Source organism: Spea bombifrons, chromosome 2, assembly GCF_027358695.1.
Source record: "Spea bombifrons isolate aSpeBom1 chromosome 2, aSpeBom1.2.pri, whole genome shotgun sequence".
NCBI lineage: Eukaryota > Metazoa > Chordata > Amphibia > Anura > Pelobatidae > Spea > Spea bombifrons.
In genome coordinates, this window is record NC_071088.1 from 61947935 (window position 1) to 62078658 (window position 130724).

Below are 130724 nucleotides of genomic sequence, written 5' to 3' on the forward strand. Positions count from 1 at the left end.
CAGAGTTCTCTAGACCATCTAGCGAACTTTAAAAACTTGTTTGTTTCTGTTACAGGGCGGCCGCCATCTTGCTGATGGCGAAGAACACCGGCAGCTGCGGCTGTGACCGCTCTCCGGAGCGGTCACAGCCCACCCAGAGGTAAGTGTTTGGTGTCGCTGGATGCCTCCTGATCGAGGCATTCCAGCGACACCATTTAAGTTTAGGAGGCGATCGTTGATCGCCTCCTAAACGCTTTTAAAACGGGCGTCCGCCGCCATACAATGTATGGCGGCTGTTGACGCCTCGGGGAGGGGCCAGACATGGCCCCCGATGCCGATCTCGGCCTTGCTGAATGCCTCGACATCGAGGCATTACAGTAACGCCGTTTAAGCGAAGAAAGTGATCGTTGATCACTTTCTAAGCTTATTTAACTTTTTGACGGTCCTAAACCGGCAAAGGTCGCAAAGGGGTTAAAGATTTACTGAGTGCAGATGGGAAAAGCACCCAGCGAGGAGTTCCAGGGTGATTGAATCAATTTCCCTGGGTGTAAAGATATACAATTCCACCACAAGCCAGGTGTCACCCGAATAAATCAGGACCCTCTGTTGACTGTTCAAACTGCACAATGATCCGTTGCAGGTGGTCCGCTCGGGTCCAGTGGGTTGTGTTAAAGTTCTGATCTGCTCGGGAGCCCCAGAGTCTCTATCCCTTTCCCGGTCAGGGGTGTGTGGAAGTCTGGTTAGGGCAGACCAGACTGGATTTTCTGGTCACCCTGTGCCCCTGATAAACGCATGATGATTTAGACATAAGAGGGGACTGGGCAGGCAGGCAACGTTTAGTTGTATACTGAGAATAACACTTTTGCTCCAGCAAAGAGGGACTGACTCAGTGTGGGTGGTCCAGTGCAGTTCCTCAGCAGCAAACATGTAAAGCCAATCAGAGGCATAGCTGCTATCTGCCAACCATAGACAGTGCTACTTGACTAGGAGTTGTGAGTGACACTTACTTTACTGTGTCACTCACTAACCCGTTATAACCACTGACGCAATATCCGGCGATGTCACAAAGACATATGCAGATAGGCACACTGGCAGAGCTCATTCAGGACACCACGTTGTCGCGGCATTAAGGTGCCCTGGACAGTGCCCCAAAATGCTGGACTGTCTGGGGAGCCGGGGCACATGGTCACCCCAGTAGTGGGTGTCTACTGCCCCGGGAGCCACTCATTAGGGGGGTGCCTGGTGGCAGTCAATGTGTATGCATGTGTGGGTGTATTTACATGGGAATATCTCTGTAGGAATCCACATAGTTGTGCCTATTTAGTATATATGTGGGTTTTTTTGTATGTGCATTATGCCTTTGAATGATGTATCAGTCTAGCAACACAAACACAGATACATGTAAATTTCATGACATGAAAAAGATTTATTTTTATACTGCCTTATGTGATGGATCCGTGGTTGTGCATGGACAGTCTGTTAGCTGAGTAATTTGAGTAAACTTGCTTTACATGATGTCCCCCTTGCTTTGTATATTTGATAATTATTCCAGAGGGGGGCCCTAATAACTGCGTTACCCCAGGGTCTCAACAGACCTTGATCCGAGATCCGCCCCAGTCAAAACATATTGCTGACCAGTATACATAAAGGTGCTACCCTGTGGTGTGAAATATATACCTGGAAACTTCACATGGTAGGCTACCCAATCTTCTGATGGATTTGGCATTAGGAAAGGGAGTGTTTAAGGTCTAGCCAATAAACCATAAAATAAGCTGGGTGGTAGTGAGCGTTACTAAACACCATTCACCATTCAACATCCCATTTAGCTCTAATAGGGACAATCTTCTGTCCTCACTCACAGATCAGAGCTAATCTGTGACATGAATATATAAAAAATAAAGAAAATTTGTATAAAGCTCTCTAATCCTCTCTCTCACTATATATAATATACACACACACACGCAGATATGAGACAATGGCTTCAAAATAATTGAATAAGGATTTATTGATAATTCACAAGTATCACAAACTGTATTTGCATTTATGCACAATGGACTAGTTCCCTGAGCTCAGCATTAGCTGGATATTTGTACACAACCTGAGTACATACATAAACTGAAAATCCCTGAGGTAGATTTCATACGTTTGTATAGTTAAAGTATCCCCCCCACCCGATCCAGACTAATACTGTGTGGTTTGAGCCCATCTGAAATGAATAACTATATTTATATGTATCCAATGAAGGCATCCACCTGTAGGTCAGTGTAAGCTGCCCGATAACCCCAGCATTCCTCGTCATGCATAAAAGGTGACCAAATCAACCACTGTTTTCAGGACACATCCAATATGGTAACGTTGTACCTCACAGCTTATGTACAGTTCAACCTACAGTATATCTGATATAAAAGCACACAAAAAGTAATCAGAAACTCAGTTATACATCTTACATACTGCAGAGAAACACTTTACATATGCTGCTCAACATAACAGTAACAAAGGTATGTTTTCCTGGAAAGAAAATGGCAAATGTGGTCACTTTGGTGCATCACAAATTCAGAACATGTATAATACTGATTCCATTTACTCTTTGCCTGTCAAACTAGGGAAGCTTTAAGAGGGGGCACTTAATAAACTCGAACCTGCAGATACCTCCACAGAATGTATTTTTTGTGTGTCCCCTGCTAAGCATGGACAACACATAGTAAACATGGTGCCAACAAATCAAGAAGTTGGTGGAGTTTTTCCACAACCCAAGAAAATATGGAAAATATAGATATTGTAGAATATCCCGAGGCACTGAAGATGAACGAAAGGTGGTAGAAGAGTTTAGCATAATCAGGAAATATACAGCAGTGTACACGACAGGGTCTGCTTTAACAACTGGTCACTTTCTATCCTCTGAAATTGAGTGCTATGCTGCTCCAGAACAGGAATAGTTAATCCAAAATATGAATCACATTTTGCCATCATCTTCCTTAGTGTGTCATATTAGTTACGAATATAATTTGTTCACAGTACTTACATCAGGTAACCTGGGACTGGTATGAGACCTATCAAAAAATATAATATAACCATAAAATCATAAAGAACCAGGTTATATTATATTTATATTTATACAGATGATACAGGCAGGTTGTTTTTAATTTGATTGTCTAAAGCTGCTAAGACAGTGATTATGACAGATATTAGATTCATACTAAATATGGTCCATTCTCTAGTTATATGAATTGTTCTGGAAGAGCAGTTCAGAGGCCTTAATAATTAGCATATTCCCCACCTAATTGAGAGACCTCAATTCAAGGTTCGAGATGTGGCCTGGGTGGGATTAATTAATTTAATGCAATACAATACATATAATTTTTATTTCTTCACATATAACTTCCACTAGATACCCGATGCAATCAAGTTTGGGAAAAGAGAATATAAAGGGGAATGATTAACATCATACATAAAATAAAATATAAAATATAAAAAAATAAAAATAAAATAATCAGACTTTTACAAAAATGCAAGACGGCAAATAAAAGAAATATAGATTAAAATATATAAAAATAGAAAGGATCTTAAGTAAGGGAGAGCGCTCAGAAAATTATATAAAAAGGTTAATTGGGGATTTAGAAGCAGAAACTAGAGGCAAAAATCATAAGCAGAGTTCATTCTTTCATAACACAGGATAATATGCATGTGTAGGAAGCAAGGCAATGTAAAAATGATATTATATGTAATGTACCAAATCAGTAATTGTACAATAATGACCAGGCATTAACAGTATTGGCATAGTATCTGGAGAAGATGTGGTACGTATGGACGAAAGCATTTTGCAACATGATTTAATCTTGTTTTATGCCAAAAGACGATTTAATATGTTGCAGACTGAGCTGTCACGCATAGCAGAAGAGTGACTTCACTCGTACCGAAACATTTGTCATTTTCACTTGCTACTGAGAGTCACATGTATCAATGAGGCAAACCCTGTATGCATCACTGATGACTAAAATGGTATCACTGACTCTTTAATCACAGGGGTGCAATTAGATTATTTTTAGTGATTTATGTGCACATATGCATCTTACATATTGCCAGTTGGATTGCTACATGTAAGAATCAACAACACATATATCCCTAATTAATGTTGTATTTTGAATTGTTACATTGTTTAGGGAAATCAACTATATTTCAGATGTTTTTTTTTTGTTTTTTTTTTGCATTTTACATTAATCTCTGTCCCCTGCAACTCAGAATGCTGGAGATGTACCTGGCAGGTGGGCTAACCAAATGCCCTCTTATGTTGAAATAAATATCCTTAATGTCATGCACCTCTTGAAAAACAGGTTTGAATGACTTACAACACAGCACCAAATAAGCGTAGCTATTCAGCAACAAGATGCCAGGTGGTTGCTGGTTGTATTATTGGACATAAAAAGTGCTAAGTGCAGTAAAGTAAAAAACACAGCTATAACTGGATATGCATTACAAAAGCTATCCTAAAAGAAAGGACTTGCTTGTCAGCAGGGAAGGAGTGCAGGGTGGTGACAAGCTAAAAATTCCTCCACTGCTATTTTCTGTTATGCATACATTGAGGACCCTGATATCCAGTGAGTGAGCAAGGATCAATGAGTAAAAGCTGGGGGCAGGCTCTGCTCCAGTTCAGCCCATACCACACTATGGCCAGCTTGCCCATCTACCTACCTAAAAGAAAACTGCTGAACCATTAATATAAATGTTAATGTAACATATAGGCAGTTTAGGCAATTTACAAGTAAATATTCTATGTCCACTTATATTAATTTCGTAGTATTGTTCAGACACTGGTCTAAGTACATGCCAACACTGAAAATGCCTGGCCATATGTGACATGAGAGCATTGACCCTGTATTATAGATATAGTGATATACGAGACATATAAATAATAGTCTCTCTCTTTCTCCATATGTGCAGAAGGAGAGATAATTATGTGTATATATTTATAAATGTGAAGATATAGGCACCAATATGTAGCAAATTACGAAGGGACTGTAAGCCAATATGAAAGTCACAATTGATTATAAAACCTGTCAACCATTTTATGGTGTCTTTCTTGGACCAATATTTATGCTATGCCCATACAACATCTACGAATACTACAGCTTTTGTAAGTAAGTAACATTTAAGAGAATAAAGTCCTTGGAGTCTTAAGTTGTTAATTGAAGTAGGAAACACATAATTACAATGATTTTCAATGTGCAATGTAAATAAACCCCTAATATTACATTCCAGTACAACAGCATGTTATATTATTACTGAGATTTTGCTTTTTCACATACATATAGGGACACTGCGCTATGTTGCGTAGAGTTATCAAGTATACTTTTCCAGGACTGCATAAGGCCAGTTAGAGATATCCTCGACAATAGTGATCTGCTGCTCTGAAAATGCCTTAGAACCTGCACCAATCTCAACATAAACAAATGGAATTATTCAGAAGCCTTAGAGGTCACTTCCTCTTCCTCGGGAGCAGGTTTTCCCTGCAGGTTTGTAGACTGGGTTGTTCTTGATGGACATTGGGCCACCATATGACTGGGACTTTGGCAGAAGTGGCATTTCTTAGGCTGTGGTGGCAGTGTGCATTCCTTGGCATGGTGATCTATCCCTCCACAGTTATAGCACCTGTAAAATAAAAAGTTATTATTACATGATAAAGCAAAAAATTGCACTATAACATGAGTGAATTTGGGTTACATTGGAATTTGGTAATCATACAGTAACTTGTGTAACGTGTGATTTATAGACCCCCTAGACAAGTAGAAAAGTTAAATAATTACTAGACTTGTGCATTCGTTTTCGTGCGAACATGAAAATGAACACAAATAGTGCGTTTTTGGCATTCAAACCAAAAAACGAAGAAATGACAGTGGCGGTGGCAAAAAGTCGGCGAAAACGAAGACACACTGTCAGGGGATAACTTGGTGCAACTTGGCAGGCAGAGACCACTGGTCTCCCTGCTCCAACAGTTAAATGTCCGTACGAAAGACCAATAAAGTTGCTTGTACGGGCCTTTAACTGTTGGGAGCAGGGAGATCAGTGGTCTCTGCCGGCCAAGTTGCTGGACCTGGATTTTAAAAGTCTGTACAAGCGACTCTATTGGTTGCCAGCATGGGGCTCGTCTGCCATCAACCAATGAAGTACAGGTAAGTTGGCTGTCGAACGCAAAGAGTTGGCCGGCACCCAAGTCTAATAATTACTAATTGAGGAAATTTGAGGAGCTAAAATTACATTGAAGGGGGAAGTTATAATCATGGGTGACTTAAATCTTCCTGGTGTTAACTGTAGTTAAAAGAACCAACTTATAAGGAGGCCATATTAGATTTAGTGTTCACAAATGGGATCAGATACTACTTTTGGTAAAAGTTTAGGGATCTAATGACCATCAGTCTGTGTGGTTGAACCCCTTCAGTGCCTTATGGACATACCTATACATCCTAAAAAGGCATTCAGTAATGTCCTTTAGGATGTACAGGAATTCCCTGACTTTATTTGTTTGACTGCTTGGACTCCCCTCTGTCAGCAGTAGTCAGCATGGCTGGCTTCCTCCTGAACGACCATTTGTAATGGCTGCCGGTGCGAGCATACATGCCTTTACAGGAGACGTCACTGCTAATGTCAACAACAAGGTCAGCAGAGGACAGGATATTCTCTGCATCACTCCCCCTGCTGGTCGATCACGTGCATTGCAATCCCCAAAGCAATTATATAGTCATAATCAGTGCAAGGGGGATCGCAGGGAGGAGGGAGAAAGAATACATAAATAAGTAAAGGAAAGTAAAACAAGGATTCATTAGATTAAAAACAAAAGAAGAAAAGTACGTAGAAGAGGATAAGTTCCAACTGACGGCCTCATCATTTGATACAATGAGTTCATCAAGGAAGAAGTTATACTTCCGCTGTCTAAAGTAAGGAAAAATAAGTTGATAAGGCCTTATAAGGTATACCCCAAAGTTATTAAGAAAGAAGCTTAGTAGTGTAATAGCAAAACTGTTAACTAATATATTTAACCAATCACTGTTCACAGGAGTAGACCTAGAAGATTGGAAATTAGCAAATGTTGTGCAAATTCACAAGAAAAGGTAGTAAGGAGGAGCCAGGCAACTAAGGCCAGTAAGTCTTACATCAATTAATCAAATCAATAGAAATGATGTTAGGATAGGATTTTTGAAGATCTAAAATCACAAGGATTTCAAGATCAGAAACAATTTACTTCAGTAATTGAGCTTTCAGCAGCAAGGAAGATTTCTATGGCTGAGCTACTTAGTTGGAGTACAGGTCTCGGTCACACCACTGACATCTACATATGACCCTTACTACAATCACCTTCAGTCTCCCTAAACCTCTTGATAGATTGTAAGCATGCAATTTCAGGGTCATCTTTTCCTTTTGAACCAATATGTCTTAACATGTGTTAAAGTTATTCTCAATGTGTCAGTTATAATGTTATTGTTAGTTTCTCTCCCCTGTTGTAATACCTATGGAAACAGTAGCTACAAAAATTTACTTTTTTCAATTTATTTTCTTAGTGCCAATTGGTTTTATTGCCTTTTATAAAACAAGACTGCACATGTCTTCAGTCTTCCATAATTTGTGGACCTCTGTGTGAACACAGGGATCTCAATTAAAAATGCAATATACTACTTGTTTTCAGACACATAATTCCTAACCCGTTTGCTTCCCTTGATGGACTGGGGTTATGTAGCCTTGCTTCAAAACAGCCATATACATTATAAAAGCTAGTATTTACAAGGCAACATGTTCCTCTTGAGTTTTACTGCTAAGTACCGCTAATGGAATTTTGCTTACCATATTATGAACACAAAGTTATCAGGACCGTTATCGTTTGTCCAGAAGTGCTATTTTAACTTGCTTTAGTGCTGACCCATCCCACATCTGTAGACAGTGGGCTGTTACCTGTCTCCCTTTGGCCTCCTCTTCTGTTGCCCCTTTACTTTGGCTCTTTTCTCACTTCCTATACAAGGGACACCACCAGGCCCTGTCACATGTGTGGACTCCAAGCCTTTGGATGACTTCTTGAAGGTAAATTCAACGGATTCCCCTTCTTTCAGGCTCCGGAACCCTTCCATGTGGAGCTTGCTCTAGATAGAGAGGTAATGGAAGGAGATAAATTACTTAGTTTATTGATAACTATGAATCCTACAGCACAACAAACATGACTATTATTATTGTTTCATATAGCGCTATCATATTCCGCAGCTCTGTATAATCTGTGAGAAGAAGGATATAAGTAATAAAAAGTAATAATTTGACTTACAGAAATTAGGTGAGGTGGGCCCTGATCAAATAAGCTTAAAATCTAGATGGGCTAAATAAATATGTAAATATAACATGCATGTGCTATATTGTCATGTAATAAACATATGACATTTTTAACAAATGTAATCAGGAGGGGTTTTAGTTTTTATAAACATTCTTATAGATTGTAAACCTTGATCTATTTGGGGTAAAATACATTGTTTTTATTATTAAACACAAATGTTTCATATTACACAACCGTGATTCAAGGTTACAAAGGATTTTTTTTAGAAAATCTGGGTCTATACTGAAAATGGTGGCAAACTATACCTGAAACTGATTTAGTGACTATACTTCTATATATGTGTAGTACCACCCAGGCCTTGGTGAACAGCTATTAAAATAAGTAACATTATAATTGCTTAATGTTGATCAATTTCTCCTGGAGCTAAAATAACCAAAAAGTTGCTTATTCTCCATTTGAACAATTTCTCCTGGAGCTAAATTAACCAAAAAGTTGCTTATTTTGAGTCTATGGCATGGTAAGAGTTTTCTAAATGGGATATCAACCCACCACCAAGCACACTCAGAATACATTGATTCTTTTTCATTAATTATGCCCATCTGAGTTCTCAGCTTTGCTCAATGGAAGGGTAGCCTTCAGCACAGGGATTCCCATAATAAAATAAAAAGGGAAGGGGTGTAGGAATCCCTCTTGTGGTAGAGGATGTAGGGATTCCCAGTCATGACATAGGGTGGATATTCTTGGTATCTGATGCCTGGGAGGGGGACAGGCGTGTGTGAATGAGAACAAAGAGATCACACGCATGCTAAACATTCCCAACATTCCAAAGAGAGGAGGGGGAGGGAGACACGCTGCTGTGATGATGAGCAGTATGGGCTGCTAAAATTTGCAGGTAACCATGTGGTTTACTCACTGCTTTCTTTAGTAAGAGCTCTTCAGCTGCTGTAAAACAACAAACTGTAGGGAACCATGTATTTGGTTGTAGAAATATACTCTAAAATATATATCTAAACAATGGTTATGTAAGCAAGCCAAGTAAACATCATTTACTGCTATAGGATTATGCTTTTAAATGCATGGGTGGTGATACCATGCATGCACAGAGAGCATCACAAACATCTTTAAGGTTCTACCTGAACCTTTTATGTGTTTTACCTACACTTTAAGCGGCAGCAATTTTACCTTTGGGCAGCTATTGTGTGATGACTGGATGCTTTCCTTAGTCTTTTCATGTGTATTTCATAGGACTAAATGTGCCTATGAGTTGTTTGTTAACTGGGCTGCCTTATTATTTGGTTTCTTGGTTAGACATGCAACCCTGGATGAAGACCATCCAGCAGGAGATCCCTGATCCTTACCATAGTATTCAAGTTTCAAAGATTTCTGCCACTAGACCTAAAGCTCTCCTGTTCATCATCTATAAGTAAATCCCTATGTGTCACCCAAAGACTCTTGATCTATTGTGAAATATAAAAACGTAGCCCAAATGTTTTTCTCAATCAGTGGTTGAATTACATTATTCTTATCTGGCTACTTAAGGACTAAGGTAAATAATACATGTTTTTAATATAAAACATATTTATTCAAGCAGGAATTTATACCATGACAGTAAAAAAGATCCAGTGTCCAAACTCTATTGTCATCAATTCAAACTTTAGAAATAGATTTAACAAAGCTTTTTATGTCACATATATTTACTTTCTATTGATTTACAAGTCATAACTTGACAAACTTTCTGACAGTAGAAGGTTCCCTATATAAAATAGACATTCTGTATTTTAATATATTTTTCTATTTTATCTTTCCTGTTTGGCATGTAGGCTATTAACGAGGACCTAGTTAAAAGGCTAATCTACAGAATGTAATTTATTGTTCTTATCTTCCTGTTAGTGCAGAGTATTTTATCTTATCCTATGTCTGGTGGACACTGTAGATATTAGGATAGGAAATGTGACCCCTGTTGTGCAATGAGGGGGACGACTGTAACCAGTACAAGACTCCAAAACCTTTTGATGTTGGAATGTTAGTGGCTACAATAAGGAAATTAGACATCCAGGGCTATAAAATACTGCCACCAGTATCCCACCCACCCCCTAACACCCTGTGAGTTCCTAGGTCACACAAAGGTTACCTGGTATACAAATGGCCAATCATTACAAATTTAATCCCATCACTGGAGTCTCCTTGTAGATATCAAGTGAGTACCAAAAAGATACCAGAAGATATGGTGCCCTAAACACACATAACACCTTTGCACATCCCTTAACTAATAAACAGGGACTGTTCCTCTATTTGGGTATGTCCTGATGGATCATGCTGCTTTTGGTCTCTAGGATTCCTTAGATGCCTTTTATGTATGCGAGTTGCTAGCCCAATAAGCTGACCAGAGTCATTTTTTAAGAAATTATTTATTTCGAAAGATATTGAACCTCATCATGCTCTTATCTTGTGTGGTAAGGGCTCTGACATTTTGATTTTATTATTTCTAAAGAGATGTTGCTCTCCAAATCATAAAAGGAATTGTGTGTATGTTAACATGTCCTTTATACTCACTTGGTGTACAAAAACATCCACAGGGGTCTCCAGATCAACTCCATTTCTCCTGGTCATAGTAAGGAATCCAAACCCCATCCTAACATTGAACCACTTGCACACTCCAGATCCTTGAAAACTGAAGTCTTCCCCAGTTTTGGGAAGAACCAATGAATCTTCATCTGGTTTGGAAATCCCACCTGCAAAAAAATCCAAACACATGCAATAAATCAGCCTGCTAATCACTTCTAAAGTTTTTATATGCAATGTACTGCCAGCTCGACTAATTAAGGCCTATGCGCATATACATAACAAAGCAAGGAATTTATAGCTTAGTTAGTTGCATTGTTTGGGGACAATGCTCCGATTTTATTTTTTTTAGTGACACAGAAGAGGTGTTCTCATTCAGATTCAGCACTATCCATGCATTGAGAAACAGTCCATTTTCTTATCCACGCAAAGTGCTACACATTTAACTTAAATAAGAAGTATTTGTTTACATTTACACATCTGTAAATAGCATAATTACATTTATTAGTTGGGTTAGGCCTGTATGTATCAAATTTAGTCCTGGATCAGTTCAGAAATCCATTTATTCTGACTGCTCCAAAGCTATGGCCCCAAACAGCCTCATCAATGATGAATGCATATTAAAGGGGAGCTCCCACCATTTTTATTATTACTAGCATCAGCCATAATTATCCAGTTGGACTAAATAAAAGAGGTTATAACGGGGAACAGACTTAATTAGCTTTGCCATAAAGAATCAATTCAGAGTGATGTTTGATCTGGGAAAGTCACTCAGAGTATCAAATGAATGACAACAATGGCAACCTCCAGGTCTACAGAGAATATTTAGGGAAAGAAAATGAAGTAAAAGCAAAGTTTTGTCCGTGCTAACTTATAATAAAATATAACAGCACTGCATTTTTTTTTACTCAATGAGGAGCCTATTTTTCCTATGGACTTCCCCTTTAAATTAATTAGCAAGTTCTTGGACCAGACACTCCAGCCATCAGATGCACTTTAATACATATGATAACGAAGTGTCACCTTGAAATTAACACTGTTTTGCATGCAAATGCCTAGAGGAATTCATCTCTGTGTGTGGATTCTTAGACAAATGCATCCCCTGCTAGACAAACATACTGGGAGGGAGGGAGAAACAACAAATGTATAGAGAAGATTCTAATCAATCTGGAGTGTACATTTAACTTTAGCCCAAAATAAGGGCTAGTGATCACACAACCTGAGGCAAATAACCCCAAACCACAAAACACCATTTCACCCATTGTGCAGTGCAGAATATGGTGGTGCATTTTAAATCAGCAATAATAATACCACCACATTTACAGAAAATACAGTGTAAATAAAAGATTGTACCAGACATTATAAATGCCACCCTTAACCCTTGTGATCCCACTGGCAATATACAGTATGCTGAACACTGATATTGTGTTTCTACTTTACATTTAGTTAAATTCATCCCTTGATGGATGTGGACTAAGCAAAGCTTGGTGGAGCTTGGTGCAGAACATTTTCTGTGAAAGAAATACTCCAAATCGGTCACTGCAACATAACATACAGTGATGTAATTTTGCTTAAATTCTGGAAGCCATAGAACCAGGTACATAGCCCTACAGGGAAATATATTGTCGATTTAATGCAACATGTAGCGTCTTGGCAAAACCATAAGAGTGTAACTGAGCGATAGTAGTGATGTAAAATGAGTGATCAATTCAAAACAAACCGTGTCGATTTTTGTATAAGTATCAAATAAAATGTGTTCCTTTGGGTGGATAATAAAAATCTCTTGTGATGGTGAACTGTGTCACTTTAAAACTCCAGAGCCATGTTAACGTTCAGAACGCAGTATTCGTAATGTTATTCTATCAAAAGTATTTCCAACGAAACTTCTCTTTATTTCGCTCTACTAAACACATATACTGGTTTGTACCGCGGTGTAAATCTTGTTATTGGATTCATATATGTTCTTTACAACCTCTATTTCCTATGAGATCTCTGAAAATCGTTAACACAGAGAATACAACAAATATGTAACATAAAATCGAACAAGCGCTAACACTAACATAACCGAATAATACAGTCAAACTTTTACTTTCCATTAATCATGGGGGAAACCAGGCAACCCTAAAGGCTGGCGAGGAACACTGATTTATTAATGAGAAGGAACTGGTTATTAAGACCACATTCCTAACACGCACGTGGGCCAGAGTTTGTTTGTGATATATTACAGCATGGCTCATTCACATGTACTCTATAAAGCACATGCTTACACCACGCACATATACACAAATAAGCACACCGAGATCTTCTGACACATGTTTTCCTTAGACAAATGACGCAGTAGTAGTATATTATTCACCATGAACATCGAATCAGCCTATAACTATAAAGTTATTAGTTACACCTCTTGGTGTAATATATGATTTGCTGTAGAAATCTATGCATTCATTCACTCTAAATTACATAGGATGTGGGATTTCAAAATGGTAATGAATTAGGTATTGCTAACCAGGAATAGCCAAACACGGAGGGTAATAATAATTTGAATCAACCTCACCAAATACAAATAACTGTCATCATATTGCAACAATGTTTTCTTTAAATAGAAACCAGCAAAAGATAACATTGTTTGTAAAGGAAACATTATTTGGCAAATGTTCAACAATACTTGCTTCCTTCAAAAATGTTTTTGCCAATGTGGCTTATAAAGTCAAAAAGTATCATGACAAAATGCCATCTAAAAGGCAAAGAGTAGCTTTAATACGATCCAATATTTAAATATTTCTATGAGCTATTAGTATTAAATATAACTGCGAATTGGTCTTTGAAAACTGTGTTTGAAACAGTTGAAGTAGACCTTTTATCTTGCCCAAAATAAGAATGTGTCCTCGAAGTAATCTCTGTAGAAACTGGTGCTACCTAACTTCAGGCCACACACATTGACACATTTTTCTTAATTTTTTGTCAAATATTAAAACATCCCATATAAATCTCCCATGCCAATGAATCTTCACCTGTGATTTCTTGGTTGGAGACAGACCCCATCTTGTAAATGTATCCGGAAATAATAAGGTGTCCAACGAGACTCCCTTGAAGTTGTTCCCAAAATGAACTTCGGATGTCTATAGCCTTGTGAGATCTTAGAGCTTCTCAAACCCCCACCATCCCCCAAAAAATCAGAAAAAGAGATTAAACGAACAGAAGGGGGAAATAAGGTTTGCTACATCTTCACTAAACAATGGAGGTGGGAGGGCTGATGCCTTTTCAAAAGATCCCAAATTCTGCAAGACAATGGCATACCAATAAGCAACCCCCCCTACACTTCTCCTCCCATCAACAGTCTTTTCTTAAATCTGCCATCAAAATCACCTTTCAGATTTAATTCATGGGGACAGCCCCCACCCTCACGATTGCGATCACCTTCTGCCATGCTGAACTCCAAGGGTGGTTAGTTGCTTCTCTTCTGTAAGTTAGGCTTTGCCCTTAGGTAGATCCTCATGGTGAATGGGCGTTGTCATATTGTCATACATTCTAATGATCCTACTATCCCATACTATAGATCACACAGGGAATAACTACACCCACAATGATTTTGGGTAACCTAGCTGTCCAATGATCGCTTGAGACCACCTGTCAGAGATTGTGTGGATTTCCACCACCATAGGATATAGTTTTAAACCTCTCCTATTTGTCTCCCCACCCCCCTGCTTGGCCAAATGTGACTGAAAGATGACCAGGCTGTAGCTGGGCTGACCTGGAGTGATTTCTCAATTCCATCTCATCTGATTCAAGGACCCTTCCCCCAATGCAAAGTATAAGGGGGTGGAGAAGACCATTCTGACTTGAAATTAGTAGAGTTAGAACCTTAGTAGATTTGTATTGGCAGCAATTGGATGACGAGCCAACTGACAATGAACTACCTGGAATTTATACATTGGCATAAACTAGTAGACCATGGATGGTCTCTGCACCATGAATCCATGTTGGTGTAAACTAGAAGTGAAGAGGCATTTGAGAAATGGTTGTGGTGGGTGTGGAGACATCTTATTCTGCAGAGTAGTTCTGACGCTAAACACGCAATTTGGCACATTAGCACTCCTAAAGGTTTATCTATGGGGACCTGAGAATGAGTGGGGAGGGGGTAACACTAGGTGTGCTTTAAAGTGGCATATTTTAGAAAGCAAACGAGGAGGAAATAAGTCTTCAGGCGCCAGAGGGCTTCTCGATCCTTTATGTAGACCCCTCTTGTGAAGCTTCTGTTAAAAAGGTGTTAAGTATTCAAGGACCCCTGCCCCCATATATGAATATAAAAGGGTATCTTTGTGCGTCACACCCATGCAGAGGGACAAAGGCCTTGTCACCAGCCTGTCTGCACAACCCCTATTTCCTGTGGTCAGTTTAAACTGGTCGTGGCTGCTGCATTTAATTGAAACCCTTAACCCTTTTGCATCGCGAGTAACACATGGGGACATCGCATGGGACAACACGCTGATCTGTTCAGGGGCATCCTATTTAATATAACTGGAAATATAAAGAAAAAAAAGATAATCATAATACTGTGGCTTTAGTACATTGCACAACCATTCATTGTAGGAGGATACGTTAACTGCGTAAGGAAACAGTAATAGCGCCTGATCTTGCAACATTGTATGTGAATATTAACAAATGAACTACATATCAATGAAAGGATAACCTTCATTGTGGGCCAGATGATTAATTACTAGATACAAATGTGACAATGAGTACATAGGCTAGTTATGGCTTGTTATAAGTTAATTATGGCTAGTTATGACTTCATAGGTTAGTAGTGGCTAGTTATGCGTTTATATGTTAGATATGGCTCCATAGAACACTTATACATACGGATTGTATGTAATAAGTATCATCTAATATAGACCGGGCACTCAGTTAATTTATTGGGGAAATGCTTAAGTCCTATTCTTTTATATATATATAATATATATATATATATATACTTTGTGCGGCTTATTTTGGGGTTTAGAAAACATGTCAAAAACTGATTTTATTAGTATACACAGTAAAAAAAAAAAAATAAAAAAAAAAGATATGTAATAGATGTTACAAGGGTCATCGCAGGGTTTATTAGGTATTTGCAAACAAGGCATTGCGAATTGGTAGATTAGTTTGTGCAGTGGGGTCAGAATCACCTCTGTGGGATGGAGAAGGGTGGGGGGTTGTTTCCGATTGCTTTCACCTTTTTTAGGCAACGGAAACAAGAGAAGTGGGGGCAGAAAGGAAGATAAATATACCCAACATAGCTGGCATTCCTGGCAATTTAAAGGGAGGGGAAACGAGTAAAGGGCCAGAATTTCCCATGGTCCATCCACTAAGCCCCTCATACAGGGAGAGCTAATGGGTGGTCTTTAGCAGGGATTATCCCAATTCCCGAACACGGCTATAATGACATTACCTTCACTCGCACACTTACTGGAGAAATGCAGTCGAAATAATTAAAATTCAGAATAGTTAGTTAGAAATCGATTAAAACATTTTAAGTGCACATATATATCTATATCTATATCTATATATATATATATATACACTGTATATATATATATAGAGAGAGAGATATATATCTATATATATATATATATATATATATATATATACACTGTATATATATATATATATAATTTATATATGGTGCAGGGGGCATTTGGCACTAGCAGGACTCACAGGTAATACAAAAGTAGACTGCTGCTTCACCGCCCACAAGTGAAGATAGACTGCTGCCTATGGCCCCTGGGGGCCACAGTAGAATATAATCTTGCTATCACCATTTCCCACGAAGTAAGTGTAATAAAAAGCCAGACTGCCTTGATTTGATAGAACCCTAACTCACTTTTGCTCCTCTCAATAAAGTTACGTTATAAAATATGCATTGGTGTTCTGACTAACCTTATTCACAGATCTTGACTTATTTTTAAGTCACGATTTCATTTCCATTGTATACAATGCAGCAAAGGATTGCACATTAATGCTGTCGTGTGCAATGGTGTATGAGTGTTGTAACGTTACCTGTAAAAACTGGAACTCTATTACCCAGTGTTGATTTAATGCAGGATCACACATGAGTGGCAGCCTGGTTTCCTTTAGAGGAAGCTTGATGAGAGATGCAATTGGGAGAACAACACTGTCTTTTTCTACAATGCAGTTAACTAGAATGTGGTCATGTAATGTAGCATATTACACTAGGTGATTCAGTAATGAAAGAGAGAAATCTAAGCCTATGACCCCCATGCAATACTGATAGATTGTTGCTGGCCAAGTTAACTTTAGGCAAATGTAGTTCAACATGAAGGCACAGTGAGTAAACTCTTTCATTTCTGTGACTCACCTCTGAAGCTGGAGTAAGGAAAATGGATAAAGTTAGTTGGTTGGTTGGTTCCTACCTTACTTAAATTGATTTTGAATGCTAAAAGATGCAAGATATTAAGTACATGCATAAAAGGTTTTAAAATCATCTCCAGGATGCATATTAAGGCTATGTTAAAAGTAACACTGTCCAAAATATGGCAATTGAGAGCCAGAAGCAATCAAAACAATAAATAATTACTAGTATATCTCTGTGTGTGTATGTATGTGTATCGTTGTACTATATTTGTAGCTTATACAATATTAAGAGGAAACCTGCAATAGGGTGCAGCAGGGCTGCCCTTGATTGAGCTCAATGACCATAACCCTGTCAGTGTTTTACAATGTAACTAATTAATGTAATTAATCAACTGTGTGTGTGTTATAAGGTGCCATGTGTTGGCCTAAACTGTCAAAAATCTAGTTTGTCTGCAGCTGCTTTGGGGCGTAGTTATAAAATAAAATATTGTAATACAATAGTTTTAGGGGTAAAGCACTTTAACCACTCTCTCTGTGCCTACTGGAAATGTGAGAATGCCATGTATTGTTACATACAACACATTTATAGGAAAAGTCCATGTGGGGAAAGAGGTGATGAATCCCTGCTCCCTTACTTTGTATGGTCAAGGACTGCAGTCGGTTTACATGGGGTCTCTGTCTTCTCTTTTGAACCACAAAATTCTCTTTTATCAGCTGTCTTTTCCTGAATTTAGATCTGATAACTACAAATTAAATGGTACAGTCCAGCATGCCAGATGCTATTGATCTCTGTGTGTCAGAATTTAACACCATTATTTACTCTACCCTTTAACTCTTTCACTACCAGAGGTTTTGGTAAAACATTGAAACTGTTATTTATAGCTCCATCGTAGACTTGTGTTTACAGAAATACTGTTTTCTTATATGAGGCCACAAATTTAAGATTTCAAGGTTGGTCCCTATTACCTTTCCATGATGGCATAAAATAGAAATTAGCACATTCTGATGGCAGCTGAAGAAAGTGTACAACAAGCCATGGTGCTAAAGCCTACAAGTTGCCGAACAATGGATAATATGTACATAAGCAAATAGATATTTAATACATATATTAGTTTTAACATCTTATATTACATTTATTGAAAAATGACCCCATCTTTTTACTTACAAATGCTCCCATTTTACACTTTATTTAATCTCTTGACATATTTGTCTCCCATATTTGTCTTTTCTCTAATGCATATCAAGTCTTTCCCGGTATGTTTGCTAGTAAGGCTATTTACCATTTTAGTGGACGTTCCTTAAACTCTCTTTCTGAAGCAATGGTCCCCATAAATGCATAACCTATTCTATGAGGCATCATATAGCATCTCAATACAACCCTCATGCCATCAAGTACTGGCAGAGCATGATGGGAATTGTTAGTTTCAGGGGCAACAATGACGAATTGTATATGCCTCATTTAAGGATCTAAAAAAAAAGTTTCACACTGAATAATAGGCAAAATAATATTGACTAAATGGGACCACATAAAAATTATATATAAGAACGTATACAGGATGCACTCATGAAGAGTGCTGTCTAAAGGCCTGACTGGATCATATGTTAAAAATCACCCGTGACTACAAGTAATCACAATTAAACAAAAAAAAAAAAAGAATGCTTCTCGGCTCAGAAAGCATGCAAGACTAGCATGTAATGTGTCACCCATTTGTCCTACTACTCCTCTAAATGGGTTTCACATGCTTTCTATAACAGTTCAGAGGTGTATTTCTAAGAAAATGATATTCAAGATCAGGGGTGTCAAACGTTAGGCCCCAAAAGGCCAAAATCAAACCATTCTGTTTGCACTGCCAGTGAGCATAATGGGACATCCAGAAAATCTGGACAGGTTCTGACACTTTAGGCCTGGGGTTTTAAAAAAACATACTTGCAAGTAAAAAGAACTCTGATGTAGACAGTGTAGACTTGTCGTGTTCTGGGTACAGGTCTCTCAACCTGTCCACTAAACATATAACAATAATAGACAAAAGCACAAGCCGCCAGGATACTGCACGTCCACTTGACACGGGAGGCAAAAGAGACGATGGTCTTCACATATAAAACGTAGATTTTTATTTTCTCTTTGTAAAATCAAAACAGCAAGATGCGATCAGACAAAAGTCAGCAAATCGTCGGACGCATTTCATCCATAGGAACTGGACTTAATCGTAGATATGCCTCCGACCGGGATACATGAGTGTTAAATAATGAGTTGGAAATAGGCACAGCAACTATTCAATAAAATTAAATAAATATACAAAAGCTCTAAGAACACTGCAAACATACAGGTATGCTGACTAAAATCAAGATTACAATTGTCAGAGTGTATATAGAGTGTACCATATTTGCAAATCAAAATATAATCTGATGCACTAGGAAATGGCTATGGGGAAAATGAATAATCTATAAATTACTTTTTGACACCTTTGTTCAAGTATGATTGAATAGAAACTACAGCAAAGGCTTAGATTTCAGCGGTGGATTCCTTCACTATTCCACCCAATTTTCTGTTATTATAGAACACCTCCACTGCAATACTACTGGTATACTAGGTGATACCACTATAGCAGTGATATACATTTCTGTGTGTTGCTAAATGCCAGAGAGAAATGTATAAATACTCTAGAGTGTCTAACTCCTGATGGACTGTCTGACTTAGGCTATAGACTCAAATCACAGTCCTCTGTCCACGGTGCTGAACAGTTTGATAGGGAAAGAATGGCAATCTCTACACAGTCTGAATTAAAGTAATAAAAGGGAGCAACTCCCACTCATTTCTAAACAGACAATAGTATGCCAGAAAGGGATTAACTGAAACATAAGACGTGTACACTGAGGACAGAAGGCAGCAGACTAAATTAAATATTAGATAATAGTGGATTGCTCAAACGTAGATGGACCGAAGAATATGCCAGTGAAAGTAATATTGTATTTAATACAATATGCCATTTTTAAAATGGTATTAATAAATTTTAGGCAGCATACTATGTTAGCAATAATGGAGTTGAACAGGAATATTTTGTTGCTTTGGGTTTTCGGTGAGCCAGGAGTCACTGATATACGAGTGCAGGGGCATAACTAGAAACCACAGGGCTCCCAACTTCAGCAAGCAGCATGTCCCACAGTGCCACCTTTGACCCCAAACAGCTTGAAAGACCCACCTTTGCCCCAATCAGCTTTTCAGTGCCCCTAAACAGCTTATCTGTGCCATTTGTTTCCCCAAAAAGTTTGTCTGTGCCATCATTGCCCCTTTCCCCCTCGAACATACACTATGGCACACATATGTAAACACACACTTTCAGTCTCACTAACACACATGTACACACTCATTCTAATGCACACTTACTCCTACACCACCTATGCCAACATGCACTTCATCTCACACCACTTAAACATCCATACGCACACTTACACGTCTACATCTATGCACACGCGCTTACACACACACTTACACGTCTACATCCATGCACACTTACATATCCACATGCATGCTCACATACTGCACACTTACACATAGACATGTATGCCCACACACACTGATACATAGACATTCTGTCACACTCTACCCAGGCTGCGGAGCTGCATGTCTTTTGTTTCCCTGTCTTGCTGTGGTCCATTTCTGGATTTCTGTATGTTCTGTCCTGAACCTCTGATTCCTTGATTCCAGTCTTGCTCTTTGCTTCAGCTCTGTTTCCTTTATAAGGTGTGCCCCACCTGTGTGTTCTGTTTGTTTCAGTCAGCAGTCTAAAGGTATGTCTCACAGCTATGTGTTTGGATTTCATGTTTGGTTTGTTTAGTGCCTCTGTAGGCAGGAATTTAGCGTAGTGGTGGGCTAAGCATACTATGGCCATAAGATGTGACAGAATCTCCAATTGTTATCTTGTAGTCCTAGGCTAGTCCTGTGGTTTCTGTGTATTCTTGTCATGTGTTGCCTGGTCAGTCGTGTCAGCTCTGTGCTTTGTTGTCCTGTCCTGTCTTGTAACCCCGCTAGAGGGGTGTCTTGTAACCCCGCTAGAAGGGTGTCCTGTCTTGAATCCCCAATAGAGGGGTGTCCTGTCTTGAATCCCCGGTAGAGGGGTGTCCTCTCCTGTTCATTTCGGATCTTGAGTATTCCTTGTCTTGTTCCCTGTTGTCAGGGTCCATCCAGGCCGCGGAGCTGCATATCTCTGTTTTTCCCTGCTTTGCCTCAGTTCCCATGATTTGCTGTGGTATGCTGTCCTGAACCTCTGATTCCTTGATTCCAGTCTGCTCTTAGCTTCAGCTCTGTTTCCTTTATAAGGTGTGTCCCACCCGTTTGTTCTGTTTGTCTCAGTCTGCAGTCTAAAGGTATGTCCTTCTTGGTTCTGTGTTTGGATTCAATGTTTAGCTTATCAGTACTTTCATATGCAGGGCTTAGCGTTAGGACCTACTGTCATTGGAGTACTTTGGCGTAGTGGTGGGCTAAGCATACTATGGCCATAAGATGTGACGGAATCTCCAATTATTATGCGTCTGTCTCTTATGTACCTTTGCCCTTCTTCCCTGAATCATCTGAGGATTCTGGTTCCTCTCTCCTCTCCCCATGTCCCAGTTAATATGTCCTATCCTTGCTTAAAGGAGAAGCGTCAGGATTCTGGCTCCTCACTCCTTCCTCTGTGTTCCTTGCCTTGTTCCCTGTCCTTTGTTGTGCCCTGTATCATGTATGTCTTGTATGGTTATGTTCCTTGCTCGGTCTCCCTGTTCCTTGCTCTGTCCTCCTTGCTCCTTGCTCTGTCCTCCTTGCTCTGTCCTTGCTTACTACGTTTCTGTTGATACTCTGCTTAGCTTCCATACTCCCTGCCTGCAGCATCCTGCACATAATTCCAGTGCTATGTTTCATGCCTGCTCCAGGGTGCCTGCAGGATATCTCCAAATTCTGTTTGTTTTGTCAGATCCAAGTTTTGTTCGGATTTCCACATCCAGCCAAGTTTCGTTCTGCTCTGTTCTGGACTACATCCGCTGCCATGTCAGGGTGCTGGTATGTGGCTGCACAACCCTAGGTGCTCAACACCCGGGTGAGTGCGGTCGCCCTGCACCAGGCCCTGTCCTACTCCACTCCTGTGCAATACCTCCTGAACATTATCTTTGGGCGCTCTTTACAGTCGTCTGTATGGACCCGGTTTTGTGACACCTGTATTATGTATATCTTGTCTGGTTATGGTTCTTGCTTGGTCTCCCTGTCTCTTGCTTGTTATGTTTCTGCTACATACTCTGCTTAGCTTCCCTACTTCCAGCCTGCAGCATCCTGCACATAATTCCAGTGCTATGTCTCATGCCTGCTCCAGAGTGCCTGCAGGATATCTCCAAGTTCTGCCATCATTCGCTGCTATGTCAGGGAGCATTTAGAAAAGTAATCTCTTCACAGTTATTAGTAGACTTGGGCGCCGGCCAACTCTTCGTGTTTGTCTTTATGGGAAAAAAATCTTCGTATTCCATGAATATTCGTCTGTTCCTGTGTTTGGTTCAAGCGAATATTTGTGTACATTCTTCGTGTTTGTTTTATTTAGTTTTTTTTCTTTTTTGTAGAAGGGGTTAATATGGGGTTAACGCGGTACACACTACATAGCAGCTTTGGCGCCAGGGGCCTCCTCTGCCATCAACCAATCAAGTGCACCTGCACTTTAACTCCTGACGGGGAACTTGGCCTGTCTCCCCGCGCCAAGAGTTAAAGGTCTTTAACTCCTGACGGCGAACTTATGGATTTCCGCTCCCGTTATCTATGCAGCATCGCATGTGTTAATTGCGAGCGGAAATCAGATAAGTTAAAATGCCATAAGAACATCTTTATTGGTGGCTGGCAGGGGCCTCCTCTAGCATCAACCAATTGGTTGATGGCAGATGAGCCCCCTGCTGGCGACCAATAGAGTCGCTTGTACAGACTTTTAAAATCCTGGTGCCGCAACATAACTTGATGGACTGCAACATCGCTATTCACAAATAGGTGGGAGTGACGGGGCAGACTCTTATACACTCCAAGACTCCACATATGGGAAGCAGCTGATTTGTTAATTATTGAAAACATTTTTAGTTTTTTTCTTTTTCCTTTGTTTGGCTTTTGTCTCTTATTCAACAATGGAATACGAGGATATATCAGGGGATAATACATTATGTGACATATTCCATTGTATTCAATACCAAACATTGAATAGGAGATAAAACAATTAAATATAAAAAAATTTGTCTTAAATGTGATATCAGCAATAAAAAGTAAGAATTTCCCTTTAAACATTTTGGAAAGGCATCGGTAATGTTATAGTGTTGCAGTTCCCCTTTCTACCACCAGATGGATGCAGATTACTAATATTTGGCATTGATACCTCAGTAATCAGGAATCTGTTACATGAAGTCAAATACTCCCAAGGATTTGGCTGGTTAAAGCTGACGTGTTCTAGTTGAATTCAAAGGGGTTTTCCAGATACTCATGCGCACAGGGGTGTCCTTAGACTGAGCAGGAAATGTTTTTGGCAAAATGCATCTCCTGCTAGGCAAAAAAGGTTTGGCATGGGTCACCAAATGTAGGGGAAGGAAACTGATTCCTTTGGCAAAAATGTTTAAATCAAGGCAACCATTAGGAATATAAGGCCTAGTACAAACCTAAAGACAGGAATCCTGCTCCCCCACCCAAGCTCCTACCACCACGCTGCCCCATGCTCTTTTCACTGCCCTGCTTAATGCTTGCCACTGGGACCAGAGCCATATGGGCCCTAAAGCCTGAAGGGGCCCAGACGTGGGTGGTGGACTGTAGTTGTCTAGTCCGGGGTAGTAAGTTTCAAAGGACAGTGAGAGGACTAGTCAGGAAGACTTGGCCCCATACTAAGGTATTGGTTGTACCCCTGAGATGGAGGTGCTGGGTAAAATATAAGGTGACACCATGTTATCATTTGCAGGGAATGGCTGGAGTGTACCTTTAATAAAAATTCACCATAACAAAGTGTTGGCAGTGATGTGGTATCTGTGTAATTAATGGAAATAGGAAGACATGTATATCTGCTGTACACGGTATGATAGTACATCTAACTGGATTTTGAAGGGGAGGGGAGTTTTTGTACACAAATTGGCGTGTCTTCGTGGTGGTCACACCCACATCCACTCATATCGTACCTACTTTAACTCATAATTCATCTAATTGCTTCTTTTCTTAGAAGGGTGGGATTTATAGAACTTTATGTCTAATAATTGGTTTAGCCTGTTTAATTGTAACACTTCACAGTTTATAGAAAGGTACACCAACTAGTATGTATTAAAATAATGGTGTAAAATTAAGAGCTTGAGTTTTTGTTCTGAATCAACAACTGGATCATCAACGGTTAACTGTATGTTACACACAAATACATGATGGGAAGTTACCAACTTTTAAAATTAAATGTACTTGCATATCTTAACAATGGTGTTGGATGTACCATGAAGTCACTAAACATGCAGGCACACACAAAATAGAAAGCAGGTCTATACAACCTCACATGAACAACACATGAGTGTTTAGCATCAGGACCCACTTACAATGGAGTAGTGGTGGACTAAGGATAATATGGCCATATAATGTGACTGAGTGTCCAATTTTCATGGAAATGTGTATTTAACTAGCCTTAATAAAAAGTATAGTTTTGTGAGTTTATAACCTATTTGCGTGAGTGTGTTGATCCCTTTGGATTGTGTATTGTATATATATATACACTTTCCTTCACATTATGTTATAACAATGATGGTGAGCAAAATGATGTGTATGAATGTTTCTTTAGATTGTAACATTCTTTGTAAACTAATAAACTTAATGAATCCTCCCTCTTTTATAGATAAGCCTGGAATACATGCATTGCCCAAGTGTTTACAGGGTCTCGTTACTAAGTTTTATGATGAATGCTGTATAAATTGGGCTTTAAAATGGAGAAGTATTTAATACTGGGTGTTTGCTTCATGAAAGATTTTCTAAATCCTTGGGATTAAGTTGCTTTTTAACAGTGGAGTTACTACTTACTTGTAAATTACACAACCCACCCAGACCTGTATGTAAATTGATTTACACTTGATTCACTCTGTATATGTAAAATACTGACAAAAATATGGCAGTTTACCTCCTTTCACCCCTTTGATGGGAAAACTGTGTTTATAAAGGAAGCATCTCGTACTGGCTTGAGAACATGCAGTGAGGTACACAGAACATACCACTTTGGTCTGCTACTTGTTACCATAATCATTACATGAAACAGCTGTTTAGGAGGAATAGAACTGGGTGAGGAATAGCCAAACAGTTTAATGTCAAAAGTCATATACCGTGAGCACAGCAACAAGACAATACACTATTGTAGAAGCACAAAGAAACTGTCAATGTTCAGGACAGTAGATGCAGTGGTTGGCCATGGAAACAGTGCAGCAGATGCAAGACACATCATGCTTAGTTCCCTTCGCAATGGGAAGATGCCCAGCGTTGCCATCAGCTCACCATTGGCAGAACACAGTGGTGACCTGGTACACCCATCTACTGTCTAGAGAAGTCAGGTCAGAAATGGTCTTAATGGAAGACTTGTGGCCAAAAAGCCATAACTCTAAACTGGAAACAAGGCCGAGCACCTCAACAATTCATGGAAATACAGGAACTGGGGTGCAGAAAAATGGTAGCAGGTACTCTGAGTCAAAATTTAAAATATTTGGCTGTAGCAGAAGGCAGTTGGTTTGCCAAAAGTCTGGAGAGCAATACAAGAATGAGTGTTTGCAGGCAACAGTAAAGCATCATGGAGATTCCTTGACATTTGGAACTGCATTTCTGCAAATGGAGTTCGGGATTTGGTCAGAATTACTGGTCTCTACAATGCTGAGATGTACAAGCAATGTACAATGTCATCATGCAAAACCATCACAGAGACATTTGATTGACCCCAAATTTATTCTGCAGCATGACAATGACTCCAAACATACCTTAATTAAAGTCATTAAGAACTGTGCTATTTGGACAAAGTATTGGGACACCTGACTATTACACAAACAGGGACTTTTATGACATCTCATTCTAAGTACATAGACATTAATATGTAGTTGCCCCCCCCTCTTTGCAGCTATAACAGCTTCCGTTATCCTGGGAAGGCTTTCCACAAGTTATTGGAATGTTGCCTGTACACCCAGTAGATCATTTGTGAGGTCAGGCAGTTTATATCAAAGGTGTTTAATGGGGTTGAGGTCAGGGCACTGTGTGGGCCAGTCAAGTTCTTCCACCAGACTCATCCAACCATGTCTTTATGGATTTTGTCTTGAGCATTGGGGTCTGTCCTGGGGCCTCTTCTTTTTAATATGTTTATAAATGATTTCCCAAGCTGCGTTGAGAGCCATGTCACAGTTTTTGCTGACGACACAGAATTAGGCAGGGTAATTCAGACTAATCCGGATGTTTTTTCTTTGCAGGAGGATTTAGACAGGGTTGGGTGTGCAAGCGGCAGAGGAGGTTCAACATAGACAAATGCAAAGGTATGCATTATGGTAAAAATATGAAAAATGCAACCTATACTTATATATGAATGGAATATCCCTGTTACCAATGAGAAGGACTTAGGAATCTTATTGGCCCTTGCAGCTGCTTTCTGCCAGTGTGCAATGCCAGAAAGCAGCTGCAAGGGCCAATAAGATTTTAGAGGGGATATGATAACATTATATAACTATATGCAGGGCCAATATAAAGAGCTCTTCAGCGACCTGTTCATTAACAGAAATGTACAACGAACAAAAGGTCACCCTTTGAGACTGGAAGGGCAGAGATTTCATAGACCACAAAGGAAGGGATTCTTTACAGTAAGGACAATAAAGGTATGGAATAAACTACCAAGAGAGGTGGTGCTATCAAATACATTAGATGCCTTCAAAAGGGGTCTGGATGTTTTTTTTAGAAAGCCATGTCATGTGCTATAAATAGAATTAGGGCTAGGTTAGGTAGAAGGGTTGAACTTGATGGGCTTAGGTCTTTTTTTCAACCTTATGTACTATGTAACAGTCATGGTGGAATAGAAAAGGACCTTCCCCAAACTGTTCCCACAAAGTTGGAAGCATAGCATTGTTCAAAATGTCTTGGTATGTCCCATTCAGCATACCAAGACAAAGCTATGCGTCTGTTGAGGATTACATTGAGAGAGGAGCAACCTACCTGCCAAGTTCCTTAAAAAAACTGTGTGCAAGTGTTAGTAAAAGACTTGATGCTGTTTTGAAAGTAAAGAGCGTCCCACCAAATATTGATTTAATTCAGATATTTGTTCTATCCATAGTTAGCAAACTAGTGGTAGCCAGTAAGACTAAAGAGTCAGGTTTATGGAAAGAAGAGGTGGAGCTGGGAGAGGATATGTTAAGGATTTTTGTGAGGACATCCAAAACTGATGTTGAAGGCAAAGTGCAGTGGGTGTCACTTTTTTGGTTGGAGGGGAATAAATGTTGCCCCATATGGTTTTTAAAACCTTACTTGAAGGTAAGGCCTAAGTCATTATTGTTGCATGAGGTTCTCCACTATTTTCCAATTTAGGAGAGTGTTCAGGGTTTGAGGTTCAGTTGAGATCATTTTACTACACATTCCTTTAGAATAGGGACAACTACGGAGACTGCTAGGAGGGGTTTGGATGAGTAAGTGGTTAAAAGGATTGGAAGATGGGAGTCGGGCAAGTTTTATGTAAGGCCTAACCTCCTATGAGAATGTTATCTTACATGTATTTCCGGTTTCAGGACCGAAAGTGATCTGGATAGAGGGACAATTGTTTGTTTTTTGGCAAGAAGAAGTGCTGCTGCAAGGGTATACTGAGAGAACTTGGGACTGAACCCGGATGAAGTGCTAGTGTATGCAGGCCCGGACTGGCCATCGGGCACACCCGTGAGGATTTGCCCGGTGGGCCGAGCGGCCCAGGGCCGGATTGACATAGGGGCTGATGGAGCTTGCAGCTCCAGGCCCCTACCTTAAAATAGGCCCAGTCAGGACTGGACTGACTGGGCCTATGCGGCCGTCCTAAACGCAGCCTTCCTAAACGCAGGGCACGAGGGGCACCTGCCCCTTAAGCCCGCAGCAACTGCCACCACTCTAAGGGGCCCGGGCAGCCCCTACCAGGGCCGGCCCTACGGGTGTGCGGCCGCACAGGGCGCCTGCCTGGGACTTAAATTAAAACATCGTGGGGTTTTAAAAAATGTATTTAACATGCTCCATGTTAAATAAAGTTAACTCCCCCGATGTTTTCATTTAAGTGCCGGGCAGGGGAGCAGAGCGGTCGCTTGTGAAGTTTTCAGCAACCGTTCGGTGCCCCTCACTCTCCGTGACTCCGGCGCGGTGCCTGCGTTTCATGCTGAGCGTCAAAATATGATGTCATATTCCGGTGCTCAGCTGTGAAGCGTGGGAAGACGGACGCCTCGCGCCCCCACTCTGGCAACAAGGTAAGTAAGCATAATGAGAAGTAGTGAGAAGGGGCAGAGGGGGGGGGCAGCAGTGAGAAAGGGGGAGAGGGGTTAGATAGTGAGGGCGTACATATTGAGAAGTGGGGAAGGGGGTACATATTGAGAGGGGGGAAAGCAGTGAGGAGGAGGTACATAGTGATAAGGGGGGACATAGCGAGAAGGGGCAGATAAGAAGGGGAGGGGTAGATGGGGAGAGGGCGTAGTGTGAATGCGTACGAGAATGAATGAATTATTGTGTGGATGAATTGTGTGAATGCGTACGATAATGAATGAATTCATGTGTGGATAAATTGCTTGAATGATTTGTGAGACTGCATAAATGAATAAATGGTTTGTGTGAATGAGTGAGTAACTGTGTACGTGTTAGTGTCTATCATGAATGTTTAAGTGATTTGGGGAAATGCAAAGAAGGCACATGAAGGGTAGGCTGTTTGCCGACAAAGATGTCTTACACTGGGCTGTTACGGGACAAAGTTGGCTCAGGCTGGGCTGTAATATGTGTGTAATCTGGGTGCTGATCAGGTTCTATGTGGGCAATGTGGACACCAGGGCTGGCTTTGGGGTGTGCAACCTGTGATCTATGCCTGTAATTTAGGGGGTTATCTATATCTTTAATGCTGAGTTTATATGAATGCCAAATGATTTATACCTGCAAAGCTGGGTGTGTGTTATTCTGTTGATCTGTATCTGGTACGCTCTGTTTCCATCCATTATTATTGTATACCTACAAATAGAGGGTTTGTATGTCTGATTCTGTTTATTTGATCTATACCTTCAACGCTGAGGTAACATGTGATTTTCAATTGATCTATACCTGCAAACTTGGTTTTTGTGTTGATTCTGTTGATCTATACCTGCTATGCTATGTTTCCATACATCATTTATGCATACCTGCAAATATAGGGTTTGTATGATCTATAATTCACAGGGAGGAAAGAAAGGAGAGGTATGGCTTAGTGAATGAGGGACAAAAGGACTGGGAATGATTTCAGGGGAGAGCAGGGGCGGGCTGGGCTGGGGGCAATTGCCCCCCAGGCTGCCCTGAATCCGGGCCGGCGGGCTGGCCGGCAGACGAACATTCATGGCAGCCGCAAAGTTAAAAAATAAGCGGCTGCCACCGGGACTGGCCGCCGTGCCGGTAGCGTACCTGGCAGGGGGTGGTCCGTCTGGAGTGCCGTTCACTGAGGGGTGCCGGCACGCCTCCAAAAACGATGTGCGCGGTAACTGTGGCTGTGCGTCGGGACTTGATGTCAAATCCCGGCGCACAACACTGAAGCCACGCCCACCGTCTTCCGTGATCTCTGCACTGGAAGGACAGGACACAGAAGAGGTAGAAGAAGAGGAAGAATGAAGAGGAGGAGGAAAAGTGACAGTGCCAGAGGAAAGGTATGAAAATATTAGTAAGTGTGTGAGAGTGATGGGTGTTATGCCGTAGTTTATGATGAATGTTTGTGAACGAGGGTTTCAGATTGCATGGAAGTGTGGGGGGATAGCATGGCATAGGGATGCTGTCTAGGCATGATAGGAGTGTCAACAGCAAACAATGGAGCGCATATACATGGGGGAAAGAAACAGACACCAATAGTGTAATATGTAGATCAAATAAAAATAAAATCAAATGTAAGATCCACTCACAAACGGGTCGAAAATATGAGGCTCATCAAAATACGGACTCTGGATAAACTTGAATGTGGAGAGCTGCAAAACCAAGGAGAACCACAATGGTGCAGTATCTTAAAGCCGCAAAAAGATGAATCAAACATGCACTTACATCAAAGAAGTGGCACAACTCAATGAGTAATGTGCAAAAGCCTGATGTATAGGAAACTCCGGTAGACAGCTGTGAAATATCAATATTTATTGGTCTCGACTCGTTTCGCCGATAGCACGTCGGCTTCTTCAGGAGACAATAAGCAAAAACGAGTAAAATCAGCTTAAAAACAAATTAAAATGATCATATAAATGTCCATAGTCCGTATTATATAGGTGCTTCCCGGTACGTCATCGCGTTGTATGCGTCAAGGGCAAGTCCTGGCAGCGTCATCCCATCAAAGTACAAGTCCTGGCAGCGGGTCCCAGCGGCGTCGTCCCGTGTAGCTGACTGGGAGGCTAATTCCATCTGGTCTGATAACCCGTTTGGTGCGAACCTGGTCCTCTGGCGGCGCTACATTGATGATGTACTGATTATATGGAAGGGGACATCAGAGGACCTCAATAAGTTTTTAGATTATATAAATGATAATCAATATAATTTGAAATTTTCATCATGCATCCATCCCCAAGAGATTAACTTTTTGGACCTCACACTCTATATAGAGGACGATATGATAAAATCCAAAACGTTCTTTAAGCCCACAGATGGCAATAGTTATATAGACTATGCTAGCTGCCATCATCCACATTGGTTGCAGAATGTCCCTAAAGGACAATTCGCACGTATCCGTAGGAATTGTACTAAAGAGAATGATTTTTTGACTCAGAGTGGATTACTAATGGATAAATTCAGAGAAAGAAATTATCCAGAAGAGCTCCTACAAAAACATTTGGAGAGTACAGCGAAAAATAAGAGGGACGTTTTTCTGAAAGATAGGGAACCCAGATCTAAAAAATCGTTTGATTTTGCGTTTTTAACAAAATATAATAATAAGGCGTTTGAGATTAAGAAGGCAATTAAAAAATGTTGGCCTATTTTACATCAAGATCACGTCTTAAAAAACCATCTCCCAGAAAAACCGAACATAATTTATAAGAAAGTTGAAAGTTTAAAATCAATTTTAGCTCCGAGTGTTTTACCCCCAGTGAAGGAAATGCTATCGGCGAAACGCGTCGAGACCAATAAATAAATATTGATATTTCACAGCTGTCTACCGGAGTTTCCTATACATCAGGCTTTTGCACATTACTCATTGAGTTGTGCCACTTCTTTGATGTAAGTGCATGTTTGATTCATCTTTTTGCGGCTTTAAGATACTGCACCATTGTGGTTCTCCTTGGTTTTGCAGCTCTCCACATTCAAGTTTATCCAGAGTCCGTATTTTGATGAGCCTCATATTTTCGACCCGTTTGTGAGTGGATCTTACATTTGATTTTATTTTTATTTGATCTACATATTACACTATTGGTGTCTGTTTCTTTCCCCCATGTATATGCGCTCCATTGTTTGCTGTTGATTTTCGTATACACTTCAGGAAGAGTGTTTATGGAAGCTGCTTTTAGTGTGGGGAAGTATTAATTTTATTATTTGATTGTTTCACGTGGAACATTGGTATTTTTTTGTTTGCACAATGATAGGAGTGTGACTGCTGTTATAATTTTTTTTTTTTTTGTCCAACTGTGGTGTGTTAACAACACTTTTATTAAAAGTAAATTACATACCAAAATTGGACAGAAAAATCCAATAACAGTATTAATAGATATATATATGATTGCAAACAGCAATCATACTCCTATCATGCTAAGTCAGACAGTACATGCTAGAACCTGGGCATGATAGGATTGTGATTGCTGTTAATTATATATATGTATATATATGTGTGTGTATCTTAATATTATTGATTTTTTTTTTTGTCTAATTTTGGTGTGTTACTTTTAATAAAGTACCGTATCTGCTCGATTATAAGATGACCCTGATTATAAGGGGGCAGGAGGATCCAGGTCCCCTGCAGCTGCGGGGGATCTGGATCTTAGTCGTCTCATAGTCAGACCTTTTTGAGGTCTGATTATATGACGACCCCAATTATAAGACGAGGGGTATTTTTCAGATCTGGAAAAAAACTCTTCTTATAATCGAGCAAATACGGTATTTTAAAAGTTTTTTTTCTTTTCTTCAGTTTTGGCCAAATGAATGCTGAATTTTCAGTTTCAGTCCAGAATTTTCATTTCGGTGCATCCCTACTATGTACTAAGCCAGTCACTGAAGTGTTAGGCCTACACCACATCAATGTTTGGCTTAGTATATAGTAATAGGGGTTGTACTGCAGTATTGCCAGTGTCTGGCTCAAAGTATAGGCACACATTGACGGTGGTACAGCGTAATCCCTAAGTATATAATGATAACAGTTATGCTGTACCACCATCAATGTGTGCCTCAGTATATAAGAATTTTGCTGTACCCCTGTCAATGTTCGCCTAACCATAGAAACTATGCAGTTTGTGTGTGGGGGGGGGGGGGTGCCACATACAGGATCTGCCACAGGTGCCAAATACTCTAGGTACGCCCTTGCGTCGTGCGGCAGTCAGGCCCAATGGCCATTCCTCAGCTCTTCGTCCCACATCTGAAAAGGGGTGGGATGAATAGCTGAGGCACGGCTATTGGGCGGCGCGGTGCGTGCACGCCGGCCACTTTAATTTCATTAGGCACCAGTGGAGTGACTGCCGCACGACAGCCGCTTTCAATGTCGCTCGCAGCCGCTTTGGTGGCGCAATGGGCTACTTGACTAGACTTGCCCCCCAGGCCTTAGGCTGCCAGCCCTCCCCTGGGGGAGAGGACCTCTCAAAGTTATGGTCAGGGCGAGAAGGGGGGAAGACTGCACTGACTCTGACAGTCTTCCCCTAATCTGCAGTCAGTGTGGCAATTTGTTTTTTGGTGTGGTAGAGGAGGGAGTGTTTGCATGCTAGGGGCCGTGGAGCAGGGCCCAAGGAAATGTCGGTGTGGCAGAGCCTGTCCGTTTGGGTGTGTTTGTTTGGGTGGCAGAGCCTGTCCTGGTGTGTATGTTTGGGTGTCGTTGTGGCAGAGCCTGTCCGTTTGGGTCTGTTTGTTTGGGTAGCAGAGCCTGTCCTGGTGTGTATTTAGTCATCTGTTTTCTGGCCCTTTACTTTCTGTAGGAAGAAATTGAACTATTTGATTTTTACTTATATAGAGAAAAAACACCCTCCTGAATTTGTAGTCACAGAGGACAAAACATTTTATGTCCAGAAATCAGTGAGAGCAAAAGTAAAGGTATGGTGTTATTTACTCTATTTCAACCTGCGTATCTTATCAAAAAAGATCAGTGGCACTAAATTGTGGCTTCAGGGGTCCCGTGTATGATGACTTTTTTTTTTTAGTCACATTGCTCCGCCTAGAGGATTGGCTGAGCACCGCAATTTAGTTAGGGTGGTCTGAGGTCTGAGTCTCTTCCCTGCTGTGCTGTGAGTCTGTGACTGACAGACTCACTAGTATGGTCAAAGATTAGTTACTGTTTTGAATCTTTCATTAAAGATATAGCACTTTATAAATTGCATGACGTTAATTTATTATATATTTATGTAATGCTACATGATTACAGTGACAAAAGCATGCTGAAATATAACTAATAGACAACAAGAAATGGTATATTACATTTGTCAGAATTTGGTTTAACAAAAAATAAATAAATAAAAATGGGCTGCTCAGTCTTAAATGCCCGGGCCTATTTTTTGTCCCAGTCCAGGCCTGAGTGTATGGGTGTGGAATAAGGGATCTGCATTCTGGGGTGGTGGTCGATCTGTTAAAAGAATACATTTACCAGGGAGCTCAATTAATCCAGTCAGAAATAATTCCACACCTGCTTTGGCTTCAGACTCCCGGTTTAAACACGTTAGAGGACATAGGGAGGAAGCTCAACAGGTCATTAGAGAGGTTTTTGGAGCTATTAGGAGGTTTTAGTTTTAGGCTTAGTGAATTAGCAGGGGGTTGGTCGGTTTATTCAGAAAAGATAGTGTGCATCTTTCAGGGGTTGGGTGAGACATTTTTATTATGAATCTACAACTGATGATTAAAAAGGCTGTGAGTTTCTAATAACACAGAAATGGGGGGGGGGTGTAGCCTCAGTAATCTGGTTTCTTTTTCCGGTGTGGGGGTATTGGTACATGCCTACCGAGCGACAACATATGTATATGATAAGGAGTCAGACTATTAGGGCTGGTGTAATGGGTTAACTTTAACTAAGTATTATTGACTTGGTTCAAATATGTTATGGTTACATGGCTATTGATTGATTGAAATTTATAAACCACAATAAAGTATCAAGGCCTTTTCTTTCCACTAAGGGTTCTCTGTGTGTGTTTTATTGAATCCAAAATTGCCCTTGCACGACTCATGGTAGGAACTTTTGTTATGAAATCCTGTTTGCACACTTTATTTAACTATTATTTGTCTACATTTTTGTTGGCTCCCCCAATCCTACTCCCAAAGCCATACCTCCCAATTAGAATTACATTACCTTGTCTGGCATCTAGTGTGAGCTTTGGAGTGCGTAGAGTCACTATGTGACTCTGGTAAATGCCTGCATTTCAGAGCAGAGGGGCCTAATGTTAAGGGTATTTCATGGCTAAGCTGTTGTTATTCCTAGAAGCTTCAAATTACAATATTAGCACTAACAGTGGTTTGGGGCAGATCTAGCAGGGCAAGTTGACTAGTGGCAAAGGTGGCATCTTATGACAAAGCCATGTTTAAAGTCACTGAGCTTTTTAGTATAACCCATTCCACTCCCAATGTTTGTCTATGGAGACGGCATGTATATGTGCTTGATTCTACACACACCTGTAAGCAATAGGCGTGGCTGAAACACCTAAACTCAATAGTTAGGAGCGGTGTCCAGATACATTTTGGCCGTATAGTGTAAAAGTTTGGACCAATAAAATGTCACTTTTAAAAAAAATAAGCAATTAACAAAAACAAAAAAAAACCTGTGTAAAAAAAATCCAAATACAAGGAAGGATTAAATGCCCCTAATATCAGTAATTAGTGGGATGAAAGGTTGTAGAACCTGATCTTCCTCGTCTATGGTATTACTGACGTCACGAGGATCATCATATGTTACTGACTTGCCTTTGCTAAGATCTTATCAGAGGTAAAAAATCCAGTTTGGATCTCAACTCAACCTGTCAGTTACATTCTCAGCTGACATCACTGAGTAGGTTTGGCTTTAAGGTTAGAGATAGCTTTAGGGAAACGTTTGAGTCAATGTTGCCAGCTTTAGAATGTGTTTAATGTTAAATCAAGCATCGTGCCTTGATAATCAATGTGTTATAGATCATCCTGAAAATGTGTTATGTTTTCTGTTCTCAAGTATGGTGTCCTACTTTTGGGTGTGTACGTGGGAAGGGATATAACGGAATCTGAAAGAACTACTATGGATTTAGTGACCATATCGCAAAACTGATTTACAGGGAGAGTAATGAGTCTCATAGTGCATTGTGTTACTCAGAATGTTCACGGTTTTCATGCTCTATATTCTCTTTTTGATGTATTAGATGTAGGAAAGTACCACGGTGGCATGACATGACCCAAGCGGGAGGCTGAGTCAGATGCAAGACATAGGTCATCAAAACATAGTAAGCTGCACTCACCTATAGTATAAAGTCTTCTTGAATTTCTTTGATCAACAGAAGGCATGAGTTTATGGCAAGGGTGTTCAACCCGCGGCCCTCCAGCTGCTGCAGGACTAAATCTCCCATACTCCTCTGCCAGGCCTTTAGCTGAAAGAGCATTATGGGAGATGTAGTCCTGCAGCAGCTGGAGGACCGTAGGTTGGACACCCTTGGTTTATGGGTTGGGTATTATGAAATCTTGGGCCCTGTGAAGATGTTCTGTTATGTCAACCTGATGTACCTTGACATTTGCTGCATACTTGTGATGGAAAGCAAACAAGGCTGCCCTCTCCCCCTCCATTTCGTATGCAGAGATGGAAAATGTAGAAGAAGACACTGGACAGAGACAACCAACAAGTAAAGTGCTCGCTCTACATGCATAGCCATCTGCCTCGCAGACTGCCAACAGCTTCAAGAAGTTAAAAACTATGCCATTTGGCTCGTGCTTCCCACCAAGACAGGCATAAAGATCCTCAGGGTCTGGTTTGGTGAATATTTGCGCAGTTCTTTTCTTGACTTCACAATGAATGTGTTATGTACTGTATGTGACCTACTTACATGTTATGCCTGGCTTTACAAATGGTCTGTACTGATTTAATTGTTTACTCGCACTGTGTCAACATTATTATCATGGTTTTTGAATAAACGTATCAAATAAAAAGTCTTTAATTTTTTAAACAAGTGTTTGCATTGACCAATATATCGATGCTATACCAAGAGGAGTATTCCTACCGCAGAAATACATTTCTGCGGTAGGAATACTCTGTGGCACCTCTGTGATATTTAGCAGAATCCTGAGATTCTGACGGTGCAGTTATGAGGCGGTAGGCCTGGTTTTTAAATAAAATTGTAGTCCAGAACCATCCCTGCTTGTTTGGAAAGACAACTGAATTATTCAAAATGCATTTTAATGGGCAAACTGTAGGTCACAAATTTTCTAGGGGGGCAAATACCCACTCTTGTCCCTCCCATTGCCAACAGGTCTCTAGCCATTCCTGCATAAGACCCTCTCCCATTGGTCCCAGGCACTGGTCCGCTATAAAGGCAAGTGTTTCCACAACAGGAGGGAAGAACAGGCATGGAGCTTATTCCACACAGATTTGATTGGACACTGATATAAAAGTGGGTGGGACCCCTACCACTCATTTTAATGATGGGTGCATCAACTAGCTTAGTGTACAACAATCGGACTACAGTGGGGTAATTTTTTTTGTGCCATGTTATGTTTTTAAAGGGTGATATTTGCGACTAAATGGTGCAGTGCTATTCTGGAGTAACTTAAATGCTATATTGTTTCCCAATGAATCCCTTACATAAAAATAAAATGACTAACTTCAAAGCTAACTTCCATTAGGAGTTAATAAGTTTCGTTATACCATGACATGCAGCTACACTCCCCAGCATATATTATTTGAAGATATTTCCCATCTGCTTCTACTGTTTGCTTTGTAAAGTGACATACACGTGTTAATCTTCCCACTGCATATCAACTCTGTCAATGGCAGCCACTGCACAAGATTCAAATCTGAACCCTCTCCACCCTACAAATAATCCTCTAAAGTATTTTGTTATTTCCGAGGTAACGAGGGATTTAATTTTCTATAGTTCTGACCTTTGTATACTGTAATTGAGATAAATGAAATACCTGAATCTGCCAGAAAACTATTAGGTGATGATGGGCGTGGCATGTCATGTAGGTACACATGGCTCTGCATGTAGATACAGAGCGCTCTGCATACATCGTAAACAGTCTCAATGTACACTCCAGTCTGCAGCTACCCCCTGCATCACCTTGTTATGCACACACCCATGGTTTTGTCCACTCAGAGTGCTCTGCACACACCCTTGGCTTTGCATACAGGCACGCTTTGATCAGCATCAGCTGGGAGTCTGTATCCTCCCCTTAGCTCTGGTTTCAGGTGTTCTTCTCGCTCCTGTTTGCAAACCGCTTGTGCTCCATGTGACAGCCTCAGGTGACAGCTAAACGTCTCCATCCTGTTGCTCTGCCCCCCCCCATTACCCCTCCTACAGCCTTTGGGCTCTACAGTCTTCTTACGCGTCCTCTCCCCCACTACCCTCTACCTGCAAGAACATTTATGATCAATTGTCTTATTTGCCCAAAAACTAGATTTTAATTCCCCCTCTTTATAAAATGTCGTCTGGTGTATCAGATCAATCGTCAGCAAAAGTGAGCTCACCTACCGAAAAAAAGAAGAGTCTGAGAAAGAGGTTACTTAAACTATTCTCCAAGAGTGAGAGTAATTTAAAGGAGAAAGTAGGAACTTCTCACCGGGGAGGCAAGTCAATCACAGAAGAATCCAGTACCATCGGACATGCAGCAGAACATGTGGACAAGAAGGGGAGACACAGCTGGAGTGAGAAGAGGGGGAAGAAGGACAGGTAAGGTGCAGATGAAACCATGGCAAGTGAATAGTGAATTATTAGTGAATAATTTAAAAACATTACAAAGGATATGTGGATGTGTTAATGTGGCAGAGAGATAGTAGTAGATCTGGGTGGCTTGGAAGGACAACGTGTCCGGTGGGGTCCCAGTGTTATTTTTTATATGGTTATATATTTTGCTAACTTTCAGTTGTGAAAAGGCTACATCATTCAGTGTTGCATACTTTCCCATTCTTTTGTATTTAATGTGTGTCAATATGTGGATAACATTGTGGTTTGTGATCTTGTGATTGCACTAGGGGCTGGTCTCAGTGAGAAAACTAACTTGTTTATTCAGTAAGTTCCATTTTGGGTGGTTTGTGAACTTAGTTTGTTGGTGTTTTCAATTTTTCTCTCAGCTCCCTGGAGGGTTTTAACATTATACTAATATTTTAAGGCAATGTTGGCAATTGTGGGAAAATACCCCTAAAAAGAGTTACACACATTAACAGCCTTTCCTATGGCTCTGTCTCAGCCACAGTGTCTTTAAGCATATCAGTGTTTCAGTGAGATCTGCCCTCTGCCATCCTCATGTTCACCCTTTGTCTCTCCAGTGAAACCTTATTTTTCCTCTTTCTGCCACCTTGGTCGTTTCCCTCTCTCTTCTATTTAGTTGCTTTCTTTTTTTCTACATCCCCATTTTTATCCTTACACCCACTCATCTACTGCTTTTTTTCCAAGCTCTCATGTCTGTCACTTTGGCTATGCTGGAGTTTGGTGGCAGATGGGAATTTTGGTCTCATATAGTTTCTCTCTTGGTCGTCTTTTATTTAGGATACCTGTGGGGAGGCTGTTCCACTTATCTACTACCTTCTCTGTAGAAACATATTTAAAACATATTTACTTTCATTAAGCTGTAGTTATATTGTAGCGGTCCGTTTTTCACATAAATTACCGTGTGACATGGTAACACACACACCTTACACATGCCAAGTTATAAATAATAACAAATGCATTGGCATCGGCATGTCTATTTCGCATTGAAAAATCACTTAATTGAATGATAGGAAAACTACTGTATGTACAGCCTGCTTGCAGCAATGCCCCCAGTTGCCCCCTCCGTGGCTTACATCCTTATGGTTGAGCTCATGGATATGACATCATATCTTGAAGCTCTGCCCCTTAAGGATGCACAACGCTGTGTAGAGTGCTCTACAGAGGCTGTAATGGCTAGGCCCAGTGCTCCATAATGTAAATGGGGCATCAAAGATCCTCCTTGTAACAAGCCCATTGAGCAGATGCACGTGTGGGAGCCTGATCGCCCTATAATACATCAGTGTCCTGAGATTCTTCATTTTTGCAGTCTTATTTAGTCCTCAGGATGTTGCATTTATAGTAATTACAAAACTAATCCGTCGCCCATCTTTTAAATGATTAGACTATTTGCAATTCAGGAATTTCACCGAATGTGGAGTTCTCGGATTGTAAAAAAAATAAACAAATAAAGATTGTAAAAAAAAAAAATAAACAAAGAGCGCTCAGAATTTTTTTGGTGGTCCAACAATAATTTTAATTTTGTGTGTGTTTCAGAGAGACAGAAGGACCACGAGGTCCAAAATCTTCATATTCAGTTGTAAACATTGTTTAACCCCGTAAGGACTATGGGCGGTCCCAAAACCCATTGAAAACAATGCATTTTGAGCCCGTACATGTACGGGCTTTGTCATTAAGGGGTTAAAATTGCATTGTTATCATACACACACACATTATATATATATATATATATATATATATATATATATATATATATATATATATATATATATATACATAATCAAAATGTTTTTCATTCTAATGATTCATTACAATTCCTACCCTTTAATACCCTGCAGTCATGGTATGTTAACTGGGTGAGCGTGTCAAAACAATCAACATTTAGGGAGGTCACACCGTATTACATATAAACACAATCTTTGTTCAGCCCTTTCTGCTGCTGGTAAACTTCTGCTACTGATAAATAAAACTCAGGCACAAATAAAGGTTTTGTCCTTCATTATGGGAAATACAATGCATTTGTTTTAGCAGAGAGTTTACCGATGCATTGCGGTCTGGGAATTGTGGTTACACACCCAATGTTCACAATTATTGTAAGTTGTTTTGTTAGGAGCCTAAAAATCTCCTTTGTATTAAAAATTCCCGTGACTCACTAACCATATTAACAGCGTTTTTTGCGTTATATACACAAATTTATGTTCTCACATTTCAACAAGGGAACTCGTTTAATAGAAAATATTCAAGGAGGTCTGTAATGTGCAGCTACCTAAGCCAGTTAACGTCACCTTTAAAATAAAATACACAAACACCATCCTGAGTTAAAAGGCTGTCATCTTTTATTTAGCTTTAAAACATTTGCAACATATTAAACTTCAATCAAATGTAACACATACATTGTACCAACATCTTCAAAACCCCCATATATATGTATATATATACATCTCACTGTTTAGTCCTACTAGTCTGAACTTAAAAGATATTGCAGGTGACCTCCACACCAATAAAAGACACTGTCAGTGAGGACAAACACTTCTGACGAAACCTGTCCGTGAGGGCATCATTTTTCACCACTGATGCCCTTGCGGATACACTGACAATGAAAACCATTCCCACTAGAAACCCAAAGTGCAGCTCTAACTAACAAGTTAACCCCTGCAAGCTCCACGGCTCCACGGCCCCCCAGCTTTAATGTCAGAAGACCAAGCGTTTCTTTCTCACAGGTAATCAAATTGATCCTAGCCAAAAGGTTCATAACTGTCTGCTTTAGTTAGTGAGTACCAAACAAAAAACATTGCCCAGGACTAAACAAGGCTCAAGGAAGCCTTTTTACTGTTTTAGGGACCTTGATTTCAGAAATCTTACCCCAACATGAAGAATATCTCTAAACATATAGGGGAAATTTCCATTCAAAAACTCCCAGATGACCTGAGATGCAAACATGAAAATCATCAATGTGTATGCTGGATTTTCTGAGAGCAAACATGACTCTGATATCGTCAACAATCCTCTGAGGCTTCCAGAATGGTACACCCAGTTGGGGCTGGCTACTGGGTAAGTAGAAATAAATACACGTCGTTGGACAGGGCATTAGCAAGGGACATAATGGTGAATAACAAACCCTCAATAACAATACTCTTCTTTTCAAAGATGATACCGAATATGCATGCAAACCTTGATTGATGGCACCTCTGGCCAATATGGAGCCCTAGAATATTCACAGAAATTGTGTCACATCACAGTTGCATGTTTAATGCAATATAATATATACTGTGAACACAACATTCGTGGGACATTGACACTGAAGCATTAGAAGAAGTCCCTATTGTAAAGGATGTGGAGCAGTATATGGGGATGCACTACAAGAGACTGTATAGAGAATGTCTTCACATTAATGTGCTATGCTTCTTCAACATCTTAAAATCATTACCATGCACATATCACCTTTCAGCATAAAGCAAGGCCCATAAAGGCATGGTTTGATGAGTACGGTATGGCGGAACTGTTACGTTCTGCCCAGGCTGCGGAGCTGCATATCTGTGCTGCTTTAGTTTCTCTGCTTTGCTTTGATCCATTCCTGGATTTCCTTTTGCTTTGTTCTATTTTCCATTCCTTGCTTCTGCTCCGGCTCTTTGCTTCAGCTCTGCTTCCTTTATTAGGTGTGCCCCACCTGTGTGTTCTGTTTGTCTCAGTCTGCAGTCTGCAGTCTAAGGTATGTCTCTGTGCTATACGTGTGGTTTGTTTTGTATCTTTGTCAGCAGGGATTAGCGTTAGGACCCACCGTCATTGGAGTACTTTGGCGTAGTGGTGGGCTAAGCATACTATGGCCATATCATGTGACGAAATCTCCAATAGTTATCTTGTAGTCCTAGGCTAGTTTCTGTATTCATGTTTGTCTGTCTCTTATGTACCTTTGCCCTTCTTCCTTGAATCATCTGAGGATTCCGGTTCCTCTCTCCTCTCCCCATGTCCTTGTTAATATGTCCTATCCTTGCTTATAGGAGAAGCGTCCGAGGGTTCCGGCTCCTCACTCCTTCCCCTGTGTTCCTTGCCTTCTTCCCTGTCCTTTGTTGTGCCCTGTACCATGTATGTCTTGTCAGGTTATGTTTATTCCTTGTCTTGTGCCTGTTTATACTTTACGCTATTCATGTCATGTTTCTAGCCACTTCTCATGTATATCCTATATCATGTTTCTTGCCTGGTCTCCCTTTCCCTTGCTGTGTTATGTGTCTGCTACATTAACCCTTTGCCTAGCTTTCATTCTCCCAGCCTGCAGCATCCTGCTCGTGATCCATGTGATATGCTTCATGCCTGCTCCAGGGTGCCTGCAGGATTTGTTTTGTTCTGGTCTACATCTGCTGCCATATCAGGGCGCTGGTGTTTGGCTGCACTACCTAGGTGCTCAACGCCTGGGCGAGTGTGGTCACCCTGCAACCAGGCCCTGCCCCAGACTCCACTGCTGCATCGTGACTCCTGCAAACAACCATCGGGCGCACTGGGTCCTTCCAGCCATCAGCTTGGACCCAGTCCGTGACAGGAACTTGATTGGCTTGCACAAAACAACTACAACTGTCACATCCCAGGAGCGGTGTCTATGCTAATGGAGTCCCAATTAGTTGAACAGAGGGTTGCACAGATGAATGGACTGGTGACCTATTGGTCAGACAGCTTTTGATGAGGGTCTCACAGGTGCTACAAGTGAGTGGTAATTACCTGCAGCCCTATATAACCCCATTATATCATCCAGTCAGTGGTCAGACAGGACTTTGCTGCATAATGATTGGATCTTGTCCCCTGGCTTGTCCTTTGTTGCTGATGTTTGTCTTCTGCCTTGAACTCTGCTTCACTGCCAGTGCCTACCTTTGTACTGTTTAGTGAATATGCTTTTTCCTTTTTATTTCATTAAATTAAAACCATGGATTTGTCCTAATACCATTTGTCTTGAGTGGTTCTGTATTTCATGAGTCTTCTGGTGACCACCGCAGTGCCAGAACCTGAGCCCCCTTCAAACTGTTTTCTTCTTGTGACGCAGAAGAAGATTACCCTTCCAACCTAGACCGATGCGGTCCAGGTCAGAAGGGCCCTTTCTAAACTATTTGCAACTGGCATGGGGAGACAGGAACAGGGGGTCGCACAAGCCCCCCCAGAGGCCTGTAGTTAAGCAAGTGTTCTCAATGTTTATAACACAGCACGTATTCTTCCACATTCTGTTTTTCTTTATTTCTTCAATGGGTGGTTTACACAATTGCAAGAAAAAAAAACTTGTAACGAGAGATTGACAAGAGAAGAAGGCTGTTATCCACATAGTTGACATTACGGTGTGGCAGAAGGCACAGTCCAATAGATGGAGCTCCAAACACTCTCTGTTGCCAGTATAGACTCCAATCTATTGCAAATAATAAAACCGTTTTAGTTGGAAGACATCACTATCTTTCAATAAGCAGCTTGATTGCTTTCAGCATACATGGTTTATCAGTCATCCAGTTACATCCATCTTAGTGACTAGCAATAGTTAATAGTAATGGAAATCAGGAGAAAAACAACCGAGATCTGGGGCAGCAGTCAAAAAAAAACAACAGATGAACACCTGGAGGAATTTAGGAGTGAGAGCAGAAAAATTCCCATCAAAAGATGCAGAAGGAATGAGGAAGTGGCTGCAATGATTTTGGAGCCTTCTACCAATGCTAGTTTTCTGCATTAGGTTTCATTTTATACTTGGACAAAGCAGCTTTGCAAAGGTCGTTGGCTTCTGTTCCTGGCAAGTTGTTTTTTGTAATGGTTAAAATGATCCAGGAGTAAGTCATGAAGTCTCTGAATATAACAAAACAAAGAGGAGGATCCTGGAGATGGCTTGGAGTAGTCAATTTTTGTACGAACAAAATACAGCATTTAAGATTGAAACCTGTACTTTCTTTTTCATGGAATATATGGCAGCTATATTTTACTCAATATAAATAGTCTGTGGCAAGGTATTGCCAGGACATATACATTGGAACTCTCTTGGCTTGACCTGGAGACTCTGGATGGTCTCCAGGTCATTTCTTGGGACCATTTTCACTGGGCACGCTCTTAAATCTTGCCTGACCGCCTCATTAATTAATTCCTATAGAGGTGAATGACTTCTGTGTAGCCAGTGCTGGGAAGTTCCCAAGTATGAATATACATTGAGACCTGAAGCTTGAGAATGTCTTATTTGATGGTGAGGAGAAAATGAAGGTCTGTGACTATAGTCTTGTTGCAGAGGGTGTTTTTGCAACCATACTTACAGGATATTGTGGAACATTCTTTTACAGGGCACCAGAAATAACGGTATATCTCCTGAAAGAATATGGTGTTGCTTTGGACTGGTGGTCCTTCCTCATGCTTAATAGAGATTTTCATTTCAATGATTGCTACAGCAGGAGGGCCTATTCTGTTGTCTATGACAGCCCCAAATATACAAAGAACTTAGATAAGCTGTGGCTATATTGAGCCATGTCTTAAACAAAGATCCTAAGGATGACTGGCAACTTTAGAAAATCAAGTGGGGGAATGTATATTGTTTTTTTGGAGTACAGACAGGGCTTTCTTTTGATACTACGTAAGCCTTTAGCATAAATAACATTTAAAAAGATAAAAAATATTGGTTCATGATTCATAATGCAATTGCGCAACATTAACCCTTTCAGTGACGCAGCACTAAGCTGCTAGATGGTTTTGAGTCACCAAAACCCATTTGAAAATTGTCCCCAAACTCAAGGGAGGAGAGATACCAAAACCATATGGTAAAAGCCTCAAAGCCTCAAAAACCATGCCATCTGTTAAAGAAAAAAGGGAAAGCCTGATATTCTTCCTGATGCAAGCAACAAATGTGTAAAGTGTGTGAACTTAAGATTTCTGGTTGTGGCAGTCCCCTTACAAAGGTAAGTGGGGTGTATTTGAGGTCATTGGGTGAGGTGCTTGGGGGAATATATAGTTAATGAGGGTTTAGAGGTGGCTCTACCCCCAAAAGCATGATGTACGGCTTCCTGGTTCAACCAAAAGAAAGTTGAAATCACGTTGCACTCTCATGATTTGGGGGGTCTCTTGTGAACATGTAATGCTGACATACCACACATATGTGCGTGCTCAGGAGAAGTAAGGGATTGTTTTTCTTTCCTGTTGCAGGAAGCCCAGCATACAGCATCCATCCTAAATTGTGCCTGATTTGAAAAGGTTTTTGAAATCCTAGGCTGATTTTCTTTCTTTTTACTGTTTAAGGGTAGTTTTACCCCTCACAAGCATTTAAGTGCACAATCCTTATTGCACTGTGTAAAAAAAAAAAAAAAAAAAAAAAAAAAAAAGCAAAAATCACTTTGTTCTCTTGTGATTTGGGGTCTCTTGTGATCGTGTATTGCCAGCATACAACACATATGTGGAATACCCATTCGTGTGGCATATTGGTGCACTCTGGAGGTGTTACTGAATACAAATCAAGGACTTACTGTTTTTTTTTTCACATACCCACTCAGAAAAAAATATGGTGAAACTGCAAAGTGGATGTGAAATATTTTTTGTTTTTATACACCAAATTTGAAATGTGATGGTGTGGAATCAGGTGCATGGAACCCTCCAGTATATAAATAATCAGATTCCTTGGGCTGTCTGTTTTTGAAAATATAGAATTTTATGAGGTTAAACTGAAATACGGGACCTCAAAATATGTGCCCCAAAAGGATTCCAGCGTTTGGAAACCGTAATGCACATTATTCATATTTGAGCCTTGTAACTACAAAAATAAGCATACCTGGTTATAAGCATACCACCCCAGGTGCCACTCATCAGGGGGTTCCACCTAACGCAGACCTGCAGCTTACCACTGTGGAGCTCATCTAGCACATTGTGAGAGGAAACTCTTTTCCCACCCAGGTTCCTGCTTCTCCTGCATGGGGAAATCATTTCCCCACACAGTGTGCAGGTGCCAAAGCAGTAAGGTGCATTAAGCTCACATCAGTCTGAATAGATTTCTGCGCGGTGATCCCCAGTGATGCTCTGCCGACCACCAGACCAGAGAAATCTGCAAGAGAGGTAAGGGGGTGTGGGAGAGTGAATGAATGAGTGAATGAGTGAGTGAGTGTTTAGGGACAGAAGTGGGAAAGGCAGGCTGCTAAAGGGGCAGAGTTGGCACAGGTAGGCTGTTTCATGGTCAAAGTTGGCACAGGTAGGCTGTTTCATGGTCAAAGTTGGCACAGGCAGGCTGTTTCAGGGGCAGAGTTGGCACAGGCAGGCTGTTTCAGGGGCAGAGGTGGCACAGGCAGGCTGCTTCAGAGGCAGAGTTTGCACAGCCAAGCTGCTAAAGGGGCAGAGGTGGAACAGACAGGCTGTTTCAGGGCAGATGTGGCACAGGCAGACTGTTTTAGGGGCAGAGGTGACACGAGCAGACTGTTTCAGGGGCAGAGGTGGCACAGACAGGGTGCTAAAGGGGCAGAGGTAGCACAGGCAGGCTGTTTTAGGGGCAGCAGAGGTACTAGCAGGCTGCTAAAGGGGCAGAGGCATACCACATCAATATCTGGCTCAGTATATAGTGATGGGAGTTTCGCTGTACCACCATCAATGTCTGGCTCAGCATATAGTGATAGGAGTTATGCTGTACCGTATCTATTCAGTAAATGGTATTTATTTAAACGTATTTAATTTATTTATAGGTTAATATTTTATTTTTTCAGATTACTATTTTTTCCAGTTGACATACAGTTTACAAATTTGTAAAATAAATATTCTTGCCAACATTGATTTTGTGTGGGGGTGCCACATACAGGATCTGCCCAAATACTCTAGGTACGCCCCTAAATTAATGTTTTTTTTCCATTTGGATTGACTATGTATAATCTTTATAGATGAAACCATAAAAAAAGCTTTTTTTCCCAAATTTAAGATGTTTTCAAACTAAATATATATATATATATATATATATCATATTGATCAGTATTGCTGCAGACCTGATGAAGAGAGGATAACTCTCGAAAGCTTGTCTTTTAAATATTATGTTAGTCCAATAAAAAAGGTATCACCGCATACAGAGATCAAAAGAACGCCTCACTTCTCCAAACAAAAAAAAACAATATATAATTTAAGCGATAATAAAGACATAGCAAACACACAGAAATTGTTCTGGTCCTGTAGTGTAAACCATGGAAATAGCCCTGGTCCTTAAGGGGGTAATTTGTAACCATCACTTTTCTTCTCTAGTCCCCCTCTGATAGAAGAAAAATAATAGTAATTAGTATATTTTTTTTGTAAAAAGAGCAGATGTAGTTTTGTGTACTACTCCCATCAGCCAGACATCTTCATAATATGAGTGGCTACCCTAATGGCGTTAGTTGTGTAATCTCACCTACATGGCCAGCATGTGTAATCTACAAGTATGTACAAATAAACACATATGATATATTGACTACAGGAAGTCAGTTTTTTTTGTTATTTTTATTATGATTTGACAGTATGATGTTGGTAAAGAAAGAGTTAAATTAACTCTCTTAGAACAACAGAGATAAACTGACCTGATTTTGAGAGTTGAGCTAAGGATCATTATTACTGTGCACATTTCATGATGTAATTATTTTAACAGCCAGCAGGGTCATCTTGTCGATATTCTGTTTGTTGGAGTTTTCATGTTTATTTTTTGCTTTTATATGTTTTGCTTCATCATTGTGCTCTTCACACAAACAGAAAGAAGGGAGTTCCCGTTCAGGTTCCTGTCTAATATTTCTACGAACCTTTTATGCACACTTTGCTTCATGAAGCATTTATGCAGTCATTTAAATTCCTTGAAGCAGATAAGGCAGAACTCATTAAAAAGCCGGTCAAACAAGTTTCAATGTGAATTCCAACAGCTTGAACAATCACCTGTCACATCTCATTAAATATATATATATATATATATATATATACATATACATACAGGCCAGGACTGGCCATCAAGCACACCAAGAAAATGCCTGGTTGGCTACAACATGATGGCACCACGTACCTCTCTCTGCTCAAAGTTTCAAATGGCCAAAGAGGGACATTTTTGTTTTAGGGTGTGTGCTTAGAGGCATGGCTGGGGTGGGTCTGTACCTAGACACTTTCATATGCTTGTACGACCTATTGACATGTCTTTATATCACTTAGGGAAAGATCAATGTTTTTTTATCTGCACAATTTAACTTCTAAACCCATTTCCCGCTGCTTATGTACATACACATTATTGTGACTTTCAAGGCTGTAAAAACATTGTGATACACTTACACCCAACAAAGATTGAGTTCCTAGAAAAGGTGAACATCATGGGAGGAACCACAAGTGGAAATGTCCCTCCTAAAAAGGGACTCTTGGGAAGTACGCTTTAGTGTGCTGTTTGCGGGTTAGACACAGTACAACAGAAAATAAACTGAATTTCTGCCTGTGTTCTTCCATCCCTGTCTCTATTTCTAATACTCATTCTCCATTGGAATTACACACTGGACCAATGAATACCATTAACAAAGGAGGGAGCAAAAGTAACTGGAGTTTGGCTCACATAGTTTGGGCCTCCAAAAACAGCCCTGAGGATCTGGGTCCTCAGTTACACCATCCTGGGCAGATAGCACTTATTTCAGTATCCAGATGCTCTCTGTTCAAAGGTACATCAGGGCCCTGCAATATACATATCATTTGTATCCTAAACTCTATCTTTGAATTTGAAGCATGCCACTTGGACCTTGCAATTACATCTCACAACAGGTATTTCCCAATGTTCCACACAACGTAGCACATCGGCAATCCAGTACAGGAGAAGACATTAGAAATGTATATTAGAAATGTATAGAGATAAAACAAAACAAATACAGAATGTCTAAGAGCCCTTTGAAGTAAGTAGAATAACATTTTGTAATTCAATGTATTTGGTTATGCAGACATGCTTCACTGGAAGGGATATCAGAAGGAGTACAAAGCCTTCCGCGGCTCAAACACCCCAAATCTGAAGATGCTGACCTGAGAAAAACAACAAGGACATCGAAGGTGAGATAATCTGTGATATTTGCAAGCTGCACTGTGTCTGTGTGATATCATCTTTATAATTATTACACTTTTCTAATTAACAGTGTAAGGAAATTATATTCATACTTTACCACTGAGTCACAGACCTTTCCTTATTTCTTTTAGTTCCTCACAGCTGTAGTCTCACATTACAGGAAGACAGAACGACATTCACTGTAAGACAGCCCAGCGACTCAATCCTCTCTGGTGTCTCATTTGTAATTGGGACATCAGAACTCTCTCACTAAAGATGATTGCACTTTGCAGTATGTTACTATGAGTCACTCTGACCCATTATTGCTCAAATTTTATGAATAGGAATAGGAGGAATGAAGCTCATGACATTAATTCAAGGAATGGAGTAGTCTAATGGAAGTCACAGAATTTATTAGCATTATAAACACATCTTTTTAAACTATCTTTGAAAGCAAATGACTTTCATAATAATAATAATAATAACAACAGTCAAACCCATCATCAGTAAAGAACTGGGTTTGTAATATCTAGTACATACAAGCATTATAATTGTGTCTACTCTGTGAATAATTCCTTCTTCAAAAGTAGTTACAGTAATGCACTCATTAACTTTCTATCCCTTAACATCTACAGGTTTGTGTCAGTTTTACCCATATCTCTATTACAATACTAACCGTGTAATTTATATATATATATATATATATATATATATATATATATATATATATATATATATGCACTTTTGTTTGATGTAGCTGAGATCTCTTAGGGATGATAGTTACTTAGTATTTTTTATAACTAAAAACATCTACACCTAACTATGGTATAACTGCTATTTTACCTACTTTAATAGAACATGATATTTACAAATATAAACATATTTATTATTTAAATGATGTATCCATTGACAATTCAGTGTATCCCTTCAGTCTTTTACTAAACTAATTTCCAGTCACTCCATTCTTTTCCCTCACCAGACTCGCTCTTTAAGCTACTCTGAGTTGGAGCTACCTGCTTCAGGCTTTCTTCAGCGGTTTGGAAGCTTGACTTGGCGCAAGAAGAGGTTCAGTGCCACAGAATATAGTGATGCAGTCCATGCTGAATCATCCCCACAAGCCTCTCATTGGTCCATGGGTAGGTTGACTGTAAGTAGTGAGATAGAAGTGGGTAACAGACGCCCCAGATCCTGCATCGTGGAATCTCACTGTTCATCTCCAGCCATAAAAGATCCCAAGGGAATTCAAAGGACATATGAGGTTTCAACATCTTTTGATTGCCTGGCAGATGGTGCTGGCTGTGGCTTCCCCAGTATTGGGTTTTCTAAAGACCTAAACACAACATTGGATTCCTCTCTCACCCTTTCTGAAAAACCAGAGGAGTCCATGGACCACTGGGCAGAGAATATATTAAATAAGTACCTATCTCCTGTCAGCTACAAACCACAGGGCTCACTGGTATATCATGAACCTGTAGATTTACATGTGTTGGACATTGTGAAAGAAGATGAAGAACCACTAGTATTTCAGAGCCCCCTCCATTTAGATTCATTTAGTGTCATAAAACATGAAACGTATTCTCAAAATGAGACAAGTCCTTTATGTGAGCAAGATATTCATCCCAACAGGCATCTCGATTGCAGCTCACTTTGTGAAGTACAGACATTAGCAAAACAAAAAACCACACTGGGGCTTGAAAATAAATCAAATAAACCATTCAAAAAACACAAATCCAAGTATACTATTATCCTCACCCAAGAAAAAAATCAGAAGGTACTCTGCCATGATGAGCCTCAAGAAATATCACATGAGCCTGTGCATAACAACATACCCACAACCCATAGTCCAATGCAATTAATTAATATGGTAGAGGAGATTTCTACAAAAAAACAAAACCTACAACTCAGAACCTCCTCACAAGATGCAACAGATAATGACATTGCTGAGGCCCATAGTTTGCCACTTTTAGAGAAATCTTTTAAGGAAGGTGCACAACAAATTAACATTCCCCTATATCCAAGCATCTTGGGAAGGGGACATTTGCAGGATGTGTGTGAAGCCAGAGCATTATCACCAAAAGGCGACATAGTTCAATCAAGAGAACTGGCATCTGCAGTCACACCAAAAACCCGATACGAAGTCATTATTACCATGACCAAGGAGCAACGACAAGGTGAGGGAGAGCAGGTGCCAGAAACGGGAGGGAACATGCTGAGAGAAGATGAACTTGCAAGACCAGATTGCAAGCTGTCACCTTTATTGGAATCTCAGGCATGTGGCAACTGTGGGGTGGGTCCTCCAGAATTAACATCTCAGATACATTTGGAATCACAAAAACAGACTGGAAAGGATACCATACAGGAGGAGGAGGAGGTGACACATCAGGACAGGTAAGGGGGTAAACCTTTGTGGGAACATAGCTGGAAAAATGTACATGTGAGCAGGGGATCGGGGGGACTGACTAGAGATATCTAGCACAAAGAAATGTGAATAAGAAGAATCTAAACAAGTACATTGTACTGTGTATGGTCTGAAACATTTTTTCCTTACCATGATGTTACATCTGAACATATCTGCAGGGAACTTTTGTACATCTGAATACATTAGCCATGAGGTAGCAGGAGTGCTCCTGTAGAAGGGACCCAGGCTTCCATATGGGGTGAATAGTAGACACTAGACAGTATGCAAGTGTGTGTGTACATATTACAAACATGCCTACGTAATGTAATGTATGGAGATCACCCTTGGTTGCATTTCTGACAATTAACCTGCTATACAATATACATTTGTGATTGCTTAGCAGTTTATATGTGTTGCCTGTTGTTTACCAACCTGTCAGGAAACAGTGTTTACTGTTCATATGGAGAGATTGCATAAAAAAAGGAAAAGCAGTAGCTGGGGACGGGGTTATTTCCAGATGACTGCTATACAGCATACTTCATTCATGGTAAAGAGCCTGTGTGTAATCTCATTATTTTACCTCTTTGATTTCATTATTGCTGCTAATCATACATACTTCCCACCCTACCCATTAAACTTTTTGCAATACAGCACATGGCTGCTGTGTAAGGTTTGGACTCTGCATTCTGTTTCTGGTATACTGCTTGCTCACACAGATACAAAGTCCAGATGATGGGGAGGGGTATAGGAGCTTAGGAAGTGGATATATATCTTGGGTGATTCTAGTCGATAGGCAACACGCAGGGACTTCCTCATATTTAAACAGTATGTGGCCCCCCTGCTGGAAGCACCAAAATATTTAGGTAAGTGGGCAAATGAAGTATCATGCATTTTAGCCTTTACTGAAATTAGTGTATCACAATGGACTAGGAAGGGGGCTGTTGGACCATTATACTCTGGGCCGCTTTGATTTATATATTTTGGGCCACTACAACGTTTTAGTATGTTATATGTGTGTACTGTTTATACATGTAGCCACTGAGATTACTGGGGTAAGAATATATTTTCATGCAGACCTTTGAAATGAATGTGTATTGGAGACAGCTGGATGGTGCATATTGAGTTTTATGTTCATTAAGAATGTTTTTGGCCACTCCTTTATTGGGCTACTTGGTTTGGGTTGTCCCCAAGGAGGAATAGTGCCAGGCTACCCTGGGAGTTTACTATATAATGCTGACAGGTTGACGTGTTTAGAGCGGATTTCTTATAATGTATTTTCTGGATACAACTATGAACTGGAAAAAAATGCTAAGGTCTATTTGTGTGACACAGTGAATCACAAAAGTACCTAGGACAATGAGTTTACATAAAGCGTTTCATTCACTAATGGTGGTCCATTGTCAGCAGCAGAAGGCACATCTAAAGCTTGTTACACTAAGTTATATTGCTGCACTATTCCCTTAGGCAATGTAAATATCATGAAAATATTAATATATAGATGACAATGTATGTATATATTCTTATATAGCTGTCTTAAGTATTATTTTTTTTTAAAAAAATACAAACGTTTAATAGTTCCTTCCTATGCAACTATATTTAATGGACTCCTTTGGTCTTAAACAGCAAACTCTTTATATTTTAATCATGACTCCTACTTTTATAGCAATGCATTGGCATAACTGTTGAACAGATAAAGTAAATAATGTATTTACATGGTAAATTGCAAACTAAGACATATATATGAGTAAGACATTCCATTAAACAGGTCCTTCTTTCTATTGGCCTTTTTTAACAGCATGAATCACTGTTTAGTGATCACTGTTTAGCGTATATCCTGTATGACCAATCTGATGCCACAAAGTTGTAAGCATTCAGTTATCTAAAATGTATCTGTATGCTGTTGCATTAACATTGCTTTTCACTGAAAGTAAGGGTCCTAGGCCAAACCCTGAAAAATAACCCCAGACCATTATCCCTCCTCCACCCAACTTTACGGTATGCACTACGTATTCTGGTAGGTAGTGTTATCCTGACATCCTCCAAACCTAGATTTGTCCATCAGACGTCCAGATTCATCACTCCAGAGAACACGTTTCCACTGCTCCAGTCGAGGTTCTTACAATTGGTATTGGGAATAGTGATCTTCAGCTTGTGTACATCTGCTTAGCCATTGAAAACCTTTTCACAAAGCTCCTGATGCACAGCATTTGTGCTGATCTTCCCCTAACCCTAGTTCAGAGCCGTAGCTAGCTCCTCTTGCACTTGAGGCAATAATGGAAAATTGATCCGCCTACTATATTTTTACAGAGGTTATTTTATTTACACTGCCTTTGCACAAGACGGCCCATACACACACTTGCCCATGAACACAAAAGGCAAGAATGGAAAATTGTGCCGCCCCCATACTATATTTTTACAAAGGTTATTTTTTTACACTGCCCATACACACGACTTCCTTTCTCCTCCTTCCTATTTCTTGCTATTTGAGCATGAGATCTGTGTCTGTAGGTTCCAATGCCACTCCCTGTGTGCAACATCATTTCCCAGCGCTCGGCTACACACGCTCGGCTAATTGCCGGTACACAGTGATCGAGAGCATGGATGCTGAGGTCTGACTTGACAGACCTCACGCTCCCTTAATGTTGGGCCCGTAGGGGGAGATCTGTGATCACCCACCAATCTATTTATCCGAGCTGCACCTCTGTCTGGCTTTTTGGATGAGGCTAGAGCTCAGCAGGTCAGCAGGAATCAAGATTGAAGCCCTGATAACATTCATCGGTGTTTGGGACACCGGAGAATGAACACTGCACATGCGCATGCCCCTACACGATCGTGGGCATGTGCAGTAAGCCTCTCCGATGAATCTGGACCCACAGTAGCTAATACCTTGCATGTTCTGCCCCTGACGTACTAGTTCGCTGGGGGAGAAAGTTATGCCCACTGTTCCTGCAGGTGGAGCAGCCCCTTACCCTAGCTACAACTCTGCCCTAGGCTCACTCCTGACACTCTACACTAACACATAAACTTATCTAACTAGCACCCTCCCTTTTACCTCGCATGATGCTTTTTATTTTAAATGCAGCTTGCAGTCTGTGTGCAAGTAGCTTCAGCTTCTACTACTGTTAGGTCTTATAATGTTCATTATGTGACCCTACTGGGCACCTCTGCTACTGGACGGCCTGAGTGCCGTGCATCACCCTAGCACGCCCCTGCTTAGCTCTCTAGGAACATATCTGATGAAGATGCTTAATTTATACCCAATATTTAAAAGACAAGGAGGAACACTTTTTGTTGTAAGTGTGTGGTTAGAGGTGTGGCCAATGGGTAGAGCTTAATCAAGAAAGTAGTGTATCACAATACAGTGTAATCAGTATTTTACTTTAATTATTATTAAACCCCAAGGTGCTTGTGCTTCTCCTTGTCGAAGTGAAGGGTGATCAATGAGAGGCACAGTGGAAACTGGACCCCATCATTTCTCACTCCCCAAATATGCCACCCCTTCTTTGCACCCTCTTGCCTACACATGGTCCAGGTGCTCTCAAGAATGGAATGAGGGGGGAGACACTGATGTCCTCAAGGTGAAACAGATCCAAACCACCTACAATTAAAAATGCCCTTAGTAGGTCACAGTGCTTCTGCTGGCATTATAAAAAATATTTCACATCACCTATAGGAGAAGAAAATCCAGGGTAAGGTGAAGAAAAATTAAATGTAGTGGTATATATACAATTATCCTCCCAATGCTGTGCTGGAGTGTACCTTGCACCCTTTTACGAATTTGGGGACAGTGTCCAGGTTTGGACATCCCTGGGGACTCAAGAAGCACATAGGGCTCCCTACTACCTTGACCACGAGGCCAGAGGAGCTTTTTCCACCTCTCAATAGTTCTCACTTGATCTTACCAAAAGACAAAGCAGTTAACTACGTGTACAACTAAAATATATCAGAAGAATAATGGGTTCTATTTAAACTTTAAATTGTAAAGAATTTGTAAAGAAATTTCTGTGGTGTGTATATTATTGCATTAGTTTCTAGGGTTGTAGGACACAGTGCCATACCATCATACCCACAGAATATTATGAGCTTCTAAGAAAACATAGACATTCATGGAGGAAAGAGGAACAAGGGATTTTGGTTCCAAAGAGGGGTATTTTGGAGGTATGCCAATTTTTCCAGGGAATATCTAAATGAGGCAGCTTATTAAGACTGCAAAGCAAAGCAGGGTATTTCATTTTAAAACATACACATATAGTTAGGCTGACCATGCTGGAATCTTAGCTGACCAGAATTTAATGTCATTTCTTAGAATGACTAGTGTCCTTCATAGTGAGTACTTACGGTATGTGCCTTAGCATACAGGTGAAAGCTGGTCTCTACTGTATATCGGAGAACAACATTTCTGAAATTTCTCCTGAATGAAGTATAAAATCTTACTTCATCATGTGTAGGAAGTTGTACAAGACAGGAATAAGAGACTCCAGTTGAAGAAGCCAGAAAACTATATACCATATGACTTGATTTACTCTGGGGCTAGGTTCTGATTTAAACTGAAGCAAAAATAAAATGAGAATGTATTTAAATGCATTAGATTCCATTCCCAGATTTCCAGTAAACAACTAACAATTTACATGAATTGAAAATTCTATTCTGTTTAAGAAAAAGGATAGACAATGTGCTGCTTGAAAAACAATAGGATAGATGTTTTCTTATTATTATTCTTCCAATAAGTTATAGTATGGCTGTAGAACTATCTCAATTCCTCTCTTAACGGTTGAGCTCTGCTCCCAGTTGAGATCGTTGCTACATAAGATGTCACATCCCTTATTAAAAAGAGTAATAGCCTTGCATTGATTTCACTGTCAGTCTCCTAACAGCATTGCCATCGTGTTTTTTCTGGACAGTTGTTCAGCTAGCTCTTCTAAATTTTCTGTTTAAATCTCTTTACTATTACTCTCAAGGAGCCAATTTATGTCACCAACTTTTTCATCATCCCATCTAGTCTATATCAGTCACATTCTCTGTTATTGACGCAAGGGTAGTGTTGTGCTCTTGCAAATCCAGAATATAGTCAGGTCAAAGCTTATGCCAGAAAACATTCATACATGATATCGACGCTTAACACCACACCACTGAAATGTTGGAGGTTTCTTTAATTATGTCGTATGGCTTTTTTTTCAATGTGACATTATCAAACACTTGAATAGCCTAATTACCGGTAATACCCTTGAATGTTGTTTGTAAGTGATAAGCTTTCAAGGTGAATATTTCTTCTTCGTTGGTGAGTTGTAAATGCGAGGTTGTGTTTGGAAGGAAGACAATCTTGACCCCTTGGCCATAAGTATTCAAATCTCAAATCTGGTGGGTGACCAGTGGCATTGTCCAGAAGCAGCAAAACCTTGTTAGGAAATCTATTTTTTCTATAAAACTCCTTTACTGCTGTGCAAAAATACAACATGTACCAATTATTTAAAATTGTCTGTGTAACCCAAGCTTTTTCCCTTCATGGTATTTGGTGTTTCTGAATGGTAAACTAACAAAGGTTTTAATTTGAAAACACTTAAAGCATTGGCAGCAAATAACAATGGTCCTGGCACCCAGGGGCAAAATGTTCTTCACAAGCAATGAAGATACTATTGGGCAGCTTTTTTGTTGTTTTGTCTACAATAAAAGTCTGGGATAAGCATTTCTTCAAAAACTTGTTTTACAAAATGAATTGGAAATTAATTTGAATTTGTAATATCAGCACTAGCTGCATCTCCTGACATTTTAACATTACAGGTTTTTGTTTTGTTCTTGAATCTAAAAAAAACATTCTCTACTTGCGGTAAAATCAATAGAACTTTATTCATCATTCCCCCTGATCTGTCTGGTGGGTCTTTCCTGTTGTCGGCTCCGGCCGACAACCCGACATTGCGGTCTTATATGCACTGTCGTAAAATCCTTCTGCGGGGTGCTGTCCCGACTGCGCTTCAGGCTCTCCAATATTTGCAGCTTCGGGGTTACATTGCCTCCATTCCGCAAAAGCACAACCTTGGCAGGGATCCCACCCCGTTTGAGTCGTTATATTTGAAAGATGCTTTACCCTCTCATGGGATTTCTCTACTGGATAGTCTGCTTCTGAATGTGGGGGTAACTACCTTGCCAACCTACGTGGGGAGGTGGGAGTCGGAGCTTGATGTATCGCTTACTAGAGCGCAATGGGAAAATTTTTTGACATTGACACATGGTTGTTCCCTAAGCACTAGATCTCAGGAACTATCCTATAAGTTGCTCACAAGGTGGTACCGGACTCCCTCCCGTCTGCGAGCCATGTTCCCGATCACTCGAATGTTTGTTGGAGGTGTGGCATGTCGGTGGGGTCGGTCCTTCATATTTGGTGGGAATGTCCCCTTATTGTCCGTTTTTGGAGAGCTATCCAGAGTGTTCTCCCAAATTTCACTGACTCCTCGCCTCCTTTTGATCCTGCCAGTTATTTGCTTCATCACACCCCCATTCCTGTTTCTGTGTATAAGAAGTCGGTGGTCAGACATTTGCTGGATGCGGCTAAGGCCTTGATCCCCTTGCATTGGGGTACTGTTACCCCTCCATCGTTTAGAGACTGGGTGTTGAGGGTGGAGAGCATTCGGGCTTTGGAGGAGTTGGTGGCCAGCTCTGATCAGCTGGGTGAGAGGCATAGGCAGACTTGGTTTTACTGGTCCCAATACATGCTGAACCCCTCTACTCCTATCTTACCGACCTGACGGTCACGGGAGCAGGGTGTGTCAAGACCCTGCTCCCGTGACCCAGAGGATTCGGGTGTAGACTCGGAGAACCGGTGCTTCACCTGGAGATCTCCGGGTCAAACCCGGAGAGTTCCCAGGTATGCATACATTGTAGGCAGTCATAGGATATGTTGGGTGCCTTTCCTTGCACAAGCATCACACTGTGCTCACAGTTTATAACAATCCTATATGCCTGGTAATTATGTCTGATAGTAAGCAACTAAGCAGACTGTGGGCCTCATTTATACCTGGAAAAAATACTGTGGTGTGTACTGTGTGTTGACCAAGATCAATGTGTTCTCTAAGGTTTTTGTAGAAACATTTTAAATGTGACTGTGATCAGAAAGAGTAGATCACATTTTCATTTCAAGCCTATGAGTATTACCTGGTATGTAGGCAGAAAGAGCAACTGTACAAAAAGACAAATGTGTTCTGATGATTCTATATCTGACATATTAGGGGATACACACAATATTTCTGAATAAAACCCCCTTTTAACATTTGTAACAAACCTCCCTTGTTAAAAAAAACCAAAAAGGCTGCACAGTGAATATTGGTCATTTTATTAACAAACAGTAGTTATGATCCGCCCCCATTCAGTTATAACTTTCATAATTATGGATATGGTATGGATGAAAAACACTTAAAGTGTGAAGATTGGTCAAAAGTGCTTAAACAGACACTCCAGCCACCAAATGCACTTTAATGCATAGGATAGGTGTGTGCATCTATACTCTTATCTGCAGAATCCTCACAAATGCATTTGCCTCTTCTTTTGTTTTGGAAGAATGCATATTTAAGTAATGACAGTGAACAGTAATGTGGATATCCAGGAATCAGATTCAAGCCCATACTGGCCTGCCCAATAAAGTGATCTTGCCATTGAACTTGGTAAAATGTTGAGGTAACCTCTGAGTTCATTCAATGAGTCATAATGCAAACTAAAGAAGTTAAAAGCACACTCCCTACTTTGGGTCAACTGAATGTGACTGTTTAAACCTAAAACATAAATGACAAAAAAGAAGAATACTAAGATGATACAGAAAGGTAGCAAGCCAATAAGAGATCATTAGAATATCAAGTCAAATCCTAAAAAGTCATATATTTAGGGGTTACTCAAGGTTTTTAGGACCCTACATGATAAGATTTAGGGGCCCAGCCAGGGCCGGCCCTATAATGGGGCAGACTGGGGCAATTGCCCCAGGCGGCACTTTAGAAGGGGCGGCACTTTGCCGCCCCAAGCGTTTTTTTTTTTTTTTTTGTAGCGGAGGAGAGAGAGAGGGGCACCGAGTGGTTTTCGCTTACCCGCTCGGCGCCCCTCTCTCTCTCTCCTCTGCGGCGAGTCTCCCTGTTCGGTCCCGGTGCCGGCTTGTAATGCAGAGCGCCGGAAGTGACGTCAATTTCCAGCGCTCAGCATTACAAGCCGGCACCGTGGCAGAGCAGGGAGACTGTTTAAAGGTAAGTACCGGGGGGGGGATCGTATGGCGTCGGCGAAGTTTAAAATGCCCCCCCCGGCGTCGGCGGGGGGGGCGTTTTAAACTTCGCCCCCCCCGGCGTCGGCGGGGGGGGGGCGGCGTTTTAAACTTCGCCCCAGGCGGCGTTAAGTCTTCGGCCGGCCCTGGGCCCAGCTATATGTATCTTAAAATACCTTTACTCAAAACCAGGGGTAAACAATAGGGGTCCTAAACAGCTTTAAAGTATTTATATATTATAACAGAGTTTCCCAACCACCTAAAGTCACATGTATTTGCAGGTGAACTTTGTGTGTAGCAAATAGGTGCACAGTAACTATCAGTTTTAGCTCGTATAATGAAGGTTTTTTTTATTAACACATTTCTTTTCATCCCTATGATATCATTTTCATTAGTAAATTCCAATACGCTCCTTCATAATGCAATAAATCACTCCTTTATATTATAGTTGGCTGAATCATCACACATTTAAAATAATATCTCTGTTCAAATAAAAATCTTGTCACCAAGAAAATTGCTGTTCATATGGATGAGAATTAAAACATAGTGCTCTATAATTCGAACGTTGCTGTTTATCCCACCCAGTGTGACCAAGAAGTTGCACACCGGCAAGGGTCTGGAGGTTATTTAGGGTGTGCAAGGAGGGGGCTGCCAGATAGCGTTATTTGATGAAAGAGTGTATATGTAGGTCTTTCATTTTTTACTCCTAGACTGCTAGTTACATATAAGATACTTAGCTGGCAAAATGGGCTTGTATGGCCTGCTATGTGTCTCCTATGTAGTGGCAATCTGAGCGCTTACATTTGTACGTATCTCCTTTTCGTAGTGTAGTGAGCTGTACCAGGTGTTGGCAAGGTGTTCATCACCACAATTTGTGATGTCTGTCACCGTGCCAGACTGAACTGCCAACTACTAGAGGTGCCAGGCCAGTTGGGGGAGATCGTGAAGAGAGAGAGAGAGAAAGAGAGATAACGAGAAAGGGGAAAGAAAATAAAGCTTCTCAATTGTATCCAGTTTGCAGCCCTGGGAACTTGCAGACGTCCAGGCAGTAACTTTAAACATAAAGTTTGTATACAGAGAGGGCCCGAAGCTGTTATAAATATTTGATATGCTTCCTTGATGAGGTGCATTTTTAGCATTTTTTTCTCAAGTCTGGAGGCAAGGGGAGAGTCTAACTAAAGGTGGTAAATTATTTTTTGGAGTATGGGAGCAACCCTTGAGAAGCATGGGTGAAAGAAGCAAGCTTTACAGAACTGAAGAAACAATTTGTCAGGTACATGGCAAATACGAGATCAGGGAAATCCCTTCAACGCTATGTAATGGGGAAGGAGTGACATTTAACAGCGAGGTCAGAATATCATCCCGTGTGTAAAGTTAATCTTTAATCTGAACTAAATGTGAGTAAAACCATAGCAGTGTGTTGCAGGTCATTTGAAAATAGTAAGAGATATACATTATGTTTCCCCGCCTCTCCTGCGTCTTCAACCAATCAAAATGTGAATAGTCAAGGTAAAAAATTATAGCTCTTTAATTGCATTGAGAGGCGGGGTGTATGTGATTTTCTTTCACGTAGTTCAAACAGGTTACACATTCACACTTAACTTGCTGTCTTCTATACAGTTTCCTCATTTTTGCTACTTTATTTTAACCCTCCACACTGCCCCTTCATTTTTATAAACTGATATCACACAGAAATACCCCAATTCTATTTATGGTCTCTTTATGTTAAAAAAACACACATACGCTTATATTTGGGCTTTGACAAACCCAAACAGGTTTCCATTTATTGACTTGCCCTGACCTGTATATTTGATAAGCACGCACCTCTCCAAGATCTGACACCGTCAGCACACATTATGCACGCATCATATTCTCTGTTAACTCTAAACATGCAATCCAGTATCCCAAGGTAAGGTCTCTGTTTTTTTTCTTGGTTAGAATTTATATTTACTATCACGATATGTGACCCCAGATGCCTTAAAACAAAACTTTATCTGATAGAATAGTTTTCATATTTATGACATCAACATCCTAATAGAATCTTCTGTAGGTATTGCTTTTGCCAAAAATATCTTTCACCTACTCAGATTGTAGTGATGGAATTTCAATTTCTCTAAGAACGCATGTATGTCGCGGGAAGCACATAGCTATTTATACCAATGCTATACAGAAAGTGCCATTATACAGTGATTAAAGGGACACTCCAGCCATCATATGCACTTTAATGCATTTTTATTTTTAGTGGTAAATAAATACACGATTTTTATGTATGGATTCAGTATACATATCCTGAATGATATATGTAGTAGTTTAAATGTATTTTTAAATGTACAAAAGTTGATCCCAACTTGTATATTTGTGTATTGTCTCTCTCTTGCTTTGTACTAGAGGAAGTAAGAAAAAAACGTTAGGAGTCTATTATTATTATTATTATTATTACTATCTATTATGTATGTAGCAGATTCATTAGGTAGAGAGTGCAATGCCCGCAAGTTTATAATCTAAAGGGAGTGGGGTGAGGAGAAACATAGGGTATGGAGAAAGTTAGTGGCAGGTAAGCTCTAGCTTCAAAACATGGTGTGTTTTTCAGAAGAAGTGGGTTTTGAGATATATCTTGAATATTGGGAAGAAGGAGGTAGGTGAATGTTTGTAGGTATGGGGCAGCAGTGAAGTCTTGTTAGTGGGAAAAGAAAGAGGTTATACGTGAGGATGAAAGCCTTAGCCCATGGGAAAAATGTAAAGATCAAGTAAGGGTGTATTTTGTTATGAGGACAGAATCTATGGAGGAGCAGTGTTACAGAGCAGACAAAGAGAAAGTAAAATGTGAAAGAAATGAGTAAAGACAGGCATGACGTAAATTTTACCAGATAAAAACAATCAGCGAGAAAATTCCACATGACTAAATATGGGCATTATTGGGCTATCGAACACAGGCAGGTAGACAGACAAGGGCAATAGGTAAACCTGGCACAAAAGCAGGAAAATAATAATAAATTGATCATTAATAGAGGAATGTGAAGATATCTTGGTCCAGTCAGTATAACTTTTTGTGTAGATTTTTGTGGGAAGATGGCGGAATGTGTTTCAAGCTTTATGATGGCTTATTTGCAGAGGTATGGTGGACTATATGGAGGAATATGTGGCAGGGTTTATTTAGATGATTAGCTCTATTGAGCAGGGTCATCCCTTCCTTCAGTCTCTGTTCACTTAAATATGTCAATATTATAACGTGTTATATTTAAGATTGCTGCTAAAAGTGGTTCTACAAGCTATTGAATGATAAGGTGTGCTTACTTTTTCACACAGGACTTCTCAGTTTTGTCTTTTTATGTTGGAAATCATGACAATGTACCGTATTTGCTCGATTATAAGACGAGGTTTTTTTCAGAGCAAATGCTCTGAAAAATACCCCTCGTCTTCTAATCGGGGTCGTCTTCTAATCAGACCTCAAATAGAGGTCTGATTAGGAGACTAAGATCCAGATCCCCCGCACCGCTGCAGGGGACCTGGATCCTCCTGTCTCACCCGCCCCCCCCCCCATACACACACTTACCGGTGCTTCCTGCTTTGTTGCCGGGGCAGCGGGTTGACGTCTACGCGATGCGCGTAGACAACGTCCGCTGCAGCCGGAAGGAGGTGTGGCTAGCAGCGGGGGTTGTCTGCGTCCGTCGCATAGACCTTCCCCGACTGTCAGAGTCGGGGAAAGTATACGCGACGGACGCATACAAACCCCCGCTGCTAGCCACACCTCCTTCCGGCTGCAGCAGAAGGCGACGTCAACCCGCTGCCCCGGCTGGAAGCACCGGTAAGAGAGGGGGGAGAGCGGGGGAAGGGGGGTGAGAGAGAGAGGGGGGGGAGAGAGAGAGGGGGTGAGAGAGAGAGAGAGAGAGGAGAGGAGAGAGAGAGTGTGTTAGTTAAATGGGGTTATAGGGTGTGTGTGTGTTAAATGGGGGCATAGGGCATTTCTGGAGTGGCGTTAAGGGGGCATTTAATAGAGCACTCTGCCTCCTGAAATGCCTTATACCTCCCTATATGCCACTCTGCCCCATAATATGCCTTTTAACCCCCTAAATGGCAGAGTGGCATATAGGGGTATAAGGCATTTCTGGAGGCAGAGTGCTCTATACAATGCCTTTTAACTCCCTTAATGCCACTCTGCCTCCTGAAATGCCTTATACCTCCCTATGTGCCACTCTGCCCCATAATATGCATTTTAACCCCCTAAATGCCAGAATGGGATATAGGGGTATAAGGCATTTCTGGAGGCAGAGTGGCACATAGGGGGTCAAAAGGCATACCATGGGGCACAGTGGCATATAGAGGGTTAAGAGGCATATCATGGGCCACAGTGCCATATTGGAGTGGCAAGCCTGGGGGCAGATGTGCGTAACTGGGGGACAGTTTGGAAAATACAAGAAATAAAAACAAAAGAAATCTTTTTCTCAATCATAGCTTTTATTAAAAAAAAGAGTTTACATGAATTAACATTTACTGGTAAAACTTTTTTCCTTTGGGGTCGTCTTATATTCAGGCTTTTTCTTTTTTTCCTAAGTTAATATTCAGATTTTGGGGGGTCGTCTTATAATCAGGGTCGTCTTATAATCGAGCAAATACGGTAATATGTCATGTGTTGTCATCTGAGGTTGTATTTACCTAATTTTTAGACCTGCTAAGGAACAGATGATTGTTGTTATGTCCTGATTTTTTTTTGAATAAATATAATTTGTACTGCCCACTATACCACAAAATACCTCATCAACAACACCTGAGCTCTATGCTGAAGAAAATTTGCTAAAATACACCTCCCAAGTACCTGTATTTGGGTCTCAAATCCCTGTATAGCTTACAATGTCTCAAGCTACTTTATTGTTAACAGGTTTCAGGTGAGGGCATGTATATGGAATAAAAACTCACAAGACTTACAAAATGTAGTTAAAAATACCTCACCCCACTCCCCGCAATATCTATAATTTAGATAAGAACAGCAATACAATAAATAAAGAAAAAATCCCAAAGACCCTGTAAGAAACAAAGGAGGGGGGTCAACAACCCTCACCCGCAATGCCTGCTCAGGATGATTATCTGTCCATTTCTTCCCTTTAATTTAATTACCTATTTTAATTTTAAAACTTTTCATGTAACTGTTCTGGGGAAAGCACACTTATACACATGGGGATAATTAATCCACAAGTTGCTTGCTTTTTTTACTATCATCTATTTCTTGTAGTAAAGTATATAAGAATTGTGTGTGATTTTTTTTAGAATTTCCATTTTAATATACCTTTGAATTAATGTTGTTACTTCTCTCTAGATCTTGTGACGTGCCAGTTGAGGGGTGCTCCCTTCCCACATCTGGCTTTGAGCAGAACAGTGAACACTATAGGTTTGAATCCCCCAAGATGGAGAAAGGCAACCATCAGAAAAATCGTGGCTGCAGCCCATATAGGAACCAAGATCTGAGAACGGTAGAGATAAGAACCACAAATGAAACAACGAAATTATCTAAGAATAGGGAAAAAGTACAGAATAGGAAATTGCCAACAGGCTTTGTTACTCCAGAGATCTACATGGGCCATGTACAATGTCTGCGAAATGTTTTTGAGGAAATTACCCCAAGAGAGCAGGTGGCTGTACGAGAGGGGGAATGCAAAACTAAGATGTATGGATCACTCAGAGAAAAAAAGCGTCCAGTGACTAGGGACCTGCCCATCTCACCTGGTGTCCATGGACCAGTATACTCTCAAGTTTTTAACCCCCTCAAAAAACAGTTTTTGGAGAAACAATGTCAACATGCTACATTCTCCAATATAGTGAACTCTGCTGTGCAACATACTGTTCCACTGCCACAGGACATGAAGAGAGAATGTACAGAAAACAATGGGCCTTGTACAGACACTTCAATCTTTCAGTCAGCAACCAGAAACCAGGAAGAAGGGGATGCTAATTCTAAACATACTAGATCCCACCTCCAGGATCGTCACCTTCCCTCCAGTATTCGAGTGTCATCAACAGAATGCACTACTAATAATCCATCTATCACTCTGAGGTCACCAAAAGGCTGGAAAAATGAGAACCGTGTTCTTAAATCACCCAAAGCCATTATTGCACAATGTCTTGACCCTAAAGTGATCCATGATTCTTCATTGCTACCTCAGAAGTTAGAAGCATTCTATTTCTCACCTGTGAAAGCAGAACCTTGGCATAACACCTCAGCCTCACACAGACCTGAAGATGCTGACAGACCAAATAATAATTGGTCAGTAAATGACACTGATGTTTCAGATGAACAGTTTAAAAGTTCTTCCAGTGTTGACCTAGTTCAAGATGTGAACAATCATTCTTTTAATGATGAAGTTATAAGAAGCAAAGAAAGAAAGAGAGAATGTGTTTCTCCTATAATAATCAAAAAAACCCAGTTAGTTGATCTGCAGTATAAGGATTCAGGGCAATCTAAAAACAGAAAAAGCAGGACAAATAATTTTACAGTAAGGGAGGAACAGACAAGTGAAACAAAAAATGAGTTAAAAACGCACAATGTAAGCCTAAGGTTTGCACCAAAATTGAATCCATACCAGGAAAACACTGAACCAGATCAAAATGAGAAGCTTCATAAAAACACAAGATCTTCATTAGCACCACGAAAACAGTACAGAAATATTCATATTAATCCATCAAATGACAATATTACAGAAGAAGAAAAAAAAAGTAAAGCCCGGTGTGTACAAAACATATCGGTCATAATTGATAAAAGAGAAAGAGAAACTGATGGTAGCAGAGGGACTCTTGTAATTTTAGCAGAGGATACACATATTAGAGAGAAAGAATTACTTACCAGGTCTAGCTCCACATTAACAGCAGTAAAAGAAATAAAAAACAAACCCCTAGAAGAAACATCTTTGAGGCCCTATTCTAATTTTGATGATAAAAATGACATTGGTGGAGATGAAATATTGGAAAACAAAACAATGGAACAAATAACATTGGATCAAACAGCGTATGAAAACATTTGTATAGAGATGTCACCAAAATATAACCCCAAACATAATAATCATAGCACTTTATGTACAGAACAATATCTTTCTGAAATTATAAATGAAACAGAAATGCCAGCAGAAGATGTGATGGACCATACTTTAGCTGAGATTAATCAAGAAGGAAATGTGAAGGATTCTTACAGAAAGATAATAGTTGAAAAGCTAACAGCTCAAAAAAGGCATGAATCAGAAGAGGCCGTAGTTGGAATACCAGCTGTAGTCCCAAACACAGGAACGTTTGAAAATACTCAAGTCATTCAAACAAGCATTTTAATGCGTCAGGATGAAAATATTATGGTTCTCCAAGAATCTGGCGATGTTGAGAAAATAAATAGTAATATTAGACTTCAGCCAGATGAAGATGTAGGGAAAGAGAGCATGACTAGCGATGTAACAAGCCAAGTTCACAATGTTGTATCAGTTGTGTCCACTAAACACAAACAAGCTGAAAATTTACTTAACCAACAAGATGAAAATGAGAATTATGAAGCTAAAGGTGAAGGAGTAAAATTATCTCAAAGCATAACTGTCCAGCGTAAAGAATTATTGAATGGTGAACAAGCTGGTGATATCAGAGACTTAGCAGCCTTGATAGAGAAGGCAACAGAAAATACCACTGAATATCTTTTGGACAATGATACAGACAAGGGTACAGGATTGATTAACACCTCTAATCATGCGTTACTTATGGCTTCCTTAAATAAGGAGGCAATAGGAGGTGAAATAATCCAGTCAGTTGGAGATGATATTTGTAACATGGCTGATCATTCCTCTGATGTGAATAATCATTTAGGTAACATCACAGTTATTGTGTCAACAGACTTCCCAGTGGTAGATGATAGTCTCCAGGCTCATCAAGATGAGGTAGAACAAGCAGCTTATAGCACTAATGAAAAGAGTATCAACATAAACGCCATTGCCCAGCCATCTAAAGATGATACAAACCAAGTAACATGTATTAATAACCAACATAAAAGTGTGATTAATATGCCAGCTAACAATGTGTCCTCCACAAAACATGAACTAGTTGGAGATATTAATATACTGACTTTTACCAGTGAGACAGAGCAAGCTGTCAATATTACTAAAGTATCTGATGGCCACAACAAAATTACTTCCACATTTCATGATTCATCAGAAACTGTTAATACCCAGCCAGTTGTAGAAAATGTAGACCAAACACAGGAAGACTGTGATGTCATCACAAATCACTGCAGAGATAGGATAGATAAAGCAGCAGATAGTATTAATGCAGTTAATGATACAGCTGTCATTGCGTCTCCAGAAAAAGAAAGCATGGCAATACAACCAGCTGGAGTTGTTATATATCAAAATACTGACACATTAGCTGCAACAGCAACTAAAGAGTTGTCAGAAACTGTCAGTGTGCAACACGACACAATACAGGAAAGCATGGTGACAGAAAACACTGGAAACGCCATATTAATAAACACAAGTAATTCACAGAAATCAGTCAACAGAAGAGATGATGCAAATGCCATAAGTGATGTTTCCAGCAACCACAAAGGGGACTTTGATATATCTGCAAACACAGAACCCAACTTTCGGGAATTTCTTAAGCTTGGTGATAAAAACAGTAGCCAGGTAGAAATGACGGGTGTAAATGAAAATCTTATATTGACTGATCACAGCAGGACTGTGATGCCATCAGAAATACCATGCATTAATACTTCAGAGATTACACATTTAGCACAACAGACCAAAAATTGTAGACATATTGAAACAGACCCATGTGTGGTGTCCTTTGACCATGAAGAGACAATGAGAAACGATTCTGTGCCACAGCTTAAGTTACCTAGTATGGAGACTATTGAAGATGTAGCCATCAGGAGTGAAAGGGTTAGCCAAGTTTTAGCAGATGAAGAACCAGAGGTCTCGGAGAACATGGAGGTATGGGTAAATAGACTACGGCAGCTAGAGTCTCCTGAAAATTTGAGGCTTCCCAGAGCTCAACGCCATCATCGTGCTTCTCCACTCTCCATGTTTGCAACTCTGCCACCCATACAGGAAGATCAGGGATCACCCACAAATATACACACTAATATTATGTGTAGGTTGCAAGAGGAAAATGATGAGCCAGAAAAAAGCATACCTGGAAAATCAGGTTTAAGCCACCCTGGAGTAGATACCAAAAATAATATGGCAGAATCAGACAAGCCATACTCTTGGGAAAGAAGCACTTTAACACCATCAAACAAGGAATCTCCACTTGAGATGATGCGGAAGCATTCTGGCGATGCAGTTTCCAGGAGTACAGCTTACAAAGCCTTAATTACACAAAACCTCAGCCAACGTCAAGGTTCCATTATTGGGTCATTGCTGCTCTCTGATCACCTAGATAAAAAAACAGAAACGTCCGAGGGAAAGGTTTATTCTAGGCTAGAAAGTAGCTTTCTCCTCAGTAGCTACAGTAAAGGTAAAAAAGACCCACATGGGAAAGGTGAGAACACGTCAACTTCAGGTGATGACAACAACGAACTTCCACCAAAAGAATCTCTGGACAATCCACAGTTTCAGGACACTGATGAATCCTGCACAGAACAACCTGATAAGACAGCAGCTGGGCCGGTTACAATTGATATTCCTATATCTAAACCATACATACCAATTACTTCTCAGCCCAAAGATCTACCTGATATCTGGGTGAGATTTCTTGAAGGTTTAATGACTAATGCGATAAATACTGATCACTAAGCAATTTTATTAATTTACATTTTTTGCATTGGTAAAACCTTAATATGTAATTATGTACAATTGACCTTTTGTTGTCAACTTATGTTATTAATTTTATCAAAATTGTTTATTGATCTGTAATTATCAAGTAGTATTTATTGGGTACCTTCTAGTAATTATGTTTTTGTTCATTGTAGCTTAACACCAAGAAGGAGCATGGGAAACTGAATCCTAGACCAGGGAAGGTAAGTGCTGTTTAGTGGTGGTGTACACCTGTGTGTTGCATGGTGGAGGAAGGAAACTGTAACTCTCTAGGACATCCAAAAACCGTGTTCCTGCACCACTCCAGTCCTCTTGCCGCCAATTAAATTTTCCATATTCTTTTACAGATCATTCTGTTCTCTGAACCAGGGTTCAGGGGACAGAAATATGAGATCTACAGTGATTTGGGTAACACAAGTAGTTGGGAGCTGCAACAATCAATGTCCGTGCGTGTTATTCGAGGAGGGTGAGTGCACATATGGCTTCCACCAAGCTGGACATCTGGCAACGCGGATATTTATTGTATATGGATTTGCATAGACCCTTATTAAATAGCCACTTTTTAGCAAATTTACTTGCTCTAGGTACTTTAGCTAATGTTGGCAACTAAGCTATTTTTGTTTTCATCTTCAGAACAAACTTTCTATATTCAGGTTTGTTAAATTGTTAGCAAGAAAAACTTGGATATAATACTCTTTTATCTGATACAACCGTTCCTTTTATCTCTCTATCCCACCTTAGCAAAAAAATCAGTACTTCAGGAATATGCATAATTGTCAATAAAAGAGCAGTAACATGCTGCATAAATTATATAGTATTATAGTGTATAATTTATTTGCTTATCTTTAAATATACCGTAGCTGGCTGCTATATGAGAAACCACTGTACCGTGGGAAACGTTTAATGTTACTGGAAGGTGATATGGACTTAAGCTGCCCATGGGGAACAAACACTGAGGATGACACAAGACTAAAGAAATCCTGGATCGGATCCTTGCGCCACGTGGTTAAGGTGACCGAAATATTCAGAAACAATAATAATTTGTGTGCATAAAAGTGAATAAAAAATGTAATAAATACTCTCCTTCCAAGTTTACTCGCACAGCCGCAACCCTAGAACAGCACTCTCCAGATGCTGATATCCACAAATAAATGTCACAAAGGGGCGCTCATGATGAATAAATATGAAAAAAAAAAAAGAAAAAATATGCGTGTAGCCAGACCAAAGAACTGCAACAATGTATTCAGTTATAGTTGCACTCACACTTTGACTGTAATATTCTGGCTCATCTCAATACCTCTTCAGTATAACCCGAATATATAGATGGGAAAAAAGGAACCAAATGGGATGGGAAGTTCTTTGGTCTACGCTATTGCTTTTTGCGTACTTTTTCTTTTTCATATTTATTCATCATGAGCACCCCCTTGTGACTTATATTTTGTGAATAGACAGAAAATTAACAGTGTTACCTAAACAACACCTAAAGTAAAAATTAACAGTGTTACCAAAAGTTGGAGGTACGTAAGTTGCTAGATATGAGTTTAGTAATCTTTAATATTTGCTTGTAAAAAATATAAAATTTGCTTCAAGTCAGATTCCCCTATAAGGTACTGTGCAAATTCTAAGGATAAAAAAATAGCAATTTTTGTTAGATAGGAAAATCTTGTCTGAAAGAGACTAATATGTATTCATATATCATTTATCTGCTACTCACTTTCTAATTCAGGATTTTCAAGTCCCAGAGATTAGTCTGTTCCTAGAGGAGAATGGTGAGGGTGAGAAGGTGAAGATTGTGGGACCAGCACCAGATACACGTGTGAATGGCCAGCCTATCAAGACGGAATCAATCATTGTCCACAGTGGACTGTAAGAAAAAGTTTTGCTGAAGTGTGTGTCAAAATGTGGAGCAATTTGGCAAGCCTCAAATAAAAAAAGGCTGAGGTTATTAGTTTGGTTAAGGCAAATGAGTATAACCATTGTAGCACTGAGTTGAGTTTTGGGCATTGCGTTATTGTTGAACGGTATTTTTTTATCACTCATCATACTAACCATCTTTGCCTACAGTTGGCTGTTATATAGTAAACCATTCTTTGAAGGAGACCCATACATTCTGGAGTCTGGGGGATACCCCAACAAGAAAGCATGGGGTGGGCTGGATTCCGACTTATGCTCCCTGCAGCCTGCACGAATAGTGAGTGTAATTTTTGAGTCACTAACTGCATTATTTATTTTATGCATATATATTCTCCAAGGCCCGAATAAGGATCTTTGAACCTTTGAGCAATTACACAGACAGGCCCCTTCTCTGCATTTCCTGCTTTTAAGCACCCCCCCTCCCCTTTTTTGGCCTTTTTCTGTGTTGTATCCTTCTGTTCTATTATTTTTGTTCATCTTTGACAGTTTTTCTTGTCCTTTGTCTTTATTTGCACATCACTTGCTGACATATTTTCCGCACTTTTTTCTATCATCTTAGATTTCGCTTGCCTGCCTTTTACATTTCTCATGCTCCTTCTGACTTATATGCCCCCCACATACATATATGAACACACATACATGCACACACATGCACACCTATACATAGATGTACAAACATGTGTATAAATATATGTATGTGTAAAAGTATATATGTGTGTATATATACATATATACGCACACACATATATACATGTGTGTACAGTGTATACTGTATATGTATATGTGTACATGTGTGTCTATATACACACACATACACATAAACATGTACACACACATATAATATACCTCGAGCCATCAGTCTTTGTTTTATTTTCAACATTTCTCATTTCTCCCTGAATCTCTCTTTAATTTATAAAATATTTACACATTTTTTTCAATATGCTGTTTTTTCCTATTTAGGGAGGTCCAACTGTGGAGAAACCAAATGAACCAAAAGTGAGTTTTAACAAATAAGAGCACAAATGCATATACTTAATACAGTTGAATATTATTTGCATGAATGTGCTACATGGTTATACAAATCTGAACACCAGTCAGCCAGTGTTCTCCTATAAATGTAAGTGTATCTAATGGGTCACTAAAAATGCAGAGATATGTGCAACAGTGGATTTCACTTTTGAGTATTTGAAAGCGGTTGGGGTTCAAGCATGTTCTGCACAGCCTGCTCTTAGACACTTCTGCATATGTAATAATAGACAAGGGTTCCAATGTTTGTACCTGGCTGCACCATACATGACTGCTTAGGCCTTGATCTTCAAGCCGTCAGAGTCCCATTCCCCAACCCCCTTACCCCTAAATAACAACATGAGACCTGGAGTGGGTAATTACGTTAGCCACAGCCTTACTAAAGTTCTCATACTACTGATAACATGAACAATACCCTTAACAACCCGCCAGCTGCGGAACAGTGAGCCCAGTAGGCAGTTCTTACCCCCATGACCAAGAGTCCTAGTTCAGCAGGTGCCATGATCACCTGCTGGACCCACCTCTCTAATTGCCTCCGTAATATTATCCATTCAACTTTGGCAGTTGGGGAAACATATCCACCACCACAGCCATCGACCTAGGGCTGCCAGCACCCTCTCAATGCCTGCCAGCAACCCCATGTTCAATATATCCAAACTAATTTTCCTCACCATGTGCTCCGCCAAGCAAATACTAATTATACCCTGATGTAGTAGAAGGAGGACCAAACCCCTACCATGGACAGAGACAAGCGCCTAGAGAAAGCCCTACCCTTGGGCACAACTTTGCATACAAAGGTCAGATGACTCAGCAGGACTGCACCTGCTTTAGCTACACCTTCTTGGAACTGCTCATGCATCCCAATCTTTTCCTGGTGGGAGAGGAAGAATCATGTTTTACGAGTCAATCTCAATACCTATGAATGAGATAACAGTCTGTGGACCCTCTGTCTTGTTCTGAGCCAGTGGAACCCCAAACTCAGAAGCCATTTCCTGAAAACAACCAAGAAGCCACCGAGAAGCATAACCCTCAGCCGGGCCCACGAAAAGGAAATCCTATAACCTCTTTGCTCCACCGCCCACTCCAAAAAGGTTGCAAAACCTTTGAAATCATAATAATAAATTGAACAACTTATTGGCAAACACATGCCACAGGAGGTCCGGGGGAACTCCAGTTACACCTGTGACACCTGAGGTTCGAACAACCTGCAGTGCCCTATCAAAGCACATATAATGAACCCTTCTGAGATAATGATCCATTTACTGATGAACTGACTGGTGTGATAAGTGATGGATAAGGTATTATTACCCAGTTCCTTCTCAGCGACCAGCCCCAAAGAGACACTATGGTTAGGAAACGGAGGCTTGAAAAAAGGGCCTGCTATTCTACCTGCCCTACTCTCCTTAAACAACTTGTCCACAACCACTTACTCATTAAAACAAACTAAACACAAATTCTCTGCATAGCTAGGAACCTCAGGCAGAAAAGGGAATCCAAAAAAACAATACTAAACAATCCTTCAACATCATTGTATCATTACGCTTATTGTCCCGTCAGATCCACAGCAGCATCCTTTGGACACTCATCAAAGTCATCCTTACCACTCTGGTAAAGCATCCACTTATACGACTCAGCCAGGCAGGAGGCCTAGCATCCATGGCCCTCCATCCACTCCTTTTCCCTGTCGCAACAGGCTCTGTTGCTTCGAGTGAATCCCTGGATGATGACTGTGCCCTCCCTATCAAATCTAACATCACACCCATGCTTTGCCAAGCAGTCTCTAAGAAGGGACTCCAAAAAGATGGCCATCAGCCCAACCCCAGTACCTTAGTACTTAGTAGGACAGATCCTGTCCATGCAGAGCCAGGAAGGAAAGAGACAGACCCCCGTCTTTCTTAACTTTATGTACTCCTACCATTGTTGCAGCTGCTGGCATTCCCCTTCCCTTAACAGTCCAGATAGACTTTTCTGTAAAAATTAGGTATGGCTACAGTGATAGAGTGGTTACTATACAGATAGCAATTCAGTTCATGGTAGTATACAGTGTTATCTTCAGAGATTGTGATGCCTATTGCCCTCTCTCTTCAGCTGCACATTTTCCAATTGCCTGGATTTGAAGGGCAAGTTTGGGAGGTGACCAGAGATCTGCACTCAGTACATGGAGAGCCAAACTCCAACGGTGAGCGTCTAACTTCTGTGGGATCTTTGAAAGTTCTTGGAGGATGGTAAGTACACAGCATACCACACATAAACATCACCCGTTAATGTGCATGTTGAGTAATAATGTGTAACACTTTCCTTTGCTATCTAATGATTTGTCACCATATTCATGACAGTTGGGTGGCATATGAGAAGGAAGGTTTTAGAGGTCACCAGTACCTGTTAGAAGAAGGTGAATTTAGAGATTGGTCCCACTGGGGTGGCTACAACAAGGAGTTGGGTTCTATTCGTCTGATCCGCACGGTGAGCATATGATTATCATTTTTCTGCATGGTCTTTATTGCATTGCACAAGATAAGTACCAAGGTCTGTAATATTACTGGCACACCAAATTTCATTTTCTGCTTATTATCAGGATTTCTCAGAGCCAGAAATAGTGCTGTATGAGGATCCCGGGTCCTCAGAGGGTCCATGCCTACGTCTAAGTGAAACACTTGCTGATGTGGAGGTTGCTAAGTACAGGACAAAAACAGGTTCTATTCATGTACTGAGTGGGGTGTAAGTGTTTTCAGATATACAGTATTTCCCTAGACATCAGTTTTTACTTGGTTTATTATTGACTTGCACAAGCTCTGTAACTATCTTGCCTCATAGCTGCTGTGCTGCAGTGTCTTTGGGTATGAGAAAAGGGTGTCCAGGCATAGCAGTGGGAAGGCATCCCATCATGCCTCCTCAAACATTTTAGATTGCACCACTAATCCAAGACATGCATCAAGATTTACCCTGGCTCAGGCTTCTATGGGCTCATCCAGCCTTACGCGAATCCTCCTTCCATCTGGCACCTTTTCAGCATCAGTTATCCTTGCTATTTTAAATAATGTTCTCATTCAATGAATCTCCTTTTTATTATCTCTTGCTGTTAAACTTTCGTTCCCTCTTATCACAATTACTTATATCTCTAGCAAATGCATGTTTTGTTTTATCATTAAACATATATGCACATTTGTTTTCTTCATAGATGGGTGGCCTACGAGAATGTTGATTTTTCAGGAGCACAGTATATTCTGGAGAAAGGAGCCTATCACAGCTTCCAAGACTGGGGAGCTGAGAATCGCAAAATTAGCTCTGTTCAACCAGTAATACAGGTGAGAGCTGTGTGGTATCTGTGCAGATGATACACTGCATAACCAAAAGTATGTGGACACCTGACCATTACACCTACGTGAGCTTGTTGGAAATCCATTCCAAAATTTGAGATTATAATAGCCCCATTTGTAGTGTGTCTGAGGAAATTTGTGCCCATTTAGCCAAAAGACCATTTGTGAGGTCAAGCATTAATGTTTGCCGAGAAGGCCTGGCTCACATTTGGCGTTCCGATTAATCCCAGAGGTGTTCAGTGAAGTTAAGGCCAGGGCTGTGTGCAGGCCACTTTAGTTCCTCCACAGAAAAATCCTGAAACCATGTCTTTATTGACTTTGTTTTGTGCACAGGGGCACAGTCATACTGGAACAGTAAAGGACCTTCCCCAAACTGTTCTACAAAGTTTGAAGTATATTGTCTGAAATGTCTTTGTATGCTATAGCATTAACGTTACCATTTAGTGGAACTGAGGGGCCTAGCCTAAACCCTGAAAAACAGCCCCAAACCATTATCCCTCCTCCACCAAACATTACAGTAGGAACTGTGCATCCTATAGGTAGCATTCTCCTGGCATCAGCCAAACCCAGATTTGTCCATTCACCACTCTAGAGAATGCGATTTCATGAACTGAATTGTTGCAAAGGTAGCATCCTTTGACAAAGCCACATTTAAAGTCACTGAGCTCATGCTCAGAAAAATACCCCTCATCCAAATAGAGGTATGACTATAAGACTAAGATCCAGATCCCCTGCATCGTGACATGACCTTCAGGTGTTCCACCATAGAAGCCCTTGTGGAAGTACCGTCCAGCAGCACCGGAGTTTGTATATGCACATCCTGCAGACGTTCACTGGCTGCCAAAGAGGAGGATCCCCCGCAACTCTGCAGGAGACCTGGATCCTCCTCTCTGGCAGCCGGTGAACGTCGGCTCGATGCGCGCAGACAACCTCCGCTGCTACCCGACACTTCCGCCTGCCTCCTATGATGGAGCACCGGGGTGATTTGACCTCCGTTGCTCAGTCATAGAAGCCCCAGCGGAAGTCCCGGGTAGCGGCAGAGGTTGTCTGCACGCATCGTGCAGATGTCGACCGGCTGCCCCCGCTTCACACCAGGGAGTCTGGAGCATGGGGGACAAGTGTAGGGATTCATCAGTAAGTCATGGGGGGGGGGATAAAGCATAGCAGGGGGGCATATTGGCAAATAGGGAGGAATATGGCATATCTGGGGGAAGAGTGGTAAATTGGGGGTATAAGGCATATCGGGGGGGCAGAGTGGTAAATAAGGGGGTATAAGGCATATCTGGGGGCAGAGTAGCATATCAGGGAGGCAGAGTGGCAAATAGGGGGTATAAGGCATATCAGGGGGGAAGAGTTGCATATCAGTGAGGAAGAGTGGCATATAGGGGGTATAAGGCATATTTGGTGGGCATAGTGACATATAGGGGGTATAAGGTACATCAAGGGGGCAGAGTAGCATATCAGGGAGGCAGAGTGGCATATAGGGGGTATACGGCATATCTTGGGGCATAACTGGGGGGCAGTTTAGCAAATAAAAGAAAATAAAAACAAAAAAATGTTTTTTTTCTAAATCATAGTTTTTATTAAATATGAAAACATAGTTTACATGTAAATTAATATTAACTAGTAAAACTTTTTTCCTATAGACTAGTCTTATATGTAATATCTAGATGCTTGTATTACAGTTTGCATATTACATGCGTTTCATGTTAATAATAAACCTATGCGATGACTAGGTCTCAACATGTTGCCTATATCCTGTTTTCGTGTGTGTTTGGTTTAAAATGTTATTTTCTTTTATTTTCTTTCAGGTTGGGGGGCACAATCTACATTTCTTATCTAAGGTAATAACAGTATACATGCTGGATTACAAGGTTTGGCTTTCTGAATTGATAGTCTCAATTTGTCTGGCAGGATTAGGATGCGTCTGATACAAAACATAAATTTTGACTTTTTTGCTAGTAGCAGACTTATCTATACTTTGATAGTTAAACAATAGTTTTACTGATTGCTGGCACTAACCATGCTAACTTTCCCATTCTTTCTTTCAGATTCAATTGTTTTCTAAGCCCAACTTTCATGGTGACTGCCTGACCTGCGAGGAGGATTGTGTTTCTCTCCCAGAATCCTTTTCACCCCAGTCCTGTCGGGTAGAGGGAGGCAGGTACGTTTTCTATTGACTATAAATCATGTGCAAAATCAAAAAATTGTATACTTAGGAACGGACAACGCTCTTGGATAATTTTAAGTTTAATGTATATATATAGATACAGATTCACTCCAGCTATCATATACATTTTAATGCGTATCATAGCTGTGAAGTCCCTTTAAATTTTTTTTTTTTTCAATACTTTGGAAACAGTGATTTTTTTTTCTTGATGGTGTGTGTTGTGTGTGTGACTGTAAAACACAGCAAACTAAAAATGCTTTCAAAAAATATTTGGTGTGACCACCCTTTGTCTTCAAAACAGCACCAATTCTCCAAGGTAGGCGATTGGAGGGAAGAGGGTGAGAAACAACGCTTCTCCCTTTTCCTCCAAAGAGAAATTTTTTTTTTTAAAAAAATATAAACAAAAATCAGTGGTATCATTGTGACATCACTGCCATCCATAAGTTCTATCTATATTGCACTGCTACAAGAATTAGTCTTTGCAGGAAAGAGAGAAGCATGGCGGGAGTTCCTTGCAACTTTGGGGCTGCATTTCTCCAAGTAGAGTTGGGGATTTGGTATCATTCAGAAGTACAGGCAGATACTTATCCATCATGCAATACCATCAGGGGGCATCTGATTGGCCACACATTTATTCTGCAGCATAACAACGGCTCCAAACATACATAAACACTTCAGCTTAAAGAACAACAAGTAGTCCTGGAAGTTATAGATTGGCCCCACACAGAGTCCTGATCTCAACATCATTGAGTCTGTCTGGGATTAAATGAAATGAGATAAACGACTAAGGCTGCCTAAATCCAAAGAGAATATGTGTTTGCAGCAATTTACCTGTTGAGTTCCTTAAAAAACTGTGTGCAAGTGTACCTAGAGTGTGCAGGAGTTGATGTTATTGATGTTACAAGCCATTTTGACACCATTACAACTGGTTTTGGTGCTATTTGATGAGGTAAAGTGGGAAGGGACTGTATGTAGGAAAGTACATATAAATGACTGATAAGTAGACAAAAAAATGGTGACAAAATGTGAACAGTGTGTTTGGGTTCTTAAAATATTATTCCTGAGTAGAGTTTATCAAGATGGCTGCCCATTTACTCTACCAGCAAAACCTCTAGTCTGGTGAGAAAACCAAAAAGTATTGGCCTGTGTGAAATTACTGATTATGTTTATACATTTTTTTTTTATTTTAATTTTCAAGGAATGATTCCAGTTTGTGGGTTGGGCAGAGGCGTATGTGTAGTCAGGTGACCCCTGGTATACTAGTCCTGAGTAGGCTGAAGTTGCTTGGAGTCAGAACTACCACAAGCCGCAGGCAGCAGAACTGAACACCGTCTCTCTAGTAGCGCTAAAATCTTGTCCTTCCCACCTACTAAAGTAGGGGGCGATTTTAGGTACTACCGAGAACTCACAAAGTTACTTGGTGACATCCAGAGGCTTGTAAGCTATTCAATGGTGAAGCACAGAATAAAATCACTAGCAGTGACACCACAACTGCCCCTGGTGCTACCACTACTGCTAGCATTCCCTAGAGCAAAGAAGGGCAGGCACAGTCACATGTTAGCAGCAGATCTACTTTTGATCCAGAACAAAGAGAAGAAGAAGAGGGGGAGGTCTAGCCTTGCAGTAGGAGTAGACCTTAAAAGATGTTATCATCGATAATGTTAATGACGAGAATGATCTGGATTTTGATTATGAGCCAGACTTGGAGAAATGACACATCTTCCAGTAATTTTCTGTTAAATGTGTTTTTTTCCCCTCTACAAAAGCAGTAGCCGAATATCTATGCCACGGGTTCCCCTACATGCACTACCATTACTAACACTACCATCTCAGCCATCACTAATACTATCATTGAAAAAAATAAAACACTAGTGCTACTGCTACCTTGAGTAACACCATAGTAAAAGCGTGGGATCATTTTAAGAGTGCTTAAGATGGACACACCGCAAGGTGCAAGGTGTTTCTTAAGATAGTGAGCCAGGCCAAAGTGAAAGGACATCTCACCAATTCTGGTGTGAACAAACCAAGGGGCATACCTGGAGTAATTGGCACCTAGGGCGGATACTATATTTCGCACCTCACACTTTAAAAACATTCACTCGCTTGCTCACACTCTCTCACGCTCTGTTACACTCCCTACCTTTTCTGCTGTACAATTCTGTGTCTTCTTCCCCACAGATTCCACTTCTTCTCTTGCCTCATCTTCTGTTTTAATCCTTCTGTCTTTGTTCACTTCTCATCCGCTTCTTTATGAACCAGGCATCCTGGAGCACTTCTGCAAAAAGGGTGGAGCCAGTCACCATGGCCTTTTGTGGAAGTACTCAACAAGGACAGAATAATGAAGACTGAGTAACTAAGATAATAGACCAGGGAGGAGCTGTTGGTATAGCCAAGTTTTCAGTAAGGCATTGAATACTGTCCCCCATAGTAGACCTATAAATAAATTGGATGCCAGAATAGTTGAATGGATTTGGCAATGGTTGAGTGATAGGAGGCAGAAGGAGTTAGTTAATGGTGTATATTCAGAGGAAGGACTTGTTACTAGGGACAGGGCCCGCCCAGGGTGGGGCAATTGCCCCAAGCGGCACTTTTGAAGAGGCGGCACTTTTCCGCCCCAATCGCCTTTTTTTTAAGCAGAAGAGAGAGAGGGCGACGAGTGGTTTTCGTTTATCAAGTTGTCGTTACCCGCTCGGCGCCCCTCTCCTCTGCGAGCCCTCTAGCTAGGTCTCAGTGCCGGCTTGTAATGCTGAGCGCCGGAATGTGACGTCATTTCCGGTGCTCAGCAGTGAAGCAGCGAGCACAGTGGCAGAGCAGGGAGATAGGGTAGATAATAGGGAGGGAGGAGGGTAGATAATGAGAAGGTAGGGAGAGGAAAGGTAGATAATGAGAAGGTAGGGAGAGGAAGGGCAGGTAATGAGCAGTGGCTTCAGCAAGGGGGGGGTGGCATTTCAAACTTCGCCCCAGGCGGCACTTCAAACTTCGTCCCAGGCCGGCCCTGACTAGGGATCAGTATTGGGTATGGTCTTTTTGCAGATACAAATGACATTTCAATTGTAACAACTACCAGTGCCTGTCCAAGCCACTTCAATTCTGAAGTGTTGAGGAAATGCAGTCCTGCACCTAGTGGCTAACCTGCCCTGCCTCTGTTGCTGATGCGGTTCAATCTCCTTCCTTACTCTGAGGGATCAATTCTGTACACCTAATATGGTGGGATTCAGTGTAAATACCATGGGGTCTACTTGCCAGTGTATTCCCAGTGCCCTACTACTACTGCTGAAGCTGCCATTTCACCTTCCTTATCTGCCTTCCTTAAAATGTTTTAGAAACAAAATGTTGATCCTGAAAACAAAATTCTCAGAATTTTTTCTTTTAACAGAATAGCTAAAAACTCTTCAGTCCTTAAATGTAAAAATTGTAAAATAAAACAGCTTTAGACCTTAAGGGGCTTTGTTGTATTATTATTTCTTAACCCAAATTATTTATGTTCTTCTATACCTTCTTTGTATCCCAAAAAGTCTAAACTACAAGTATAACTTCTGGAGCATTGATTAGTTGTCTGTGGTGGTCTAGATTGATCTCAGTGTTGATATGTACATGCACCAGCTTCTTATGTTCATGCCTTAATCCATACAGTGCAAATATGACCTCACATAATGGTAATTAGGCTGCCTACAACAAGAGGGTCATGAGGGCATTTGAGCTGTCTGAATCAGATTGTGTTAGATTAATTTGGGGTAAGGACCTGCTGTTCTGGTATGCACTAGCATTAGCTACCCTCTGCTCCAATAAAGATTCATTTTCTACTGTCTCACAGCTGGATTCTCTATGAGGGTGAGGACTGCAGTGGAGAACAATACATTGTCTCAGAAGGAGATTACCCCACATACACTGCAATGGGTTGTCTGACCATTTGTGCTCTGCGTTCACTGAGGAAGGTACCTTTTGTAAGTATTAGTACTTTCCTGTACTGTATAATGGCATCCACCAGTGTTGGCAATCTTTACTGAGTATGGAACAGTCAACAGAAATATTTTCTATTGCAATTGATTTATATTTAAAGAATTGCTCTTTGTATGTATTCAAGTTAGTGTTATTAGTTGTGACCTATTTATCGCATTCCACGTTTTCAATGTATTCTGGGGTATTGCAGTCTATAACACTCAGTTGAAGTTCTTCTGGTACTACACACTCACTACTAAGGACCTTAGTTTGATAAAACAGTAAAAACTAGACTTGTGCATTAGAATTCGAACGTAATTTGCCAATTTCATTATTTTGTACGAATGTGTGAAACTCCCAATAAATTAAAGAAAAACAAAGCAAAGAGCTCTGAACTTCTATTTGCATTACGTTGTTTTTTCTCTCTGCTCCCTTGCTCCCTTGTACTTCAGGTCTTCTTTCTTTTTTCTGCTTTATCCCGGTATCAGCTCCATTAACCAGGCCTCCTGGAGCACTTCTGCAAAAGGCCGGAGCCTTCATGCACCCCACGTGTCCACATGTGGGATGCCATGGCTCAAGTACTCTAAAAAGCCACAATATTGCAGATGTATTCACAGAGAAAGAGAAGCATTTGTGCACTTACTCCACAAATCTGTCTGCTTTATTCTGGCCTATTGGAGTACTTCTACAAAAAGGGCAGGTTAGCACTCAAGGTAGTTCATGTAGCTGATATCGGGAAAAAGCAGACTAGAAGAGAGAAGAACAAGAAGAGGCCAGAGGTGAAGCAGAGCAAGTTAAAGAGACACACAAGCGGTCAGCAGAGAAGATAGGGAGACATTAAGAGAGAGTAAATGAGATTGTAAGAGAGTAAGTGAGGGTCAGTGACAACAAATTTTGTTTTCAAGTGAAAAAAGCCCTCTGAATTTCATCCACACTGAAAGGGCAGGAAACAAAATGTATTATCCAAAAACGAATCAAAACATTTTTCCAAATCATTTTTGGTTCATTTGCACAAGTCTAGTCAGAACTACCATGATCTGAGCAAGATCAATCCTTAAATCTCAATCTGAATGTATTCATTTATCAACAATCTTTACTGAGCTAATGATTATTATTTAGTAGAGACCTTGCATTGCACATATCTAATTGTCAATGTTATTTTTGAAGCTATTTTTTCTGCCTACAGTATTTTTCAGTTCCCTCTATCTCACTTCATGGCCTGGAGAGATTTGAGGGAAAAGAGCTAGAGTTCTCTGGAGAGGTTCGGAGTCTGCAAGGCGAAGGCTACAATAACCACGTGCTGTCTGTAAGGGTTGAAAGTGGAATGTAAGTAGAGGATTCTATAGGGATGAGGGTACCATAGAAAGATCTGGAATGTGAATTAAAGAGTTTACAGGTTTAGAAGAATCATTGTAAATGCATTATTAGTAAAACCTGTCCTTCATCTCTGAGAGCATGATGTTTTGTTACTAAGGTAATTACTCATCAACTTATCCCTTCTTGTAAAGAAAAGCTCACCAGGGTAATAATTCATACTAAGGGAAATATTTCAAATTACTCAAGCTCTTTAGTGGTCAAATGAATGTGTCTATAACAGGGGTGTCCAAGTTATTTCTACAGTGAGCCACTTCATCAGAAATGTTTGTGTGAAAATATGGTCATTTAGCTTTATAATGCATATTACTACAGGGTTAATTTGGCAATAATGCAAGAAAGCAGAGGACAAACAGTTTTTTGATCAACTTTTATGTGTCATTCTATCAATACAAAATTACTTAAACAGTAAAACAAAGTCAGTCCACAAACCATTTAAAACATATTTAGCCAAATAAAACTGCACAAGGCTGGAGCACACTGTGGGTACAAGCTGGATTTAAGCTGGCTGACGCACACTGAGTTGATCAGGGACAAATTTAGAGCATCATGGGCCTGGCGCTGAGGATTTTGGTGGCCATTTTATGGAAATAAATAAAATAGAGTCTTAACTCCTTGGCATCTATGTTTACTGGATAAAGATGACAGCAGTGCTCGGCAGATAATACAATATAGAATCTTATGTGGTGGGATTGGTAGTAATCACTACACTAAAAACATCATCATTCACAGGACGCCTGAAGCCACAATTTAGAGCCACTGATCCTTTTTAATAAAATATGCAGATTGAAACAGAGTAAATAACACAAAACCTTTACTTTTCCTCCCACTGATCTCTGTGCCTTGAAAGTTTCGTCCTCTGAAGTGACTACAAATTCAGGAGGGCGTCTTAACTCTGGATAAGTAAAAATTAAATAGTTCTATTCATTCCTACAGTAAGTGCCAGGAAACAGATGACCAAATACACCACAGGACAGGCTCTTCCACATTGACACCCAAATACACACACCAGTACAGGCTCTGCCACACTGATACCCAAAACACACACACACCAGGATAGGCTCTGCCACAGCAACACCCAAACACACACACACCAAGACAGGCTCTGCCACACTGACACCCCAACACACACCAGGACAGGCTCTGCCACACTGACACCCAAACACACTCACCAGGACAGGCTCTGCAACACCCGCATCAGGATGAGTTAGGCTACACAAAACATAAAAAATGCTTTCCACACTGCTTTGTTGTTTGTGTGTTTGCCCCCTTGTGTATTGATGCCCCAGCCAGGCCCCCCTTGTGTATTGCCCCATGTGCATTTGTGCCTGCTCCCTTTGCACATTTATGCCCCCACACCCTGTGTATGTAATGTCCCCAGCCAGCCTCCCTCCCTTGTGCATTGATGCCCCCACTCTCTTTTGTACTGGTTAATGTAATGCCCCCCATACCCATGTGTATTGTAAACAGCCACACACCCACTCCTTTTTGTATTGATTTATATGTGATGGCCAAACCACCCTGTTGTGTACTTTTAACCCTCAGCCACCCCCCTTTTTGTATTATTAAATTGTTGCCTCAAGGTATCCCCCCTTTGAATAGGTCGCCTTCCATCTGTCACCCCAAGTATTTTTTTTAAATTTAAAATTGTTTGCTCGATTATAAGACGAGGTTTTTTCCAGAGCAAATGTTCTGAAAAATACCCCTCGTCTTATAATCGGGGTCGTCTTGTAATCAGATCTCAACTAGGTCTGACTATGAGACTAAGATCTAGCTCCCCCGCAGCGATGCAGGGGACCTGGATCCTCCTGTCTCCCCCCCCCCAAACTTACCGGTAGTTTTGAGTCCCCGTTGCTTAGTCCGGGCAGCAAAGGTTGCCTACCCCTGCGCTAGTATCAACTTCATCTGTCTAATTTGCTTGTTCCCTGCTCCTCTCACAACTAGTTGAGCTACCTCTTTCATCTAGAAAGTGGGCGGTGCAAGGTAAAGAGTCTTAATGGAAATTGATCCAGTGTAGAAAAAAGATAAATTCCTATGAACCTTCAAGACTTCAAAAGTCTCCTCCAGACAAATACCAAACACACACGTAGCTCTACCAATAGAAAGAGTGGTTAAGGGTTTTTGCATAAAGTGATCATCTACAGGAAATATATGGGAAAATTAGATAAGTGGAGCCAGGATGAACATATGTCAAAATTGAAAACCAACAAACCTATGCACAGATGGCATCACTGCACTCAGGAGATATTGCTGAACACATATACCAGGAGCTCTAAACTCATACCTGAAGTACAATGTGTGTGGAAAAAACACACAAAAAATTACTACCACAAGCTTCGACAAAGGCTGGTGTAGAACTAGTGCATGGAAAGAAATACCACCATATAATATACCATGGGGTGTCTAGTTTTCTAGTATACCCTGGGGCGGTTTGATGGGGTAAATTAAATTGGCCAGCTTCAAAGATGTCCCAAATAGGATATGGGAGCAAACAAAATGATTTTGAAATAGCAAAATACTTATTGCCCTATAACTTGCAAAAAACATAAACACATTGGGTATTTCTAAACAAATATTAGAATCTATTTAACCGTTTTATTCAATAGCTTTTTATTATTTTTGAGATTAAATGAAATTATCGAAATAATGATAGCTAAAGAAAGCCCTTCTTATCTTAAAAATAACAATATATAACTTGTGTGGGTACAATAAAGTGAGAGAGAAGAAAATTACAGCTGAGCACAAGCACCGCAAAGGCCCTGGAGCTGAATATATTTATATATTTTCTATCCAAGATTTTATGTTCAAGCATGTTAATGGAATTGTTTTAAGCCCCTTAACACACTGGGACTTACTATTATTACATTAAATGCTCTAGATGACCATAGACTTGGCTCATTCCTTTGTTCTTTTCAAGTGAATATTCGTGTATGTTCTTGGTGTTCATTTATTTCTTCGTTTTTTGCCTTTTTTAAGCAGCGGGTAATATGGGGTTAACGCGGCAACAGTACGCAGCAGCTTTGGCGCCAGGATTTTAAAGGTCGGTAAGAGCGACTCTATTGGTCGCCGGCAGGAGGCTCCTCTGCCATCAACCAATGAAGGGCAGCTACAAATCGGGTAACTCATGACGCCAAAGCCCTTAGTCTCCCCAGGCCAAGTTGCTCCGAGGTGTACCTTGCCCTGTGCTTTGCCAGAGTGACTAAAATGAAGCTGCCCTTCATTGGTTAATGGAGCGCATATACATAGGGGAAGAAAACAAAAACAAATACAATAGTGCAGTATTGTAAAAAATGTGTATTTTTATAATGTGTAAGTTCCACTCACAAAAGGACTGGATAAAGCAGGCTCATCAAATGTCAAGCTTCTAAAACTGTATGTGGTATTCTGTAAAAGCAAGCATAAACCAGGATGGTGCAGTATCTTCAATAAGTATTATATAAGTATTATTGTATAAGTATTGAAGATACTGCACCATCCTGGTTTGCTTCTGTATACACTTTGAGGAAGAGTGTTGTTTGGTAGCTGCTCTCATTGTGGAAAGTATTTATATTTATTGTTATTTACATTCACACGTGGTTTTTGGGTTTTCTATTTGCCTTCATTGGTTGATGACAGAGGAGCTCCCTGCCGGTGACCAATAGAGTCACTCGTACGGACCTTTAACTCCTGACGTTGAAACTTGGCCTGGGGAGGCTACAGGAGTTAAAGGTCCGTATGAGGGACTCTATTGGTCGACAGCAGGGGCCTCATCTAGCATCAACCAATGAAGGGATGCCCTTCATTGGTTGATGCCAGAGGAGGCCCCTGCCGGCAACCAATAGAGTCACTCTTACGGACCTGTAACTCCTGGCATGATCCTACGATTCCCATTCCCGTTAACCCCTGCAATGCTACGAAGACAAGGTATGCTAGAGGCAGTGACTTGTTTGGGGAGAAGGGAGATTAGCTAGGAGACGTTAACGAAGACGAACCCACCGCCATATTAGTTTATTCGGTATTCGGTTTGAACAACGAATGCTAGTCTGGTAATAATACATCCTATATTTTTATGTTAGATTTTATGTTAGATGTTAGACAGCCTGGGGTCTCCCTTGTCAGCAGGAACCAGCATTGCAGCAACTTCTGTGACAAATGGGAAAACAAAAGTTGAAGCCATTGAACTTGCAAAGTCTTAAACTAGATGGTATGGGAAAGCTTATTCTCTGATTAAATCTGGTTAAACAAATCCTTTTTTTTTAATACTTAGATTTAACCCAACTTTTTTTTTCTTTTTGTTAACAAACAGATGGGTGGTGTATGAACATAGTGACTTTAGGGGTAAACAGTGGCTACTGGAACGTACACAGATCCCTAATTGGCTGCTTTATAGTGGGTTACAAAGAATTGGATCGCTCTGCCCCATCCGACAGGTGAGATCACTTTGCAGAGGTGTTAAATCTGATAATCATAAACTCACAAATTCAAACGGATTATTATTTTGTGTATAACTGGACTATATTTTCAGAGGGCTGATTTTGTGTTTTCAGAGAAGGGTGTATTTCCGGCTTAAGAATCATGCCTTGGGTCTGTTCCTGTGTGTCCCAGAATCTTCAGAGGATATGAAAGCTTCACGTGTCTTGTTGACTAAACCAAAGGAAGGATGCTGTGATCTTTGGTATTATGAGGAGGGATGTATCAAAAATCAGGTGAATATAAAAGAACGTTAGGTAATACTTTCTGTACCCGCCAATGCAATTCTGAAATTACATTAAAATGAATAATATATTCTTAAATTCATCTTTTTGTGAGTTTATGGCTGGATCGTGGACCGTGCTGTCGTTACATTCATCCACATTTTGTCCCCCTAAAAGGTTGCTCCTCATATGAGCCTGCAGATGATTGGACAGTCTTGTGCTGGTACTAAGGTTGTTCTGTGGGCTGAGGGACGCAAACCCATTCAAACCTGGAGCCTGGACCATTTAGGTTATATACGCAGTCACACTTTCCAGGGCATGTGTCTTGATGTTAAAGGTAGGCAATAAAGAAATAATGGGTCTTATGATACCTAGCATATGTGCTCATCATTTAAAGTGGCCAAAAATAGTTTATTTTCACTTCTCTCTTGCTCCCTCCTTGCTTTGTCTCTTTATCTCTCTTTTTTTCTCTTTTCAATATTTTCCCATTCTTTATATCCCGTATATCACTGTCTCTGTCCTTTTGTCTATTGCTCCCCTCCTTCTCTGTCTCCCTTCATTGTGGGGAGGGGCAGAGAAGAACAGAGCAGAGAGCAACAGAGGGGAGAGGAAGGCATTATGGCCAGTGGCGGGCAACGATGGGGGGTAGAGCAGAAGGGGCTAGACAGAGCTAAAGGAAGCCGAAGGAAACAGGGCAGCAGAGGGCAACAAAAATGAGCAGCAGGCAGCAGATGGACATGGGGCGAGAGCTAAGCAGTGGAGGGCAACCCAGGAAACTCAATGGAAATGGAAGAAAGCAGGGATAACAACACACATCCATTAATGTCTAAACCATTGCAACAAAAGTGAGTACACCTCAAGTGGAAATGTCCAAATTGGGTCCAAAGTGTTGATATTTTGTGTGGCCACCATTATTTTCCAGCACTGCCTTAACTCTCTTGGGCATGGAGTTCACCAGAGCTTCACAGGTTGCCACTGGATTCCTCTTCCACTCCTCCGTGATGACATCATGGAGCTGGTGGATGTTAGAGACCTTGCACTACCCCACCTTCCTTTTGAGGATGCCCCACAGATGCTCAATAGGGTTTAGGTCTGGAGACATGTTGGCCAGTCCACCACCTTTACCCTCCGCTTCTTTAGCAAGGCAGTGGTTGTCTTGGAGGTGTGTTTGGGGTCGTTATCATGTTGGAATACTGCCCTGCGGCCCAGTCTCCGAAGGGAGGGGATCATGCTCTGCTTCAGTATGTCACAGTACATGTTGGCATTCATGGCTCCCCAGTGCCAGCAGCACTCATGCAGGCCCAGACCATGACACTCCAACCACCATGCTTGACTGTAGGCAAGACACACTTGTCTTTGTACTCCTCACCTGGTTGCCGCCACACACGCTTGACACCATCTGAACCAAATAAGTTTATCTTGGTCTCATCGGACCACATGACAAGGTTCCAGTAATCCATGTCCTTGGTCTGCTTTCTTGTGCATCATCTTTAGAAGAGGCTTCCTTTTGGAACGACAGCCATGCAAACCAATTTGATGCAGTGTACGGCGTATGGTCTGAGCACTGACAGGCTGACCCCCCACCGCTTCAACCTCTGCAGCAATGCTGGCAGCACTCATTTGTTTATTTCCCAAAGACAACCTCTGGATATGATGCTGAGCATATGCACTCAACTTCTTTGGTTGACCAAGGCGAGGCCTGTTCTGAGGAGAACCTGTCCTCTGAAACCGCTGTATGGTCCTGCATTTCAGTTTCAGGGTCTTGGCAATCTTCTCATAGCCTAGGCCATCTTTATGTAGAGCAACAGAGAGTTCTTTGCCATGAGGTGCCATGTTGAACTTCCAGTGACCAGTATGAGAGAGTGTGAGAGTGATAACACCAAATTTAACACACCTGCTCCCCATTCACACCTGAGACCTTGAAACACTAACGAATCACATGACAACGGGGAGGGAAAATGGCTAATTGGGCCCAATTTGGACATTTCCACTTAGGGGTGTACTCACTTTTGTTGCCAAGGTTTAGACATTAATGGCTGTGTGTTGAGTTATTTTTAAGGCAACAGCAAATTTACACTGTTATACAAGCTGTACACTCACTACTAGCGGAGTGTTATTTCTTCAGTGTTGTCACATGAAAAAAAAAATATAAATATAAAATATTTACAAAAATGTGAGGGTATACTCACTTTTGTGAGATACTGTAATTAAAGAAATGATGCTACTTGAGGCAGCAGCATATTTATCTTCGGCCCTAGACTCAGAAGCGCTACCAGCGGTGTCCCCCAGGTCCTTCTGAGCTCCCTGATATGATGTAATATTATGGCGCTCCATATCTTAAAGGTATACAGTGCCTTTTAAAGCATCCTATGGAGGCTGTGCCTGCTTGGACCTGTCGTCCATAGTGTTAGTAGGCCGGTTGTGGAGATAAGTGGTCTACTTTTTAACTGGTACACTGAGCAGTGGTGATACAAGGAGCCTAATTGCCCAATAGGGCAATTGGCTCCCTGTTACGTGGCAGAGGGGCTGCCATCTCACTGGTCTAGACACTGTATGACCTCAAGCTGACTTAAAAGTATTATTTTGTATAACACTCATGTTACTATAGCATTATTAATGTTGTCTCTTTCTTTTGTCACAGGAGGTCAAAGTTATGACTCAGACCATGTTGTGGTCTGGGAGGTTGAAGAGGACAGACCTACTCAGCGATGGGATATAGAGGTGTACTGATGTGAGCACCCAAACTATGTAGGGACCCACATGTATTTCTCGTGGATCAGTCTTCCACGGCTGATGGGTCCAGGTGATACAGTAGTTCTACACAGTAGGCTCTGTTCTTCCCACATTAATAAGTAACTCAGGATCTGGCCTGTTCATTAAATTCAGACTCTATAGATGAACCATTACTCAGTGAAAAGGAGTAGGTTCAGTGGCAACTGGAAGTTCTTTCCTATTCTCTTCAAAGTATCCCATCCCAAGCCTACAAAATGTGAAACCTCTGTCTAACAATAAGAGGAACCAAATATCTTCCATACAGTATTAATGGGCATCATGACGTTTAATGCTCAAATACAGTGATGTTTATATAATATATATATATATATTTATATATATATATTTCATACAGCGTTTTCTGATCGGCAGTTTTTTCTCAGTCACAAGCTGCTGGTTTCGTATATATTTTTGGGATACCTTATAAATGGCGGGAACATGAGAGCTTCTCTGAAGTGAAGATATTGCAATGGACATCTTTTATGTAGCACAACTTAATTTCGCTGATTGGTGCTATATTCTGGGTGCCTCACTGCATTTACACTTGCAAAAAAATGATCATGAGCCAATCTGTTAATAAATAATGCATTTTCAAAAAAAGACAGCAACGTGGTGGTAAAAATATTTATTTAGAAAATATGCTTATGAGCATTAGCAAGTAAAATTATATTAGGGTCTATTTATGTTTTTATGTTTTTATCCAGCATTGAAATAACGACCATTCCTGTAAATTATCAGTAATAGGCCATTATGTCATCTTCCCTTCGTTCTCCGCCCTCAGGATAAGCAAAGGTCATGCTTTTCTCTTTTCATGCCAAAGTATTAATTGCTCAACATGTAGTAGAAGATGCAAAAAGTCAAGAATGCCAGCAGTGAGGCTTGGGATCCAGGAGCCTCACCGTTGTTATGTGGACCTGTAGAATTATCTTTGTTTTCCTGGAAAAGAATGAAGACAAATTATCAGTATCAATGTAATACCAAGTCAGATAGTTATGTCACTCTTACAGGCAACTTGCAAAAGAATGTACCAGCAGTGGGCATAGTGGCACCGTACCTTACTTGGACTTTATCTAATTATTATTTTCTCAGTCACCTTTATTGTGTAACACTATGCTTTATACAAAATAAATATAATAGTTTTTTTCACTGGATTCTAGTACAGATGTATGCATAACAATTCCATGAGAGCGGCACATACCGCAGACTTTACATTTAATACTCAAACTAGTTTATGATTTGTAAAGTCAATTTATACAATTCTGACACTCTAGTAACCGATGCTGCAGAGCTGTAACTTGATGTCTTGGTGCCTAGGTTACCCCGCCTAGGGTACCCTGCGTTATCACATGCAGTTCTGAAAGCAGATTGAGTAGCAAGGGCATTGCTGTCAGACAGCTCCTTTTTGGCACCTTGAGCATCTGCCCCGTTGACCCAAGAAAATTACATGACTTGGTCACTATATATTAACATACGGCGTAAACACTTAAATAAGACACAGGAGACTTGAGGTCGTTGGAAAAAGTGTAAGGCCACAGAGCTTTATTACTGTGACAATTGGAAGAAAATAAATTAAGAAAATATGAGATAGGTTATGCATCAAATAACATGTAAAACCATAACCATCGCAAAATAATATTTCGTAGGGATATCCCGCCAAATACCACACGGAGGCCGTTGGGTCGGAACACCCTACCCTTTGAAAGTTTCCCCCGGGACTGAACCCGTGGAGAAATTAAAATGAACATAAAATGTTGGTATGACAACCAATTGTAAACATAGCATACCTATCTCTAAAATTCCGCCGTAAAAACCACAGTCAGATACAGAAAGGTGAATAAAATGGGGAGGGAGGGCGGGGATTCACTGATTTACAATGCTGGTCAATAGTAATTGACCAGTGACGGGAAAAACGGTCCCCTAAATAGCCACCCAAAACCCCACCCAACAGGTCGAGGAACCCCACCCAACAGGTCGAGGAACCCCACCCAACAGGTCGAGGAACCCCATAGGATGTCCTTTAAATGACCCCTTAAATCCTGTCCAGCATGCTTGCTGTTAATCTAGGCCCAGTCATGCAGCCCTTCCTCTTAGCATCCAGGGCTTGTCTGCCCTGTGATGGTTACAGAGGATACTGTAGGACAGCTATGTACATCTTAACAATTAAAACAAAAACTAGTAAACCTTGCATTGATATCAGATTACCCAGTAATATATATATAATATACACAACATATGTTTAAATTATAGAATAACACTTCACTTTAACTTCTTATTTTTTTTTATAATAGCAAGAGCTATTCTTAGTATCATTAATACCAACAAGTAAACCTATATCCTTGCTTTAAACACCTATCCACAAATGCAACAGGCATGACTACCAAGCAAAATACTTACTTAAATAGGTAATACGGAAAAGTTATTTTTGGGATTTCTTGGAATAGCCCCCCCCAAAAACAAATCCTATTTTCTATGGAATTTTTATGTATATACCTACAGCCACACACATACCAGTGAGTTGGCACTGTAAAGGTAGCATAAGGTACAGATTGGGTGATCTGTTGAAAACAATGTTGTGGACAATGAAAGACCTCTAATGTACTTTTCAAAGTAATAAACTTACATTATGGTCCAAAATCGGATGATCATTTGTCAAGACCACTGAAACGTAGAAAATAAGAACCACAGCATAGAGAAGGTAACGTTGCATGATGGGCAGAGATATCCTTTTGCAGGCACACGAAAATATAGACTCTTCTTAGTGAGATCACCGTTAATAAAGACCATGCGGGCAACTTCTGCTTTATTTCACTGAAACATCCAGTAAATATTCACAAAAAAAGCCCAACCCTTAATTTTATGTCAATCCATCCTGTTACAGAAAACCACATCTTAAAGAGCTCATTTTGTATGCAGAGAATCTAAGCCCTGTACAATATCTTCTTCAGTGGTTGCTAACAAACAAAATGTCACACTAGAAATACAGTAAACTCACTGTTAATAGGATGTATTGTATCGTGTGGTACATGCCTTCTATTTTATAACACATTCTAATTGTATACTTAAATTCTTTAAAATATGTCATTCAGTAATTAACCATTATGCCAAAAATAGGGTCTTATAATTTAAGCAACCCCCTCCTACACCACCCACCAACACGCTCTCCAATATATAGGAGAGGCACACAAGATACCACAGTCAAACTGGGGGGGCATTAATAATTTCCACCATTAAATCATACCACTGAAAAAACACACACATATATATATATATATATATATATATATATATATATATATTGCCAAAAGTAATGTGCTATGGAATGATACTTTTGTTATTGGACAATACAATACTTGATCATTCAACATGGGAAGCCTGAAGCCACAATTTAGCACGACTAATCCTTGAAATCTTTTAAACAACACAATACCTTAACTTTTCCACTAAATGATTTCAGGGCCTAATATTAGTCCCTGCTGCCGATATATATATAAATATATATATATAAATATTAAACCCTGCTGCCGATAGCAGGTATAGATCAACACATTAACACACGAACCCAGCTTTGCATGTATAGATCAATTGAAATTCACTTGTGATCTCAGCACTGAAGGTATATATCAAATAAACAGAATCAGACATACAAATCCTGTATTTGCAGGTATACAATAATAATATATGAAATGTAGCATTGCAGGTATAGATCAAATCAATACATGGAAACAGCATACAAACCCTGTATTTGCAGGTATACATAAATAATGTATGGAAGCATAGCATAGCAGATATGGATCTACAGAAGAACATACAAACCAAGCTTTGCAGGTACAGATCAATTGGAATTCACCTAAAAACACGGCATTAAAGGTATATTTAAAACCCCCTAAATTACAGGGATAGATCACAGGTTGCACACCCCAACCACACTGCCCACACAGAACCTGGCCAGCACCCAGATAACACACATAAGATTTGCCATCTTTGTCCCATATACACCCTGCCTGTGCCATCTTGGTCCCCAAGGCTCAAACATCCTGCTAGTGCCATCTTTGCCCTTCCACAATTATACATCTATGATACACACAATCACATTAACTCATGCTCTCCCTCATTCAGACAAATCATCCACATATTAACTCATGCTCTCCCTCATTCGGACAATTCATCCATTTTTATTATTATTATTATCCTTTATTTATATAGCGCCAACAGTTTACGCAGCGCTTTATACAATACATAAATTCAAGGGATATGACAAGACAAGAATTGACAGACTAAGATAAACCGATTCATTTGGTGGAGAGAGCCCTGCTTGCAAGCTTACAATCTAGAGGGAAATGGGGTGACAAACATAAGGCATAGAGAAAGGGTGAGAGGTAGTGTGGTGGTTGTATCGATGACAAGGAAGTTCTAGCAGCTAAGATGGTATGCTTCTCTGAAGAAGTGGGTTTCTAGATGTTTCTTGAATGTCGGGAGGGAGGGTGAATGCTGAAGATTCCTTGGGAGTAGATTTCAGAGATATGGGGCAGCTCGAGTGAAGTCTTGTAGACGGGAAAAGGAAGAGGTGATGAGTGAGGAGGAGAGACTTAGCCCATGGGAGGAACGTAGGGATCGAGTAGGAGAGTATTTGCTAATGAGGTCAGAAATGTACGGAGGAGCAGTATTATGGATGGCCTTATATGTCAGTACCAGGATCTTAAATTTAATTCTAAATCCAGTGGAGGGTTTCACAGAGGGGGGAAGCAGAAGAGGAGCGACGTGCAAGGAAGATGAGCCTAGCAGCGGCATTTAGGATAGACTGTAGAGGAGAGAGTCGAGACAGTCGAGTGCCAACCAGAAGAGTGTTGCAGTAGTCAAGACGGGAAATGATAAGTGAATGAACCAGAGTTTTTGTGGATTCTTGGGTGAGGAATGGGCAGATACGAGAGATGTTTTTTAGGTGCAAGCGGCAGGATCTGGCGAGGGACTGAATGTGAGGGATGAAGGAGAGGTTTGAGTCAAGGATGACCCCAAGGCATCGGGCCTGGTTAGTAGGAGAGATAGTCGTGTTGTTAATGATGATAGAGAATTCAGGTAGTGGAGTGGAGATGGAGGGAGGGAAGATAATGAGTTCAGTTTTAGAAAGATTAAGTTTCAGGTAGTGTTGTGACATCCAACAGACAAGCAATTGGTAATACGGGACATGAGAGATGGAGAGAGATCAGGTGAAGACAGGGAGATTTGGGTATCATCTGCATATAGCAGAAACTACACCCCTTGGAGCTTCAAATGAGGGGCTACATGTATTTCTAGGACAAAAGTTGAGTGCACAAATAATTATGGAATATGTCGCTTTGGCTTGAAAATATGTTTTTTCTAACCATAACGACATGTTCATTTGTGTCTTGCGCACTCCAGGTTTGTACTAGAAACACATGCAGCCCCTCATTTGATGCGCCAAGGGATGTCGTTTTTGCAAATGTGTACTTTTTGTGCCATAATTTAACTTCCTACGTGAGCAGTAATGCCACGTCAAGGCTTCAACCCTAATTACTGATCATTCACACGCCTTTCATATCTCCATTCACTCGCAGAAGCACACACCATTCTTTCCCCTTACAATCCCAAAGAAATAATGGTAAAGGGAGAAAAAAAATCACTTCTACAGCAAAAATAAGTTTTGCAGTAAAAATGCAAGGCGCTCCAGGGATGATATGGTTACTCACGTATCGCACAGACTAAATGGCTGATTTTAATAATATTTGCAGTTCATCAGGATTTCAAAAATTGCCTCCCTCTACCGTTGGCTAAATTTAACCCCATGATCAAAGGGATCATAGGATTAAAACAGGCCTACCAAACAGGTGTAAGCATGCTGCAAGAAACAGTGTATTGGCTGTACAATGTATACAAGAAACAAAAAATGTCTGCGCTTCTTACCCTAATAAAGTTGGCAACAAATATATAAACATAATATAAATGAGAGGTTTTGGTTATATGAATTGGCCAAAGCATAATTAAGCTCACCCGCCACGTCAAGGCACACTCTCAATAGGGTGAGAACCTTTTTTGTTTCTTGTATACATTGTACAACCAATACACTGTTTCTTGCAGCATGCTTACACCTGTTTGGTAGGCCTCGTATTACACATTTGTATTATTTGAGCCTGTGACTAGCTTAGCGCACCTCTCATTTATATTATGTTTATATATTTGTTGCCAACTTTATTAGAGAAGCGCAGACAGTATTTTGTTTTTTGTATACATTGTATAGCCAACACACTGTATTTGCAGCATGCTCACACTGTTTGGTAGGCCTCATATTATACATATGTATTATTTGAGCCTGAGACTAGCTTAGCGCACCGACATTTTTTCTTTTCCCTGTTTGCACATATTTGAGGTTGTTGGCTCCTCATCAGTCTGGTTGCAGCTTGCTGTCCAGGGGTTAATAGGGAGGAGGTTTAATTGCACCTCCCCCAACACATTAATAAGGTTTTGGTAGCAGTATAAACTGCTTTGTGTGCCCACTATGTAGGAGGTGAGAGTAGGTTCTCACCCTATTGAGAGTGTGCCTTGACGTGGCGGGTGAGCTTAATTATGCTTTGGCCAATTCATATAACCAAATCCTTTCTCTGTTCCTTATGTCTGTCCTCACCCAATTCCCTAAAGATTGTAAGCTTGCAAGCAGGGCTCTCTCCAGTTTGTCTTAGTCTGTCAATTTTAGTCTTGTCATACCCCTTGAATATATGTATTGTAAGAAGTGCTGCGTAAATTGTTGGCTCTACACTTATTAGCCATAAAATTATGACCACTTGCCTAAAATTGTGTATGTCCCCCGCCTCATTACTTTATAATTTCCTCTTGTGACATATTTAGGGCAGACCTGGAATGCAGAGCAAGCAGCCATGAGGATCTCTGCAACAGCGGGATGCCAAATACATAGTTTACTTATTAAGCTAGAAATACTAGGGTCAGCAGATTATTCCAGTCAGTTTTGTGTTCCTCTTTAGAATGTCATAGTAACGAGAGTAGTCTTTGTTTAGCTTTGTTTTGTCTTCTGGTGTATGTGAATCTCTACTCAATGGTTCCCCTTTGATACACTGAGCATAACACCTATATGGGACAAACACTACCTGGCCCTGGTGAATTTAAAGCAGAAGGATCCTCTGGATTATCATGGCAAGTATTTTTATGAAAAGCTTAAGATCAACATTTAGGGCAATCCTTTTCCACTTTAGGAATAACTGTAATTAATGCTTCCAGAGTCTGCCTTTGAGTAGATCAATAATTTTTAACTAAGTAAAACATTATAAGCATATAGCAGTTATAAGAACTTCTGGGCTCTGGCTACCCGGAGCCTACCATTGCAGGACAGATCTGCCCACTTATGACACTGTCAGTGGGCGGACCCTGCCGACGTCGGTGGGCAGTCCCGCGGACGTCGGTGGGCAATCCCGCGGACGTCGGTGGGCAGTCCCGAGGACGTCGGTGGGCAGTCCCGCGGACGTCGGTGGGCAGTCCCGCGGACGTCGGTGGGCAGCCCCGCTGACGATAGGGAGAGTCCTGTTGACGTTGGGGGTGGTCCCACTGACGTTGTGGGAAACACCTCCTTTAAAGGGAATATGGGTGGGGAGTGAGGCGTTTCAAGACCCTACTCCTGGGAGGATTCTACTGTTCACCCATAGAACCAGTGCTTCTCACAGAGTTTTCCAGGTCAAACCTAGAGAGTTCCCAGGCATGGTTATAAGAAAGGTTTTGCAATAGCATAGGGTGTCAAGACAACTGAAAAATAAGAACCACAGCATAGAGAAGATAACACTGCATGATGGGCAGAGATATATTTTTGCAGTCACACGAAGATAAAGATTCTTAGTTAGATCAGCTTTAATAAAGACCATGTGGGAAACTTCTGTTTTATTTCACTGAACCATCTGGTAAATATTCACAGCAACAACAAAAAAAACCTCAACCTTTAATTTTAGGATGCTCAATCCTGTAACCGAAAACCACATCCTGTGGAGCTTATTTTCTATACACAAAAGCTAAGCCATGTACAGTGTCTTCTCTTTTACAACACATTCTAATTGTATATTCCTTTAAAATATGTCATGCAGTAATTAACCATTGGGGTCCTGTACCCGTACTGGGTATGCCCGCCTGATTGTTGCTTCATTCCCAGGACTTCTGCGTTTCACCCTCTTAGTGCTAGACAGATATAGCGCTAGAGAGATGAAGCAGGACTTTTTTGGAATGGAATGGCGATGTGGCTGACCGAAATCTAGCTGATGCAGCGCTGATGCAGCCCTGACAAGGACAGTAAGTGATTATAGCAGCCCACCCCAAGCATCAGACAGAACCAACATTGAGGGGAAAACAAAAAATACTGTATTGTGAAAACACACAGCCTTATATACAAACTCTATCAGATAAGGAGATAATACCATCACCACAAACAATACCCTGCCCAGACAGCCCAGTGTCACAATCAGGCCAGCAATGCCCGTATAACCCTAAATCGTTGTTTTCAGGGTGATCCCAAAGGAAGCAGCGGAGATCCCGGGATATTGATGGATAGCGCAGGGTCCCTAGCTCCCCGAGCAGGAGCAGTTTGAAGGTTACCCAGGACAGTCTGCAAACCAACCGCGCTGCTAAACCCCGGTCAATAAAAGGTGCTTAAAAACCAGGATTCACAAGGGGGCTCCCTCTCCAAACCACCCCTCGTCTGAGCCCCACTACATGTTGTATATTTGTGCAAAAGAGTGCTTTGGTGGGGCCAGGGGCATTCAAAATATTTAGGGTTAAAGAGTCCAGCGGGCCCTCCTGCTGTTCCTAGCCGACAAGCAGTTCCAGAGAATTACGGCTAAGACCCGGTCAGGTATAGGGCAAGGGAAATAAAGATCCAATGGGTCTGGGTGACACAAGGGTGGGATTATACTCCTGGGCACAACACAAACACGTAAACACAACTGAAGAAAGGGTTAAAAGTACTTTGTGGCCCTGGTTTCATGACAGTATGGACTCCAGTAGACTAAAAGGTATGCTGTGGTATCTGGTTCACCGCTTTTCCTTCCTTATACCTACCCATTTTTCCTGCTTCTAACACTAAGGACGAAATGTTCAATGCCTAATACATCCCATCCACTGGCAAGTGCTATGATAAGATTATTAGTAGACTTGTGCATTCGTATTCAGGCAAACATGAAAACAAACACGAAGGGTGCGGTTTTGTTGTTCAGCACGAATACTGAAATCGTTTACTAATCTCCTTGGTCCCTTCCCCATCTAGCCTACCTTATCTACACAGCATCGCAGGAGCAGGGGTCTCCCGAGGTAGAGTTTCACCGTCAGGAGTTAAAGGTCGATACGAGCGACTCTATTGGTCGTTCGTATGGACCTTTAACTCCTGGAGCAGGGAGGCCAATGGTCTAGCCAGGCCGAGTTTCGCTGTCAGGAGTTAAAGGTTGGTTGATAGCAGTGGAGGCCCCTGCCGGCGACCAATAGAGTTGCTCGTACTGACCTTTAAAATCCTGACCGCGGGGCGTGGCCTGGCGACGGAGCTCGATGGACGTGTGAGTGCAGAGCTCTGCCACCACACGAGCAAATAAGCGGCTCTACCGGTTGATTTACCAACGATTTTCGCATTTTTTTTTCGATCTTTGATTTCCTCACGCGGCGGTGATGTAGACGAAACATTCTAAAAAGACCCCGCACAAGCCTCCCCACTATTTCTCCAAACGTGCCCGGCTGGGTAGTGGGCCTCAAGATGGCGGCGACTTACCTTTCCCGCTCTCACAACCTGACTCTGATGGGGAAGATCACGACACGGATCCTACTTTTGCGCAACATGCTGGACGCTATGCAGACATCTATGACGGAGGCGATTAAGGGGATGCTGTCGGACCTCAAACGAGATATCACACAGCTTGGGGCCAGGACTGACCACATGGAACATAAGTTCGAAGATTTTCAAACTTCAACTTTTAACGTTCTGGTGGACCGACACAATTCACTGAAAGACAAGTATGATAAGCTTCTTCTGAAGGTGGCAGATCTCCTGGCGTAACAATCTTAGAATACGTGGTGTGCCGGAGGACGTGCCTACTGATGCCCTCAGGTCGTATGTCCATGATTTTTTCCACACGCTCTTACCTGAAGTGCCTGAATCGGAGCTCAGGGTCGACCGGGTCCATAGGGTGCCCAAGCCTAGGTCCTTGCTGGCGTCGATACCGCGAGACGTGATCCTCAGGTTCTACTATTTCTCCTCTAAAGAGGCTAAAATGGACCAGGCCCGCCGTTGCTCTCCATTTCCCGCGCCTTATGATCAGCTACACCTTTTCGCTGACCTCTCGGCTGAGACTCTCACCCTGCGCAGATCTTTTGCCCCTATCACTTTGGTGCTGCGGAAAAATCACGTTCCCTACCGCTGGGGCTTCCCCACTAAGCTGCTGGTGTCTCGAAATGGGGTTCTGCACATCATCCGCCAACCGGCGGAGGGTCTCCATCTCTTGCAACAATGGGAGCTAGTTCGTGACGATTGAGGGGTGTCCACTCTGTTCACCTGCTGTGTGGTTCCAGTGTCGGGACTCTTCGCCTTCACTCCGCACGGGGACGGTTTGCCTGTTATGGGGTTACCTATATGTTGCCCGGTGATGTTTTCGTGCTATCGGTTTACATGGTTTTTTATTTATTTTTCTGTATTTGGTTTATGGTACACTTACGTTTTGGAGACACTAGGCTGCCTCCTTGTTGACCCATGTTACATGACCTACTCTTTTTTCTGCTTCACCCAGACTTGCACACATATCTTTGTCCATACACTCTACATTCACTCCTAATGCGGCAGCACATCTGCCGCCCCTACATTCAGACCTGACACACCACTCTCATTTATCTTTTTTTTTTTTCCACACACTCTCCATTCAATCCTCATGCAGCAGCACATCTGCCACCCCTACACCTATTTTTTGATGTTACGTGCCGGTGTGTAGGCGTGCTCCCTCCTGCCTGAGTCTCTATGCACCCATTTTGCCCTACGCTACTGTGGCGGCTGTCTACACACACATACGCATTTAACCTTTTTTTTTTTTTCTTCCACACACTCTCCATTCAATCCTCATGTGGCAGCACATCTGCCGCCCCTACACTCAGACCTGACATACCACTCTCATTTATCTTTTTTTTTTTTTCCCACACACTCTCCATTCAATCCTCATGCGGCAGCACATCTGCCGCCCCTACATTCAGGCCTGACACACCACTCTCAGGAAGCGACTTCAATCTCCTTGCCGATCCTTATCTGGATTCCTCGGCTAAACTCTCGACTAAGTATTTGAAACTGGTGACCAACCACGGGCTGAAATTGCAACATTTATTTCACCAACACTCCCTTTTTGACACGTGGAGGATCCTGCACCCTCTGGATAGAGACTACTCATTTTATTCCAACGTACATTCCAGTTACTCACAGATTGATTTGATACTAGTTGACAAAATTGTATTGCAGGGAGCGACTTGGGCAGAGATTGGCCACATTTCGTGGTCTGATCACGCTCCTGTGTGGATAACTTTACAAGATGGCCCGCAATACGCTTCACCGTCCAGATAGCGCCTGAATGAAAGCCTGCTTCAGCATTCTTCCACATGCGCGGAGATAGATGACGCCCTTACACAATATTTCCACACTAACGACACCCCTGACATCTCGACTTCTACATTATGGTAGGCCCACAAAGGGGTCATAAGGGGTCATTTCCTCAAGATTGCTGCTAGAAATAAAAAGCAGCGGCTACAGCTGTTTACTAATTTGACCACCCGTCTGGGAATTCTGGAGCGTTCCGATAAAGCCTCGTGGTCCGCTACCACCCACGAGGAACTCAAGGAGATTAGAATGGAATTACACAAGCTGCAACTCCAGGCTGATTCCCTCCTGGCGCGGCGTCTTCGTCTTCAGGAAGCCCAATCTTCCACTCACTATCTCAAATCCCCCCAAGGTGGTAAAATATTTAACCCCAGGGAGATTGCTGATAAATTTGCGGACTTTTACGGGACTTTATATAACCTACGAGAGCAGAAGGATCTCCCCCAACCAGCGGATATTACAGCGTTTCTCGACTCGTTACCGATACCGAAACTCTCCAGACTGCAGTGGGAAGCCCTTACTCAACCGCCGCCGACGGACGAAGTGGAGCGGACTATGCCGGTCTCAAATCACACAAGGCTCCGGGTCCGGATGGCCTGTCTAAGCATATTACCAAAAATTCAAACACATACTTGTCCCACGGCCTTGTACTCTCTTCTCCGCTTTCATGTCAGCGAGACCCTTGCCTCAAGAAATGTCCGAAGCCTATGTGGTTACCATTCCTAAACCTGGGAAATCTACCGCTGAATGCGCAAATTACAGGCCCATCTCTTTGCTGAACACAGACACTAAATTATACTCTAAGCTTCTGGCTAATCGGTTGAATGCTTTACTCCTGACTCTGATCCGAAACCACCAGGTCGGCTTCATTTTGGGACGACAACCGAGGAGGGTGGTCAACATTACCTCGCTCACTCGCAAGACGAATTCTCCGTGCCTCCTACTCTCCCTCGACGCCGAGAAGGCGTTCGACCGTCTACATTGGGTATACCTGCTGTTGGTACTGCGGGCCTTTGGATTACCGGATGCCTTCGTTGCGGCTGTTGAAATTCTATACCACTGACCCAGAGCGAGAGTTTACACTTCGGGGTTCCTCTCCAGACCGTTCGATATTTACAATGGAACCAGGCAGGGGTGCCCGCTCTCCCCTCTCCTTTTCGCTCTGGCTATGGAACCGCTGTCGATTGCTATCCGGACTGATCCTAATATCCGTGGATTTACTATGCGGTCGGTCAAATCGAAATTGTGTTTATACGCGGATGATGTCCTCCTGACTCTCACAGAGCCTTTGATCACGTTGCCAAACCTGTCTCGTCTTTTGGAAGCATTTGGACGTATCTCCTACTATAAGGTAAACTGCTCTAAAACGCAGGCTCTGCGCATTGGTTATCGGGAGTCTCTGATTGCGGACCTGTCCCGGTCCCTTAACTACTCCTGGAGATCCGACTACATTACGTACCTGGGGATTCGACTTACCAAATCTCCTGATGCTTTGTTCCGCGTCAACTTCCTACCCCTGTGGAATCGGATCAGCGATGACCTCAACAGATGGTCCAAACTGGAAATTTCCTGGTTGGGTCGTATAGTCTCCTTTAAAATGAATTCGCTACCGAAGCTGCTGTATCTCTTCCGCACGATCCCGGTCACCATACCTGTGCCTTTTTTTCGGCGAATGCAATCACGACTGTCCAAGTTTATCTGGCTCAACAAGCGTCCCAGACTCCCAGCCAGGGGTTGTCCAACGCTCTAAGCTGTTAGGGGGGCTTGGAGTCCCTGACATTAAGAAATATTACTTGGCCGCCAATCTCGCTCAGTCCCTCCTGCTCTTTTCCCCTCGCCATCAGGTGGCATGGGTTGATCAAGAATCTTTATATGCCTCTCCGTTCCTGTTACGTGACGTCCTATGGCTTCCCAGGGACCTCAGACCTCCGTTGCCGGACCTTCTGCGTGTGTGGGATACGAACCGTCCTGCGTTGGGCTTTCATTCTGGGCTCCATAGCTTGGCCCCTTTGTCGTCCCTGAAACCCCTGCTGCCGCATGTCTCTTTGGAGGACTGGATACGTAAGGGTGTTACCTCTGTTTCTCATCTCCTCTCCCAGGGTCAGATGCAGACTTTTCAGTCATTACAGTCTCTCTATTCGTTGCCTCGACAGGACTTCTTCAAATACTTACAGCTCCGCGATGTTCTCCGTACGCGCCTGGATCGCTCTGCCCTTTCCGCTTCCACCTCACCGATTCTCACGCTTTGCCAAAAGGCGCCTAATGTCCGGAAGGCTATCTCCTTTTGTTATGCGGCTCTGCTGGGTCATGGGTCTGGGGTCAAACTCACGTATATGTTACAATGGGAGAAAGAGCTTGGTCGCACCTATGACGTCGGGTTGTGGTATGATGCCCTTGCAAACTTCCAGGGTGTGTCTCGGAATGCCACTCATTTCGAAACCAATCGCAAAGTTTTGTTTTGCTGGTACTATGTACCTGCTACTCTGGCTAAAATGTATCCTTCTTCGTCCTCGCTCTGTTGGAGGCTATGCGGTGAGGTGGGCACTATGTTACATGTCTGGTGGGCGTGCCCTGCCCTTCGTTCATTTTGGAAGCATGTCTTCCGTCTCATTACTCAATTGCTGCACATTCTTGTAGATGAGGGGGTTGAGGTGGGTTTACTTGACATGTTCCCACTGTCGCTAGAGGCGCCGTGTAGGAAACTTTTAGCGCATGTTTTGCTCGCAGCAAAGATCTGCATTGCTCGTAAATGGAAGGATTCCCCCCCCCCGATCCGAGAGGTGTTATACTCCATCACCACGACCCGTATATATGAACAAATGGCACATACGGCCTCTGACACATTGCATCTTTTTCACTCCACCTGGGAGGCTTGGGACGACTATTATACGCACACGTTCCCTCCTGTGGCGGGTGGCCTTCTTCTGGGGAATATGCGTACTCCCTGGTACACAAAGGCAATCACTGACTCGTGATGGCTGTGTCCTTATATCCCCCCCTCCCTTCTTCCCCCTTTTTTTTTTTCTTCTCTCTTCTTCCTTTCCTTCTCTTCTTCTCCTATCCTCTTCTTGGATTATGTGTTTTCATTGGTTCATCACATTTAGAAAATTTTGAAAATCTTGAGATTTTACTGCCAGTCCAGTTGCTACTTTTATATGCATGTCACTCTTTTTCTGCCTGTACTAGGCGAGTTTTGGTCGTTATGTATTGTGAACTCTCCGATTGGTTTTTTTTTGTGCATTTACCATCTCGCATTGTGATGTGTCCATCAACGTGTAAATCTCAATAAAAATTTCATGTTAAAAAAAAAAAAAAATAACAGAAGTTCAGTAAAAGAACAGGATCTTTAAAATCCTGACCGCAAAGCTGCTGCGTAGTGCGTACCTTGTTAACCCTGTATTAACCCCTTCTAAAAAAACCAGCAAAAAACGAACACGAAGAATGTACACGAGTATTCGCCCAAACTGAACACAGGAACAGGCGAATATTTGTGGAATACGAAGATTTTTTTGCCCATGAAGATGAACACCAAGAGCTGGCCGACGCCCAAGTCTAATTATTAGTATTATTCACTTCACCAGTCAGTGGTTATAATGTTTTGGCTGATCGGTGTATATATATATATAATATATACAATATGCAACAATATGTGTGTGTTTACTGCACTTGCAGAACTACATCCAAATTACATTTAGAAGGTTGGTAATTGGTCCGTAAGATGGTAGAAGGCGGAGTCTTTTTTTAAAGTTTAAATTCTGATTCACCACCTATCTCCTGCCTTGCATCTTAACTTATGGAAGCAGTAAGGGTGTGCACTGAACCCCATCAACACACTGTGAGTGGGAAATCTGCGATACGCAGGGCATTACACACTGTTTTACTCCTACACTATATATTTTTTCTCTGTTTTATTTTTCATTGAATGGAACACACGAGCGCCCCCTAGTGGACTTTTTGCTGTATTACTTCAACACCCGGAGAGTGTTGCTTAAGGGTTGCAGCTGTGGTTCCAGATACACAAGGAAAGTCATTAAGGTTGATTATTCCTACCATTCACTATCCTATTCCCTATACTGGTTTTTCTCACTTTTTTACATTTATCACATGTGGGTTCTCCATTTTGTCTTTATTTTTGTTTAATAAACCACGACACATTGTAATATGTCATGTGTTTAGACCTGCTAAGGAACACATCCATTGATCTAGTCTTATAAATGCTACCTTTTGTATTAACTTAGTAATGGACACAAGGGATGATGTACACACAGTGTCTTAAGCAGCTTTACCCAAGGTCAATGTGACAAACAATAAACAGATTGTTCAACCAGTTTTGTAAATGGGTTGTTAGTTGATGCCTACACAGGTTCCAAGCAGAGAATGAAACTATTTAGTCATGCTATGTGTTGTGTAAACATGCAATGTGTAAACACTGTCATTATTACATTATTATTATTTTCTTATTTTTATAGCACCATTATATTCTGTAGCATCATACAATGGGTAAATAAGACATAACAACTAGGGCATCGCATCACAATTTAGATTTACGGAAACCAAAGGTGAAGAGGGCCCTACTCAAACAAGGAGATAAATTACACATGGGCCTCACCTGCTCAAATAAGATCTAAAAGGAGGCACATTACCTAAGGGCACACCTCAACACTTTATAATGTCCTCTTGTGACATATTTTAAGGAGTGCAGAGCTGACAGCCATGAGAATCTCTCTTATGTTAGCAAGCAATGGCATGCAAGAGCGGGATGCCAAAGACATAATTTGCCTATTAAGATAGAATAGGGTGGGCAGATTACTCCAGTCAGTTTTGTATTAATTTTGTGTTCCTCCAGTTCCTCTTTAGAAAGCAAAGAGAGTAGTCTTTGTTTTGCATTTTCCTGTGTAAGGAAGTGTTTGTGGTCTGTGAAATCCCTGTATGTTTGCTGTCAGCTATACAGTTCTTTATTATGCTGTTTCACAAAATGTGTTAATAAATCACCAATGTAATAATATATTTTTTAAAGAATAAGTGTAATGGAAAAAAAGTCTGCTCAAGATTTGCAGTGAAAAACAAGTGGCCTACTGTGTGCTATGTGATGACATGGGTACCTAAGACACAAAATGCGGCCAGGACTGCTTACTGATGTCAGTGGGCGGTCCCGCTAACGTCAGTGGGCAGTCCTGCTGATGGCAGGGGGGGTTCCTGCTGATGTAAGGGGCATTCTTGCTGATGGCGGGGGGCATTTCCGCAGATATTGGGGGCGTTTCCGCTGATGTCAGAGGGCGTTCTCATTGTCATTGCGAGAAACACCCCCTTTAAAGGAGAAATGGGCGGGGAGTGGGGCGTGTCAAGACCCTGCTCTCCAGAGGGTTCGGGTGTTGACCCGGAGAACCGGTGCTTCCCAGGTATGATTATAAGAAAGGGCTATAATATTTTTTTAAGTTTTGTAATAGCATAGGGTCTCCAGATCACTGTTCTCTTTCTTTAGGGCAGGAGAAAGGTGTTTGGCTATGTCCCCACTCAACTCTCCTTCCACTCCCAACAACTTAATAGTATCTGGGGCTATAGCTAGCCCCACCTTAGTGTATTGCTAGCCATGTTCCTTGTGTATCTCTCTGCACCCCCTCCCAAAGCCACTTCCTTAGAAGATGCAGAGCTCTGAGTAGCCTGTCCTGGGATGTTCCTAGGTATGGATGTGATGTAAGAAAGTTGTACTTTTCGGATAGAGAAGTAGAATGCCCCCCACCAGCAGACGTGGTTGAGGTTAATTAATTGAGGGGATTTAAACATGCATGAGATATGGCATATGGCTATCCTGATTTTAGGACAAACAGAGGCTGATTTGAGTCTTTATGGCTGGAAAAGATGGGCCAAATGTTTCTTCTCTACCAATAAAGTTTATTTTGCTATGTTTCCTTTTGCATTCAGTTTTATCATTTTTTGAGCATGCAACAGTGGAATAATGCTGTTTCCCTTGCTAACATGATGTTGACTGCACATAACCACAATATGAGGAAGTGGCCAAGAGATGAGATGATAAACACACAGGACGCTTGTGTCACACATCTGCTCTTCTGTAACTGTCTATGGGTTGATTGTAAACATAAGATAGTACAGTTTGAGGCGGGGTAGGCAAACTCGCAAGCATTTTAATACAGGTTTGCAGCTGATATCACCAATACATAAACAAAAAAGGAATATGCAAATACACAATAAAATGAAAAAAAAATAATACAAAAATAAGTTAAAAAATATCACTATATGACCAAAAGTATGTGGACATCTGAAAGGTATTCAGGGACGGGAGGTGGGATATATGTATATGTGTTTGCGTATATATATATATATATATATATTGTGACAGAAAGCAGGGTGTGATAATGGAGGGAGTGTATATATCCCCTTATATTTTGCAGTGTGGTTACCCTCAATAGTTTTTACCAGCCCCAGGGAGATGTTTTGTTAATAATGGAACTGTTGGATATCTGTTATTTGTGTATGTTGGGTCCCTGGGGTGGAGCACTTGGAGAGTAGGGCAGGCCAGTGCTCCACTCCACATTTTGTGCTCACAAGAGCAAGGCTTTTTGTTTTGATTTCTTTATTTTCTGTAATGCCTGTGGTGGCAAAATAAAACAGGCCCAGCCTTTTATTTTTACCCTCCTCGTGTCTGAGCCGTCTCTGCAGCCTGGTAGACTGTAAAAATTCCCGGACAGAGTACCAAAGTGAAGGGGTATTGTGTCACATATGGTGGAGATTGCGGGTAACACACGAACAAGTCGGTAAGGTGCAAAAGAGACTGAAGAAAATGGAGGACATCATTAAAACACTAGTTGGCGACAATCCAGAACAGAATGACGCCTTGAATAGTCAGGAACAAGACATGGGGTTAATTGATTTAGAAGTTAGCCCAGGTAACTTCCATAGTGCACAGTGGTCAGATCCTACTTTATCAGTGGCCAGAAGCATTATTGCAGTAAGAAACGGCTCCCCCACTGACCCAGGAAAACCACTTACCTATCCGTATTTTGAAGTTTATAATGACTTATTATATCGAGTTGATAAAAAAGAGGCGACAAAACAGTTGTTGGTGCCACAAAGTTATAGGCGCACAGTGTTAAATCTTGCACATAGCCATGTCTTAGGGGGTCATCTAGGAGTGGACAAAACAAGAGAAAGGATACTCTGAAGATTTTATTGGCCAGGGGAGATTGCAGACATAACAAATTACTGTGCATCCTGTCCTGATTGTCAGCGCACTGCCCCATTTAAAGCATTCCGTAGTCCATTGGTGCCCTTGCCCATCATTGAAACCCCATTTGAACGTATTGCAATGGATTTTGTTGGCCCGTTGGTGAAATCTGCGAGAGACACCAATATATATTAGTAATATTGGATTACGCCACCCGATATCCAGAGGCGATACCTATGCGTACAACCTCTGCAAAGTCTATTGACAAAGAATTGTGGATGATGTTTAGCAGGGTTGGGATCCCAAAAGAAATTTTGACAGACCAGGGAACACCATTCATGTCTAATGTCACTAAAGAGTTATGCAAGCTCCTTAACGTAAAGCACCTGAAAACATCTGTGTATCACCCACAAACAGATGGCCTTGTAGAGCGGTTTAACAAAACCTTAAAGGCAATGCTAAGGAGAGTAATTGAAAAAAGACTGGACAAAGTGGGATTTTCTGTTACCCTATTTAATGTTTGCCATTAGGGAAGTGCCTCAAGCCTCTACGGGTTTTTCACCATTTGAATTATTGTATGGTAGGCATCCCCGGGGGCTACTTGAAATAGCCAAGGAAACTTGGGAACAAGAAGGTACTGCCTATCGTAGCGTCATTTCCCACATAAACCAAATGCAGGAATGTATGGAGGCCATTATGCCCATAGTACGAGAGCATATGGAAAAGGCCCAACAGGATCAGAAGAATAGTTACAACAGGAATACCAGGGTTCAGGTGTTTCAGCCTGGTGATAGAGTCCTAGTCCTGGTCCCCACCGTAGAAAATAAATTCCTAGCAACCTGGCATGGACCATATGAAATTATTGAAAGGGTAGGAGAAGTAAATTACAGGGTGAGACAGCCAGGCAGAAGAAAGCCTGAACAAATATATCATGTAAATCTTCTTAAGCCATGGAAGGACAGGGAAGTCTTAGTTGCAGTTGAAGCCACTACCTTTCCCCTAAAGGATAACGTTGAACCAGAGGTTAACATACCAGTAACCCTGTCCGTACACCAGACACGTGAGGTGAAGGAATTTATTAGATTAAATAAAGATGTGTTTTCTCCAAACCCAGGCAGAACAAATGTTATAAAACATGACATTATAACGAGAGAGAGAGAGAGAGAGAGAGAGAGAAATGGGGTGTTTAGGGTTAATTTAGGGGCAGTTATGGTTAATAGGGTGTTTAGGGTTAATTTAGGGGCAGCTATGGTTAATGGGGTGTTTAGGGTTAATATAGGAGCAGCTGTGGTTAATGGGGTGTTTGGGGTTAATTTGAGGCAGTTGTGGTTAATGGGGCGTTTAGGGTTAATTTAGGGGCTGTTGTGGTTGATGGGGTGTTTAGGGTTAATTTAGGGGTCGTTATGGTTAATGGGGTGTTTAGGGTTAATTTAATGAGGAGGACTGAGGGTTAATTTAATTAATTTAATAAAGTTAACTTAAGGTGCAGTTAGAGGTAAAGGGGGGGCAGACTAAGGGGAATCTAAATCCTGGGGGCAGTGAAGATTAACCCAGTACTTATTTATAAAAGTATGGTGTCAGTGTGCTGTGAACAGGTCTGTGACTCTATGAGGGGACTATGAGATATCTGGGGGGTATAAGGCATATCTGGGGAGGATGGAGTGACATATCTGGGGGTATAAGGCATATACGGTATATAAGGCATATGTGGGGAGGGCAGCGTGGCATGTCTGGGGAGGATGGAGTGGTGTATCAGGGGGTATAAGGCGTATCAGGCACAGTGGCATATGTGGGGGTAGAGTGGAGTGACATATGTGGGAGGCAGCGTGGCATATGTGGGAGGCAGCGTGGCATATGTGGGAGGCAGCGTGGAGTGGCATGTCTGGGAGGCAGCGTGGCATATGTGGGAGGCAGCGTGGAGTGGCATATGTGGGGGTAGAGTGGAGTGACACGTGGGAGGCAGCGTGGAGTGGCATATGTGGGAGGCAGCTCAAATGTGCATAAATTGGGGGGGGGGCTGGTTGGGAAATAAAGACAAGAAATGCATTTTATCAAAGTTTTTTTTTATTCTGCTGTTTGTATTTAACATAATTTGTTTATTAAATTATTTTAAATAAATGAAAAATGTACATTCATTTTTTTTATCCGATTAATCGATTAATCGAAAAAATAATCGGCCAACTAATCGATTATCAAAATAATCGTTAGTTGCAGCCCTAATATATATATATATACTTGTGTGGGTGAGCATGCATGGGAACTGCTGTGTGTGTGTATGAGCATGGATGTTTTCTTCTGTGTGTGCATGGATGTGTACTTGTGTGTGTGAACATGCGTGTGTGTGTCAGCATGCATGTGTAATTGTGTGTGTGAGAGCATGGGTGTGTACTTGTGTGTGTATGAACATTGATGTGTAATTGTGTAAGTGGGGTGAGATGGAGTGTGTGTTACTGAGTATGAGTAAGTCTGTATAACTTGTGTGTTTAAATATGTTATATGTTGAAGTTGGGGGGCCCAGGGCAATTCTTCACAGGAGGGCCCTATGGTTTCTAGTTACACCCCTGAATATGGAGTTGGCTGTACTTGGTCATGAAAACCCAGTTAGGAATGCTGTAGTTAGTGATGCTACAGAAGTTTTCGCCAATGCACTTCAGCACTCAGCAGCTGGGTTTTGTGAGGGTGCATTGTATGCCACTTTGTGGTTGAGTTGTTATTAGACGTTTCCATTTTAAAATAATAGCACTTTCAGCGAACTGGGGTGGATCTAGCAGGGCAGATTTTTATGAATGGACTTGTGGCATCTTATGATAGTGCCACGTTTAACCCCTTAGCAACCAGACTGTTTTTCACATTATGTACCATTTCACGACGACTGTTTTAACATTCTTGCCATGTTTGTCTTTAGCTATAATTTTCTTCTTTCTAATTTACTGTACCCAAGCAAATTATATATTGTTTCTTTTAAGACAAGAAGGGTTTTCTTAACATACCATAATTTTTGTCATATGTGTTTAAAAAAATTGTGAAAATTATTTTACTTATCTACCAAAGCTTATAAAGAACATGTTAAAAAGATTCTAATATTTGACCAGCATTTGGGAATACCCACTTTTCTTTAGTTTTTTTTGCAAGTTATAGGGCAATAAGTAGTGTATTTCTATTTTATAAGGGTGTAAAATGCCCCTTACATTCTACAATATATTTTTAAAAAGAAAGGCTTGGGGCAAAAAAGGCTTGTTTTAATGTATATTTTTAGCTGGAGGGACATAAAGTGTTGGGGTACCTATTTTTACATTTTAAAAAACTTATATTAAATTTTCTTGTGACGTCATGGAGCTATCACTGGAGTCTTTATTATTTTTATATTTTATCACATTTTTATTTATTGTTTAACCATTTTTAAATGTTTTTATACATTTCAATTTTTTTTTAATATATCTTGGAACCGTTTTACTCTCATTGGTTCCAGGGTGCTGCCGTCTCGGTAAAGTCCTTTGAATATGGCAAATTCGCCATGGTTTTTTTTGGTGTTGCTGAATGCCTCTATATCACTTGATCACTTCCTAGGCAATACATACAGCATATAGCCTTTCACTAAGGCGAATGAGATCACTCCGGAGAGTGAAAATATGGCACCCCCGCACATGGACGTAGGAACAGGGGGGCGAGGGGGGCGGACCCCCAAAAGTAAATCATGCGGGGGGACCGATAATGAAGAAATCCACCCAGGGCTGTAGGAATCCCCCCAATCGAAAGCCGTAAGGCACCCAGGCTGAGGAGAGAGAGAGGGGTGCCGAGCGGTCGCTCATGAAAGAGTTTTTCGGCAACCACTCGGCACCCCTCTGTCTCCTCCGCTCCTTGCCGCCATCCGCCTCAGCGCTGCCCTGACTACAGTGGTGGGAGTGCAAGGCGTCTGTCTCGGTGCCGGCACTTCACGCTGAGCGCTGGAATATGACGTCATATGCCGGTGCTCAGCAGTGAAGCTGCGCACAACACGGCAGAGCAGCGAGACAGAGGACTCACGCTCCCACCACAGGACTTCAGCACGATAAGTGAACTACAAAGCGGGGTAAGGAGAGGGTAGATAGTGAGAAGGGGGGGTAGGGAAAGGGTAGATAGTGTGAGAAGGGGTAGGATGAGGGTAGATGGTGTGAGAAGGGGGAGAGGGGGTAGATAGTGAGAAAAGGGGATAGAAAGTAAGAATATTGAAATAAAGAGTGAGAATTAGAGAGAATGAATGAATGAATATGTGGATGAATTGTGTGAATGAGTAAGAGAATTAATGAATTAATGTGTGGATGAATTGTGTGAATGAGTGAGAGAATGAATTAATGTGTGGATGAATTGTGTGAATGATTTGTGAGAAGGCAATTATGGATATGTGTATCATGGATGTGATTTAGGGAAAGGCAAAGAAGCCTCAAGCAGGGTGTTTGAGCCGTGGGGACCAAGATGGCACAGACAGCGTGTTTATGGGACAAAGATGGGAGAGGGCGGGCTGTTTGGTGACAAAAATGGCTCACGCTGGGCTGTTTAGGGGCAAAGTTGGCTCACGCTGGGCTGTTTGGGGACGAAATTGGCTCACTCTGGACTGTAATCTGTTTGTGTAATCTGGGTGCTGGTTAGGTTCTATGCGGGGAATGTGGACATCAGGGCTGGTTTTGGGTTGTGCAACCTGTGATCTATGTCTGTAATTTATGTAATTCCAGTTGATTTATACCTGCACAGCTGGGTTTATGTGTTATTCTGTTTCTGCTATGCTATGTTTCCATTATTTCCATTATTTATGTATACCTGCAAATATAGGGTTTCTATGTCTTATTCAGTTGATCTATACATGCACGTGCTGTTTCATGTGTTGTTTATTTGATCTATAGTTCACAGGGAGTAAAAGAGAGGTGTGGTTTAGTAAATGAGGGGACAAAGGGACTCTGGGGATGATTACGGAGGAGAGGACCTCTCAATGTCACGGTAGAGTCAGAGGGAGGGAAGACTGCACTGACTCTCAAAGTCTTCCCCTAACCTGCAGTCAGTGGCAAATATTTTTTTTTGGCGTGGGAGCGGAGGGAGTGATTGCATGCTAGGGACTGTGGAGCGGGGCCCTAGGAAATGCTTTCCTAGGGTCCAATTTTTCAATATTTAAAAAAATGTTTTTGTTACAAAGATTAGCTGTTTTTTCCCTATATTTAATGTATTAAACATACATTATTTTTACCAGTGTTTCAAGTAGGGATGCACCGATATATTGGTGGCCAAAAATATATCTGTGTCACGCCCCATCCAGGCTGCGGAGCTGCATATCTCTGGTTTCCCCTGTTTCGCTACAGTTCCCCTATCTCGCTACAATCCATTCCTGGTCCAGTCCTGTCCTTAGCTTCAGCTTCTGTTCCCTTTATAGGGTGTGCCCCACCCTGCCTATTAGTAATTCAGTAGGCAGGGTTTAGTGTTAGGACCCACCGATATATTGGAGTACTTCGGTGTAGTGGTGGGCTAAGCATGATATGGCCATAATATGTGACGGAATCTCTAATCTTGTTATCTTAGAAATGGGTTCTATTCATGTCCTTGTCTAGTCTATTCTGTTTAGTCCTGTTATTTCTGTATAGTCATGTGTAACCTGGTCAGTCTTGTCAGCCCTGTACTATGTTGTCCTGTCGTGAGCCCCGGTAGAGGGGTGTCCTGTCGTGAGCCCTGGTAGAGGGGTGTCCTGTCCTGTTAGCAATGACATATATATAAATATATATATATATATATATATATATATATATATATATACACAGTCTATGGATAGTTACCAGCACTCTAGGTCTTTTTCCAACAATTACAAATTCCTCTTTTGCAGGTCAACGTTTCAGTCTTTATTTGACTTTCATGTGTCCTGATGAAAGTCAAATAAAGACTGAAACGTTGACCTGCAAAAGAGGAATTTGTATTTGTTGGAAAAAGACCTAGAGTGCTGGTAACTATCCATAGACTGTGTATATTACTTTGCCTTGTTACCTAGCACCAGGCTACAACAGAACAGGTTTGGAGTGCAATAGCATATTATTGTTTTTATATGTATATTGTTGGTTTTTTTTGGTCCAATTTTGGTGTGTTAACCACACTTTTATTAAAAGTAAGTAACACACCAAAATTGGACAGAAAAATTAAATAACAATATTAATATATATATATGATTAACAACAATCACACTCCTATCATGCCCAGGTAGCCAGGACATGCTAGAACCTGGGCATGATAGGAGTGTGATTACAGGATCCCTATACCATGCTACCCCCACACACTTACACATCCATGCTATCACACACTCATTCACAAACAACCAGTGCATGCTAGAACCTGGGCATGATAGGAGTGTGATTGCTGTTAACAATCATATATATGTTATTGATATTTTTCTTGTCCAATTTTGGTGTGTTACTTACTTTTAATAACTGTGGTTATTTTTTTAGTTTTTAAAGGTGAGGGGTCATTTTCAGTTTCGGCCAAGTGAATCCTGAATTTTCGGTTTCGGTCCAGAATTTTCTTTTCGGTGGATCCCTAGTTTCAAGTTATATATTATTGTACGTGTTTGCAAAAAAAGAGATGGGGAGAAAGTGGGGTAGGGGATAATGAGGAAAGAGGTATCTGATGGGGAGAAAATAGGGGGTATCTGATGGGAGAAAATGCGATCCCCCAGATTTGTAGGGGTTCCTACGACCATGCCCCCCGCAGATTTTTTTGGTGTTGCCGAATGCCTCGATATTGAGGCATGCAGCAACACCAGCTGGGATGCAGTATGATCGGTCTCAGGAGCGATCACATTTGCCATATTTTACCCTATGCTGAGGTGTTCACACCAGTTGTTAACTCCATGACGTGTCTAGCACTAGTCACTGAGCTCTTCAGTACAACCCATTCTATTGCCAATGTTTGTCTGTGGAGATAGTATGCATATGTTCATGATTTTCCACACCTTTTAGCAATGGGTGTGATTAAAACACATAAACTCAATAATTAGTAAGAGTGTCAACATACATTTCACCATATAATGTAGTTCAGTGTCACCTTATATGTTAGCTTTCTTGCATGCAAATGTAAACAGGGATTCATAAGTACCAGGGCCAGCCCTACTACGGGTCTGGATGCAGTCAATGACCTCTCTAATGGAGCTCCCTCAGTTTCAGCACACTGAGTAAATCTGAGCACCAGGATATAAAGTAATTTCTTGACCTTGTCATGACTAGCCCTGAGCCTTATACATCTAAACAAACTCCGTGTGTGTTAAAATCACGGCACTTTCACAAAACCACACCCTCCTGGTATCCTACTATGGGAGGTTCCAGGTATGGCAGGGACAGGGTTCTTTCCTTTGGGGGGGGTTGGTTGAGGAATAGCCCTGCTCATATAAAACATTATAAGAGTAAAATTAAAGGATAGATAAAATGCTAGATCTCGCGTTAAAGCACAGTTATATGTTTGAGGGTGAAGAGGCAGGTGTGTCTTCTTCATTGGGTATTATGGTACCCAGTATGTAAATATATCGCAATTGAAAACAGGAAGATACTGGAAACTTAGCATTGTTATTTTAAAGTATAGTTTCATGTTCAACAGAAAGCAGAACTAAGGGTGTCATCAATCCACAAAACTCACTATAACTCACGTCTACCAAGTTCCTTTGAAATTTTAATCAAAGATGGAGATACAGTCTTGATTTACACATCACCATATCACAGCTCATATGAAATCAACCCACCAACTGTGTGGACTTCAAGAAAAAAGTATTTTCCCATGATAGATTAGTATATGGGGTGTGGAAGTTGAAGATTTTCATGATTTGCAGCTACCATTCCAGCAACCGTTTTGTCTTGCTTGTCTTGTTTTTGTCTTGTATGAATGGGTTTAGGGCTGCAACTAACGATTATTTTCATAATCGATTAGTTGGCCGATTATTTTTTCGATTAATCTGATAAAAAAAAATGAATGTACATTTTTCATTTATTTAAAATAATTTAATAAACAAATGATGTTAAATACAAACAGCAGAATAAAAAAAACTTTGATAAAATACATTTCATGTCTTTATTTCCCAACCAGCCCCCCCCAATTTATGCACATTTGAGCCCAGGCATGCCATGCTGCCTCCCACACATACCACTCCACGCTGCCTCCCACATATGCCACTCCACGCTGCCTCCCACATATACCACTCCACACTGCCTCCCACATATGCCACTCCACTCTACCCCTACATATGCCACTGTGCCTGATACGCCTTATACCCCCTGATACACCACTCCATCCTCCCCAGACATGCCACACTGCCTCTCTGACATGCCACGCTGCCCTCCCCACATATGCCTTATATACCGTATATGCCTTATACCCCCAGATATGTCACTCCATCCTCCCCAGATATGCCTTATACCCCCCAGATATCTCATAGTCCCCTCATAGAGTCACAGACCCCTTCGCATCGCACTGACACCATACTACTGTACATAAGTACTGGGTTAATCTTCACTGCCCCCAGGATTTAGATCCCCTTAGTCTGCCCCCCTTTACCTCTAACTGCACCTTAAGTTAACTTTATTAAATTAATTAAATTAACCCCCAGTCCTCATCATTAAATTAACCCTAAACACCCCATTAACCATAACTACCCCTAAATTAACCCTAAAGACCCCATCAACCACAACAGCCCCTAAATTAACCCTAAACACCCCATTAACCACAACTGCCTCAAATTAACCCCAAACACCCCATTAACCACAGCTGCTCCTATATTAACCCTAAACACCCTATTAACCATAACTGCCCCTAAATTAACCCTAAACACCCCATCAACCATAGCTGCCCCTAAATTAACCCTAAACACCCCATTAACCATAACTGCCCCTAAATTAACCCTAAACACCCCATTAACCATAACTGCCCCTAAATTAACCCCCACCTCCCCTAACTTTCAGCAGCCCAAATATTAATTTTATACTTACAGTTAGATGAGTGTCACAGCCATGTGGTTCTGGCCTTCTGGGAGAAGGAAGGGGCGGGGCCAGTTGTCACAGTGATTACAGGGAGGGACTGGTAAGTAGGAGCTGCTGCTGTGAGTCAGACTAAACGGATTATATAATGAGGGGTATTTTCCTCTGAAAAAACCCTCATTTTATAATCGATAAAAATCGATTCAACTAATCGATAATGAAATTCGTTGGCAACGATTTTCATTATCGATTATTATCGATTAGTTGTTGCAGCCCTAAATGGGTTAAATGTGTATGTACGGTATGATTCTTTTTGCTCTAAGTGACTTGTTAGGAGAATCGAAAGAATCGAAAGTTCTCCACACCGGAGGAGAATTTGTCCCTTTCCTGAGCTCTGTAAAAAAAGTACTGTTGGAGACTTCCGGGAGGCAGGCCCTTGAGATGGCCTCTTTTTACATGAGCTCCGTGAGGGCTAGCGCAATCGATATCCATTCATGCATACAACTTTTTTTTTTTTTGACCCGATTCATTATCTCTGCTGCGGACACACTACCCAGCATTGGCTCTATTAGGTCTATTGGATCTGCTGCCCTCTTTCTTTCACTCCCTGGGAGCCGTGTGCGGACCACACGTGTTAGGCCTGGAGTGAGGTGCTACCTCCACTCTGCCGTTCTGTCTCCGGCTGCATCGCTGGGCCGTCACACTATTTACCGGCCTTCGGCCGTCTACTTCTCCTACCCTGCGGACAATCCGGGAGCGGTGAGCTTTGGCCTACGATTCAGCCTGCTTTCCGGAGCTGCGGTACTTGCCGTGGACACGTTGTGCCGGCGGGTTCTCCGGTGGCTGTCTCCTTGCTCCACGTGCGCTTGGTGAGGGCCTCTGCTATCCCGTGGACTCTTCTGCGTCTCCTCGGTTGATCTGCACCAACGACCGCGCTGCATCTGCGGCTGTGCTTCTCCGTGCTCGCGATCCCGTCTGCTGCTGTTCAACGGCTCGGTTCTACGCTGATTTACACCACACATATTCTATCCTGCGGCTGCTCTCATTGCACGGTCAGGTAGGCCCTGGCAGCATCCCTGCGGGGCTGATCTTTATTTTCATTGCCCATTAGCTAGTAAGGGTTACGGGAGGGAGTTAGTTAGGTTAGGTGGGTTGGGAAGGGTTAACGAAGGGTTAACAAAGGGTTTTTTTGTTTTTTTTGGTTATTCCTCATTAGTTAGGTAAGGTTCTGGGTGGGCTCTAGTTAGGTTGGGAGGTTTGGGCACGGTTTTTGGGGGGTGTGCGTCACAAGAGTCTCAGGACTTCGCTAACTCTCAAGCCTCAGTGGCTTCATACAGCTGGACTACTCCTGCTTCGCTTTACGGATATTCTCCTCACTTATTTAGACGGGGGATTGGTTGGGCTCTAGTTAGGTGGGGTGGAGGGGAAAGGGTTTTTTTTCTTTAATTTTTGGGGGTTGTGTTATCGTTTCTTTTGTCTGAGATTGCAGGGCTGCGCTCCCTGTTTCTATGATATATTGATCTGTGTTCATATATGCTCTGCTCTTTTCTATTGTCAAAGGATCTGTGATCCAGCTGTGCACACTGTGTCTGCCCCCATATTTCTCTTCTTACTTGTGTTACCCTATTTTCTTCTACTTTTGGGGGGAGTTCCTCACGACTCCTTGCCTACACATGGAAAAATATATGGATCCGCCGCCTAAAACGTCCACCCGGCAAAGTAAGACAAGAGATAAATCCACGGTGACCCTTAGGCCTCCACCTTCCCTCGGGTCGACCGCTGTTGCAGCAGAGGGGCAACCTGTGTCCGACGCTTCCTTAAAAGATCCACTGACAGCTCAAGACCTTGTTGAAGTTATATCCTCGCTCTTGGACACTAAGCTTAACAAATTGTCTGGTTCTATTAATGCCGTTCTCGCTGAATTGGTCTCTCAGGGCCAGAGGATTACCACGCCGGGGGGGGGCGGCATTTTAAACTTCGCTGACGCCATTATCTACCCTTACCCCCCCCCCCGTTTAAAAGTACCTACGTTTAAACAGTCCTGCGGCGAGTCTCCCTGCTCTGCCACGGTGCCGGCTTGTAATGCTGAGCGCTGGAAATTGACACCACTTCCGGCGCTCAGCATTACAAGCCGGCACCGAGACCGAACAGGGAGACTCGCCGCGGAGGAGAGAGGGGCGCCGAGCTGGTAAGCGAAAACCACTCGACGCCCCTCTCTCTCCTCCGCTTAAAAAAAAAAAGCGCTTGGGGCGGCAAAGTGCCGCCCCTTCAAAAGTGCCGCCTGGGGCAATTGCCCCAGTCGGCTCCATTGTAGGGCCGGCCCTGACCGTATTGGTCAGCTTCCTGTCTCTGCTACGTCTCGTCCCAAGGCGGTGATTTTTCGTGTCCTAAACTATACCGACAAGGTCAAGGTTCTGGACGCTTACAGGAAGGTTACGTCTCTCTTTTATCATAAGCATAAACTGTTACTCTTCCAAGATTTTTCTGCAGCCGTAACGATCAAACGTCGCCAGTTCTCTGAGATTTGTACGGAACTATACAATAAGCGAGTGAAATTTGCTCTTCTCTATCCGGCCAAGCTCAGAATTACCCATGAAGGCCGCACCTACTTTTTTGACACCCCCTACGGCAGCCAAGGACTTTCTTCGTACTGGGTCCAGGTCTTCTCCCTCTCCAGATGATGGTTCCGCGGCGCCAGAGGCCTCCCCCCCTCCTTCTTCTCGCTCTCGCCCTGAGAACTCCAGCCGTTGGTGCCTGGCTCAATATCTTTTGAGTCATCATTTTCTGTCATACACTGTTATGTTGGCTCTTGTTTACTGTTATTGTTTTTGTTTCTTTTGTTGTGTTTCTAGGCACAAAGTTCTATGTGCCGTGTTTTGGTTTATGCAAAAAAACAAAAAATGGGAGAAGCATAGCTCTTTTCAATTGGTGATGTACGATTCCATTTTATGTCTCGTCTGTAGGGTGGTTGGGGGGGCTGGCTGGGACCTCCCTAGCCCGACCTGTTCCGGCTTATTCTGTGCTTTGTCTCTTCCTCCGCGGGGTATCGGGTAATAACCCGGCTCCGTTGCCGTAATTGCCATGATGCTATCCGATAATAGGTGCGATGCGCCTTCTTCCTTGCGTATTGTTTCGTGGAATGTTGAAGGTTTAAACACCCCTGTTAAGCGTAAAAAGGTTCTCACCCATCTTAAGCGTCTGCGTCCGGATGTTATTTACCTCCAAGAAACCCACTGGTGTGACCCTGTCAGAAACACGCTAAAGGCGCCGTGGCTGCGCGCTTGTTATTCTGCTATGTACACCAAGAAATCTAGGGGTGCCGCTATCCTGCTTTCCAAAAGGTTACCTTTCGTAGTCGAATCAGAGATTGCTGACCCGGACGGGAGGTACATTATTCTTACAGTCAAGTTGTTTAATGAAACCTTTACTTTTGTCAATATATACGCTCCAAATTCTGCCCAGTCCATTTTTTTGACCAAAGTTTATTCGATGTTGCTGGAGATGTCGGCCCCTAACGTAATTTTGGTGGGTTATTTTAACTTGGTGGCTAATGTTTCCTTAGACGTCTCTGGCGCTTCCTCCCGCCCTCTGGGACTCTCCTCCCTTCCCATGCTGGATCACCTCCGTCTGCGGGATGCTTGGAGGTTTCTTAATCCCACCGATAAGCAATATACGTTCTACTCTCATCCCCATGATTCGTTTTCCAGGCTGGACTACCTGTTCCTGCCTGAATTATTCCTACATAGGTTAAAGGCTGCCCACATAGGCCAAATAGTGATGTCTGACCATGCTCCTATCTGGATTGAGGTGTCTCTCGCTTCCCCATATCAGATGTCCCGTAATTGGAGGTTTCCTAGCTACCTTTATTCTTCGGAAGCGTTTAAGCAATTCCTGATTGCCAAATGGAACGACTACGCTGATGATAACCATGTTCATCTGGACGACCCTGATTTATTCTGGGGTGCTTCCAAACCAGTTCTAAGGGGCCACATTATTGCATATGTTGTGGGACGCAGGAGAGAGGCCGAGGCTAAACTTGTCCGACTTACGGAAGATCTCTCTGCGGCATATGTTGCTCATAAAACTCATCCTAGTCCAGCTACCCTGAAAACGTATAAAGAAATCAAATCTCTTTATGATGCCTGGGTTACTGAGAAGGCACAGCTTTCTCATAATTACACTCGTAACGCCTTTTTTCGCTGGGGCAACAGGCCTGGTAAGCTTTTGGGCAACCTTATCCGCCACTCTAAATCTAAATGTCATAGTGTAACTCAGCTTCGAGATGGTTCTCGATTGGTTGTGACTGAACCCGATAAAATCACACAGCTCTTTGCCGATTATTTTGAGGATTTTTATTCCTCCGAATCCAATGATCCTGATATGATGCTTCAGATGTTTCGGCAGGCTGATATTCCTAAATTAACGCCTGACGACCGAGACCGCTTGGTCAAACCGTTTATCCCCTCCAAGATTGATGCGGCCATAAAATCCCTTCCTAACGGTAAATCCCCGGGACCAGATGGTCTGGGAGCCGAATATTATAAATTGCTTTCTACTTATTTACCGACGCATCTCACTGATGTTTTTAATGGATTTCTACAAGGAAAGATACCCCCGAAGGAATTTACGGCTTCCCGCATTATAGTCCTCCCGAAACCTAACAGGGACCCTGCCTTGCTATCCTCTTATCGCCCCATCTCCCTGCTGAACCAGGATCTTAAAATATACGCCAAAATTATGGCTTCTCGGCTGCAACCTGTTTTAATGAAACTTACCTCCCCCTCTCAAAGGGGTTTTGTTAAGGGTCGCCACTCTACGCGAAATATTAGAGGCCTTATTTCGACAATCTTTACTGCTAAAATTACAAATAGCAAAGCCTCTATCGTCATTAGTTGTGACGCTGATAAGGCTTTTGACAGAATTTCCTGGCCTTATCGTGTTAGTTTCTTTAAATTCCATCATTTTGGTTTACCCTTTATACCAGGGGTCCTCAACTTTTTAAACAGGGGGCCAGTTCACGGTCCCTCAGACCGTTGGAGGGCCGGACTATAGTTAAAAAAAAAACTATGAGCAAATACCTATGCACACTGCATATATCTTATTTTGAAGTGAAGAAACAAAACGGGAATAAATACAATATTTAAAATGAAGAACAGGTAAAGTTAAATCAACAAACTTACCAGTATTTCAATGGGAACTATGGGCCTGCTTTTGGCTAATGAGATGGTCAATGTCCGGTTCCATATTTGTCACTGCTAGTCGTAACAAGTGATGCAAGTGTTCATCCGTTAGTCTAGATCTGGTTGGAGATTTCAGATGTTTCATTCTGGAAAAAGTCTGTTCACAGACATAAGTGCTGCCAAAGATGGTTGCCATTTTGAGTGCATGGTTCCTGAGATGAGGATATGTCTCAGAGGGGAGAGATGCATAGAAACACACTTACCAATCCACACTTACCCATCCACACATACCAATCCACACGCATACCAATCCACAAACACATACCAATCCACACACATACTAATCCACACACATATACTAATCCACACACATACCAATCCACACATACCAATCCACACATCCCAATCCACACACACATACCAATCCACACACATACCAATCCACACATATACTCATCCACACACATACCAATCCACACACATACACCAATCCACACACAAACACCAATCCACACATATACACCAATCCACACACATACCAATCCACACATATACTAATCCACACACATATACTAATCCACACACATACCAATCCACATATACCAATCCACACACACATACCAATCCACACACATACCAATCCACACATATACTAATCCACACACATACCAATCCACACACATACACCAATCCACACACATACACCAATCCACACACACATACCAATCCACACACATACCAATCCACACACATACACCAATCCACACATATACCAATCCACACATATACCAATCCACACACATACCAATCCACACACATACACCAATCCACACACATACACCAATCCACACACATACCAATCCACACACATACATCAATCCACTCTCACTGTATGCTTTCCTACCTTTCCTCTTTTCTCCTTACAGCTCCTTTTCCTGCTCTTCGCGCCTCTTCTTCTTCAGTTCTTCTGTCTTCTTCCGAGGGCACGGGGTTCAGAGGGCACGGACAGCGGTGGGCGCGGCTTCAGTGTTGTGCGCCGGGATCTGACAACAAACCCCGGCGCACAACAGCTGTTGCCGCGCGGATCGCAAGGGAGCGGTATCGGAGGTCTTTAACAGACCTCCGGCTCCCTTGAGTGATTTTAAGCCGGGTTCAAGGGAAATCCTTGAACCGGCTTAAAATCACTCAAGGGAGCCGGTGGTCTTTTAAAGACCTCCGATACCGCTCCCTTGCGAGCCTGCTCCTCCAGCGGCGGACATTACTGTCCGTCTCTGGAGGGGTGCCCCTCAGGTACGCTACTGCATCCTTGTGTTCCGAAAGCATCTTTCGGAACACATGGATGTCCTGAGGAAAAAACACCCGGCGGGCCGGGTAAATGCGGCACATGCGGCCCGCAAAACCGAGGCGCTTCCCATTTTCCCTCAGGCTAAATGTGGCTGGGGAGGGACGTTCCCCTTTAACTGGACCCAACATCCCTTTTTGAAGTATTTGGGTCTCATTATCCCAACAAATTTGGCGCACCTTTATAAGCTGAACTTTTCCCCTCTGTTGCATCAAATGGAGGATTCTTTCAAAACCTGGTCCAAATTTAACCTCTCCTTCTTGGGACGATGTCAATTGTACAAAATGGCCTTTTTCCCCAAGCTTTTATATACGATCCAAATGCTGCCTATTACCTTAAGGAAAAAAGATGTTCAACATCATAATGTACTGCTGCGTAAATTCCTGTGGTGCAATAAAAAAGCTAGAATTTCACTGCTTAAACTCCAACAGCCTGCTCGCAATGGAGGGGTGAACTTACCCAATCTATTAGACTACAATTTGGCGTCTATCGCTTCGCGGCTGATTGGTTGCGTGGCGGGTCTTAATTCACCAATGTGACCCTGGAGCAACATCTATCTCCAACCATTTCTTTGGCCTCTCTCCTGCATCTATCTAAAGTTCACCTTCCCCTGGAGGCTGTCTCCAACCCATTGCTGTATCACACTTTAAAGGCTTGGGGGCGTGTTAGGCGGCGCCTGGGCTTGGAGGTTCATTACTCTAAATTTCTGCCATTGATCCGTAACCCGCACTTCCAGCATGGGAGGGAGGATGTTGTCTTTCGACGCCTGGCCCGGGAAGGGGGTCGTGCCGTTGGCGATTTTCTGGACCCACGTGAGGGTAAATTGTTGTCTTTTTTGCGGCTCCAATCTAAATTCCCTACTGTTAATGTCCACCCCATTCACTACCTTCAACTCTGTAATTATATTAACACATTGCTTCCTTATCTTTCTGGGGCTAATTCTAACAATCCCTTAGACCAGGTAACGATATTGTCCCCCGTAATAATGCTCAGGATGTCCACAATTTATAATTTGATCAGACCTGCCATTGATTGGGAGTCCCGGGGTGCAGGTCTTCCCTCCTGGAGGGCTGATTTTCCAAATTTAACGTCAAACCGGATTCTTCAGGCGTTTATGTTTAATTCTAAAGTCCTGGTTTCTAGGGACTATAGTGAAATGTTCCTCAAGATTGTGCATAGAGCGTATGTCACCCCTAAACTTCGGTTTTTTATGGGTTTAGCGGATCACTCCCGATGCTTAAAATGTCAGTTACCCGAGGCGGACCTCCTGCATGGCTTGTGGTCTTGTAGCTCTATTGTCCCATTTTGGAAAGCTCTACAATCCTACATCAATGACACTCTGGGCATTCGTTTTGTGTTATCTGTTGAATGGGCTATTTTTGGTATATTCCCTGACCACATTTCCCCACCTGTAGCGAGGGCTAAATTTCTCCTGCTCATTCTTTCCGCAGTGGCAAAGCGGGCAATACTATCTCAATGGATTGCTCCACAGCCTCCACTGCTTCCTATGGTCCTGTCGCGTCTGCATTTCTTGTTTCAGATGGACTGGCTTGAAGCTGTCCTCCATAAGGAGAGCAAGGTCAAGTATCTTTTCAATCGCTGGTCCCCATTTATTGCAACATTAGATAGCACTACCAGATTGTCATTGTTCCAAACGTTCAACACCACAGAGTGGTATTGTCTCCAGGTCCTAAAAGGTATTCGTCCCATTTCGGGGTTCTGACCTAGTTGTGGGTTGGGGCGTCTCTGGGTTGTGGTCCGGTGTTCTGTGTCTGAGGAGGTGTTGTTACCTACATTGCATGTATTATTGGAATTGTACATTGCTTGTACCTGTACGCATCTAATTTGTTACCATGTCTATTTGTGCCATTGTTCTTCTGCTGTATGCTTTGTTTTCTCCATGTAATAAAGAAGTTAAAAAAAAAAAAAAAATAGTACTGTTAGTAAATTAGTGGAATTCACAAGCTGGCTTAAACAGGTCTATGATTATATTTGGTAGTCTGCATCACCAGATGTCTAGTTTTATGCTGTTTTTTTATGTTTTTTGCCTATATATTGTTAAAGAATTAAGGAGGGGGTAGAGAAGTCTGCGAACGGGACTCTCTCCTGTATACACTTGAATAAAGAAGCTCTTGCTTATTCAGCTCATTGAACCGGTCTTGCCAACATTCACAGGGGACATCAGGTGCATTGCTCAATTGGTTTTGCATATTAATTCTGTTACTAGTTCACAACCACATGTAGCTTTCAATTTCAATAAAACAAGTTGACAGTAGAGTTAGCAGGAAAATTGTGTTTCAGTTCCTTTACCTCACCATACATTATGAAGGTCCAACCCCAGTGAGCTCATGCAGCCTGAGCTGTTTTCATTGTATAATGTATAGTTAATTATATGTTGTCCCTTCATAATGAAGCGTTAAAACCACTATCCTGCCAATGCTCCTTTTAGTGAATAAACAGTTACAAAGACCACATCATTACATTTAAAAACATACAGTATTTCCCCATGTATAAGACGCACCTTTTTTAGAAAAATTTGGGGTCTAAAAATCGGGTGTGTCTTATACAGTGGTGGTAGATTTTTATTTTTTTTTTTAACTAAAAAGGGGACCTGCTGCTTACCTGTTTTGCTAAGCAGCATCTCTTGATCCGCCGCGGCTGCACAGGAACCCAGTGGAGTCACGTGAATGCACATTGCATCACATGACTCAGTTCCTGTTCCTGCTCGAGCAAGGCATAGGGGAAACAGCGCCCCCCCACGGAAGTCTGTGAGCGGCAGCAGAATATCTGCAGTTCAGGTAAGGTGGGGGAGTAAATTAATGTATGTATGTATGTATGTATGTGTGTGTGTGTGTGTTAGCATGGCTCTGTGTGTAGGGGGCACAGGGAGGCTGAAAGTGATGTGCTTGTACTGGTTGCCTGAGCATGATAGGAGTGCGATTGCTAACAATTGCTAGCAGCTAACATCACACTCGTATCATGCCCAGGCAGCCAGTACAATAACTTTATGTAATATTTTGTTTAAAAAAAAATTCAGCCCCCGAAAATAAGGGTGCGTCTAATACAAGGGAGCATCTTGGGGTATGTAGTGGATTTTTTGGTAAATGTCCCATAGGCACCAATGACTTCCAGAAGACTTGTCACTGACCTTGATGTCCTTGTACAGACACCATGCCTATTCCTGGACAACAGTCATTGCAATATAGATCATATAAGAGAAATAATATGATGTATTTCCCAATCAACATTTACAATGCTTAAGCCCTTACAATTTTTTTTCATTTTGCTGATTTTTCCCCATACTAAATAATATGATATACAGCATAATTGAGATGAAGTGTGGAGAAACTGCTACTGCCCATGAAAATTAGGTACCAATAATACCGATATCAAAAGGGCAGAATTCAGTGACCGATCGGTAAAACATTTTATGTATAGAGGTAGAGGAGAATTTCCACTTTAAAACTTTTAATGAAATCTCTCCATTTTAAATTTTACAAACAGCTTTATGTTAAGTGTTTGTTCAAATGTTTTATAGTCTGAAACACAGGCTGTGAGACACCATGACAGTGATCAATAAAAGGCCTAGTAATTGGCACTTTTAAGCTCACCCATGCTGTTTAAACAGCAAGTAACGCCCCATCCTCATCTATAAAGATTTTTTTCAATATTGTTTGGCTTTTAAACTAAATACCATACCATTATGATTGTTGCATACATACCTATCATATTGGCACATTGTGTATGAATTAAAATTAACACTGTAAGATGTATTTAATGATCACACATTTTGTCAAAGATAACTTGTGTTATTTATATTTTGTGTAACCTCGTGTTAAATATGTTAGTATTTTATAACAATTACTAAAACCAGGCTTGTTATTGTGTTATCATACATGCTTATACCTTTTGAGGTTTTAGGTGTGTGGTGACAAAGGTGGAAGTTTTGTGTTGCATCCAGAGTAGATATCCTGGTCGGTAGAGCTACAAAGAGAACAACTATTTTGCTGGAGGATTCATTGAACATCGTGTATCCTGTGGATCAGAAGGTGGAGGGTGAAAAGCAGCCACTGCAATTTTCAGGCCTGGTGTTGCATCACTTTCAGATGCCAGGTCTGTGAGAATCTGGCTGGTAGAGCCCAAGAAGAAGATATTGTCAGGGCCTTTGCTAATAATATCAGAGTGGGAGCTGCTTTCCTTTGAGATACAGCTTTGGATTCTATTCTGTTGGTGGTGTCCAGAAGAGCCCTGTGGCTTAAGACACAGATAGCAGTTAATGTTTGCAAGAGCCATTTGGAAAGAGCTTGAGTTGAGAGACGCTTCTGTTTTTGGGACCAAAGGTACCTAAAGAGTTTAAAGTACAGGACAAGCCTTGCACCTCTAGCTTTAATTTCTCATAGGCAGAGGCAGGAATGTGCCCCAGAGTCAGCACAAATCTGCCAACCAGAAGGACTGGTGCCACGCAGATTCTGTATGATTAGGAGTGGGGTGTTTCCTGCAGGACTAGATACTTGCCCTCTTGGTATGGATGGGCTCTGAATGTTATCTTTGGAGGGTAGGGTACAGTATGAAGCTCACCAGTACTGCCCAGAACATGTTCTGGCAGAGGACTACAGAAGTCTAGATTTTGATCCCACTGCAACCACCTCATTTTTTTAGTACATATCAGTTGGGTGGCTATATTAAAATGTAAATATATATAGCAAAATATAAATCATATTTTAACTGGCCCCTGTTGATTAGCAGGGAAAAGATTGCAAATGAAATATATACAGAATATACAGAGTATATCCTTGTCACTGGCACAAGAAAGGGAAAAGAGGTAAATCTGCATTGAAATACAAGTTAACCCCAAGTTTCAGCCGATCTATATGAAAATGAAAATCTGAGTAACGTCACTGACTATTTGACAAATTAAGTACCGTAAGATCTAGCCTGTCAATGAACCACCCTAGCAGATTGAAGTAAGCAGGAACAATATCCCCAATCTGAGGAGTGTCTGGTTGACAGGTTACTATGAACACATTTGGCATAGGTTCCATGCAGGAACTAGCAAGGTCATGACAGTAGTATGATCACCAACACTCTACATGCATTCTGCAAATGCTTCATCCACCAGATTTATGCACATAATCAGTATGAAACACTTGAAAGTGTCATTTACTTGCACAAACTTAAGATTTCCACTAATTTATTAGTTACTAGAGTACATGGCTATCAGTAAAATGACAAGAACTTTTTTCTCTGTCTTTTCTTTTTCTAATCCTTTTTCTCTACCATTTTTTTCTCTCTCCCTCCCTTGCTCTCCCTTTCTTTCTCTCTTCCTTTGTCTCTCCCTCTTTCGCTTATTCTTTCACTTCCCTCTCTTTCATCTGACTCGTGTTTCTTTTTTTCCAATACCAAATACTTAAATACTTCTTTTGCAA

The 130724-nt window shown here is 41.5% G+C and overlaps 2 protein-coding genes and 1 long non-coding RNA gene across 5 annotated transcripts; 1 reads left to right on the forward strand and 2 right to left on the reverse strand.

Annotated features, from left to right (window-relative positions):
• Positions 1-5432: 5432 nt before the first annotated feature.
• LIN28A (lin-28 homolog A) lies at positions 5433-13888 on the reverse strand. The gene is made up of 4 exons (XM_053455933.1): positions 13858-13888; positions 10838-11016; positions 7918-8102; positions 5433-5625 (listed from the first exon to the last, which is right to left on the reverse strand). Exons 1-4 carry the CDS (start codon positions 13886-13888, stop codon positions 5433-5435), a joined length of 588 nt encoding a protein of 195 aa, XP_053311908.1.
• Positions 13889-38020: 24132 nt separating this feature from the next.
• Positions 38021-91607, forward strand: CRYBG2 (crystallin beta-gamma domain containing 2). 3 transcript variants are annotated; one of them, XM_053454498.1, is made up of 22 exons: positions 38021-38395; positions 49324-49429; positions 50401-51809; positions 65364-69750; positions 69978-70025; positions 70170-70288; positions 70683-70833; positions 71549-71688; positions 71887-72013; positions 72697-72732; positions 74851-74987; positions 75099-75225; positions 75338-75480; positions 75941-76067; positions 77891-77923; positions 78131-78243; positions 82064-82193; positions 83375-83514; positions 87848-87971; positions 88089-88247; positions 88413-88572; positions 90877-91607. In XM_053454498.1, the coding sequence occupies exons 1-22, from the start codon at positions 38148-38150 to the stop codon at positions 90963-90965; spliced, it is 8253 nt and encodes a 2750-aa protein (XP_053310473.1). In that variant the 5' UTR covers positions 38021-38147; the 3' UTR covers positions 90966-91607. The 3 variants fall into 3 exon arrangements, with proteins under 3 accessions (XP_053310473.1, XP_053310475.1, XP_053310474.1); XM_053454500.1 differs by having other exon boundaries at positions 65364-65517; XM_053454499.1 differs by lacking the exons at positions 38021-38395; positions 49324-49429; positions 50401-51809 and adding an exon at positions 52611-52682.
• Positions 91608-91617: 10 nt separating this feature from the next.
• On the reverse strand, positions 91618-94162 carry LOC128472589 (uncharacterized). The gene is made up of 2 exons (XR_008346182.1): positions 93628-94162; positions 91618-91943 (listed from the first exon to the last, which is right to left on the reverse strand). It is a non-coding gene; the product is annotated as an uncharacterized LOC128472589 (long non-coding RNA).
• Positions 94163-130724: the final 36562 nt, after the last annotated feature.

What these genes read in the sequence shown, in the direction of transcription:
- LIN28A (XM_053455933.1), bottom strand. Translation starts at nt 13,888, where the DNA reads ATGGGGTCTGTCTCCAACCAAGAAATCACAG. An exon ending in TGGATGTTTTTGTACACCAA is followed by an intron (nt 8,103 to 10,837) that starts GTGAGTATAAAG and finishes CTCTCTATCTAG; the next exon opens with AGCAAGCTCCACATGGAAGG. An exon ending in AGGAGGCCAAAGGGAGACAG is followed by an intron (nt 5,626 to 7,917) that starts GTAACAGCCCAC and finishes TTTATTTTACAG; the next exon opens with GTGCTATAACTGTGGAGGGA.
- CRYBG2 (XM_053454498.1), top strand. Translation starts at nt 38,148, where the DNA reads ATGTCGTCTGGTGTATCAGATCAATCGTCAGCAAAAGTGAGCTCACCT. An exon ending in AAGATCTACCTGATATCTGG is followed by an intron (nt 69,751 to 69,977) that starts GTGAGATTTCTT and finishes TGTTCATTGTAG; the next exon opens with CTTAACACCAAGAAGGAGCA. An exon ending in CCCTGCAGCCTGCACGAATA is followed by an intron (nt 72,014 to 72,696) that starts GTGAGTGTAATT and finishes TTTCCTATTTAG; the next exon opens with GGAGGTCCAACTGTGGAGAA.